General features: G+C 37.9%; 3 protein-coding genes, 6 long non-coding RNA genes and 1 pseudogene across 14 annotated transcripts; 6 read left to right on the top strand and 4 right to left on the bottom strand.

Moving 5' to 3' along the window:
- Nucleotides 1–1,322: 1,322 nt before the first annotated feature.
- LOC113287051 lies at nucleotides 1,323–5,020 on the bottom strand. 2 transcript variants are annotated; one of them, XR_003329685.1, is made up of 3 exons: nucleotides 4,562–5,020; nucleotides 3,848–3,974; nucleotides 1,323–2,398 (listed from the first exon to the last, which is right to left on the bottom strand). It is a non-coding gene; the product is annotated as an uncharacterized LOC113287051 (long non-coding RNA). The 2 variants fall into 2 exon arrangements; XR_003329684.1 differs by lacking the exon at nucleotides 1,323–2,398 and having other exon boundaries at nucleotides 2,852–3,974.
- Nucleotides 5,021–45,906: 40,886 nt separating this feature from the next.
- LOC113287050 lies at nucleotides 45,907–48,773 on the top strand (annotated as a pseudogene).
- A 2,899-nt stretch (nucleotides 48,774–51,672) lies between these two features.
- LOC113285498 lies at nucleotides 51,673–52,223 on the top strand. Its single transcript, XR_003328687.1, has 3 exons — nucleotides 51,673–51,800; nucleotides 51,890–51,938; nucleotides 52,120–52,223. It is a non-coding gene; the product is annotated as an uncharacterized LOC113285498 (long non-coding RNA).
- Nucleotides 52,224–52,397: 174 nt separating this feature from the next.
- Nucleotides 52,398–53,631, top strand: LOC113285497. Its single transcript, XR_003328686.1, has 4 exons — nucleotides 52,398–52,661; nucleotides 52,734–52,877; nucleotides 52,963–53,065; nucleotides 53,374–53,631. It is a non-coding gene; the product is annotated as an uncharacterized LOC113285497 (long non-coding RNA).
- Nucleotides 53,632–71,867: 18,236 nt separating this feature from the next.
- Nucleotides 71,868–72,865, bottom strand: LOC113287047. The gene is made up of 3 exons (XR_003329682.1): nucleotides 72,743–72,865; nucleotides 72,060–72,088; nucleotides 71,868–71,969 (listed from the first exon to the last, which is right to left on the bottom strand). It is a non-coding gene; the product is annotated as an uncharacterized LOC113287047 (long non-coding RNA).
- A 15-nt stretch (nucleotides 72,866–72,880) lies between these two features.
- On the bottom strand, nucleotides 72,881–73,967 carry LOC113287049. The gene is made up of 3 exons (XR_003329683.1): nucleotides 73,885–73,967; nucleotides 73,533–73,586; nucleotides 72,881–72,913 (listed from the first exon to the last, which is right to left on the bottom strand). It is a non-coding gene; the product is annotated as an uncharacterized LOC113287049 (long non-coding RNA).
- Nucleotides 73,968–76,559: 2,592 nt separating this feature from the next.
- LOC113287046 lies at nucleotides 76,560–79,187 on the top strand. 4 transcript variants are annotated; one of them, XR_003329681.1, is made up of 8 exons: nucleotides 76,560–76,853; nucleotides 77,069–77,184; nucleotides 77,321–77,437; nucleotides 77,532–77,597; nucleotides 78,031–78,082; nucleotides 78,183–78,261; nucleotides 78,377–78,410; nucleotides 78,881–79,187. It is a non-coding gene; the product is annotated as an uncharacterized LOC113287046 (long non-coding RNA). The 4 variants fall into 4 exon arrangements; XR_003329678.1 differs by having other exon boundaries at nucleotides 77,065–77,184; XR_003329679.1 differs by having other exon boundaries at nucleotides 77,065–77,184; nucleotides 78,377–78,505.
- Nucleotides 79,188–106,976: 27,789 nt separating this feature from the next.
- LOC113285496 (long-chain-alcohol O-fatty-acyltransferase-like) lies at nucleotides 106,977–108,430 on the top strand. Of its 2 annotated transcripts, none has more exons than XM_026534372.1 (2): nucleotides 106,977–107,100; nucleotides 107,656–108,430. In XM_026534372.1, the coding sequence occupies exons 1-2, from the start codon at nucleotides 107,070–107,072 to the stop codon at nucleotides 108,225–108,227; spliced, it is 603 nt and encodes a 200-aa protein (XP_026390157.1). In that variant the 5' UTR covers nucleotides 106,977–107,069; the 3' UTR covers nucleotides 108,228–108,430. The 2 variants fall into 2 exon arrangements, with proteins under 2 accessions (XP_026390157.1, XP_026390156.1); XM_026534371.1 differs by having other exon boundaries at nucleotides 106,977–107,511.
- On the bottom strand, nucleotides 108,371–125,196 carry LOC113290563 (probable acyl-activating enzyme 12, peroxisomal). Its single transcript, XM_026540153.1, has 4 exons — nucleotides 124,999–125,196; nucleotides 123,414–124,875; nucleotides 118,027–118,099; nucleotides 108,371–108,455 (listed from the first exon to the last, which is right to left on the bottom strand). The coding sequence occupies exons 1-4, from the start codon at nucleotides 125,194–125,196 to the stop codon at nucleotides 108,371–108,373; spliced, it is 1,818 nt and encodes a 605-aa protein (XP_026395938.1).
- Nucleotides 125,197–133,535: 8,339 nt separating this feature from the next.
- Nucleotides 133,536–134,534, top strand: LOC113290562 (probable carboxylesterase 2). The gene has a single exon (XM_026540152.1). The coding sequence runs from the start codon at nucleotides 133,536–133,538 to the stop codon at nucleotides 134,532–134,534; it is 999 nt and encodes a 332-aa protein (XP_026395937.1).
- Nucleotides 134,535–144,179: the final 9,645 nt, after the last annotated feature.

Here is a 144,179-nt window from a genome sequence, read left to right as displayed (position 1 = left end):
TATCTTTCATTTGCATCTAAGTAAAACAGGATGGTCTCAATCATGTTTTACTAAAGAAATACTTTGTAAGATGAGTGACGTGCTTTCTTACTTTAAAGCATAATGGGGAGAGGTAGTGAAAATCTATTAACTTTAGAAATCACTGGTTGTGATAGATGTCGTAACTTCGCATTCTACTAGTTCATTTTCTTGTACACTCAAATGAAGTGATGCCCGTGTTAGTGCTTTCAAAACGGAACATCGTGTCACAACCAATGTGCCTTATGGTTATGCCAAAGTCTTTATGAATCAATCCCAATCGATTCATTGTAGGGGTTAAAATACAATATCTGAACTTAGGATTCGTATGAGGTAGAGTCAAAATAAAATATGTTGAACTTAGGATTTCATCTAACCATTTGTCAACCAATGTGCCTTATGGTTATGCCAAAGTGATGCCCGTGTTAGTGCTTTAAAAATAATTACTTCTCTTGTTGTCATACTTCAACATATACCGGTTCGTTAGTATTATAGATGAAGTAGATAAATGGAAATTTTCTGACTCATATCATCTCTTGTGAGTTCTTCCACAAAAATTGGAATACATGTGATTTTATTTGAATGTATCTTTTGAAACTACAGACAAATTAATAGTCGAGCAAATGGATTACATTCCACGAATCATTCAAATTTTGGGAAGAAAAAATCATGTACGCATTAATGGTGTTCAACTACTTCTAAACCCCAAATAAATATATTTGAATTGAGTTGGTATACAACCAATTGAACAAAATACACCATTCAACTATAGGCAATATCATATTCAAGAGAACAAATAGCATTTAAGACCAAAATTCTTAATGATTGAGATCAATAAAAATAATTTAAATTGACCGTTTATATGCTGTGGACTTGTCCTAAGACAAAAATAAACAAAACTAAATATATTCTAAAAACAAACAAATAAACCTAGTAGGTGCTCAATGTAAAATCCCACGTTAAAATTAAGCCCACGTTATAATTACATACCTTAAACTCTGGTTTTCCATGTATACAAACGGAACCGGAATATACTTCGTCGCGCACGCCCCAACACCACAGCTGGAACAGGGTAGGTGAGCAGCAATGGATCGACAGATTTGGACCGGCCGAGTTGGACCAACCGAGTTTGACCGGAACGTCTGTTCTTCTCCTCTTTACCCAGATGATTCCAAGCCAAATCAATCATCGCATGCGGAAAAAAAATCGTACGCATATTAATATATACTGAAATTCAACTCATGATCGCATAAACAAACAAACACATATCATTATATAAATTGTATCTATTAGTGCATCGATATTTTTTTTTTGAAGGGATTAGTGCATCGATATTATAAACTGTATCTATTCTCAAATATTACAAACCGTATCTATTCACAAATCAAATCACACGTAAGATTTAATTAATTTAAACTCTATCTATTCACGAATCAAATTACACGGAAGATTTAATTAATCTATACACAGTGACATATATTGGAGATCAAAAATCAAATCCCAGGCATATTTAATTAATCTGTACATAGTGACATATATATTTGACAATCAAAAATCAAATCCCAGGATCGTAGATAAATATTGGAAAAGAAGAAGAAAAAATATATGTAAAAATAATTAGATCCAACATAGCTGATTTGATTCCCGATTTCAACATTAGTCCAATCTAGCTCTGCGGTAACTTTCGTCCATGATAACGTGATTGAGGAGAATCAGGGATGAAGGAAGGAGATATAGAGACAAGAAGAAGAACCATCATATTAGAGAGATTAATAGTACAATTACATAGGTTACAGCCGGTAACTGAATTTATTGATGACTCATGACTACGTAATGTTAGTGTTTGATTAGTGCACATCAGTGTACGAACACCGTTTTATGGATGAGGTAACTATAATTTATGTAATGAATGTTATGCCCCGGAACTAGTAAAGCTAATTGCAAATGAACTCCGCTGGAATGGGATATACGGATGCCAGAAGAATCAAATCTTGTTGGCTCCAAGTCTTAATTTGATATTTTTATTTGACTCTTCAAAGATTCATGAAGTAATTTTTTTTTACTAACTAGTATAACACGCATGTGCGATGCGCCTGCCATCCCTTTCCCTTTCTAGTCGATAATTTTTCATTCAGAAATGTATCCATAAATCATTTCATCAATTAACACAGTTCAAATTGGAAAAGTAATGAAGCCATAAGACGCAGTTTCAAATTAAAATAAGATGCAACTTCGATAATCTCCCGTAGAATTTATGGAATTCATATGACAACCAATTTTTTTGGTTAGATGTAATCCGCAATCTTGATTTCTACTTTAATAAACTTGCACCACCCGTTGCTAAACAGAGCCTCCACTTGTGCCTAGGGATAAATGTTCACTAAACCATAAATTCAAACTAATATAAGTTATTTGGTATGAACCGTAAACAAAGCAAATATGTAGACGAATACAAAGGAATAAGATGCACAACTAAAAATGAAAAAGACATGCGCTATGTGCCTGCTATTCCGTTAAAAAATAAATTCAAACTCTTCATTCAATGATATTTTAATCAATAATATACATTTATAAGTACAAAGAGAGTAACAAAAGGGAAATGCGAAAAATATCAATAAAAGTATCCTCAAGGGTATTTCTCAGTGAATCGACACACCAAATTAAAAGCCCAATTGGTCTTTCTTGTTGCAGAAATTGAATAACGGCACAACATTTGCTTATGTGGATTTAATGATTCTTGATATTGGGCCTACTCTATCAATAGGGGGCTCCTACGGAGGTTAATAATAGGAGTCGCATTGCGCTTTGATTTGAAAAATTTGATGCAAAACAATTAGACAAAAGAAAAGAACTTATAATTTATGTTGATATATTGAACACACCTAGTTTTGAATCAAAAAGACTGATTCTAAATAGAAAAGAAAAATGCATTTAAATCTGTAATTTAGCAGTCCAAACACAGATATGAAGATGCTGGATTACTGGCCAAAGAACACTTGAATCTCCGAGAAAAATGAAATGCATCCACATTAAAATTCTAGTACAAACTTACTAAGTGGACATTTCATCCAAATTTCTCTACAAAGGAGATCTTCAAACTTCAAGCTCGAGAGCAGTTTCTATTTCCCACTAATTAAATCAATCAACAAACATGTGGCGTTGTAGCACTCAACATCAGCTATCTTACATGACCTGTATTTGGTAAAATTTACTGTTAAGACCCGATAAAGCCTTCTCTTGTAAAACCTAGCTTTAGGTTTCTGAACTGTCGGCATAGTTTTCAGTTAACAGTTTGGAAGACGAATTGCTTTTAAAAGGTAGTCATATAGGGAGATCACCAGCATGGTGTCCCTAAGCTTATACCATGACAGATAATATTACCTTTTAAACTGTTTGATCGAATTACATTTTCAACTACTAATTTGGGGTGAATGTTTCAGCTCTAACAACTTATGCATTATATAAGAATGCTATGTTTCTAACTCCACCTAGAATTGGTTAACTTAGGGTAACGTAACAGTAATGCAAGATACCCCATAAGTGTTCTAGGTCATCACCGCAACTTTAAATGTGCAGAACCGCACATATCCAATCAATCCCAATTATATTTCACAAAATTGGCATACGTTGGGGGTGAAACAGAAAAATACACATATCAAGTCAATCCCACTTTGTTGCATCAAAAAAAAAAAAAAAAAAACTCAATCCCGTTTCATTTTTTGTATCTAATAACAGTAAAACTAACACAATCGATACTGAAAGCAATCATTTTAGCATGTTATGCCCAATAAAGAACTGAAAATACTAATTGAATTAGGTTACTACTAACCTTGAAAAGGAAACTCGTCGTCCTGCACAACTTTTCCACTGCTGCTATTTTGTGTTTGTCACCATGGCTTGTCATGTCTCTCTCTTGCAAGAACGCTGCTGATCTTTTTCCATCATGGATTCACTTTCTTCGAAATAGATACAGAAAATAAAATTTTATGCCATCCATGGATTCAATTGAAACTAAACAATAAGATTGTAACTTAGGCATTTTCACAAACACATAAAGTTCACAAAAGAAAAAGAATTATAGGTAGAATACGGTCATGATCACTCAATTTTGGTATTTAAAAAAAAATCTTCCAATAACAAAAATGAACTAATCAGGACGAATTGAATGTTTTTATCACTCAAAACAATAACGTTTTTAACATTAAAAACTATCAGATTCAAACCTTCGATTTTTGGAATCGGTTTCGAATCACGACACACAATCGGAGACCAACAAAATTTCGAAAAAGATAAAGTAAAAGAAAAAGGAGGAATCACGGATACATTCCACGAAAATAGAAGAAATCAAAGAGAAAGTATGCATTGCAGTTTGCTTGGATTCGACATTTTCTGAATAGGAAGAAAATTAAATACCAAATTACCATCAGGCTCCGTTTCTAAACCCAAACATGCAGCTACAAATTGGGATCATTTTTGTGGAACTCTAAATTGCACGAAAGAAAATTGACATTCCATTCTGAATAGGTAATTAGATTGCACTTACTTGAAGAACTCTGATTTGGAGAGTATGTTGAATCCAGTCAATTTAGGTTTGATGGAGATTGAAATTGATGTGGAGTGTTTGATTTTGTCTACTGCTACTTCCATTACAAACTTCTTCTTAAGATGAATAAGAGAGAGCGATAACAAATTACTCATTGGAAGGCTGAAGCTCTGATGGGATTTCATCTTTCTTCAAAACCCCAAAATTGTGAATCTGTGAATCATTGAAACTCTAATCGAAGTGTAAATCCTAAGTTAGTAACATAATCAGGTGAAACATTCTGTTTACACCTAAATTGAAAATTGTAGTAATGATTTTTGTTTCTCGATACAGATTTTAGAACGAAGAAGTAAAAAGAATGGATGGCTCCAGCGAATTCCCGTTTTTTAAATTCATCCGATCGAACGATCCATATTAAAAATACACACGAAAATTTGAGATCAGGCTGAAGCTTGTACTTATTTTTGTCGTTAATATATATCCTTTTTTCTTTAAAAAAAATAAAATAACAATACCTCTGGAATCATACACCATTTGTTCGGCAGAATTGTCGCTATCAACGAGTTAAATCTGGAAGTGATACACTCATCGAGTGTTTATCCGGATTTTTTATCTCAAGAAAAGAATCGACGGTTCCGGCCGCGTTCTTAGCATAAAATGGGGCCCATCCATCTATTGGGATTTTTACTCGGTCGAGCTGGCATTTTCCGTTAAAATCTCGTTCCGTGAATCATGAGTGGCAGTTGCACTTGCACACCCAACAGCTGGCTTCCAGGCATATTTGTTGATGAAATGGGCTTCAAAGCCCACCCTACCCTTTGCTTGTCTACCCTAACTCCATTTTCGTTTTCTTCTTTGCCTACCCATGCTTATATTGAGCCATTTTTTTTAGGGACCATGGTTTTTTTGAGGGCCCATGATCTTATTAGGCCAACCTCCCCATATTTATAAGGGGTGTCCTAAAATTAGGTAAATACACATTTACCTTTTACTTTAATTTAAATTAAAACTAACTTAATATCTATATAAATCTAATCATATACATCTAATCTAAATGAATTTATTAACCAAAATCAAAAACAAAAACAGGAGGGGAATCGAAATTTTTTAGTTTTGAAAAAAAAGTTATTCTCTTCTTCTTTTCTCTTTCCTTGACGTTCCTCGTTCGATTGAAAAATCCATCAATCTTTTTAATTCGTTTTTTGATTGGGAAGATTGAGTAGAAATCATCAAAAACATTATGAAACCAAGAACACTTCGGTTATCACGAATTTAATTTTTCGTAACCGAAATCCTCATTGAAAACCAATATATTGTGTTCGGATGGTTCACAAAAAATAATTTTAAACGAACTCCTCATTTAAAACCAATATATTGTGTTCGGTTGGTTCGCAAAAAATTCTAAAACTAGTTAGTAAACGAACTCTACCCATAATACAAAAAAAAAACAAAAAAAAAAACAACAATGTAACCGAACTGTGTTATTTTTCCCACTATTTTGAGTTATGATTTAACCGAAGTTTGCCTACTCTGTTCGGTTGGTTCGCAAAAATTTCTAAAACTATCTAGTAACCGAACGACTAAAAACCTCCATTAAAGAGCGAGTTCGGTAACCTGCATGTTTGGAAAAAGTAACCGAACTACACTTTCAGATGAGTTCGGTAACATTTTTTTCACATAAGGTAACCGAACAAGCCCAAATCTACTCTAAAAATTTACAGTTTTTTGAAAATTTGGAGCAATTCAACCAACATTATCTAAGTTTGAAGCATACCTGGGTACCCAAATACCCTTCCTCCGGTTGTGGTTGGTAAAATCCATCGTTTTTCATGTTTTCCTTCTTCATCTTCTCAAACTTTACTCTCTCAATAATTCTACTTCTTTTAAAAAAATCCATCTGATTTTGTAATCTCACTAATTATCTTTAACTTAATCATCTCACTAATCATTACACTAACTATTATTAACACAAACTAATCATTACCCAAAATTAATCAGGAGGGTAATTTAGGTATTAATATAAATATCTAGATAAGGGGTGACCTAGATTTATTTCTAATGTCTTTTCCCAAAATGAAACCATGATCCTCCCAGAAAAATCATGGTCCCCAAGAAATGGTTCCTTATATTCCTAGCTCCATCCTTGGATATCACTTGAATATTTGCTAGGAAATATGCACAAAAACACGCATGCTTCATACATATATATCGATAATACTTCGATTCTAGATCAAAATGACTAACCAGGGTGTTTACAACAGTTATAAAAAATTTGAGCAGGGTTACAAGTCTTAAACCAAAGAGGAATCATATCCATTTCATACAAATTTCTAACCAACATAACAAGAAATCCTATCCATTTCATCGGACTCTCCTGGTCGCCATTAAATGCTCAGTTGTATGCAAATGTTAATTAGTGACACGTCTGGGAGAATAAGAAAGTTACCAAGTGAATTAAGGAGCATTTAACTTGGACCAATAGTAGTGATGTTTGTGTTTTTCTTCACAGGAGATGATTACCTGGTATGCAATCCTGAAAGCAACCAATACTGCTATCAGTTTAATCGATTAATTACGCTTGTTTAGGCAATTCCCAAATAAAGAGATTTGATGGAAAACCAAATCACTCAATCCGAAAGCAACTGCTACTGCTATTAAATTAAATGATTGAAGTGATTATAATTGTTAGTATTGAGTTAAGTGTGTACGGACACTCCATTAAGTTTTCATTTATGTAATGCATCTTATATACCACCCTTTAATTTAATTTTATATATCTTCCCATGCGATGCAATTAATTGCTATATTTAGGGTCCGCAATAATGAGATTATCACTATACTGCATGAATATAGAGTACGGATTTTAGTGATTAATGTTTGGGGCCTTGCTAGCAAGGGATCCAGCCAGACAATTTTCCAATCAACAAGTGTGACTTGAAGACTCAGAATAGTAGAGTACAGTAAGGCAGTAGTTCCTAAGCTACGCTTCATCCAGAACTATCAACACTGTTGATGGCGGTGCCACATTACCAGGAGGTACTTAAGTCCATAATAATAACAAAAAAACGCATTTTTCGGTTTGTATGGATTTTGGTACCCTCTCCGTTGCACAACTGTGAACACGTAAATCACGAAGGCATCTATATGTTCACAAACAATGTTCGCACTCTAGGTACAGACTCGCACTGATAATACAATGTCATTGATTCCTTGGCTCAAAATCTTCGGGTTTATCATAGCCTCATCTAATAACATTGCGAGGGGCGTTTACGCAGGGGAAGATAAAGAAAACGAAGCATAAAAGTAAAACTCATGGAGCGTTAGGCAAATATAAAGTGCTGAAATGTAAATAAGACTGGGATTTACGTGGTTCAACACTAAGGCCTACATCAACGGGGTTGTTGTTTCACTATGTACTTGATGGTTACAAATATAGTCGAGTGACTTTGGGGTTTACATAGGTCTGTATATTGTAAAGGACTAACTTACACTCACAATCTTTCTCTCTCCTTCTCTTCCTCAATTTTCCGATCCCCTTACTCTTGGTGGAGATGGGGTATTTATAGGGTTAGAGTGTGGGGCCCATTTCTGAGGGCCGTTGGAACCTTATCTTCCTGTGTTTTGTGTCCATCACGCGGGGGTCTTCGTTCATTACTTCATCATGCAGAGTCGTCCTCGTTCGTTCCACGGGTTGATCGACACGTATGCTGCTCAGAGTGTTTAATGCGGGTAGTTGAGGCGCCTGCTCGTGTCAGGCAAGTGTCTTCTGCCCCTGTCACGTCCATGTCAGTTCAACTTCTCTCCACCGTTGATCTTGGCTTCTTTTGGGGATGAGATAAAGTAACTCTTCGGGAGTTATTTGGTGCTCCGCAGTACATCGTGTTACCAGTACATCTTTTAACTTCTGCCCTTAGATTTGTTCGGGCAAAGATCCAACGTCGACGGTATGGGCTTCTTGGCTATGGGCGTGTGTCATCATGCTTTGATGACTTTGTCCGCATGCTCTCCACGTACCTTCCTATATACACGTGTTTGATGATGAAATATGTACACACAATTTTCCCCTTTTCTTCGGGCTTGAGTGTTTAGTGGGAGCATTGAAGAAAACAGTCGTTACATATTCTTCCTCTCTCCTAATAACTTCTCCTAGATACTTGGGCATGTTTCTTATTCGTGCATTAACTGCTCATTTAATGGGCACGTTTCCCATTCCTCCCTTGACTTCCTTCTCATTCTTTCGAGTATATTAAGGAGGGGAGAAAAATTAATTTCATTCTCCTTGAAAATTAATTTCATTCTCTATCAGTCTTCATTCTTTGTTCTTCAACCATTAAATTCTCTGTCTTAGCATTAATCACGCTCACTTCTTCATTGTTTCTGGTTTGTTGTCCTCTTCCTGCTGCTGTTTGTGGTGGTAAGGTTTATTTTCTTTGTTCCTGTTGTTTTAAGATGTGTTGATTGTAAATTTTCTGTTGTTGATCGTATTGTAGCCTTCCATTTCTGCTGCTGTCGTCCCTTGTTTGTGATGGAGAACCTCTTTTAATGCTTGTATGCTAGTTTGCCCCTGTTCTTCGTCTCAAATTGAGGAGGCCATTGTTTTACTTGTATTGATTAGACTTTTGAGTTAAGGGTTTTAGGGTTTTGGGGAATTTCAAGCATGTATGCTAGTTTTAGGGTTTCTGTGCTATGTTGAGATGGACTGTTAATTTTGTGATATTTTGATCTTTGGTGATGTCCTTGTGTTTGTTTCTAACTTGTTTATGTTGTATCTCTTCGCAGCCATGTCTGACCGTCCGAGGCTTCCTTGTCAAACTCCGGGTTTTAGTCTTCCGAGATCCCCTCCGCGCAGAGAGTCTCCAATGGATCCCCGTGGTATTAGAGTTTCTTCTTCTAGGGCGAAGGCCTCTCCTCCTAGGAAAGGGGTTCCCTCCAAAAATCCTTCCGGGTCTCGAAACGCTGCCGATCGTGCGGTATCTCGTCCTCGTGATGACTTGAGGTGTACGCAGACACCTCTTCGTGGTGTCGCCTTTGATGTTCCTCCCCTGCGTTCTGTAGTGCCCGTGCAGCACCCTCTACCGCCGCCTCCAGTACTTTCTTTCAAAGGGAATAACACCAAAGGTTGTGTCCCGAAAACTTCAACAACTCCTTTGGTGATTACGTCAATTGTAGGAACCGTAAACCGTGGAGTGTTAGCCTTCGGAATCTCGCTGCTCCTCGGGGTGAAATTCGTCTGTTAAGTGAGGTCAGCGATGCCAAACTGAAGTATGTTCCAGGCACCGAGGGGTCTAGTCAGCGGAAACTTTTTCCGGCGCGTAAGAGGATCAAGCGTGACCATGACTATGAGTGGCACGCTACTGATATCGAAGTTGTTGGTCCTTGGGCGTACGGTTGGATTCCCGGTCCACGCGGTTAGCGTCCTTCTGAGAGTAGCAGGCCACGTGAATCTCCTCCTGCTCGTTATGGAGATTTCTGTCCCTGGCGTTTAAACTTCGCAGGTATGAACTTTCCTTATGCCCTCGACGTCGTTGAAGGAGACGAGGAGGAAGGTTCTGGTTCTATACTTCCACCGAAGAGTGCCACTACTGCCAAGGTATGGTTATTGCAGATTCTGGCCGCGCCACTACAGTTTGATTTTTTTGAAAATCAAACTGTTCGAAAAAATAACTCTGTGGAACATGTGTTGGTTTGCAGGTTTCGAAGAAGAAAAAGATTGGGCCGAAGCAGTCTTCTACCATTGTGATGGGTGAGTCTGAGGTTCATGAAGAAGTTACCAGTCCGGTAAACGAAGAGTTTGCCGAGGATGAGGAGATTTCTGATGGTGAAGAACGCACTGATACTTCCCCTCCTAATGTCGAGGAGGAGATTGGTGCGGGTTGTGATGGTGATGGAGGGAGAAATAATGCCGCGGTAGCTGACGGCAGTGTTATCGCTGATATGTCTGTTCCTGCTGGTGATGCTGCGGAAACTCTCTCCACCATTTCTCAAGAGTTCTCTTTTGACAGGATTTATTCCGCAGGGGAACTCTTTGACGATGCTCTTGATTTTCCTGAAGACTTCTCTCTACTTTCCCCCAATGATGATTGGGATGTGCTCGGGGGGTCTGGTAAGGAAGACGCTGCTGTTCAGGATGGGGGCGCGGATGATCACGACGCGCATGTTGATGCCGAAACTTGTGCTGAAGGGGAAATATCAGCCAAGGGGAAGTCCGTGGTTGACTCGCCTTCCGAGGATTTCCCTCATTCTCTGACGTTTGAGGGTGAGGACGCCATAATGGATTGGCTTAAGAAAAAGGGTTTGCTGTTTGTCCCTCATCCTGCTGATGAGTGCCAAATATTGTATATATTTTATCCCTTTTTGTTGGCATTTATTCATCTTTTGTGCATTAATTCTACATTTTATCCCATATTCTGTATTTTCATTGTTTTCAAGAATAAATATTTTTCTTACTTAATTTTGCATTTTTAGGTAATAAATAAAGTCTGGATGACTTGCGGAGCGGAAAAGAGCTGAAGAGTGGTGAAAAGCCGGAAGAAATTACGCAAGGAAGCCGCAAAGAATGGTGCGCACAAGTCCAAAAAGCTAGGAATGGGCTCAAGAAGGAAGAATTGTTCTTAAAGAAGATATGGGCTTGGCATACCCAAGGTCCAAAACCCTTACCCAAACCCATTTTCTATATCCATACCCGCCTCCATTCTCAGCCGTTAGATTGGATCCATCTCATCATCCAATGGTCGCTTCTTCATCGTGCATCAAAATCTGAAGTCCCTGCAAAACACCATAGTACCTAAATTCCAAGCCTTCAGATTAGATCACATTTAGATCCTACGGTCGCTTCTTTGCCTTCTCATCAAATCTCGATACTTCCGCTTAACACTACAGCACCTAACCTCGATCTTCGCCGTTAACTTTGTTGTATTTCACAATCCAACGGTTGAAGTGATTCATCTCTCATACCACCGTTAGATCTACCAACCATCTTCACATCCAACGCGTCTCCTCGCTAGACATCAAAGTTTGATGAACCCGCTCAACACCTTAGCCATCGAACCCATCGACCTCAAGCCAAACCCCCTCTTCTTCCCAAATCATTTTCTTTCTTTCTTCTTCTCCTCCACCCGACAGTTGCAGAGCTGCAACTGCAACACCATGTACGCCACCACCATCTCTTCCATCACCACCTCGAGCTTCACCATCATCCAGCTCCCTAGTATTTCCCTTTCTTGTTCTTAGCATCAACCCTAGGTGCTACAGATAAGAAAGAGAAAAGCTAGGGCATCAGTAGACGCAATTGGGAGCAGTTCGAGCTGAGGAGGAGCAGAGGGAACATCAACAGGGCATGGGTCGAGCAGAATTCACACATGGGTGAGAGAATTTGATTTTCCCCAAATCAATTTAGGGTTTTCAAATTTTAGGGTTTCTCAAAATTAGGGATTTTGTTGTAAACTATAAGTAGGAACTGATGTAGGATGTTAAAGGGTGTTCTTGGTTAGCCGAGATACCCCCAAATTTGGGTTAATCACTGTTTAATTCCAATGTCAATTTACTGTTAATTTAGGGTTCTTTAATCTTTAATTTGCAATTTCAATGTCCTCTTAATTTCAGTTTTATCATGTGTTAGTTTCAATTGCTAGGGTCTTAAGGAAGCCTTAACTTGCTATCATGTGTGATGTGAATATGCATTCTTGAATGTTAAAAATGTTTAGGAGATAATCACTTTGGCATGTCTGCAAATTGCTCTCACAGTGGATGCCATGTATCCACTGTAGTTAGAATATCTCTATGTGGACATAGCCACCAATCATGCTAAACCAGACCATGTTGAGCCTTAGACTAGTTATACTTAGCCAGATAACTAGTGCTTTGGAGCAATGTCTTATTGGGGATGATTTCTCTAGTGGAGAAACTTCTTAGACATAGGGCAGACCACATCTTAACCCATGTCATCACAAGAACAAGAATGTAGTCATTGAATACATGGTGTAGGTTAGTGGTGGAATTAGTGATCCTACTCCCTTCATCTGCTTTGTTTGCTTTCACCACTGCTCACCCACTGCCTATGACCTTTGGTCACTGTCACTGTTTTTGTTACATTGCCTTATTTCTTTCTGCTTTGCTCACTCATCATCTTCACTGCCCTGTTCACTGCCTCTTGGCTTTGCTTTTCTCTTTACTGCCTTCTCATTTTTCTCACTGCACTGTCACTGCCATTTAGCTTAGGAATCTTCATGAACACACCCAAGTCCCTGTGGACAAACCCTTTCTTACTCCACCTATCTACAACAACCCTGTATACTTGCAGGTGAAGTTGTAGGTTCTTTTAAAACCACACCAAGTTTTTGGCGCCGCTGCCGGGGACTTGGCGTTGTGTTTTCGAAGCATTCTTATTTGCTGTTCTCCTTGCATTTATTTCATCTAGCCTCACTTGGATATTCATCTTGCATATTCTCTGCACTGCATATCTTGCATCATGCATTGCATTCTTGCATCTTAGATTAACTTGCTGTTTTAGTAGCTGCTGTGTAGTGCAGCTGAAAGAAACTGATCTTTGCTGAGTCCAGGTACCTGCTGTGAAGCCCAAATAGAGCTGAGCTGCTTCTCCTGCTGCTTCTCCTGATCCTGCTGCTGCTCTTGACCCTTGTTGCTGCTGCCCTGCCTGCAAGCCCTGAACTGAACCACCTGCTGTTGCTGTTGCTGCTGCTGATGCTCTTGTGCTGCTGTGGTGCTCCTCCTGGTGCCAGGCCAACTGACCCTGTGCACTTGCAGCTTTGCTGAACCAAAGCCCAACTGGGCTGTAAGCTGCAGAAGGTGAAGAAAGTGAACCAAAGCCCAACTGGGCCTCAGAAAAGCCAAAGCTTAGGATGATCCAAAGCCCAACTGGGCTTTTGCAACCTAACTGAGCAGCTGGGCTGTGCTTAAGCAAGTAAGCCTAAACCCATTAAGAGAACCCAACCTGTGGGCTTCCATTTTTAATTTGTGGGCTTGTAATAATTTTGTTTTTTTTTTTTTATTTTTTTTTTTTTTAATTTTTCTTTTCTCTTTTCTTTCTTTTATGGGTTTGTAATTATTATTGTTGTTTTTATTTTTCTTTTATGGGTTGTGCTAATTTATGATAGGATAATTTAAAAAAAAAAAAAAAAAAAAAAAAAAAAAAAACCAAAATTTTTTTTGCTCCCAATTTTAAACCAAATTTTTTTATATCCCACCAAAACCAAATTTTTCCCAAAAATCCAAACCCATCAAAAACCAAATTTTTGAAAACCCATTAAAACCAAATAGTGGGCTTGGTGTCTTTTCAAAATGGGCCAATCTAATGCTCTCCATGAATACATGTATCCGTCAATAAAAATTCCATTATCATGTATTGTATTACCTCAAACCAATAACCCTTTTAAAATAAATGCAAACATGATACAAATACTTCCTATATTTCGAGGGTTCGATTCTGAGAACCCCTATACTCATGTAAGAGAGTTTGAACAAATTTGTCGGACTATGCAACCTGATCATATGTCCGAAGACTCTCTGAAATTGCGTTTGTTTACATTTTCTTTAAAGGAAAGGGCCAAAACATGGTTTTACGGTTTGAGACCACAATCAATCACCACTTGGGAACAACTCACTAATCAATTTTTTCAAAAAATTTTCCACATCATAGGACCATCGCTATTCGTCAAAGTATCAATTGTTTTGTCCAATTGGATGAGGAAACTGTTTTTCACTATTTTGAACGTTTTAATGATTTGTTGAGTGAATGTCCGCACCATGGAATTGAGAAGTGGAGACTTGTCGTCATCCTCTATGAGGGACTAGACTTTAAATCTCGAACCATGGTTGAGTCTATGTGTAATGGTGAGTTTATTGATAAATCTGTGGATGATGCATGGAATTTTTTAGCCGAGATTGCAGAGAAAACCCATCAATGGGAATCCGTTAGGGAAACAGGAACAACACCACATGATATGAGTCACCCCCATGAATTAGAGTTTTATTCTTGTAATAACTCCGACCTTAGGATTGAAAAATATCCTAGATTGCAAAATTCCTATCATGATGATGATGATGATTATGATGTTATGTTAGAAGAACATGTCTATACTGAAAATGTTATGGAACCTTTGGGTTCAAATACATTAGGCTTCTCTGCCCCGACCTTAATGCATGATATTTCTTCTAGTATTCCATGTGCTGTTTCCCTGAGTTTGCCGATGCATGAAATCAATCTGTTGATGATGTTGATAATTCTGATTGTGATCTTGCCAATTTGATTGATGATTATGAGCATGATGTACATGTGTAGATGAGTTAGGAGATTTTGATTTGATTGATAATGATATGCCTATTCTTCTACCTAAGTCACAATCTGATGGCCTTCCACCCAACCTAGATTTGGTTTGTACAATATTGTCAAACCGATTTTTCTCTGAAAATTCCCAATCTAGGATTGGCAACTGTGTGCCTCCCAATCCTCTTGGACTATTTTGCTTCAAAATAAACACTTTTAAAGAGCCACAGTTGGAAATTGCATGTTTTGCCCATCCCGAAAACAGTCCATTTGAGTTAGACCTTTTGAATCCTGACCCCTTAAAATTAAAAATTTGTGCTTAAAAGTAACCTGTTGAACAATTTAGGTTTAGGGGTATCATCAATTCGGTTTTTTCACTCTCACTCCCATTTAAGTCCAATTTAGTGTTTTGGAACTTTCTATGTCTTTACACTTTTCTTTTGGGTTGATCCTCAACTCTTTAGCTTTTGGTGTATGGTGAATTTTTTGTATATAATCCAGTAGATAAACTTTCTTAAAAACCCTTTTGTTCCTTTTGTATATATTTGCTAATCCAATATGATCTCGGCTGAAATATGTTGGATTTTTGTGCTTGAAAAACGGAGTTTTAATTCTGCTTTCGCCGAAATCGGGTATTCTCTCTCCTTTACTCTACTCACATGTCCCCTTTCCATATGTTGCATCTTAATTCTTTCCATATTTTGAAACATGAGGACAATGTTTAGTTAGGTTTGGGGGTATAGAGTAGATACCATGATAATTTGCCATAATTGAAAACGAACTCCTTCTTCTTTTTGAAAAAAAATTGAAAAATTCCAAAAAAAATTGAAAAATCAAAATTCAAAAAAAAATTAAAAAAATGAAAAAATCAAAAAAGGAGCTCATTTACCTTGAAATGTTGACTCTTGTGCAACTATGTATTTTTATAGGAGTCTTAGTCTAGATATTTAGGCACCCTGATTCTAGCACAATTCACATAGTGATAAGAAATTGCACGCGCACGATCTACCAATACATGTATGGCCTCGATTTCAAGGTGGTTTGATAGGAAGTTACGATTGCCAATCACTTTAGAATACTGAACGAACTTGACTAGCTTGTTCTCGTGGTGGTTGGGATAGAGGTGGAGGTTACATTAAGAAAAACAACCATCGAATTTAACTGGGTGCATCAAAAAGGGCTACCTCTTTGCAAAGTGTCATGTAATTTTGTTTCCTTTGTATATTTATCAAAAGTGTTTCCTAGTTCAAAAAAAAAAAAAAAAAAAAAAAAAAAAAAAAAAAAAAACGATGTATATTCAGAAAAAATATCAGAAAAAAATACAAAAAAAAAAAGAAAGAGAAAAAAATATCAGAAAAATACAAAAAAAAAATTCAAGTAGTTATCAATTCCATCATCTCTTGTTCCAAAAATAAAAAAGAGAGTAGTCAATGTAAATAAGAGTCATGTAAATAGTCATCTTTGTTGTTCATTGTAATAAGCAAGGAGGGTGTATGCCATTAAATAAATAGTCATACTACATCTCTTGGTGATAGTAGTCATAACTTCAGATCTTTCTTTAACATGTGTAGATACAACTTTACACTCTTATCACATGTGGTCTTATTTGTTATCAGTGCTAGGATTGTGCCTTCGATAGCTGAGATTGACATCTCCATTTGGCGGAGCTTAAACTGTTTTGCACATGTCACATTTGATGGAATATGAGCTATATTTTGTCCTTAGGTTTTGTAGGCACACCTCTGGTAAACCTCACGAGACTTCAATCGTCCACTAGGGACACTTAGTGGTTTAAAAGGCTAGTGCATACGTAAATGCATTCGAGAGACCAGCGACAGTGGTATAGTTAGGATTTCCTTAGTTTTGTTTTACTTGAGGACAAGTAAAATTCAGGTTTGGGGATATTTGATGAGTGCCAAATATTGTATATATTATCCCTTTTTGTTGGCATTTATTCATCTTTTGTGCATTAATTCTACATTTTATCCCATATTCTGTATTCATTTTTCAAAGAATAAATATTTTTTTCTTACTTAATTTTGCATTTTTAGTAATAAATAAAGTCTGGATGACTTGCGGAGCGGAAAAGAGCTGAAGAGTGGTGAAAAGCCGGAAGAAATTACGCAAGGAAGCCGCAAAGAATGGTCGCACAAGTCCAAAAAGCTAGGAATGGGCTCCAGAAGGAAGAATTGTTCTTAAAGAAGATATGGGCTGGCATACCCAAGGTCCAAACCCTTACCCAAACCCATTTTCTATATCCATACCCGCCTCCTTCTCAGCCGTTAGATTGGATCCTCATCATCCAATGGTCGCTTCTTCATCGTGCATCAAAATCTGAAGTCCCTGCAAAACACCATAGTACCTAAATTCCAAGCCTTCAGATTAGATCACATTTAGATCCTACGGTCGCTCTTTGCCTTCTCATCAAATCTCGATACTTCCGCTTAACACTACAGCACCTAACCTCGATCTTCGCCGTTAACTTGTTGTATTTCACAATCCAACGGTTGAAGTGATTCATCTCTCATACCACCGTTAGATCTACCAACCTCTCACATCCAACGCGTCTCCTCGCTAGACATCAAATTTGATGAACCCGCTCAACACCTTAGCCATCGAACCCATCGACCTCAAGCAAACACCCTCTTCTTCCCAAATCTTCTTCTTCTTTTCTTTCTTTCTTCTCTCCTCCACCCGACAGTTGCAGAGCTGCAACTGCAACACCATGTACGCCACCACCATCTCTTCCATCACCACCTCGAGCTTCACATCATCCAGCTCCCTAGTATTTCCCTTTCTTGTTCTTAGCATCAACCCTAGGTGCTACAGAAGAAAAGAAAAGCTAGGGCATCAGTAACGCAATTGGGAGCGTGGAGCTGAGGAGGAGCAGAGGGAACATCAACAGGGCATGGGTCGAGCTTAATTCAGAAAATTGGTGAGAGAATTTGATTTTCCCCAAAATTTTAGGGTTTCGAATTAGGGTTTGTATTTTTTGTTGTAAACTATAAATAGGAACTGATGTGTAGAGAGAAAACTGTTCTTGGTTAGCCGAGATACCCCCTAATTGGGTTAATTTCAGTTTAATTCCAATGTCAATTTACTGTTAATTTAGGGTTCTTTAATCTTTAATTTGCAATTTCAATGTCCTCTTAATTTCAGTTTTATCATGTGTTAGTTTCAATGCTAGGTTCTTAAGGAAGCCTTAACTTGCTATCATGTGTGATGTGAATATGATTCTTGAATGTTAAAAATGTTTAGGAGATAATCACTTTGGCATGTCTGCAAATTGCTCTCACAGTGGATGCATGTATCCACTGTAGTTAGAATATCTCTATGTGGACATAGCCACCAATCATGCTAAACCAGACCATGTTGAGCCTTAGACTAGTTATACTTAGCCAGATAACTAGTGCTTTGGAGCAATGTCTTATTGGGGATGATTTCTCTAGTGGAGAAACTTCTTAGACATAGGGCAGACCACATCTTAACCCATGTCATCACAAGAACAAGAATGTAGTCATTGAATACATGGTGTAGGTTAGTGGTGGAATTAGTGATCCTAGCTCCCTTCATCTGCTTTGTTTGCTTTCACCACTGCTCACCCACTGCCTATGACCTTTGGTCACTGTCACTGTTTTTGTTACATTGCCTTATTTCTTTCTGCTTTGCTCACTCATCATCTTCACTGCCCTGTTCACTGCCTCTTGGCTTTGCTTTTCTCTTTACTGCCTTCTCATTTTTCTCACTGCACTGTCACTGCCATTTAGCTTAGGAATCTTCATGAACACACCCAAGTCCCTGTGGACAAACCCTTTCTTACTCCACCTATCTACAACAACCCTGTATACTTGCAGGTGAAGTTGTAGGTTCTTTTAAAACCACACCACCTGCCCCGGTGGTTGCTGGTGAAAAGGATTCCGATGCTTATACCCGTCGGATGATGGAAATATCTTCCAAGGCGCGGGTATCTGAGATGTGGGGGAAAAGCTTGAGTGTTCCCGAAGCTACCCTCAGATCGGAGCCTCCTACTTCTGTCGCGGATATGATGGCCATAGCCGACGGCTAACAATATGGTTTTCCTCATCAGTGTGTCTTGGAGGTAAGTCTTCGTACATATCTCTTCGTGACGATTGAATCCTTCGGTGTAATATTGTGCCGTTTTGATGTGTAGATTATGAGGAGTGAGCATTGTAACCATGTGCTGTACCAATTCTTTAAAGTGAAATCTTTGAAGCTGGAGGCTAAGCTTCGTCACAGAGAAAAGGAATTATCTGCGGCTGAGGTGGAAATAGAAGAACTGAAGAAAAGCCTTAAAGAGAAAGAAAGGCTGGGTGAAGCAGAGGCTGGTCTTCGTTCAGAGCTTGCTGCCGTTCACGCTGAGTTAGAGCAAACTCGCGGCCAAGTTTCATCTTTCACAGGTTTGATTCTTTTTCCTCTTTTACCCTCGCAGTTCGTCGTAATTCCTCTATACTACTTAGTTGTTCTGTCTGAGTCTCCCCACCCTATCTCCAGTGGGTGGCGTCCCCGAGCTGATATGGCTTCGAAACGAAAGGGAACGGCAAAAATCTCGTATCAAAGAGCTGGTCGAGAAAATTAAGAGCGAAGACAAAAAGTGGGACGCTCGGGCTGAGGGATGGCGCGCACGGCATGTTCAAATGGTTGATATGCAGAATTTGTATAACCATGACCGTGCGTTGTTCAATGGTACGCTGTTGTGGACACGTGAGAATCTGCTGGAATATCGTGAGCGTACTTCATTGTTGGAGTCTAGAATTCATCTTCTGGAAGAGGAATTACAAAAGGCTTGCTCCCTTCCTTTTCCGGGAGTTGAGAGCATGCTGTGTCTTACCAAAGAAAGGGACGATGCCAGAGCCGAAGTTGGGGCTCTCAACAAAGCCCTTGCGGCGTCTCGCGCTGAGATAGACCGCCTGGCTGAGTCTGAGAGAAATCTCGAAGTATGTATGTACAGACATAGCAAAGGGGTAACAGAGATAAACAACGAAGTCAACCACCTTCGTCACCTGGATTCGATGAAGCAGGTAGAATTAGATGCAAGTCAATTTACTCTCACCAACCTTCAACTAGATTATAAGAAATTATCCGAGGAATATGACTATCTTGATGAAGCGCGAGACGCGGTTGTTAATGAGTATGAAGAGGCTTTGGCTTGCGTCGAAGGTATAACTGCATTTCGTCGAGTGTGATTGTGTTTTTTCTGTGCTAACTCCCTTGTGTTGTCTTTTTCAGAGCTCGAGGGACAACTCCCCGTAGCAAATGAAAATCTTGAAAAGGCTCAATCTTCTTTAACGCAGCAGGAAGGACAGACTAATTATTTTAAAAGTCTGGCGGCATCCCGCGAGGAAGCCGTAGGCGCTGCTTCTAAAGAAGTGAGTTGTCTGTCCTCGTTATTATCTCAGGCTCATCAGCGAACTTCGGTCATCATGCATAAGGCTCGTTCTCAATTGGCGGAGGAGACGAACAAGATGCTGGAGAAGATTGAGCTCGGCCTTAAGACCGAGCATGGCCTCGTTAAGAGCTATCCACGTCGTCCTGTACCTACCTCTTTGCCTGGCTCTTCGGGACCTTCTTCTGGTGGGAGTGTCCCTTCAGCTCTTCGGAACAACCCTGCTGATGGGGAAGCATCTTCCAAGTAGACGCCACGGCATTAGCCTTCCGCTAAATTTTTGTAGTATTTTGTAAAAAGAATATTTTTGATGTGTAATCTTCCTTGAATTGGCCTTCCGCTTTTGTAATCAACCTTTATGAAATGGATCCTCTTGATATACCTGCAATGTTAGTTTGTTTTATTTTAAGCATTGTGAGGAAGGACATAAAAACAAAAGAAGTGTTTTAAGTGTTTGGGTGCGATACCGAAGGGAGGTACCTTCGTGATCGTCTTGAGACCTGTCACCCCGCTGGCGAACCCTTGGCCAGAGGATTCCCAGACGGTGGGGGCCGAGGCAACGTTCTAGGATATGGGGTTAAAATATTTACATACACCCATTCCGTCGACCCGTTGCCTTAAGATTGGTTGGGTATCTCTTTCTGCTGGGTGCCTTCCCCCTGGTCTTACACTTATGGACACTGATGGGGGAGCCCTGAGAGATTGTAGATTAACTACTTTCCCCAATATTGTTGATAGGTTTTGTTTACTTGAATTTTAGAAAGCTTGTTTGATTGATAGGTTGAGGCCTGCAATTCCTCGTCCAGAGATAGAAACATGTAGAGCGGTCACGCTGCCTTCTTCTTCTGGTCTTCTTCACGCAGATGCAAAGCTGCGTTGCTCCTATGGGTAATATGGTTTAAGCCACTTAGCATTCCAAGGATGCCGGAGGACCTCGCCTTTCAGATTGCGAAGGTAGTAGGAACCGTTTCCCGCAATGTCGTGTATTATAAAAGGTCCTCCCCACGTAGGTGCTAACTTTCCCCATCTCTTTTCTCGTTGATACTGTGGGATTGTTCTCAACACATACTGCCCCTCTACAAAATTTCGAAGCTTTACCTTTTTGTTGTACTCTCCTTGCTAGTCTTCGTTGATAATTTTCCATCTTCTGCAATGCTGCTTCCCTTCTTCCTTCTAGATCGTCCAATCTCTCTAACATCATGTCTGTTGTGAGATTTTTCTCCATGCTGGTCTGTGGTTGGCATGAGGATCTCTGTGGGATGACTGCTTCAGCTCCATAAGTGAGGAGAAACGGGGATTCCCCAGTGGCAGATCTTCGTGTTGTCTGTATGCCCATAACACATTGTGCAACTGTTCACACCATCGCCCCTTATGTTCGTCTAATTGTTTTTTGAGGATAAGGGCGAGGGTCTTGTTAGTGGCTTCCGCTGTCCATTGCTTTGAGGGTATATGGGGGTGGATTTGTTCTTCCTTATTTTGAAAGTATCGAAGAGCATGTCTATGTTTTTCCCTTGTAATTGCTTACCATTATCGGACACGATTTCTGCTGGTATGCCGAACCTGCAAATGATGTTCTGGAATATGAAAGTAAACACATCCACGTCTCTGATCCTGGCTAAGGCTTTAGCTTCCACCCATTTACTGAAGTAGTCCGTGGCTACTATCAAAAATCGTCTTTTCCCTGATCCTTCGACGAAAGGCCCGACGATATCTATGCCCCATTTTGCAAATGGCCACGGGCTATCTACTAGAATTTAACATTGTTGCCGGCGCGTGTATCTTTTTGGCGAAACGCTGACATTCTTCACATCGTCGGGACATTCTTGCGGCATCCTGTATCATCGTGGGCCAGTAATATCCTTGCGTTTTTGCTTTGTCGGCTAGTGATCTCATGCCGCTATGATTCCCTGCGTCACCATAATGGATGTCGTTTAGAATTCGATGCCCCTCTTTCCGAGATAAGCAACGTAGTAACGGTCCGAGGAAGGATTTCTTGTACAGGACCCCATCCCGAAGATCATATCTTCCTACTTTGGAGAGTATTTTCCTAGCCTGTTTATGGTCCGCGGGTAAACTTCCCTTTTCGAGAAACGCATGGATCACCATTCTCCAATCATCTTCGTTGCTGAAGTCTTCGTCTTGATTTGCTCTTGACAGGATATCTTCTTCGTCAAAATCGTTATGGATGTCTTCTCCTACCTGGTCTTCGATATTTTCTTCCACTGTATCTTGATTGGTAGCGAAGGAGAATTGAGATGCAATCGAAGGCTCGTATACCCTTGTTATTTTAATAGCTTCGACGCTTTCGTCCTTCAGCATGGATGATATATATGCTAGGGCATCCGCGTGCCTGAGATCCCTTCTGCATAAGTGCCGGAACTTGATGTTCGGAATTTGTGATGCCAATGTTTGGACCAAGGCCATGTAAGCTGAGAGGGTGTCATCGTACACATTGTACTCGAGCCCTATTTGCCGTATGACAAGCTGCGAATCACTTGTCAGTCTTACATCGGTTACCCCCATCTCTATTATTACACGGAGGGCATGTACGACTGCCTCGTATTCGACGATGTTGTTGGTATGCTCTTTGAATTCTAACCTGAGTGCCTGTACAATCCTTTCTCCGGTTGGGGTGGTGATGACAATGCCTATTCCTCCTGCTCCTTCCTTATTTTTGGAACCATCGACGAAGACTTCCCATTGTCTTTGACTCGCGGTTCGAGGATATCCATTGGATCTTGCTTTCTTCTCGCTTCTGGCTTCTATTCCCTCAATCTCTTCGTCGTTGTCCAGGGGGAGGTCTGCTAAGAAATCCGCCAAAACTTGGGATTTTCGAGAATGTTGAATTTCATGAATGATGTTGAATTGGTCCAGGTGGGTGTTCCACTTGGCTATTCTGCCCACTTTTCACGCGCTTTTGAGGACTGCTTCCAGTAGTGCTTTGCATGGGACCCGGATGAAGTGAGTTAGGAAGTAAGTTCTCAGATTTTGAGTAGCCCATACCAATGCTAGGATAAGCTGTTCGATCTTTGTGTAGTTCCTTTCCGCAGAATTGAGGGTCTTACTGACGTAATAGATAGGCTGTTCTATCTTCGTATTGGTTTTGACCAACACTGCGCTAACTGCGTCTTCTGTTGCTGCTATGTATAATGCCAAAACTTCATCAGGATACGGCTTCTGAAGGATCGGAATTGAAGCTAGGTGTTCTTTGATTTTTTGGAAGGCTTCTTCGCATTCTGCGGTCCTTTCGAACTTGCTCCCTTTTTTGAGAATATTTAAGAAATGTTTGCATTTGTCCGAGGATCGGCCAATAAATCTGCCCAAGGCTGCTATAGACCCATTGAGTTTCTGCACTTCTTTTAAATTCTTCGGGGATAGCATTTCTACTATGGCTTGAATCTTTATTGGGTCTACCTCAATGCCCCTTTTTGTTACCAGATACCCAAGGAATTTCCCCGAGGTGACACCGAAAGTACATTTCTCCGGATTCACTTTCATGTGATGTTTTCTCATTGCTTCGAAGATATCTCTCAGATCCTGGTGGTGATCTTTGAGCATCTTACTTTTGACGAGCATATCGTCAACGTAGACTTCTAAGGTACTACCAATCCATGGCCTGAAGATAGCATCGACCATTCTTTGGTATGTTTCCCCTGCGTTTCGAAGTCCGAAGGGCATTCTAGTGTAGCAATAAAGGCCATGTGGTGTGTAGAACGCTGTGTGTGGCTGATCTTCTTCTGCCAGGGCTACTTGGTTGTAGCCAGAATGTCCATCCATGAATGATAGTTCTTCATATCCTTCTACTGCTTCTACCAGCTGATCTATGCTTGGCAGGGGATAGGTATCCTTTGGACACACCTTGTTGAGGTTAGTAAAATCGATGCATATCCTAACCCCTCCATTTTTCTTAGGAACAACGACCATATTGGAGATCCACGTAGGGTACTTGACCTCCTTGATGAAACCTGCGTCTAGTAGTTTCCGAAGTTCTTTTTCCACTGCCTTATGATACTCCGGTGCAACTTTTCTTATTTTCTGCCTGAAAGGTGGCGTGCCTGGTTTGATGCGCAGCTCGTGTTGGATTATTTTTGGGTCAATCCCAGGCATATCTCCTAATTTCCAGGCGAATACATCCCCGTATTCTTTAAGTAATTTGGTTAGAGAATCTTCTCTTTTTTCGTCCATTATGGTCCCTACTTTGATCATCTTCGGGTTTTCTTCCGTTCCTATGTTGATTTCTTTTACGGGCTCTACTGGCGTGAACACCGGCTTCGGATCCCCGAGAACTGGGACGTTCATTGATTGCTATTTGGTATGTTTCTGTCCTTCGTTGGCTGCTGAAGTACTTGTCTCCGTGTTCAGGACATTATCATCTTTGGTCAAACCCCTTCCTGTAGTTTCCTTGAGGAACAGGTCTATGACCTTCTCTTTCGCGGCTTCTTTATTTTTAATTCTTCGGGTTTTTCGCTGCTCTTCTTGTTCGTTGTTGATGCGATCCTGAGTGACTTGACACTCTCTTGCAGAGACCCGATCTCCCTTGATTTCCATTACTCCCTCAGGTGTAGGGAATCTGAGATATTGGTATTACGTTTCCGCCACTCCCTTGAGTTTATGTAACCATTTTCGTCCAATAATGGCATTGTAGGGGGACGGGGCGTCCACTATGCTGAACCGTGTTTCTACTTTGATGGGTCCGGCATCAACCTGCAACACGATGTCTCCCAATGGCTTCGTGGGTGCTCCATGAAATCCGTAGATGGTGTAATAAGAGGTCATTAGATGTTCTTCATGGAGTTTCATTCATTTGAATGCATCGTAGAATAGAACGTTCACTGAGCTTCCCCCGTCTATGAGGATCTTTTTAAGGTTACATCCAGCCACTGGTAGTGTGAGGACCAGGGGGTCGTTATGGTCTTCCATATCTTCTTCGATATCTTCAGCATCGAAGATAATAGGTGAGTCCATCCACTCTTCATGCTCGTCCACCTCTATCCCATCGATCTTATACAATTCGCAGCGGTCCTCGAACTGCTTCCGTAACCTCTTTCCTATCTGTGCTGTGAGTGAGGGCCCTGCGGCTTCAGAACACGAGATGGTGTTGATTGTGCGGTTCCTTTCTGGAAGTTGGACTGGCTTGGTTCGTTTGGATCTATCCTCGGCGACATCCTTCTATATGTAATGTTTGAGCTCGCCAGCATCAATCAATTTTTGGATCATTATTTTGAGGTTTTTACATTTTTCGGTCTGGTGTCCGTTGAAACAGTGGTATTCACAGTAATCTTTGGACTTCTCGGTTCTTGGGGGTTGTTTTCCCTTAGACCATGGCCATTCCATATTTTCCCTTCCTTTGATCTCTCGCAGGATCCGAGCATAGCTAGCATTGAGCTTTGTGTAAACTTGATCTTCGAACTTTCGATCGTATTTTCGTCGTTCATCCCTTCGTTCTTTCCTATCTTCGTGAGGTCGTTCCACTGAGCAATTCCTTTTGTCCCCAGTGGTTTGTTCTGCGGAATTCGTACGGTGAGACCTCTGCGGGTACGCCCTCGGGTTTTCACACTGGATTTCTTCAAGACGAGCGTGCTTTTCAATAATTATTCGAAGATCCCCCTCTGTCTTAGGCACGCTTCCATGAATCTCAACAAAGAGTGGACTCATTCGGTCTAATCCCCACTTGTAGCAGTTGATACTTACCACCGGGTCCACACTTCCTATGGCTTGGCAGACCTTGTGCCATCTGTTAGTGTATTCCCTCGTGGTTTCCTTATAGACGATTGCCAGCGAAAAGAGCTTATCCATTCCAGTATTAACAGCCTTGTTGTACATGTAAGTTCTTAAGAACTTTTCTGCGAGTTGGTCGTAGGAGTGGATGGAGTCTGGAGGCAGATTATCAAACCAAGAGAATGTCGATCCCTTCAGACTCGATGGGAAGTATCTACAGAGTATTGCGTCGTTTTGACTCCATCTAGCCAAGACACGATTATAATACCGAATGTGTGCAGCGGGATCACTGGATCCGTCATAGCATTCGAATGTCGGTACAGGGCACTTGAGTGGAATAGGGGTGTTGGCCAGGTGATGAGTTAGGGGCGTGGAGTTACTCTCTCTCATGACCTCTTCTAACCTTCCCCTGCCTTGTCTACTTTTTAATTGCCTGATCTCTTCCATCATTTCATCACGCAGCTCTTCCATCGCGCGGTGGTGCCCTACGCTCTTCTGCTCGTGATAGCTTGACTCTCCGTCGTTATAATATGGGTCGGATGCGCTACTTCCCCTAGCCGCGTTTCCATTAGCTGCTACGATGACTCTTCGGTCTCGGTTTGGTTCTGGTGCCTTTGAATTTGCTTCATCGAGTTGTTGGCTCGTCTTTGTGCTTAGGGCAATCCGGTCTTTTAAATCCTGGTTTTCTCTGGCCAACAGAGCTACAGCATCTGCTTAAACCTTCTGTCTCTTCTTCAATTCTTCAAGCTCGGCCATCAACCGGTGTGATTGGTTCGACCCTTGATTGGGAGTCCCATCTCGTGCTATTACGGCCATGGTGCCGCCTTCTTCTATGGTTTGCATTAAAGGTGGGGGAGGTTCAGCTTCTATTGTTGGCATTTCCAGATCGGGCGGAGTGCCCATCTGCGGTGTTAGAGCCGCCGGCACAGTTTGATTCTGCTCGTTTGTTGATGGCATTCCGAAGGTTGGCGGATGCGCGGGTTGGTGTGTTCTGGATTCATCCACCCTTTCTTTTGGTTGGTGAAATTGATTCGTAGCAAAAGTTTTGCTGGCTTCCGCAGCCTTTGGGGCTGCCGCTATCGTACTATACTTTGTTTCCGCTGCTCTGAGGGCCGCGGCTGCAACGGAGTTAGCGTTCATAGGCGAAGTGATTTCCGCAGTGTCCTGCCTCTGACTGGTCATCTTGGCTTTGTCTCCTTTCTGCCGGAGTTGTCCTCGTTGCTTCCTTTGACGTGGCTTTGGATTTTCCTGCTTCCTGCATCTTTTCCATCGTGGGTCCTTTTGTCGCTTTCGTTCTCTTTCTGCACAAGGGAATTTCAAACAGCGAGAAACAGAAATGTCCGTGCGGATCGGGTTAGCTTACAAAATTTCTTACTCCAAGACCGGGAAAAACTGCCCGAGGGCCACAGAGAACTTTTTTAAAGATTCGGGTTCATTGAAGGTACGCGGGAACGTGAAAGGATCCCCTTGAAAATGCACGTAGATCTTTTTGAAAATTTTCGAAAACCCACCGGAAAGCCAGGTCCGTATGAGATCTAAAAAATGTAAATACATGGATCTAAGCAATAAATCTTTTAACCAATTTAAATTGCTTCGACAGATACTGCCAGGACCATTGAAGATAACGGGTGCGTCTTTGAATATAGTAAAGTTAACAAAAGGTAAATACTGCTAGAGCTAATGAAGTAGAGAAATCATATGCTAATTTAATATGAAATCACAGGATAAGATAAATCTTTTACCGGGACGAAGTCCCTGTTTCTAGCGCCAAATTGTGAACACGTAAATCACGAAGGCATCTATATGTTCACAAATAATGTTCGCACTCTAGGTACAGACTCGCACTGATAATACAATGGCATTGATTCCTTGTCTCAAAACCTTCGGGTTTATCATAGCCTCATCTAATAACATTGCGAGGGGCGTTTACGCAGGGGAAGATAAAGAAAACGAAGCATAAAAGTAAAACTCATGGAGCGTTAGGCAAATATAAAGTGCTGAAATGTAAATAAGACTGGGATTTACGTGGTTCGGCAATAAGGCCTACATCCACGGGGTTGTTGTTTCACTATGTACTTGATGGTTACAAAGATAGTCGAGTGACTTTGGGGTTTACATAGGTCTGTATATTGTAAAGGACTAACTTACACTCACAATTTTTCTCTCTCCTTCTCTTCCTCAATTTTCCGATCCCCTTACTCTTGGTCGAGAGGGGGTATTTATAGGGTTAGAGTGTGGGGCCCATTTCTGAGGGCCGTTGGAACCTTATCTTCTTGTGTTTTGTGTCCATCACGCGGGGGTCTTCGTTCATTATTTCATCACGCAGAGTCGTCCTCGTTCGTTCCACGGGTTGATCGACACATATGCTGCTCAGAGTGTTTAATGCGGGTAGTTGAGGCGCCTGTTCGTGTCAGGCAAGTGTCTTCTTCCCCTGTCACGTCCATGTCAGTTCACCTTCTCTCCACCGTTGATCTTGGCTTCTTTTGGGGATGAGATAAAGTAACTCTTCGGGAGTTATTTGGTGCTCCGCAGTACATCGTGTTACCGGTACATCTTTTAACTTATGCTCTTAGATTTGTTCGGGTAAAGATCCAACGTCGACGGGATGAGTTTCTTGGCTATGGGCGTGTGTCATCATGCTTTGATGACTTTGTCCGCATGCTATCCACGTACCTTTCTATATACACGTGTTTATGATGAAATATGTACACACAAAAACCATGCTTCGATTTTAGATTTTTGAGTTCCATTTCATATTCACTTATTAGTTGGTTGAGGATATTAAAATGAATCCATAAATCCATCTTGTATGGAGTAGACATCAGACGTAACTTTCTCATCTAATGATAAGAGGTCCATGATTTTTAGCGACACAAGTGAAGCCAGGAATTCAATCTTGCCCTGTTTGAAACCGTGTTGAGCTTGACTCTACTGATTGAAATGAAAAATGGGATATTACCCGCGTAGGGGCGATGGCTATTATCAGCAGGTAATGGTCAGTATCAGTATCATTAGAACTTGAATGCCGTTATTAAAGCATTAGCACAAACAGGAGGGCAACTTCTATGAGGAAGGGGATGGAGCCAACAAGGATTTGTCTCAAACATGAGAAGTATTCCACCAAAAGGTAGAAAATTCGAATACGTCATTCTTCTTTATATTTTCATCCAATGCGGGCGGAATTCAATCATCTTAACAACAGTGCTAGCTCATGTATTTGGTGAGTAAGTATTCATGTTGTACTGTTTAATTAATGCTGTATAAAAGAAGAAAGAAAAGACAAAGGTGGAGTGGAAGGGGATCTGTATTCATTTCATTTTCATTTCTTCACGTTCTGTATATAAAGTGTCAAAGTGCCGGTTATGGCCTTACGTGGACTTCGACTAAATTGAAGTCGGCAAGTGGAAACTTCACGAATATGCCCATGTGGCATTACAAGAATGTTCAAGCAGGTGACATGCTTATCTCAGTACAGTTGGTTATTCTTAACCGTGAAGTATATCTAGTATTGGATTGTTCTAGATATTGAAATGGTGGGCCATCCCACGTCATCCTTACATAATAATTCTATAATTTTGGCCAATTGTTGATTTGATTTAATGTGATCGATCGTTCACATTTTGAATAACATTGCAGATTATAAAATGCATGCTTTAAAAAACAAAACATTGCAGATTATGAGTAATAATGCATACTTTAACAAGCAAATTTTTAGCAATTGGATACATTTTTCGAAAAATGGGCCATTTGGCCAAATATTTTTAAAACATGGTTTTAAGACGAGTAAAAATTAATATGGGTGAAATGGACAGCGAAAAAATAACAAGAATGAAACTGGATTCATCCTGACTTAAACTTAAAAAATAGAGAGGATGAAATTTGATGCATCCTGATGTGAATTTAAAATAAGAAAATGTATTTGAAAGTGGGTAGGATGAAACTGTTTACATCTTGACAATTTTTATATTCTCGTTCATTTAAACAGTATCAAATTTTACATGTCTTTTTCATTCAGGAATTGTTATTACTGCGCTTATTGACCCATTTTGTGTACATTTTTGGGCGACAATTAAAATTGTTAGGCCGTTTGACAGATGTTAGTTCAGGGCAGGGTAAATATGCGATCACAATGGCTTACTTTTAATTGTAACTTGAGTTACGTATATCACAAGGGAAATTGGAGTCTCAATGCAAATCACATGCCAAAATCTAAGACTCAATCGAAGTCACTAGGCAACTTTTGGGACACGGGATATTTCTTTTTTTGGTACCAAGAAAATTTCATTGATCGGAGAAAATTACATAATATCATTTTTCATCAGAACTAGTAAGAATTCTAGGAAATTATTTAAAAACTGAAAGTTTGTATCTTCCAATCTAGCTTTTTTAGCTAACTCATGAGCAACTTTATTTCCTAGCCTGTTAATAGACTTACAAAAGCAAAAATTTTGTTTCTAAATTTATTCTTCATAACTTGGAGAAAGTTTTGATTAAACCAGTGAACTTGAAGTTCTTCATTAGTCATAGATGTTACTAATGTTTCACAGTCCATCTTAAAAATGACCTTTGTTAATCCCAGTTCCTCCATCCATTCTACTACTAGTTCCATTGTTTTGCATTCAGAATACTCAGCCCCATATTCTTCTTCCACCTCCTCTGTGAAGCTTTTCCCTTTGGCTCATATGTAGTCCCCTGCATAATTAAGAATGATTAGTCCAATACTTCCTCTCTTATTAGTAAATGTATATGAACCATCTATATTGACTTTCACAAAGTCCTTTTCTGGTGGTCTCCAAATCCTATGCTGCAAAAAATTATTAACAGAAGAAATATGAATGGCAGTAACATTAGTGCATTGAAAAAGCAGGTGATTTATTCTAGCAATTGTTTTTTGCACATTAGGTTTTTTATTCTGAAAAATGATTAGACATCTATCTTTCCAGATTTTCCAAGCTGTACTCATATACCTGCAAACAAGAGACTCATCAGTCAAGCAAGGAGAAGTAAAATTTTCATCTGAGGAATGGAACCAGCTAACAACCCATTGTTCAAAAACACTATGGTTGTCAATAATAGCATCACTATTAATGTTCATAGCAAACCAGATTGCTCTGGAGTAGATGCAATCCATGAATAAGTGATTCATGTTTTCCTGAGACTCTTTACAGAAACAACAATGAGTATCTATACCAGTTTTGTATCTGGAAATCCTAGTTGTTACTTGAACAATTTGCTTTCAACATTTCCACACAGAGAGCTGAACTCTATGTGGAAGTTTTATTTTCCACAAATGCTTCCAGACGCTTGATGGGATAACATTGCTAACAGTAACAGAATTCACAACATCAGAACTTATAGTATTATAGACACTTTTAACTGAGAATTTGCCTTTTCTATCAGGAGACCAAATCAAAGTATCTTCACCCGTAAGAGGAACTATCATACTTAAAATTAAGTTGACACAATCATGAGAAAAGATAACATTTATTATATCTGCATTCCATTGCCTTGTTCATGGCATGAACAAGTCACAAACTAAATTATAATTTTCATAGCTAGAAAGTCCAACAACTGGGATAGGTGGGCTATCAAGACCTATAACCCATAAATTTAGCCAAATGTTAATCTTGGTACCACTCTTAACTAACCATCTAACATGTTTTTGCACAATTTCAAGGCCAGTATAAATGCTTCTCTATAACCATGAACTATCTTCTTTAAGTTTATCAAGATGAAGAATACTATCATTTTTATAATATTTAGCTTTAAGAACCTTGTAGCAGAGAGTGTCTTCTTCATTACAAGCTTTCCAAACTACCTTAAACAATAAAGCAATATTAAGATTTTCCAAATTTCTAAACCTAATCGTCCAAGAGCTTTAGGAATTTGGAAGTTTATCCCATCCTATAAAATAAATGCCCCTACTACTACCATCCTTTCCTCACCAAAATTGTCTCTGAATAGATTCTAATTGAGTAATAGTAGTTTTTGATATTTTAAAAACACCCATCTGGTGGGTAGGAAGAGCATTAAGCACATGCTTAACCATAGTGGACCTAGCAGCATAGTTCATGTTCTTACCTTTCCAGGGAATCAATCTAGAGTTAAAACTTTGTATGATAGGTTTGAAGGCCTTAGTTTTGTCTCTTCCTAGAAAAAGAGTTACTCCAAGGTACTTATCTGTATCATTCATTTCAGTGATACCCAGAGCATTATACAAAGCAATTATATCAGCAGGACTAATATTATTACTAAAATAAACACTAGATTTACTAAAATTCAGCATTTGACCAGAATACTCACCAAACAGACATAGATTTTCTAGAATACCTGTAGCATTATGCATATATGCTTTAGTGAATATAAGAATATCATCTGCAAAAAGGAGATGAGTGATGGTAGGAGCATTTATAGCAGCTTTGACACCAGCAATAACATGATTAGAAGAGGCATTAGCAAGAATTCTAGACAAATAATCCATAACAATGATAGAGAGATAAAGGGATAAAGGATTCCCTTGTCTTAACCCTCTAGAAGGTCTACAATCAGAGGTTGGAGAACCATTTAGTAAGATAGAAATTTTTGTAGTAGAAATACATTGTTCAATATACTTACAAAATTTCTCTGGGAAACCTATTTTTTTAAGCATTCCTAAAAGAAATGGCCAGTCTAGCCTATCAGAGATTTAGAAAGATCTAATTTAACAGCCATTGAGCCACTAGTCCCTTCTTTATGTTTCATAGTATGTATCATTTCATGAGCTATGATTATATTGGGTTGCTCTCCCAGGAACAAAAGATGATTGGTAAGGAGAAACAATCTTTTTAAGATGAGGTTTGATTATGTTTGCTAAATTTTTTGAAATTATCTTATAGATTGTGTTACACAGCCCTACAGGTCTATAATCAACAACTTTTTTTAGCAATTTTAGATTTAGGAATCAAAGAAAGATAAGTTTTATTGAATTCTCTAGGCATGTTACCAGTAGTGAAGAAGCTTTGAATAGCTTTAACCACATCATTACCAACAATAGACCAATTTGCTTGATAAAATCCAGCTTGAAAGCCATCTGGCCCTGGAGAACTCCAAGAGGCCATATTCTTAATTATATTAAGAATATTTTCATCTGTGGGGATTCTAGTAAAAAACTCAAAAATATCATCAGTGGTTACAGTTGGTATAATATCAAAGATATCATTAGGAATATTCTGCAGAGAAGCACAACTAACAGAACTGAAATGAGAAACAAGAATATTAGCTATATCATCTCTACTATCATGCCAATGATCATTATTGTCATAAAGACCATCTATGTTTTTCCTACACATCCTTCTATTTGCTAAAGTGTAAAAATACCTAGATTTATTATCCACATCTATGATGAAATTTTCTCCAGATTTTTGCTTATAGAAGTCAGTTTTGATACTAAACCAGAATTCTAAATATTTATTAACTTCAGATAATCTATTATACTGGTCACTAGAGATTGGTTAAGTCTGAATAGTAAGAAGTTTATCCTGTAAGAAATTTATGTTACTATCAATATCCCCAAATTCTATTTTGTTCCGGTAAGAAAGTCTTTTCCTAGTTATGTGATGCTTTTCATTCAGCTGGTGAGCAGGAGAACCTAGAGTACTAGAATTCCATGCAATAACAAGTTGATTTGTAAAGGAAGCATGCTTCAACCACATTTCAAAGAATTTAAAAGGTCTCCATAAGTTTCTCATAGTTTGCTTAGTATTTAACATGATAGGACAGTGGTCAGAACCAGCTTGAACTAGATTATAAAGTTTGGCATTTGGAAATTCATTACACCACTGTTGATTTCCCAAAGCCATATCAATTCTAGATCTTCTAAAATCAGAACCAATTTTTCTAGACCAGGTAAAGTCTTTACCTATATATCCTAAGTCCAAAAGACCACATTCATTAATTTTATTTTAAACAAATCTTTCATCTTGAGAAAATGAAGTACTAACCTCCAAGCTGTGAAGGTGGACATTTAAATCTCCTATGACAATCCAAGGCAGCATGAGATTTTCAGTGGTTCTACTTAAAAATCCCATTGAGTCTTTTTGGTATCATAATAAGTTGAGCCATACATAAAAGATATCAGAACCTCAGATTTAGCAGGATGAAGTGTAGCTACCACATTGATCATATTATGACAATTATCTTGAACATCACATTTAATTTCATCTTTCCACATCAAAAGTAAACCTCTAGGTCCTACTCTATGTATGCAATTATAGTTAATTAACAAAGGGATTTAGCATAGTTAATCATACAGTTTTCTATTTTTGTTTCATCTAAGAACAAGAAATCAGGAGATTTTTTTTTTAATCAAAACAGAGAGTTGGTCTTTTGTAAATTTTTGTGCTAAACCTTGTACATTCCAAGAAAGAATCTTCATGGTATCAAAAAGGGATTTTAAGCAAAAGAAAGTTTGTAAAATATTTGGATTTTTTGTGTATACCTGAGTTGAGACTCTAACACAATCATTCATGGGTACAGTAACTATTGCACTTGGTTTCTCCGATTCCATCATAGAGTTGTGTTGAATATCCATATTAGTAGTTTCACTTCGTATGCTTGCAGGAGGTTGAATATGAATATTGTGAGGATTCATAGAAGGAGCTGAATCAAGGGTAGAGTTTCTCATTCTTTTGACATTTCTTGCTTCATCCACAGTTCCTTCCTCAGCTATCATCTCTTCCATTGCTAAAACATGATTGTTTTTTTCCATTCCATTATTAGCTTCACTGATTTTCTTTTACAAAAGTTTCATATTCATATTTAGAGAGAGTATCCAAATAAAACATATGAGATGTATACTCACAGGTTTCTTCATTACGATCAATCAAAAAACACTTTGGACATATATTTTTGGGCTGAAGTTCCCAATGATATCTGATCCATACATCCTCTTCAATTAATGTCTTCCACCATCCACCTCTATAAAGAGTCTTGCTTAAGTCCATTTCAATTATTGCCTTCACAGTATTACCAGCACGAGGTCTACGATTCCTTGGTTTGGTTGAAATCTTCCTTTCTATAAAACCAATGGTTCATCTATCATAACTACATTCATGTACTCCAGTTTCAAGTATTTGAATTGAGCTGTGAAAATATGCTTATCAAACACATAGTCTTTCAGAGGTATATGGTTATAGTATTTTTGAACATGAAATAGCATACTGCCAATCAACCAGGTACCATCAGCTATCACTTCATCTCTTTCAACTTCATTGTTTAACCTGGATAGCAGCAGGTTTTGACCCATAATTCTGATCTCTTTGTTATGGTATTTCCCCAAAAGTGAGTTTATCTCTGATCTTATAGTCCTCATCTGTCTTCTCCATTAGTTTCCCAAGTATTCCATACTCCCATTGTCCTGCAGCTTCAGTAACCATTTGAGTAGTACCCACTGTTCTCCTTGCGATTGTAGACAAATCAATGTCGGTATTCCTTAGTTGTCTAGATAATTGATTGATACGATCACATTGAGTTGAAGACATAGCTAATTCTCTGAGATTGAATAGCTTGAAGTTTTCAGTAAATATATTTTTTTGTGAATCTTCAAACGCTGCTTCAGTATTTATATTCTAAGGAGACTTGAGAAATTGATTGCAGATAACTGAAGAATATTATGAATATCCTTTAATTTGAGAAACCCTAAATTCTATTAGATATGAAATTAAAATTGTATTTAGATTGTTACCATAAATTGTTCCACAATATCTGCACAAATAATTTAAGAATTTTGAATAATAGGGTAACAAATTTTTGAACTGTTTACTGCTAGATCGATTGCGGATTTTAGGGAAGCTGATTGACTGGGTTTTGAGAGCCATTTTTTTTTGAAATTTCCAATTGAGTTCTCTGATTTGAATCGGAGTTTGAAGATGATAAAACTTTATATGAAGATACAGAGAAGATGAAGGCTGTAATCTATAGACAGGATGTATAGGGATAATCTTACTTGGATTGTATGTTTGATTTTCAGAAATTCTGCGAATGAGGGAAGGGAGTAACCTCCTGAACTACTAATTAGGACCATCAACACAACGAAGATGATTAGCACTTAGCACCACTGCTGGCCACACCACTGTTATTATCCTGACTGGAATATTCATGCTGCTTCCACAACTGGTTTACCTACAAATGATTAATCAGAGATCTGCAAAAAATTAGAAACTCATTAGTATTTTAAAACAGAAAATATGAATTCTAGAAATCTTAATCAGAAAGGTTATTATAATTTTCCAGAAACAAGTTGATTCCACAATCATACATCAAAATCTAGAGAAAATTAACTTTTCAAACATTAAAACTGAATCAAAAGAAGATTAAGAGTCAGAAAATCATGAGATTTCAAAACCGATTTTTTAAATGAGTCGACTCGGCATTCGCCCGATCCTCAAGCTATTCTTGCTTCTTTGATTGACGACTAGACGTGATTGGGGCACGGGATATTTGGTCTAGATCGCGATAGAATTTGGGTTGAAGTATAAATTTTAGGTAATGACATAGATATTCTATCATAATGCTGGTAATGGATTCTATGGAAATTTCTGGATCAAAGGCCAGGCACTAGTATTTGATACACTTACGTACGTTGTACCGATGGAATCGTTGAAAACAATAAAGCTCAAAAAAGCTGGATCTTGGATGTGTCTTGTCCATGTTTACTTCCATGTACTGCATGATTTATTAGTCCGTTCCCGGTTAGTATCAGCTATTTTGCATGTGGATGTACGGCGTGAAATGCAATAGAATAATGCGGCGACTTCATCAATTATATCTTGCAACAGAAATTATAAATGGACCGCGAAAAAAACTAAAAAAACACCGCCGCTCTCACATTCTCCCAAAGGTGAGCCCTAAAATGATCCCCTGCTAGTCTCCTATCACCGGGGCCACCCTTTTATGAGTGTCGGTTTTCACGGAGTTTTCTTTTCGCGGTCTGCTAAGAAGCGCTGATCTTGCAAATACCAAGGTAATTTGTAGTCAACGTGGACGATATTGTTGCGTAGTCACACTCACTAGGCCGCCATTAATATGGCCCATGTCAAAATGAAGAGTATCGGTCACATATCTATTTTGAGAAGTGAAAAATACTATAATCCCCTACTATATGGGTTCAATATATAGAAGCCCCATAAAATGGATACTTCAATATCAACTCCATACTTTAAGAAAATGCTATTACTAGGCCCAAAATATCAAATTTTCTTATGATCTGGCCCATATTTAATTATTACGAATTTTAATAATGACACTACTACCCTTTACTATATATACAAGAGGAATCTCAGTAGATATCTTCATTTATCTATTCTTTTTCTCTCTCTTCTCCTTTCATTTTCTCTTTCAGCTCCGGCGAAAAACCCAAGAAAACTTCTTCCTCGTCTCCAAATTTCTGCGATCTTCATTTTTTCACCAATTTCATCTCCGTAATCTCATATTTCGAAATTATTCATCGATTTATCATCATTTTAAGCTTAGATTTGTTATCCAAAACCCATAAAAATTCAGTGAAAATTTCTGTGAAAATAACTCATAATGCGATTTCTGCTATTCTTAGAGGTGATTCAAACTTAAAACCTCTGGTTCGAGTATTTAGATAGAAAATCTGCTGGTAAATCACAAGATCGTCTTCGATTACTTGTTTTTGACTCGGTTTCGACTCAATATGATGTGTTAGTAACTCAGTTGAATGAGAAAGTGTTCAATGGAGATATTCGTAGAGGATCTGTGGTTCCATCGATTGACTACATATGTAATATTATTCGGAAAGTAAGTTTTCTCTGAATTTCGATCTACTTTTAGGCTTGATTTCAATTTTTTGGTGTTACGAATCTTTGAAATGATTCTCAGTTCAGATTATTCGTAGGTGTTATCGTGTTTATCATCTAAGAATCTGATAGATTTTATGGTGTGTTTATCATCATAGTTTATCTGAAAGAGTATTTTGTGAAATCTAGGGTTCGTTTGATGAACAATTCGATTGTAAAATCCTGAGACTACAAAAAGGAGAAACAACGAGGGAATTGAAATGAATAGACATGGGAGAAATTGGAACCCTAAATCCCCAAATTAGACAGAAATCAATCAACTGCACCAACACGTGTTCATGATTCCACGCTCTCAGATTTTTACTTCTTTATGGATTATCCCCTCTACTGTAACTTTAAGTAGTTTCGAAACAATTCAATTCATATATGAAGCTAACTCTCTGTATGCTAAAACTAAAATTTATATCTGAATTTGGTGTTTATCTTTTCGCTAAGACTTTTATTTTAATTGTGTTGTTCGTAGGCTGATTAATGCATCCCGTTGTGTCTTTGGACTTGGTATAATTTTCTCGGAGATGTTTTATTCTGTGACGTGATGATGGCTGAGGCTGTCGTTCTGAGTTGTATTGATTTTGAGTATTTTTAAAATTGAATGATTGCTCACTAGATATCTTGAATTCTATCTTATTCAATGTTAATAAGGATTCATTTATGTTCACAGTTCAGTATTTGTTTATGATACAGGTGTTTTCGTTCATAGGTGAGATTCATTTGACAGTAGTAAGCAAACAATAGGTTATTTTCTATAGGGTGCTCTTTAAAGCTAAGTTAGGCTGTTGACATGAGACGAGGCTATAATCAATTTAAGCAATAATATGTCGTTATTCATTTCTCATAGAGTCTGCATTTTGTTTGTTGAAATTTAGGATTTTGAACACAATGATTGACAAGGTTTGTTAAAATTTATAGTCTGCATTTGGTTGGTTTTTTGTTTACGTATAAGGAAACTAGCTTGGAGAAGGTCATGGTTGATCCAAATGTGATTTAGGGTTTTTTGTCAAAATTGATGTAATATAATTTGCACCCTTTTCATTGATCATAAAAGTATTCATCAACTTAAGTTCATTCATTCACTTGCCTTTATTTTTCTACTGATTTTATGAAGTTTAAACTACATGGCAATCTAATGAACTGTGCAGGATTTTTCAAGCTTGCGAATGATAAGATGAACTCATCCAATGATTTGATAAAGCAGATCTAGTCTTGGTCAGGAGATAGTGTCACACGATCACACCTGCCTACAGTGTGAATGCTCTAATGGACTGCATCTTTACACGGTATTTTGGTCTGCCTTAGCTCCTGATCATCAACAATCTACAATTCAAAAACATCAAGATTAATTTCTTGCTTGGATTGACCATAATAACATCACTATGTTTCAACAACTCATCATGTGGTATACCTAGAAGTGTAGTAGCATTATAAATCTTGCAAGAACTCAAGATGCATAAATCCATCCATAACATAAAATTTCATGGTGATCTCACATCATAAACTGATGCAGATACATTGGAATAATAATTCAGGATGATACCGGGATATGTTGCAGCAAAAGCTACAAGCTCCAAAGCCAGGAGGTTGGATCAGGTCTGACAAGCTGGTGGCAAGATAAAAGATGGACAAGGTGTATGTTGAAACTGGCAGGGGATACGCCAGATACGCCAAGGACTAGAAAGGTTTTTGGAGGACAATTGACTGGGCAGGCATGTTTTTTTCATTATTCTTTCTTTCTTTTGCTGGTCATAATTTTTATGTTCAGTTTAACCTCTTTTGATTGATACTGGGTAAAATTATCTCTAGCTATTTTTAGTACAATCTCTGCTTGATCTTTAAATCCATATATGATTAATTTGCAATAGGACTTGATCTAAGTAGAAGCACTTCCATTTTTCGATTGTCAGGAATTATGTCCTGCTCAAATTTATAACTATAATTTGTGTGTATACTGCTCCAATATCTACTGACGGTAGCTGATACAAATGCTGCAATGATTGATTTGCAGAGCGCTGGGTCCAAGATGACAAAAGAGATATTCCTCCCCATGTCCAGAGTAAAAACTTTGCTCCATCATAACTTTTTTGAGTGACGGCAAATGGATCTTTTTGGGTGTGCTCTGGCTCAAATTGATGTGCTCTTTATGCGCCACTTCGACACAATTATCATAGGTTTGCTTATATTCTTTTCCTAATCCTCACTGTGTGTATACGTCAAAACTAATTCTTTCTTGTTATAGCTTAAGTTTATTTTTGAATTAGGTTTTCAGCTGGTATGTGTGGCTTCTGGATTTATGATAAAAATGTGCTTCCTTGTTCTGCAGACTTGGCCTGTCCAATACCCGTCGCATCAAAACTTGCCACTGATGCACCTCTTCTAACTGGGCAGGTGACGACTTGAATCATTTTTTGTAGAGTCCCGCTCAATGACTCAGGTCATGACTGGTCTACATGAAGCGAGTTCTCAATGCTTGAGAGGTACTTGTATCGTTCCTGGGAGAATTTGGTGTGTAGGTTTATACAAAATACTAAAATAGTGATAAAATGTTAAATTGTTAGTTCCCTTGCGTAATATGTATCTGTAACTCCTAGTTACACATTTGTATGTGCATGTGTAACTCCAAATTACACAAGTGAAATGCATGTATAACTCCTAGTTACACATGCATATTCATGGAACTATTAGTTACACATGAATATGACTTCTGAGTAATTTGATGTGTTTCAAACTACTCATACATATTAATGAAACAACAAATAACATGCCATATATGCATTTAAGTATGTGTATCTTCTGATTACATTTCTTTAGATGATTCTGCTCCGAAGCTCTACATTTCAAAAGGTAAATAATATAGATCTGCTTACTTTGCGTTTTATTTCTGCAATTGATGTGCTTATTGACTGTCTAGTGAAGGTCAGTAACTATCCGAGTAAACAGATTGGGAAGAAGTCAAGTACTGGTGTTGTTAACCGAGAAAACAGTGGAGACACCAATGGTTTGCATAGGTTTTGTGTTGCTATAGACATGGCTCAATGGCTGGGTACGCGTGGTATTCTGCAATGTCTTTTGAAGTTAAACAATGAGCTCACTGTCAAGATTTGACAGTTCAACGGATTATCAATGAGCTCACAATTAAGGTACGTCCTTACTCTAAAGAGTTTAAATTGTTGTGCAATTCCATTTAATCTTTTATCTTCTAGATTATGTTCTCATGCACTTACTGATATTTCTGATACCCCGCATCATAAATTTATCATGATTTAAAATCATCAATAATCAGCATTACTTGTTTCAAAGAGCAAAGTTTTTAGATATACAACCATTTTCAAAATGTGTATGATTCCCTAATTTCACACCAAGTTTCTTGTGATTCCAGGTATATGAAACCCATGGATGTTTAGCTCTAGAAGATGGGGACTTGCCAGAGTTTGATCAGGTTGGCTACTGATTTTTTGTAAGTTAATTTGACCTTTTTTTGGATGTGTAACTATTAGTTACACATGATAATTAGATGTGTATCTTCTGTATACACAAGATAAATGGATGTGTAGCTACTAGTTACACATGCTAATTAGATGCGTAACTTATAGATACAGGTTCTAATTGAATTACTAGTTAGTTAGATGTGTAACTACTAGTTTCTGAAGTTGTCATCTAGTAATTTCCCCGCATTTCTTATTTGATATGTAAGTTCATGGTTGCTCACTGATTGATTATGCCTCTCGATAATGAATTCTTAAGATTCCATTTTGTGGGTCTAAATGGTCATGTTCTTCGGACGGAGTAATGAGCTTTTCAGCCTTTTCAGTCTTTCATTTTACCGCAACCATCATTTGCTTCAGGTAAATTTTCCTTTAATTACCTTCCAATGTTTTCCATATAAACTATAGATGAAAATAGCATTGGATGTCAGTTCGTCGGTATCTTTAATCTTGATTTCATTCGGTGCTACTACCATATAATGTTGCTAAGCATTTCAGGAGATAAATTGGCCATTACATTTTGCTTGTATTTTTCTTCATGTAGATAGGTGTCAGCTATTCTACCAAGCCCACAATGGAATATGCATACCCTTAGTTACTCTAGTTTGGTACATGTGTAACTTTCAGTTACACAATTCAGATGCATGTATAACCGAAAGTTACACTAGTAAGATGCATGTGTAACCAAAAGTTACACTAGTAAGTACGTTTTACGTCGGACATTACAGAAACTTGTAGAGGTTTACACTATTTTGATTGACATTACATGACCTTCTCATGGATCGTCTCTCACGTGGCACCTGCGAATGATTATTGCGCTTGATACTACTGCAAGGTTAGTCCAGCATGCCTTAATCTATATTTTGTTTCTTATTCTTCGTTTTCCCGGAAATGTTGAACCTTTAACTCGTAGCTTTACTGCAGAAATCAGTGGTTGAACATTATAACGAACATTATAACATTTGGTAATCATGCTTATGTTCTTGCCTTAATTTATTGAATTCCAATATGAATGTGTAACTCCTAGTCACACTAGTCAGTTAACGTTGTATGTCTAACTGTTAGTTAAACTAGTCAGATGTATGTGAAATTGAATATGTTCTTCATTTGATCTTATAAATACTGATTGCTTGTTGTTATATTTCAGGTTTCCGATTACTTCATAAAAGCTAATTGATTATTTGTGGTGTTGGTCTCGATGGAATTGGAGTTGATGCTAAATACAAAAGTCAGATGCATGTGTAAATCTCAATTACACTAGATAGATGCATGTGTAAATCTCAATTACACTAGATAGATGCATGTGTAACTCTCAATTACACTAGACAGAAGCGTGTGTCACTTCTAGTTACACATGCTAAGAAATTATTGTAAATGAATATTAAAGTAATGCATGTATTTTTTGTATGCGTTCTTTGATGTCTATTTTTTCTTATGTGTAACTTTGCATTACACATGGCATAAGGATGTGTAACTTCGGGATACACATGCCATATGCATGTGTAACTTCTGTTTACACATTCACACTGTACTTAATAATTTTGGGTTTAAATTTAATAATTTTGGATTTAAATTTAAATTTTATTTAATTTGGGGCTTGACAACATGTAAAAGTGCATGTATGTCTTTTAATAACTCGGGGCCTAGATTTAAACTTCTTTTAGTTAAGGGCCTCATATTATGGGTTACCCATGGGTCGGGCCTTAGCCTAATTTTCCCTTTTGAGAATAATTTTGCACCACAAGATAATTTCGGGTCCCTAAACGAGTAAAGCAAAATCGAGTACAGAAAAAAAATGGAGTCCCAAATTAGATTTTTACCAAACGGTAGAAACTCGGAGTATGAGGTAATTTTTTTTACATCACATTCATTTAACAGTAGGTCCATAGTATAGGCTATCCACCACAATCCCTCCAAGCTCCAACTCTAACTTTTGTACATGTAGACTTTATGTTGACAACACAAAATCACCGTGAAAAAGTAGATAACTTTACAAAAGCTGCAGCCGTTAGATCGTAGTACACAAACCAGTGCACATACCTTTCGTGGATTATAAATAGGACTTTTTACAAAAATAGGTCTGTTTTTTTGTGCTTTTCAATTCTAGGCCTGTTTTTTTATTTATTGCAAAACTAGGCAAGTTTTGACCAAAAGTGATGGATGGAAAGTTAGCCTCGTTAATTGTATATAAAAAGACCTAATAGTCCTTTGAATCATTCGTTCAAGTCTGTGTCACTGATTTAACTCGGCTAAGTCAGCATGGACTTGGTACACCTGGACTCGAATATGTCATGTGGACTCTGTACACATCAACATTTTGACACGTGGCACTACTGCACAATCCCATTTCATCGCTGTTAGACCAATATCACCTGTAGCTTCATGCCTGCACAATCCACTCACAAACCTAAATCAACAGCAACCTTACTGCAGCTTCAACAACAGCCAACCGTCAACATTCCCCAATGAAACAAAGAAATGCGCTCAAACACTGAAAAGCATTAGCAAGCCCAAGACACCAACGAAATCTTATTAATCTACCATCCTGATCTCCAGACATTCCTGTTAAGCAAGCACAAGACAAAGGTGTCCTTGCTAGTCAGTTTGGCATCAAATGTCTAATGTGAATTTACAACAATTCACACTTAGTGTCTGAAATGTTATATCTCATTTACTTAGAAATATCCTCTAAAACAGTATTGCTATTCTTGCACAAGCCATACAGTCTAAACAACAAAATTTCAACTGCAACAAAATATAATCGTTGTTTTTCACTAGTTGACTGGTCATGAAGACAAACTTTGAAAAAAAAATATATCAACACAGTTTTAGTATTTCTTTACCTTGGACACTTCAAGTGGGATACATATCATCCTTGTATTGCGCCCGAACAAAGCTCAAGAGAAGCAACTCCTAGAATGGACAACATATACAGTCTTCAATCTCTACTAGCTTCCACACCTCAACCAACTATCACCACATCAAATTCACTACCTTCAACGGCCTTCACTACCTTCTACAGCCTTGTAATCTCATCATTCCGCAGCTTCAACTTCAGTTACAACCCTGCAATTACAGCTTGCCCTCAACTCTTGTTAGTTCATCTCACCACGTCATCGCTCCGCTGCAAACCACCTACCAACTCAAGAACCCATCTGCTCATTCAACACCAATTGCACATTTTGCTCTGTTACTCACCTCATGCCTCACTGTCATGAGCTACAACCACCAACAATGGCTCAATACCACCTGTAATTCTAAGTACCAGCACCATCTGAGACTGCAACCATTCTTGCAGTGCAACCCCTGCATATCTCGACAACAACAACTCATACCCTATATTGTTCTTGCTCAAATGCAACTACCAGCACCAATTACCATCAGAATTCAGTCACACACAAACCAAAATCAAATCTAGGAGCAAACCAATCTTCTTAATTCCTGCAATTTTCGGTTTCAATCTTCTGTGAAATTATACACAACACCCATCTCTCCATCCAGGCCATCACGAACTGTGAATCAGTAGTACCACCATCTTCTTCTTCTTCTGATGCTGTAATTAATCCAACAAGAACCCCACCTGAATTCCCATCGAGCTCAAACCCATTCACCAGATGAGTCATACCCATCTCTATTCATCAACATAACTTCTGATTGCTTCATTACAAAGCTTCGATTTCTCACCCAGCAGCAGCAAAACTAACGGAAACCCTAACTCTGAATCACCACAGCTTAATCATTTCTTCTATTTCTGTTCGTATCTCTTGTTCACAGTTCAACCTTGGTCCATTCGCCACCATTACCATCTCACAATCTCTATCAGTACCCATCTTCAAAACCTCTTCTTCTTGATAATTCGAGCACAACAGCAAATCACATCTCCGACCAATGGCATCTCCATCAGTTCATGTTCGTTTCTCTCTTCAATCGCATCGATCTAATACTCAATTATAGAAGAAACCCGTCTCTGATTCTCCTCGGATTAGATCCAAGACACCATCAATACTTTCTTCACAAACCGAACCTTAATCTACTTTGCTTCTCAATTTCTATCAAACCCTATTTCTCGAATTCCCATGTTCAATCAATTTCAGAACCATCATCAATTTCTTCCTACAAATCTTTTCAGTGAAACCCTAATTTAATTCCAAATCCTCTCTTCACTAATTTGAGCATCAAAACATTAGCCAAACTCTTCAGATCAATCATACCCCTAAGTTATCTCTCGATTTTAGCAGAAAAATTTGATTTAGATGAACCGGAGAGAACCAGAGAGAAGAGCTAGAGAGAAGAAGGAAGAAGAAACAATGTAAATCGACCTCTCTCTCTGATGGGTTTTCACGTGAAGGACATTATAGTAATCTAACCACCTCCACGAGATCTCTCGACACGAGATTTTGACGATAATTTGACTAGTCAACGCAATAAATTGACCGAGATAGTTAAAGTGGATGGAATCCGTTTAACTTGCCTATTCTAGCAATAAATAAAAAACACAGGCATAGAAACGAAAGTAAGAGTCCAGACCAGGCCTATTTCTGCATATAATCCTTATAAATAGCAGCTATACAATGTACAGGGATGTGTAGTGAAGTTAAAAAGTATTGAAGTTCTTGCGTAACGTTTTTCCATCAAACAAAATCTTTCGTTTGTGTTTTAATTTCTTTTTTTTTCAGTTGTGATAATAATGGAGAACTTCATGAATGGAAGCATTGTTGAATCTCTTGAGAATGAGACCCTTTTTATTACTGGTTCTACTGGCTTTCTAGCAAAAAGTACGTATCTCTACATTGTATGTTTTTCTGTACGTACCCATATATGTATATCTAACAATATTGTTTTGGATGATCTTTGTGCAGTTTTTGTGGAGAAGTTGCTTAGAGTTCAACCTAAACTGAAGCATCTCTTCCTTCTTTTAAGAGCTCCGGATCCGGAATCAGCCGCGCAGCGTTTTCACACCGAGGTACATACTGACCGGTTTGTTAATTGGTCATATGCATGGTTTAGGATTTAGAGAGCACGATGAGTCAGTTTCAGCTTAACATTTTTAGATAACTTCAGTGGCCGGAATTGTTACTATACGTGACCCTACTGAAACTGAAACTTTGGTTGTATTGTGTGTGTTTTGTCTAGGTTACGTCAAAGGAGCTATTCAGAGTTCTGAGGAGCACACATGGTGCCAAATTCAACACCTTTATTTCTGAAAAGGTAACAGTTATTGCCGGAGACATTGCATTGAAAAACTTTGGATTAGGAGAAGACTCCGATCTGTTAAACAAGTTGTTCAAAGATGTGGACATTGTCGCCAGTTTTGCTGCAACTACGAAATTCATCTAGAGGTATTTTATAATCTTAATCATTATGATCATTCCATTTCGAGTGAGGAAACCTATTCAGTTGGGACACTAAACATTATCTGCTCGTTAAGGAGACACATTGATTGTATTCAGCATGTAAAGTCATAAAGGCGATTTCTGTTTAGTACGAAATATGTAAACATGTCTGTTTTCAGTGTGTTTTCCGGCTCATTAAATTTTTATTCTGTTGCAGATACGACGTGGCTTTGGAAGTAAACACTCTAGGAGCAAAGAATGTTTTGGATTTCTCAAAGAAGTGTGCGAAACTAGAGATGCTAGTTCACGTCTCAACAGGTGATCGAGTTTCTGGTTTTGGAAATGACTTCTATCCAGCTTTACTTAAGTTTGAGGGCATAGTCAATTCAGAGTGCTTGGTAGTTTCCCGTGTTGCACTCGATATCGTACCTGAGAATTAACTAGAACACTAATTAGGGTGGGCCAAGAGGTATCCCGACCGGCGACCTTTCTTTGACAAGATTTGTCAATGGATTTGTTTTTTTCAAGAATTAAACTCAATTTCTTGTCAGTAAAATTTCATATCTTCCGATCAGTGCACTATCCATAGTGGGGGTAATGCATGATGCTAGACCCATGTTGAATTAATGAGTGTCCCAGGGCTATTAAGCTCAAAAAAACGATAGTACTATGTGAATTTATTGGACAAGTTGCGATTAAGAATTGACTGAAACTAACATCTTTCCATGTTCATATCGATTTTTAGCTTACGTATGCGGGGAGGAATCAGGTGTGATATCAGAGAAACCTTTTCTGATGGGTAAAACGCTGAACCAAACCTCAGAGATTTTAGACATTGAAGCAGAGCTGAAACACATGCGAAACCGCTTAGAAGAACTCAAGGGTTTGCAAGTGTCTAAATCCGAAGAGACAGAAGCTATGGAAAACTTTGGATTGGAAAGGTTTGTTTCAACTACCTGTCACCTGCTCTCTTAAAGCCTCAACTTCCAACTAAGTTTTTAATTGTTTCTTTCGTACGTTTGTGATGGTGACAGATCAAGAGCATTTGGATGGCCAAATACTTATGTTTTTACCAAGGCAATGGGAGAGATGTTGATTGGTAAATATGGAGGAAATCTTCCAATTGTTATCATAAGACCTATCATTATCACTGGTACTTACAAAGAGCCATTTCCAGGTTGGATCGAAGGTGCTAGGTATAAATCTTAGCCCCTGCAACTTCTCTTCTAACACTATTTTGGTTTACACTATTTTAGCATCAGAAGATAAAAATTTTACTTGGAGAAAAACATACCAAATTTAATATTTCCACTTCAAAAAAAGATAAAAAGTTACTTTTTTTCTAATTTATAATATCCTTTTTTAAATAGTTCTTTATTGTATAAAAGGTTACCTGAGATTAATATTTTTATCCACTTGAAAAAAGATGGTTACTTTTGAATTTTGAATATCTTTTTAAATAATTCATTTTTCAGTAAAAAATTTAATGAGATAAATATTTTTATGAAAAATAGAGACTGAAATTAAGTATTTAATTTAAATTCAATATGGTGGGGTTATATGTATCCGAATTGTTGTCATTTTCGGTATGAGTGTAGAGCAAGATAAGTAAACATATTATTCAAACATTAGTTTTAAATTCATTATCCTTTGGGCTTTGCCCAAATTGTGAAATAATATAAGAATATCCATGCAAAGGGATCATTCCCACAAATTTAGTAGAATTATCAATTTATTACGAACTACTTTGAAGAAGTTTTATTGTACTTGTTTTATTAGAATCCGAAGCTTTTCATAATATTTCACAATTACAGAACGATTGACACTTTTCTAATTGCTGGTGCTAAAGGGAAGATACCATGTTTTCTTGGAAATGGGGAGTCAACGTTGGATGTGGTAATTAATGACTGCCAATATCATTTTTAACTCTGCTAAATATCTGTATGGTTTTGAAAATACTATATAATAGCTGAAAGAAATATAACTGTACAGGTACCAGGAGACATGGTGGTGAATGTAGTAATAGTGGCAATGGTGGTGAATGCAAACCATCAATCTTCAGATCCATTTATATATCAAGTGTGTTCTTCACAAACAAGTCCATTGAGTGCCATTAAATTGAGAGATTATTCCCACAGCTATCTCCTCAAAAATCCATTGATTGGTAAAGATGGAAATCCTGTTAGTCTAAGTCTTACGGGAGAGATTGGATGGAGAGATTGGCCGAAATGTGTTGCAAAATGTGAAAAAATCGTTGGAAAAGAGTTAACACTCAATCTGGCTACTTCTCTCTCCTAGCATTTGCTCGCAGTTTTACTAGCAGCGAGATAGAAACGCCGAATGGTTCGGCGCTCAAAAAGTGTCCAAAACGCTGAATGGTTCGGTGTTAAGAAAATCTAACGGCTGAGATTTAAAGCGCCGAACCGTTCGGCGCTAAAAAATTAACCAAAACGCCGAATGGTTCGGCGCTAAGAAAAAGTGCCCAAAACGCCGAATGGTTCGGCGCTCCCTGATGACGTGTATGGCCAATCTCGCAACTAGATATCTACCCCATAGAACTTAGGAGGTCGCCCAAACTGACGTGGATGGCCAATCTAGCAGTTTCCAAACTCTCCCATAAGACTAAGCCTTAATGTTGTCATGCCTATATGTCTACCTACTATGGACAGTTTCCGACGTTATATCTATGTCAAGTATCGGTTACTTTTAAAGGTTCGTTTTTCTTTTTACATAGTATAGAGTGGTAATATTGTTGGGCGCTAAAACCACCTGACTGCCATCTAATTTTTGATATTCACATCTCCTTTGGTTAAATAGGTTTTGGAGTTCGTGAATATTGCTCTTTGCCAGTATTTTAAGAACACGTGCCAGGTTATGAATAGGAAGATCAATCGAGTAATGCATTTGGTTGAAGTCCATGAGCTTTACATATTCTTCAAAGGAAAGTACGAACACCTTGATGGTTGATCAGGCGTAGGTCTTGCATGGTTAAAATTTGCAATGTTAATGTTTACTATTGGTAAGCACAAAGTTTCATTTCTTGTCCACAGGTTCGATGATTTAAACACAGAGAGATTGCGGATGGCGATAAGAGCAAACGAAACGGATGCCAAACTGTTCTATTTTGACCCCAAATCCTTAGATTGGGATGATTACTTCGTCAACAATCATATTCCCGGACTAGTCAAATTCGTCATTCGTTAATTAATTAGTTGGTGCACAATCCAAAGGGTTATACAAAATGTGAAGATCTAAACTTCTGTTGTATTTTTTTAAGTGTGACTAATTAGCTAGCTAATCCGGCAGCTGATATAGCAATTTCATATATTCAGATTTGGTTTGTCAATTATTAAATAATGCCATAAAGTTGGAGCATAAACCAGAGCTGGTTTCTTAACATTAGCACAAAACTCCAAAATGAGTGGGATGTAGATTATATGAGTGGGATGTAGACTATCCTGAGCCAGTGCACAATATTAGTTTATATATGCCATATAGGATCGACATGTTCCCGGTGTCAGGTATATTTTACTAAAGAACAGTTAATAATAATTTTTATAGGACATAGTAATGTCATGGTACTATGGTAAGTTGGTTGTATAGTCTACATCCCACTTTTATGAGATAAAAAAGTGTGCCAGCTGATCCAACCTAGCGTGGTCCGCATAGATGATGATAGTAGTATATATCCCACATTTAGAGCATGTTTTTCTTTTTGCTGAGTCGGCTCAGATCGTTTTTTTTTTTGTTAGATCGGATTCGTGATCTGAGTCAGACCTAATCTTGACTTGGACTCGTTTGAGTCAGATAATAAAATATCACTGATTTATGGGAACAAGTCACTAATTTATATTTTGAGTCAGATGTATTAAATCTGATTCCAAAAACAAACATATTGAGTCATAACCAGATGAGTCAAGTGATTTCAGTTAGATCCAAACGAGTCGGATCCAGACGAGTTAGGTGAATCAGGAAAAAAAACAAAAAACAAACATGTTCTTACACCAACGGCCACTTGCAAACTTTAAAGTGCTAGCTATATAATTTAACAATCAGTAAAAAAAGTGTAACTCATTATAGAAGAATCGATCTCGAGCATTTTGTACACAAGTAGCCATTCAAATAAGACTCTACGTCCATCTGTGTCATGTCTTTCACTTCAACGACTTGTTAGGTGTAGTAAGAAGTTTAGCGAACAAAATCAGATACATGCATTCATGCTCAACGTAACTGTAGCGCATGGTGCCACTTGATGTTAGTCGCGGCCACAAATTAAATTCAGTATAAATGCTTCCGGGTCCTGGCTCGAATTGAATTATGGTAGGTTGTCACTAAATGCACATCCCCCTTATGACTACACATCCCCCTTATGACTACAAAAAGCATATAAGCAGATATGTCAACCCCCAAAATTTCTACACGAAGAAAACATTCGCTCTATCTATTAAAAATTCACAAAATTGGTTAAAAAGATCAAAATTAATAATTTTTGGATGAAAAAGACATCTAGGTTTTGATACTATTTAATGGACACAAATGTTAAAATAGCCGGGATGTAAACAATTTCATCCCCATTTTCAAATACTTTTTCTTATTTTTAATTTACATCAGGATGCATCCAGTTTCATCCTCGCTATTTTTTAAGTTTAAGTCAGGATAGGGGTGTAAATTGGGCCGGTCGGGCAGCCCGACCTATTTATTAAATGGGACGGTATAGGGCGGGCCTAAGGGTGCACAGGAACCGAGCCGGACCGATGGACCGAACCGGAACCGGTGGAACCGTACCTGGTTTTGGACCGAACCGAGGTACAAGGTACAGGTACCGGTCCCAAAAATAGGAACCGAGGTCTGGGAGGTACAGGTACACGGTTCAATACAGGTACCGTGCCGTACCGGACCGAATGTAACGAACAATATAAACCGTTAGATTCAGTGGATAAGGGATCGGTATTAGCCGTTAGATTAAAGGGGGTATATAAACTAAGGGTTAGGATTTCACTTTCAGTTCGCTACTACTTTCCTTTCTTTCGTTTTTTTATTGTCTCTGACTCTCCTCTCTCTGAGAAGGAGAAGAAATTCTTCTCTGTTAACAATTGTTGCTCAAATCTTCGTTTCTTTATCAAGGTTGTTGCTTTCTTCATCAAGGTTGTTTCAATCTTCATCAGGTAAACCGTAAACCCTTTCTTTCGTATTTTTTTTTAATTTCTTGAATGATAGGGTTTTAATTAATTTTTTGTTTTGTTTTTGTATGTAGAGGTAGAACTATAGAAGACCTTCAAGTGGATTTATCTTCAGGGAATCAGGTATAACATCTCCATCGCTTTGAATCCTTTGATTCAATTTTATTGGTGTTATTAAAATTAGGGATTTTTTTTGTTTTACTGTAGTTCTGAGATTTTATTTTTATTATGTAAAAGGGTTTCTCTTCATATGCCAACTGTTTAAAAAAATTGTATTTGTTTGATACTTTGATTTGTGTTTCAGGGATTTCTACCTATTTGATTGTTGGTTTACTAATGAAACAACTAGTTGATTTCCTTCATCTTATCATCGTCGTCTTGTTTGTGTTTTACTTCTACTTCAAATGGTATGTGCATGTTCTGTTACTGTCAATAGAGATAATGAACAAGAGAAGGTATTACTGCATGTATTATTGTTAAATCAGATCTTTTAGTAATCAGTATCCATTAAGAATATGAATCTGATATTGATGTTTCCATTATTTGCAGAAATTCTATATTGTATATTTGGGTGATTCACTAGTTTTTAAGGATTCCGTTGTTGATTCACATATCAATCTTCTGCCAGATGTTGTTGGAAGGTGCATGCATTTTCTTATCACCCTGGAATTATTACCTCGTGCACTTTTAATTTGTCAGACAATCCAAGATGTTAATATTAATTTGATGATGATCATAAAACGGCGAGCTTGCTGCAAAGGATTCGATCGTACACAGTTACGTCAACAACTTTAATGCATTCGACACAAAGTTATCACCTGACGAAGCTAAGCAACTAGAAAGCATGTATGGTACTGTGTATACCTGGATTATTGTTCTGTCTTTATTTCGAGTCCTAATGTTAATTTCTTTGTGTAGGTTCGAGAGGTGTTGTTTCGGTGTTTCCTAATCAATAAAGAAAACTTCATACAACAAAAACATGGGATTTCTCGGGATTTCCTCAAAATGTTAAAAGAAAAGCGAAACTGGAGAGCAACTTAGTTGCGGGATTAATAGATACAGGTACGTACTTCACTAATAGAGGATTTGCAAATTTGATATTAGGATGGTTTTATGCTTTGCTAATCAAGTAAAATTGAATTTGAAGGGATTACACTGGTATCTGAGAGCGTTAATGACAAAGGGTTTGGTCCTCCACCAGCTAAATGGAAGGGATCTTGCGGCCCTTATGCCAATTTTTCTTGCAACAAGTAAGTAACGCTAGCTGGGTAACATATTGGTGCATGACCCTCAATATGTTTTACTAATGAAGACCTTCCTTTTCTTCTTTACAACATTTATTATTCTGATCCAATTTCTTATTTTCGTCACTGTGGAATCATCCTCTTTTAGTTGCAAGGTAGTGACTCTCTGTCTGGCCTATGTGGTGTATTATAGATTCTGCACATCTCTCCCCTTCCCCGGGAATATAGTACATAGCTCATAAAAATCAGTTTCTATTATATTAGACAATAGATATAGACTAATAGTTACTAACTGCTATTATTTGTTTTTGCAGCGTCACTTGGTCTTATCAACACTTATGACACCACAAGTGCTGCTGACATGGATTAGAAGATCAAAATTCAAGACTACTGCAGCACTAGCTGCACTGCTAGTTGTTCTTTTTTCAGATTTTCTCATTTTCAAGACTTAGTGTGTTTGTGTGTGGCTACTGCTACTTTTTTTTTCCAGATTTTCAAGACATTGTTTGTTTGGTTTGTTAGTAATATTGCTACTTATTAGTTGCTGCTTTGAATGAGAATTTGTTATATAGAAAAAACAGGTAAAAAACAGGTAAAAGAAAAGGCAGTCAGTTTTTTCGCTGAAAAGGTACCGACTGGTACCGGACCGGAACCGAGGTACACGGTACCTGTCCAAAAGTTCAGTACCGACCTCTCGGGGTACATGTACTCGGCCTCGGCAAGAACCGAGCCGAACCGTACCGTGTGCACCCTTAGGCGGGCCGGAACATTTCTTATCCATGAAATTAAAAGGGCCGGGCGGGCAGGGTTATTTATCTGCGGTTAGTACCCATGGATTACCCAAGCCTGTTTTGTAATTTGGGCTTGGGAGGGTAGGGCCGGGAGGGCCTTGAATATTACAATCAAATATATATATTATACATATATATTGTTAAAAATAAAAAGAAAGTAGTAATAATACACAAGTTTTACATAAAATTAATAATCAAATACGAGAATTGAGATGGGAATAAGATAACCAAACTTCCTATAATTTTTCCTGAATCGAATCATCAAAAAAGGAAACTTCCTTAGATTTTGCTCAATATTTTCTCTATATGGTTAACAAAATTAGACTCCAATGGAATAAAAGTTAATAAATACATATGAAAACTATGAGGGTTGACTGTATTAAGTATATGTACCAAGTATATTTTAGGATAAAACAAATGAGAACAGTCACTTAGGCTAGGTAAATGGATAACACTGGCGGGCTAACATGGCGGGTAGCATTGACGGGATAATAGGGAGGGTATTGGGCCGAGCAAGAAAATTTGAATTGTGGCCTGTGCCCGCCCTCTTATTTAAATGGGCTAGGTCGGGCCAGCCCGTAAAGGGCCACGGTCACCCATGGGCTGTCATGGGACAGGGCGGACGGTACCGGGCCTCGGACTGCCGGGCAAAATTTACACCCCTAAGTCAGGATGAATCCAGTTTCATCTTTGCTATATTTTTTATGTCCATTTCACCCGTAATAATCTTTACTCGTCCATTAGAATCATGTTTTAAAAATATTTGGACAAATGACCCATTTTCCGTTAAAATTGTGTTCGCAAGCACAAAGGCGAGAAGAAAATTAAAAAAAGGTCTAATAAACCTGTACATGGTTGCAAGAGCATATACATACATTTCCTCCTAGGTCATCGACGTCTGAATGGAGTTTAACGGCAGCATTGTTGAGTTTCTTGAGAACAAGAGCATCCTAGTTACTGGTTCTACTGGCTTTCTAGGCAAGGGTATGTAAGTACCACTTACCAGTATTGCAACACAATTGATATTAAAAAAATGAAGGCATCAGTCCAGTCGGTTAAATATTATGTGGAGTCCGGCCATGTGAGATTTTAAGTAGCTAGTAGCCATTTATTTGACAACTATAGAGAATCTTATTTGAATAATATGACTATAGTTCTGATATTACAGATATAACTTCCAACATCGCCAACTTGTAACAATTAATAAGATTTTATATACTTCTGAGGGTAAAAATGTATATGAGATCTATCTTTGTATTAGACTTTCATGAATGGAAGCCAATCTTATTACTGGTCCTACTGGCTTTCTAGCGAAAAGTATGTACCTCGTTACGACATGTGTATTTTTCTGTACACATATATACCTAAAACTATATTGTTTGATGATCTTTGTGCAGTTTTTGTGGAGAAATTGCTCAGGGTTTGATAATCTTTACTCGGTATTTATGTTTGCATACCGAGGTACACACCGACCGGCTTGTTTGAGGCATCTCTTCCTTCTTAGCTAAGGAACGTTTGCATACCGGTATTTCTTAGCTAAGGAACGTTTGCATACCGAGGTACACACCGACCGGCTTGTTAATCGGGAATCCCTTTATATTTGTGTTTTTGTAGCAGTGGGTAAAGCTGAATCTGCTAACAAATTAACTGGTTGAGTTAGTTACATACTTCTTTGATCAAGAGGTTCTGTCTTTATGATTCTTTTGCTTAAAAAAAAAGGTTTCATATGCATGGTTTTGTATTTTGGAGAGCTCGATATTTATTTGGTTTCAGCTTAACATTTTAATAAGCCTAATTGTTCTGTCAATACTTCATGTCGGAACAGGGTTATGCATGCGTGACCACAATGAAATTGAAAATTTATCGTGTCTGTGTTTTATCTAGAATTACGTCAAAGGAGCTATTCAGAGTGCTGAGGACTACATATGGTGCCGAATTCAACACCTTTATTTCTTAAAAGGTAACAGCTATTGCCGGAGACATTGCATTGAAAAACTTTGGATTAGGAGAAGATTCCGATTTGTTGAACAAGTTGTTCAAAGATGTGGAAGTTGTTGCCAGTTTTGCTGCAGCTACCAAATTCATTGAGATGTAATCTATAGTCGAAATTATTATGATTAGCGCTAAGCACTATCTGCTTGTTGTGGAGGCACATCGTATTATCATACAGAGACGAGAGATGATTCAAGTTTGGGAAACACATATGTTGAAAATGATTAATAAAAAATGATTTTTAAGGTTTTAATAAAATTATTATTTATTGTTTTCTTTTGTAAATGAAAAATTTATTAGTCCCACATTGTGGAGTTTCCACGTTTTAGTTGTTTTAAGAGACTATATAAGCATTTTAGTCCGATATCGGGGAGTTTTTCTTCTTAAGTTATATTTGTCAACTATATAAACAAATTCACTACTTTTATAAAATCTATGGAAAAGGGGTTGCTCTATATTTTAGAGGGATCTTTAAGGGAAAATATTTTATAGCGTTTCTTAAGCGTTTGCGATTTTCCATAACGGTTTTTTCGGAGTTGCCAAGCTCAAGTTGAGCATCAACTACATATGCTAGTAGTAGGTGTAGTAGGGTGTTTTATCTTGGAGTAGTGTAGCCGGGCGCTAATGTCTCAATGGCAACGTGTTGAACACGTGACTCACTCTGTTTTTCCAAAGTTTTTCCTTGTTGCTGTTGTGGAGATATGGGAAGCTCGTTCGTTTCGTCAATCGATCACTTCCATTATAAAGGAGCTAAGTATCAATAACTTTTGCTTATTTGATTTTTTATTTATTTTGATTATTGCACCCAACAATCTTAAGACATTAGAAGTTTGTAATAATCATGGATGTTAATTATGGAGTGAAAAACAAAAAACGAATTTTTGGTCGGCTGTAGAGTTTCGAATTTATCTCTCATCCTGGAAGGAATTTCGATGAACCCTTTTGATACAATGTAGTGGACATCCTGATAGTTACCCACGTAAAATTTTAGAATTTTGGAGTTGTAAAAGTAATTTTTTGATATTTTACAAAACAGAGAAACGTTCCTGAAAAATTCTAATGGGCAGAAATTTGTTGTTAACTAAAGTAGTTTTTATGGAGTAACCATGAGTTTTTTGATATGGTAGTCCAAACGAAGTTTGTAAATCTAGATATTATCTTCAAAACTCATATTTTATCTTCCATTTCGGAACTAAGGTTTGTGAGATGTGGTGTATTAGGTGATTGGGAAATTACCGTGTCCGTGGTCAGAGTATAAACAAAGATTGTGACATGAAATTGAAAAGGATCATGGCTACCATGCGCATGTGGATGAACACAAGTCTTCCAAAGCTGACAAAGGCGAGAACATCAAACACAACTCTAAGCGTAGTCTTTATAAGAAAGGTATGTTTCGTAAAACTGAATCCGACATTACTTTAATTAAGGGTGATTGTTATGTTTGTAAAATTCCTGGACATACGACAGTAAAGTGTGGACAACATAAAACCTTAATAAGTATAAAGTTAGTGCTAATTAGAACGAGTTCATTGACATGATGTCGAAAGTTATTTTAATAACCAATGTGAGAGACTGGTGGGTGGACTCTAGATCCACTAAGTATATTTGTTGAAACAAAGACCTGTTCACCTCTTATCAGAGGATAAGGGATGTCGAGAAACTCAATATGAGTAAATCATCTGCGACAGAGGTTGCATAAAAGGGAAAGGTCGAGCATAAGCACATATCTGTAATATTCTTACAGTGAATGAATTTTTCATGTTCCGAGCATATGCAAGATCTTGTATATTGTTCTCTTGAAGATGATAAAAGATTGAAGATCTTAATTAAATGTGGAAAAACTTGTTATAACTAACGGCAGTGATTTTTTAGGCAACAGTTATAGACTTAGGGTCTATATAAGCTTAAAGAAAAATCTGATGAAGTGAACATAGTTGATTCTTGTGCTTTCTTTTGTGTGTCTTTGAACGTTTTGCATGGTAGACTTGGAACCGTAAAATTATAAGTCAAGGCATAAATCTGCCTAGCATAGGCTACGTACCCAAATTTAGTTTGGATTTTGAACACAAAAGTGAATCAATTTGCTATAAAAAAATTTAGCACAAATGTTCAGAGTAATTCTAAGCCCTTAGAATTAATTCAGTTAGGCCTAGTTGACATGAGTTCAACCAAAAATCACTATGATAAAAGATGGTTTATAACTTTCATGGATGATTGTACGAGGTACTATCTTGTATACTTGCTTAGGGATAAGGATGATGCCTTAGAAGCCTTAAGATGTATAAACTTGAAGTTCAAAACCAATTAGAAGCCTTGAACATAACAACTGTATCCTTAAGAAGATGATAGTTTCCATGTTATTAGTTCAGGATTATTTGCAGCCTTGTGGAGGGAGGCAGTCCTCTTAATTAGTATATCCTGAATAGAGTACCCTTTTAAGGATCATATGAAATTCCATATGATTTATGGAAAGGTAGATGACCTTCTTATGAATGCGTCAAAGTGTGGGGGTGTTTGACTAAGATTGTCATTCATCTTCCTAAAAGAACTAGATAAAAACCAAAAATGTTGATTGTGTCCTCATATAGGGTATGCTGAGTATACTTCTACATGTAGATTTTTTGGTTGTATGTCCTGATTTTTCAGACTTTGCTGTGAATTTTCTGACTTTGGTGTGAAGATTATTACGGAATCTGGGGATGCTGAATTCTTTGAACATGTTTATTCTTAAACCGGTACCTCTTTAGAAATGTGTTGTTGATCCCCTAGATTTATTTTCAAATAGTCAGAACTTATCTTAAAGGAAGATGAAGTTGCGGTTGAACCTAAGAGGAGTAAAACAATTAGACTTTAGACTTCTTATGAAGCCGACTTCATAACATGCCTAGATGAGTCTGAGCTCCATACTTGTAAAGAATCCTTGACATCTACTGAAACCCCATTCTGATAAGAAGCTTCATTTAGTGAAATGGACTCAGTCCGTCGAAACCAGACTTGGGAGTTTGCAAGTTTACCTCTAGGGAGTAAGACCATGGGATGTAAATGAGTCTTTAAGAGGAAAAGTTAGGTAGATGGAACTGTGGAAAAATATTAGGATAAGTTGGTAGCTAAAGGCTATAAACTAAAAGAAGGTGTACATTTCCTTAATTCTTATTCACTTGTGACGAGAATTACTTCTATTGAGATGTTAATTGATATTGTTTCCATAAACAAGTTGGAGATACATCAGATGGATGTTAAAGCAGCTTTTGTAAAACCGTGAATTAGATAAATAAATTTACATAGACCAACTTGAGGACTTTGTAGTGAAAGGTTATGAAGACAAAGTTTGTAAGTTGAACAAATCTTTGTATGGTTTATAAAATAGGCACATAAACAGTGACATGGAAAATTTGATCATGTGATAATCTGTAGTGGATTTAAGTTTCTGAATCTGACAAGTATATTTACAAGTAACTTGTTAATGATATGCTTATATGTTGATTGTATGCTTGTATGTTGATGATATGCTTATACTTGATATAAACATAGATGTGATTAATTCCACTAAAAACATGCACTGAATGAGAACATTGACTTGAAAGACTTAGGCCCTTTTGATGTAATCTTAGGGATGAGGATTAGAAGATAATCAAACATTCATAGTCTTAGTCATTCTCATTATGTTGAATTGTGCTTAAGAGATACAATCAGTCTGATTGTAAGCCTACTTGTACTCCGTACGATTATTCTTGTAGACTCAAGAAAAATAAGGGTAGTGGAGTATCTTAACTTGAATACTCAAGAGTTATAGGATGTCTGATGAATTTAATGAACTGTAAGAGTCCAAACATTGCCTATATTATGAGTAAGTTAAGTATATATAATTGTAGTCCAGAGCAAGAGCATTCAGATGCACTGAGTAGAGTATTATGATACCTAAAATACTCTATTACCTTTTATTTGATTTATGAAAGGTATCTTGCTGTCCTTGAGGGACTTTATGATGCAAACTGGATAGTTTACTCAGAGGAGTATAAGTCTACGAGTGGATATGGTTTCACTCTAGCATGAGGATTTGTTTTTGGAAGATTTCCAAACAGACATATATTGCTCAATTCATTATGGAATCTGAGAGTATTGCATTAGATAAATAACGAGAGGGGGTCGAGTGCCTAAGATGTTTTTTAGAAGACATTCCTCTCTAGCATAGGCATGTGCCAGCTATATCTATACATTGTGTTAGCCAATCTATAATAGCTAAAGATAAAAATAACTAATCTCAATCGGCGTTATTTCCATTGATTGGATAAAGTCCAAGGAGAATATCGCGCAACCTTTGACGAAAGGTTTATCGAAAGAGATAGTTAGAAATGGATCGAGGGGGATGGGGGTTAAGCTCATAAATTAAACTTGCCATGAAGGATACTCAACCTTGCTGACTGGAGATCCCAAGATCACGGTTTCGAATGAGACAACTAATTTGTGGTGGGTAAAGGTAAACACTATCAGAGAATTTCATTCCCTGTCCCTTCCCTATGGTGTAGACGTGATAGTGTGACTGCATGTGAAGGATGACTTTTAAGAAGTCTTAATGAGTTCTATAGTTTTAATTTAAGATTGAAGTAGGGTGTAGAAGTAACACTCTTTATGAAAATTCACCTATCTGAATGAGGAAGTGGGGCCGCTTCCTATGAGAATATGAGCTTTGATTCTCTAGAGCATTCTAAGAAACAGGATATGTCCAGGGCCAAATTGGATAAAATGACCCGATCTTGGCAGCAACCATGGAGATATCATCCGTGGTTGTTATCGCGAATTACATCAAACACTAGCAGTTCAAGACATAGTTCACTGTCTCTAGCAAGTAATTCCGGTAATATCTCACTAAGCAAAGGTTCAAGACCTCATGGACACCTCTGCCTAAAATGGTATTTCCTGCGTTTTTTTTTATATGATTTTCGTTTTTGATGGTTTTGGTATTACTGGAACTTAGGACCTAAGTGTCACTAAGGGTTCACTAGTTCATGATTTTTCACTTTGGTGAAAGATACCTTTAGTCTCACCATGGGAGAACTTAAGATGAAAGCTCTCTATACTATTATGATTTGTGCAATCCATAGTATGACCATGGGGTCAACACACTTTTGTATGAAGGAGAGGACGTTGAAATGACTACTATGATTTCAACACTTGCACAATCCGTCTGTCTGTTCAGCCAGTTCGGTCGTGGGATTGGGGTGTTGATTTACCAAGAGCTATATGTGTTATTCATGTTTTATTGAGTTTTCATTCATGTGGGGGATTGTTGGAAAACGATTACTAAAAAAATGATTTTTAAGGTTTTAATAAAATTATAATTTATTGTTTTCTTTTGTGAATGAAAAACTTATTAGTCCCACATTGTGGAGTTTCCACGTTTTTGTTGTTTTAAGAGACTATATAAGCATTTAGTCCCACATCGGGGAGTTTTTCTTCTTAAGTTGTATTTGTCAATTATATAAACAAATTTTCACTACTTTTGTAAAATCTATGGGAAAGGGGTTGCTCTATATTTTAGAGGGACCCCTAAGGGAAAATATTTTATAGCGTTTCTTAAGCGTTCGCGATTTTCCTTAACTGTTTTTCGGAGTTGCCAAGCTCAAGTTGAGCATCTACTACATATGCTAGTAGTAGGTGTAGTAGGGTGTTTTTTTTTTGGATTAACTTCAACATAGAAGTCACTAACAAGCTGGTTAGGACAAGATTAGGAAATTGATGTAATCCTAAGGGAATTAGAAGTCATCTAGTTCTAAGAAAAGGAAAGACATGTAATAAGGTAATAGGACTAGGAAAAGGAATTCATAGATCTATATATATATGATCACCAAAGTTGTAGTTGATCATATGAGCAAGATTAGAGCTTGTGTTTAGTTTTGAGAGATTTTCTAAACATCAATAAAGAGATTTGTCTTTATATAAGCTAAGTTTAATCTTGCAGTTGTCATTAATTGGTATCAGAGATTGTCTACACCGAGCCATGGGAGACGAGAGCGCCATCATACGTGCAAAACAGTTCACGCCACCATCAATACAAGTTCCAATCCTCAACGCCACAAACTACACAGTATGGGCCATGAGAATGAAGGTACTGATAAAAATCTACAAAGTTTGGGAAACAATTGATCCTGGTACAACGGACCCAGACAAAAACAATGTTGCCATTGGATTACTCTTTCAAGCAATACCAGAATGTCTTGTTCTACAAGTTGGTGAACATGAAACTTCAAAGAAAATTTGGGATGCAATAAAGGTACGTAATCTCGGAGCTGATCGAGTTAAAGAAGCCCGTCTGCAAGCCTTAATTTCTGAATTTGAAAGAGTGAAGATGAAAGACACTGATACTATTGATAGCTTTGCAGGAAAGCTATCAGAGATAGCCTCAAAAGCTGCGTCACTTGGACAATCCATTGATGAACATAAACTGGTAAAGAAGTTTCTCAATAGTTTACCAAGATCCAAGTATATTCATATCATAGCTTCTCTCGAACAAGTCTTAGATTTAAAGAAGACTAGCTATGAAGATATAATTGGAAGATTGAAAGCATATGAAGAGAGAATCCTTGATGAAAAAAACAATGGAGAAACTCAAGGAAAACTCTTGTACACAAACTCTTACCAACAAAACTCTGCGACAAGAGGAAGAGGTCGTGGAAGAGGTGGTAGAGTAAACAAGGCCGAGGAAGGGGAGGAAGGTTTAACTCACAAGATAGAACAACAAGTCAGAATGATCAAAACCAAGGGAAAGAAAAGAAGGATAGATCAAACATTATTTGTTACAGATGTGATAAACCAGGACACTTCTCCTCTATGCCCTGAAGAATACAAAAGATGGAAGAAGCAAACAAGAATGAAACAAGGAAGCAGATACAACTCTTTTCATGCACGAAGTTGTATTCTTAAACGAAGGGAAACTAATACCAAAGAACTACGAATCAAAGGATGGAGAAGAAGGAATCTGGTATTTAGATAATGGAGCCAGCAATCACATGACTGGTAAGAGACACTACTTTTCTGAACTCAATGAGAAAATCAAAGGACAAGTGAAGTTTGGGGATGGATCTTCTGTAGAAATTGAAGGGAGGATCAATTCTATTTCAGAGCAAGACCGGAGAACAGAAGCTTGTCACAAACATCTACTTCATCCCAAACTTACAAAGCAACATTCTAAGTTTAGGACAAGCTACAGAAGTTGGATGTGATGTTAGAATGCGGCGAGAATATCTAACTGTTCATGACCCAAGTGGAAGACTTTTAGTTAGAGTCTCACGCTCACAGAATAGACTCTACAAGATAAGTCTCATGATTGGAAGGCCATTGTGTCTGAATATGAGACTGGAAGATCAGACATGGAAGTGGCACGCAAGGTTAGGACACATAAGTTTCAGAACCTTAAAAACTATGTCTCAGAACAAGATGGTTTGAGGGATACCACAAATAAACGATGAACCAAGGAATTTTCAGGAAGCAAAGGTCTCGACTAAATGGACACAAGCATGTAGAGAAGAAATTATTTCAATCAACAGAAACAAGACTTGGTTTCTAGTTGATAAGCCAGGTGGGGTAAAAGTGATTTGTCTTAAGTGGATCTTCAAAATAAAACGGAATGCTGATGGTACTGTCAATAAATACAAAGCAAAGCTTGTAGCTAAAGGATATGTACAAGAATCAGGCATAGACTTTGATGAAGTTTTAGCACCAGTTGCTAGACTAGAGACAATTCGTCTCTTAATAGCAGAAGGTGCATCAAACTCTTGGGAAATACATCATTTAGACGTAAAGACGGCGTTCTTACATGGTGAATTGCGAGAAGATGTGTATGTTGAACAACCAGAAGGTTTTGAAGTAAAAAGACAAGAGCATAAGGTTTATAAGTTATCAAAAGCTCTATATGGTCTAAGACAAGCTCCTCGAGCCTGGAATACAAAGTTAGATCAAATCTTAAAGGGAATGAGATTCATAAAGTGTTCTAAAGAAACTTCTGTATACAGAAGAGAAGAAAAGGGAACACTTCTTGTGATTGCAGTCTATGTAGATGATCTATTTGTGACTGGCAATTCTCTCAAGGTGATCTGTGAGTTCAAGAAAGATATGTCATCTAAGTTTGAGATGTCTGATCTTGGAAAACTCACATATTATCTAGGCATAAAAGTTCATCAAGGGATAGATGGGATTCAGATTAAACAAGAAGCTTATGCAAGGAGAATTCTGAAAGAAGCAGGATTTGAAACTTGTAATCCAACTAAGATTCCAATGGAGTTTGGACTTAAAGTTTCAAAGGCACAAGAAGAAGCATAGATTGATTCAACGTTTTATAGAAGAAATGTTGGGTGTCTTAGGTACTTATTACACACAAGACCAGATTTGGCTTTCTCTGTGAGAGTAACAAGCCGTTATATGCAGAGTCCACGCAAGTCTCATGGTGATGTAATAAAGCAGATATTGAGATATCTAAGAGGAACAATCAGCTGTAGATTGAAGTATGGTCGAGGAGGATGAAAAGGAATTGTTCGGTATAGTGACAGCAGTCATAATATTGACCAAGATGATGAAAATGGTACAACTGGTCATATATTTTATCTAGGAGAAGCACCTATTACATGGTGTTAACAGAAGCAAGACACTGTAGCCCTATCATCATGCGAAGCTGAGTTCATGGCCGCAACAAAAGCAGCTAAACAATCAATATGGCTTCAAGAATTATTGGGTGAAATCAAAGGAAGAGAACCTGAAAAGTTCTCATCAAGATTGATAATAAGTCTGCAATTGCACTCACTAAAAATCCAGTGTTTCATGGGAAGACGAAACACATTCACAAAAGGTATCATTTCATACGAGAATGTATCGAGAAGGAGATCATCAACGTTGAACACATACCAGGAACTGAGCAGAAAGCAGATATATTGACAACGACATTAGCTCGAATCAAGTTTGAAGAAATGAGGAAATTAATAGGAGTACAAGATTTCTCACAAGCACAGTTGAAGCTTAAGGGGGAGAGTGTTGGATTAACTTGAACATAGAAGTCACTAACAAGCTGGTTAGGACAAGATTAGGAAATTGATGTCATCCTAAGGAAATTAGAAGTCATCTAGTTCTAAGAAAAGGAAAGACATGTAATAAGGTAATAGGACTAGGAAAAGGAATTCATAGTTCTATATATATATGATCACCAAAGTTGTGGTTGATTATATGAGCAAGATTAGAGCTTGTGTTTAGTTTTGAGAGATTTTCCAAAAATCAATAAAGAGAGTTGTCTTTATATAAGCTAAGTTTAATCTTGCAGTTGCCATTAGTTTTATCCTGGAGATATCCGTCCTGTGAGGGCTATAACATCACTCTTGAGTGTAGCCGGGCGCTAATGTCTTAAGGGAAACGTGTTGAACACGTGACTCACTCTGTTTTTTCAAAGTTTTGCCTTGTTGCTGTTGTGGAGATAGGGGAAGCTAATGTCTTAAGTATCAATAACTTTTGCTTATTTGATTTTTTCTTTATTCTGATTATTGCACCCAACAACATATACATATTCGCTCTCTGTCTTCTTTCATTTTTCGCTTCCATATTTTTCTGTTGCAGATATGACGTGGCTTTGGAAGTAAATACTATAGGAGCTAAGAATGTTTTGGATTTCGCAAAAAAGTGTGCGAAACTAGAGATGCTAGCTCACGTCTCAACAGGTGAATTTCTGGGTTTGGAAATGACTTCATCTGTAGCTGGTTTATCCAGCTTTACTTTGAGGCATAGTCATTTTAGAGTGCTTGTAGTTTGCACTGGATATCATAATTGAGAATTAGCACACTCAATAGCGTGGGACAAATGGTATAAAGACGATGACCTTTGTCTGACAAGATTTGACGATGGAAACAAAATTTCAAAGAATTAAACTCAGTTTGTTTTCAGTATACACTGACATTTTCAGTATACCCATCATATGACCCTATCCTAGATTCATTCATGGTGATTAGTCGCCATCCTAGAGTATACACTGACATTTTTCTCGTGTTCATATCGACTTTTAGCTTACGTGTGTGGGGAGAAATCAGGTGTGATATCCGAGAAACCTCTAATGATGGGTGAAACGCTGAACCAAACCTCAGAGGTTTTAGATATTGAAGCAGAGCTGAAACACATGCGAACCCGCTTAGAAGAACTCAAGTCTTTGCAAGTCTCTAAATCTGAAGAGACAGAAGCCATGGAAAGCTTTGGATTGGAAAGGTTTGCATATTTTCAACGACCTGTCACTGTTTCTAGCTTAAAGCCTCAACTTCCAACTAAGTCACGTATGTCTGTGATGGTGATAGAGCAAGAGCATTTGGATGGCCAAATACATATGTGTTTACAAACGCAATGGGAGAGATGTTCATTGGTAAATATGGAGGAAATCTTCCAATTGTTATCATAAGGCCTACCATTATCACCAGTACTTACAAAGAGCCCTTCCCTGGTTGGATCGAAAGTGCTAGGTACAAATCTTAAACCCTGCCACTTTTCATGTATGTTCCTCGAACTCGACATGCTTAAGATCTCCTAGGTGATATTTTCCTTTTTGCAGTCTCATCAAATGTGCTCTTTAACAAGAATATTCGATTGACCATATACTAATTTTTAACTGTGAAAGGATATTATTTTTGCAATTTATCGCGGGTTATTTACCGAAGTTTTTTCGTAACTGACACTGAAGTTTTTTGTAATATGTCACATTTACAGAACAATTGACACTTTTCTAATTGCTGGTGCTAAAGGGAAGTTACCATGTTTTCTTGGAAATGCAGAGTCAATGTTGGATGTAAATCATGATTGCCAATATCTTTTTCAACTCTGCTAAATATCCGTATGGTTTCGAAAATAGTATATAATGGCTGGAAACAACATAAATGTACAGGTACCAGGAGACAGGGTGGCGAATACAGTAATAGTGGCAATGGTGGTGAATGCAAACCATCAATGTTCAGATCCATTTATATACCAAGTGTGTTCTTCACAAACAAGTCCATTGAGTGCCATTATGATGTAGTACATCTTACTATGTATCAACAATGATTGATGATCCCTTTTATTCTGTATCAACTATAACAGTTGATCCCTTATCACTACACCAAATCTAGGTTTTTGTAACAATAGATTTCCTAACTCATTTTGTTATTGTAACTCAAGTAATCCATTATATTTCTAGTAACAGCTATAAAGAGTTAGCAAATTTGCCAATAGTTACCATAATTCGGAATTATTCTATAAAAACTAAATAACTATTCAAAATGTGAGCTTTTTAGTTATAAATACCTAACACATTTTATAATAAATAACTAATACACATATTTCTACCCAAAATCCAAGTATATCAAGATCAACCCCATCTTTATAACTCTTCATCATTTTTATTGGTAACACATTTATACATACCTAACACATAAAATTATTTCTAATTTTCAAAAAAATCAAAATAACATTTAAGTTTTTTATTTGGAACCAATTAAAATTCTGGAACCATGGAATAACTTAAATCCCAAAACCAGTCGGTGTGCGGAACCAAAATTTAGTTCTACTTTTGTTACAACCATGGTCCATGGTCGACCCTAGACGGAACTAAAAGCAATAGCAGTAGCACTGGGAGCCTTGGCTATTTGAACATCTTAAAATTCTCTCTCTTTCTCGAGCACTTATTCTTCTTTCCCCCAAGCAAAAACCTCACATCGCTGATAATCCATAGCCACCACCACCATCACTATGAATTATTTCAAAGAAGCACTGAAGTATAAGAACCAAGGATCAGAAGATGTAGGAGTTCGAAAATTATTCAAAAAGGAATTCAAAAAATTCGGAGAAGACAAATGCCTTCATGAGAAACAAATCTATGTTAACAATTCAATATCAAGTTCAATGAGGTATGTAATTCTGACGGAATCGGTCATTAGATCACTTGATTGACTCTGATTTGATTGTCAATTTGTTTTTGTTCTCTGATTTTGATTAATTGCATGAATTGGGGTTTTTATAAGTTGGGTAAAATTTGGGGATTTTCTGGTTGTCTGATTAGATTAATTTGAAAAATATCATGTTTCTGTTCTTGGGAGGTGAGTGGTGGGTGTGGTGTGGTATTGATTCATGAATTTCTAATCAATTTTTTCTGTTCATAATGATGTTCCTTTATGAATCAATTTTGTTTATATAAAATCCTAATCCTAACTAGAGTATGAGAGAATCTGTTTACTTTTGTTGTTTGTCCATGATACTGATAAACTAGGTTACTCTATTTTGAATTGAGTGAGAATTCTGAGGATTTAGGTCTCAGGTTAGTCCCAAGATTCAATTTTGGGGAGTAACCCAAAGGACAGTAGTGTTAAGAGATTTTTTGCATGTAGGATTCGGTAAGAAAATATAGTTTTTAGATGTACATCAGTATATAATGTATGAGTAAGTAATGAAATATACTTGAGTTGAGCTTGATTAAAGCTTATTAAGTCGCCCAAAATTATTGCTTCTAATTTGAATGTGTTTGATTAGTTGAGATTGTATATCATTTCCGTTCTTTCTTGTTTTCTTGATAGGATCTGGATGCTTAGTTTTCGATTCAGTGAATGAACTTTGTACTTTCATAGTCTTGAAATTGGTAGGAGTCCCCCTTCGGGGTTTCTGTTCCACTTTTTGTAATAATCAATTGGAGTTGGCCTTAGTGTGGTTGGTGTTGTTTGCAATGAAGACAAACAACATCTTCTGAAATTTGTGTTGTTCATGTATATCAATGTTCATGTTTTTTGTGTTGTTAGTTGGTTTAGAAAATTGAATACCATTCCTTGTACATCTGAAATTGTGCTAGAATTCCAAAGGTTTGTCTACTGAATTAAGATTTTATTGCATCTCTCTCTTTCTCCTCATTTCGAAGTGGTACTGGTGTAAAAGATTTCCGAGGAAAACTAAAATGCATTTACTTTGTGTATACTTTATATTCTCCACCTATACCAACCACTGGAATGCCACTATTCCCTTCATTGGTTGAGTTGTAAGCTGGATTGACTAAGATCTTTTTTGCAAAATAAGTTGCTTGACTGCTCTTCCACTTTATATCCTCCCCTTTAGTTGAGGATCTTGGCCTCTTTAGTTGTCATCAATGGATATCTGTTTCCAGATTTACAGTTATGCATTTCTGTCCATATATATCAGGTTGAAGTACTTTATACTGTCTGATCTAAAATCCCTCATTTTACTTAAAAAGCTAATTGTCAATGATGTGGATTCAGTGAAGATGTATATTTTTTTTTCTTTTTAAGCTAAGGGGAATAGATTAAACTTAAAAGAGATCCCTCCAAGAGCAACATGTTACAATTGGGTTACAAGAAGTAATAAATTGAACAATTTATATGCTTTGACTGATTCCGTGCACATTGTTGTCTTCCCTGTTCTTCCTTCCTCTGCCAAAGCATCTGCGACTTCATTTCCAGTTCTTTTGGTGAATGAACTGAATCTGGAGAACGACCTTTCCATTTCTCTGTGACAGCATATTACTACATCATATGTTATTCCTTATTTCCTATGGTTTTATATGAAAAGTTCTAATGCGCGATTAACACGTCGGTTCCTATCAACAACCGTTTTGGTAATTAGAATTGTATTCTTTTCTCTTTGTATTGAAATTGTGTATTTGAGACTCGTTATATATGTATACAGGACACCAAGAGATGTGAATTATAAAATCGAAAAAATATTAAAAATTCTATTTTCATGGTTATTTGAATTATGACGTGTTGTTCCAGAGTGTAATGTCGAAATGCATACCGCATTGTTGTCACCTGTTCACATCCCAACATTGATATGATGTGTTCTGTTCTTGTTGATTCAGAATGTATACAACTAAAGGACCTGATCTCTGAATATGAAACACGGCTTTTAGATGCATGTATGTAAGATGTATGTGGTACCGAGAATCAAACATCCTTTTTGTAAGGTTCTTCTTCATACTCATATGTTGTAATTTATACTAATGGAAGCTTGCCCTGGCAATGGAACTACCTAAGTAACACACAACTCAGCCTCTGCTCCCTTGTTACCAACTCATGAGGACAGTAAGTCCTCTTATCCAGTGGCGTATTGTTTCAATTACATATGCACTCAAGTAGTTTGGGAATGAGCCAGTGGCGTGTTGTTTCAATTACATAAGCACTCAAGTAGTTTGGGGAATGAGCGATGTTAATCCTAGATTGCCTAAGAGAACATATAGAGTTTAGGCTATAAACTTGTACATCTCGTCAATAATGCTAAGTTGATATCAAATGACCGTTTATGTTGCCTAAGTTGAGTTCCCAAGCAAACAGTTAGACAAGAGGGTGATTATAATATAGTTAGAGCCACTAGCCCCTATGTCTGCAAGAATTAGAACATATGAGACATATATGTTTATGTTCTTCCGTTTCTCTGTTTATTGTGTGTGGTACTTTCTATTGATTTATCTTCTAATTATTTCGAATGTTTCCACTGAAACTGTTGATGTGTCTCAGGCGAGGAGCGATTGTCACAACATTTATTGTATGTTATGCTCTTACTTTGTTCATTTCGACCATGTGAGAGGAGGGTTTTATTCCAACAGTGGTGGTATGTTTCTCTGACTCACTCCTGGGACATGTTTGGTTTCCGACTATAAAGTAGATGATCCATTGCCTCATTTTTTTCATTATATCATTTAACTAACTGCTGATACCTCATGAACATATTTGAGGTAGTAAATTGTCCGTGAACTTCTTCTGACTGAATATATAAATCAGTCCAAAAGACATCAACAGTGTGGAATCATGTTGGCTTCTTGCCGAGTCTAAAAGTTCGTAACACTAGTACAAAAAGGTCTTATAGTCACGGTATATTACCGTGACCAAATATCTATAGTCACGGTACTCCATTTTTTGAAAAATCGTGACCAAAGCCTGCGAGGCCAAAAGTGTAGTCTATGGTCTCGTTAATTCACCGAGACCAAAATTCCTTCAGTCACGGAATTTTCTACGAAACCGTGTACAAATTTGGTTATTGGTCACGGATCACATCTCACATCGTGTATAAATTTGATCTTTGGTCTCGTTTTACATTCTACCCCGTGACAAGTTCAGATATTGGTCAGGCATTTGATACACAATAAAAACGAAAATTGACGAAGCAATAACCAACATTATACTGAACATAGATTCAAAACCAAACAATATATTTACAAAGTGAAATTTCCCGTCTGAAATTACAAAGTTTATAGATTTTGAGTGCAGTTTAGGAGCCCCCAGTTCCTCGATATTCCATAAATTAGTATCACATACTGTTAACACAAACAAAAAAGAAATTGATGAATATATCTCTATAAAATGCTGAAAGTACTTGAATTAGTAAGATATCCAGAAATCCCAGCTTGTCGTCAGAAACTTTTAAATTCAAGTTTGTTGCTGTCTTGTGTATAACGCATGGAGATGTGGAATACATCAAAAGACGTAAACTCTTTACTTCTGCCACCTGAAATCCACAACAGCATGTCATCAAGCTAGAGCAAAACTACGAGCACTGGAAATCAATGATGAACTACATGAAAACATAACTGCAGTAGCAGTGTCATGGCATCCAAAAAGAATCAAGTTAGGAAAAACAGATAAATTCTTAAATGGAATGCCGAATAAATACATCTTGAATGTATGTATATGCCCTTCCTTTTTGAAAAAAAAATCGTTCTTTAGTTGGCTCTTATTCAAAATGAAAACCGTACTTCTAAGGAAACAAGTATGACCTACCTACCACTTAAAATAGATCAACTAGTAATGCAATGTGACAAACTTACTCATATTCCCGAGGATATTATCCACATATTGCACTGCGAAAAATTTACTATTACCAACTAAATAGAGAACAGGAGAAGGCAAAAGGTACCAGATGCAATATTGAAAAAAGCGGTGAGTAATGATGATTAACAGCGATCCGAAATTTCTAAAGTGAACACCAAATTTGATTTAAAAATGAGATGAGCAAACAATGAATCGAGATATACCTGTGAGCCTGCGACACTCCAACTAGGTACTTCACAAGCAGTTGCACTCGAACTCCCACATTTTCTGACAAATAATGTTCAACTGCTAGATCTGTCTCTTATTGTCCTATAAAACTTGAAGGAATCTTTTTCTTATGATTATGCATAATATAGTATAGATCGACCAAACAGTTCTCAAAATTCACAAACAATGTACCTAGTGAGCTTCATATGCTTATGCTTCAACTGTATGACAATGATAGAAGAGAAAAGGGTAAGTTGGCATGTGAAAAATGTTCAAATACCCAAAAAGTTTCAAGAAAAATGGGGAGAAATGTATTCCCCTCTGCAAAGAAAAGGCTTAGGCTTATTTAGGCTATTCCCCCAAGCACTAAGAGTAGAATCAAGCAAGAGGTGTCAACCACTAACAGCCTTTGAAAATTATTAGCAACAACGGAAGAGTGATAGTTCTGATAATATATCAGAAGGAAGGTCCATCAATGCGAGTACTTAAAGGCAAAGTCCACAATATTCAAATAGCTCATCCCAAGTATATAACCAAAGAGAAACGAACAAACATATTTAGAATTAACAACATCTACTATTAACATGAAAGAGGTCACGACAAATCAACCCACGGATTTGAATTAGTTTCTGAGACAAGGTCTAATAATGCAGACTTGCTTGGTGAGTGTTAAAGAAATTAGGAAGTATTAGAATTGAATTAGTTGCTGGGACATGGTATAATCATGCAGATCTGCTTGCTGAGTGTTTAAGACATTAAAAAGTACTAGATGCGCAATGGAATATGACATTGGACTACATGACTTTAAGTCTTGATGTTGAAAGCAACAAAATTATCATAAAATTGTTTCGAATAACAAGTGTTAAGTATTTTACTTCAGAAGAGCAGCAGTTTCTTGGCTCTCTAAAACTCAGCAACTGCATCCAGGATTGCTGGTCACAGCCTGCTCCCATCCAGAAAATGCTCATATTTTGTACTCTCTGAGCTCCTTATTTTACTTGGTTCTCTTGCAACTTTGGTGATCTTACAAGCTTGTGTTCCTTCGTCTACATGTTACAAAATAGAAAATTATGAGCTGAAGGCTTGTAAATATAGTTCGTTTTTAGATAGTTGTAGAATGCTACTGTCTGTCATGTATGTATCTTTTGGGATAAAAATTAAGACTGTATCAGTCACGAAAGTAAGAATAAACAAATATACATATATCAAAAACTATTTCCCCTATTTTAGTTAGGAGCATCATCATGGTCTGAAATACAACCCAATGGCTTCTTTTAAAACTCGTGACTTGAAGAACTATGAGTTTCAAAATTGGCAGTACTACTACTGGCATGAAATTTCTCTCCAATGTCCAACAAGTATAGTTCTGATCAACACCATAACGGAAAAAATCTTGTCTTACCTAATGTAAAGTTTTACGGAAAAGGTTAAGGTTCACACAAATTTCATATGGGAGAAAGATTCTCCTTAGTTCCCTTCTCTGTGCAGTCTGACTAGCAACTTTGAGATAATCCTAAACCCATGCTTCGACTCGGATGACAATATCCATTCAGTTATACAAACATAAACTCATATATCAAAATTAAGGAAAGTGAATCTTTAAAGATTAGACATAAGTCTGACCTAAAAGAAAAAGATGGGCTAGATTGAAGATTCAGAGCTTACCGCGTTGACTAGAAGTTACGATCAAGAAGACTCCACTGAGCAATGAACGATCTCCTTTGAATAAAATAATTAGAAACCATTCAAACCCAACTCTTTGAATGCAAAAACTCAACCATTAATAATAATTGAGCATCACAAAATAAGTTCAATAGATTCTGAATAACTGAAATTACTTGGAAACGTAACAATCATAATTCACTGAAAATCAAAATCAACATTAACAACCCAAATACAGTAAATCACAACGGAAATATGAGACTTTACATATATTCAAAGTTGATAAACATATATTCCCAATAACTCTCTATCAACAAATCTTAAGCAATAAACTTTATTGATTCCCAATAATTACCTATCAACAAATCATACAGCGTTGCAATGAGGATCCAATCTTCCCCTTCCACCTTTTACAACCTAAATTCTAATGTCATGATATGCAGCAGGTAACCAAAACCCTAAGAAACCAAACAATCTGGGTTTGTTAGATTCATAAATCAAGGATAAAAACCGAACTTACCACCATGAAATTGTACCGCTTTCTCTTCCAGGGTTTCTCTGAGGGAACTGATTTCTCCGGAACAAAGAAAATTGGGGGAATAAGGGGAACAGAAAATAGAAAATGGGGAATTGGAAAAAAAAGAAAAAGAAAAAAAAACTGAATTGGTGGGGAAACTTGGGTTTGCTTTCTCGAATCTTCATTCCCACAATTACAGTATTCAGTGGGAAGTATGGGGATTGAGATTAACCAACCACCAGATTCACCCCGATTTTTTCTCCTCCATGATCGTAAAGGGGAAAGAGGAGATGGATATAAAATTTACATCGTAGTTTCAGACAGTTATTAGACACGTGTATTTTATGTAGTTATTGGAAGGATTTAGACACGCGTCCCTCAATATTCCGAGACCATTACATATCTACGATCTGGAGACACGGTTGATACAGATGCCGGGACTAAAGATACGATGAACGGTCACGGGATCTGAAAACACTGTGTCAACCAGACATTTAGTCACGTTTGTAGCTTAAACCGTGACAAGGACAACCGTGACCATAACCCCTTATTCTACTAGTGCAAGAACGATGAATCACACCTTTTACGGGTAAGAATTCTTGGGAATATTCTCAGAAACCTTAAACACACACGAATTCGTCAACTTCGAGAAAAAACTGACTCCGAGATTGAAACCTGGCCAGGAACGGACTACTAGAAATCTAGAACTTCGTAGAACGATGAATCACACCATTTACCGGAAAGATTCTAGGGGAATATTCTCAGAAACCTTAATAACACACCAATTCGTCAACTTCGAGAAAGAAACTGGCTCTGAGATCGAAGCCTGGCCAGGAGCAGACTATTATAAGTCTGGAAATTGGTAAGAACGATGAATCACACCATTTACCGGTAATATTCCATGAGAATATTCTCAGAAACCTTAAACACACACGAATTCGTCAACTTCAGGAAAGAAACTGGCTCAGAGATCGAAACCTGGCCAGGAGCGGATTACTATAAGTATGGAAATTCATAAACTGGAAATATATCAAATTTCAACATCTCCGTTTCAAAAATTACTCGATTTGGACCTGAGATTCTCATTCTGGTGAACTAAAGATAAAATATATCAGATTTCAACATCTCGGGTTCAAAATTACTCGATTTGGACCTGAGCTTCTCATTCGGGTGAACTGAAGACGAAATATATCATATTTCAACATCTCAGGTTCAAAGATTACTCGATTTGGACCTGAGATTCTCATTCAGGTGATCTAAAGACGAAATATATCATATTTGAACATCTCGGGTTCAAAGATTACTCGATTTAGACCTGAGCTTCTCATTCGGGTGAACTGAAGACGAAATATATCAGATTTCAACATCTCAGGTTCAAAGAGTACTCGATTTGGAGCTGAGATTCTCATTCAGGTGATCTAAAGACGAAATATGTCAGATTTCAACATCTCGGGTTCAAAGATTACTCGATTTGGACCTGAGCTTCTCATTCAGGTGAACTGAAGACGAAATATATCAGATTTCAACATCTCCAGTTCAAAGATTACTCGATTTGGACCTGAGATTCTCATTCAGGTGATCTAAAGACGAAATATGTCAGATTTCAACATCTCGGTTCAAAGATTACTCGATTTGGACCTGAGCTTCTCATTCAGGTGAACTGAAAACAAAATATATCAGATTTCAACATCTCGGGGTTCATTGTTCTTACGAAGTTTTCGAATTATAGTAGTCCACTTACCGTCAGGTTTCGATCTCGAAGCCAGATTCATGCCTCGAAGTTGACGAATAGGGGTCTGTTTAAGGTTTGGGGGAATATTCCAAAAGAATCTCTTCTTCTACTAATTCAGAATCTTCATTAGAATCATAAACCTACCAATATTGTTCATTTTATCCTCAATGTCATCTCTTATTATGTCGGAATCTACACCCTAGTACTAAACCTACCAATGTTTTTCAGATATTTTTGACATGGTTATAATGACATAATCTTGACATGATGGCACCTTTTTCTCTAAAACACCTAAACGACGCTTAATTTGAAGCTAAGATTTCCGTGACATGTTCCTTATATAAAAATCTACAATCCTACCAAAAATGAGAGTATTTCGAAATACGGAACTTTGAATTTTGGTCTTATGAAGGATCAAAAGAAACACACTTTTGTTCAAAAGAACACACTTGTGTGTCACCTTTTTCTCTAAAACATCTAAACAACGAAAAATTTGAAGCTAAGATTTTCGTGACATGTTCCTTATATAAAAATCTGCAATTTTACTAAAAATGAATGTATTTCAAAATTCGGAACTTTGGATTTTGTTCTTATGAAGTTTCAAAAGAAACACACTTCTGATCAAAAGAAACACACCTGTATCAATCCGTATGGGAACCCATAACCAATTGTCCACCATTCGAAAATATCCACAATCCGTATGAGGAATTGAGGATCAATCTGCACCGTCCAAAGTTTTTATACAAAAACCAAAAAAATTTCTCCTCTCACTTTCCTCTTTCTCTTCTTTCCTTTCGATTTCTCGGTTGTTTGCCTCTCTCACTCCGCGTCAACCAAAACCCTCTCTCGTGACAAAATTTCCAAATCAAGGTCTAACACAAATCCTTGAATCCTTAATCCGTGAATCAAAAACCTTGAATCCTTAATCCGTGAATCGAAAACCTATCTGAAATAAAAAAAAACCTCCAATTGAAACATTCATAACCCTAAAAATTTGATATTTTCCCTGAAATAAAAAAAAAAACCCTTGTTCTGTGATAATGATTGTTCTTCGATCTACTAGCTAACGATTGAGGTATAATCCCGAGCTTAATTTGTTGTTTTTTGTTTTTGATGATATTGTTTGATTTTGATCTAAAATGGTTTATTCTTTACTCTTTCTTTGGCAAAAGAAGAATTAATGAACAAGAACAAGTCTTGTCATGAACCCTTAACGTTGTCTATCTTCTTTGTTGTAATAGATGCTCAATTTTTGCTTTTATTTTTTTCTTTTACTCGATCTGAAGCTAGGGTTTTTCAATTTGGGGATTTTCTGACTCTGTTAGTGAAGATGATATATATCGGCAACCCAGCAAGTGGGTGGACTTATAGGAACATTGTTATCCTGGCTCTCTTGCTTGGTTCAGGTCTATTTACATACTCAACTTTGTTTTGTTTTTTTATTGCTGGTTTATTTCTTGATGGTTTCCTTTAGATGCATCGATATTTCGTTTCTGATCTTGTAATCTTGTTACTGAAATGCTTTATTTGTGATATCTCAAGATGACTGAGGGAACCCAGGTGAAGATGAAGCAAGGATGGAAATATGCTAAGTATCTACCAGACATTACTTTGCTTTTGAGGCCCTTGTTTCTGAGGAACTTTCTTACAAGATCAAGGGTATGTCAACTAATGTTTATTCTTTTGTTTGTTTTTAGATTTTTTTTGTAAATCCTAGATTTTATATGTAATCGGCTTCATTCTACATGTGCAGGATTGCCTGGAGTGCTTTGGGTTCTTCCAGATTCTTACTTGAATGTGAGAGAGAAAGATTATGGAGGTACATAGTATTCAACTCGATTATGTTTTCTCTGGTTGGTTTCATTGTGTTAGTCGTGATATTTTTGAAAATGTAATTGAAGCATCAATTCTTACAAGTAGTTTTGCAGTCGGCTCGCATGAAATTTGTAAATTGGTGTAGATTTTTTCTCTTCTAGTTAGTATGTCAGTACCCCCATATCCACATCAAAGTACACATATATGAATAGTTTCAAATTTAACAACATGTACCAGGTTGGGCTGAAAGCATCAACAGTTCTCATATTAGCTACACTATTCCATGGCAACCCTTAGTGAGATGGTTACTCATATTTGGATCCAAATATTAATTACCAAATTTTAATATGAAAATTTTCAGATCTAATTTAGGAGTATTTTATGGACATTCTGAATGATCTGTAACTAAGTTACTTATGTGCTTTACTATTTTTCAGTGTACACTCCTCAAATTGATGGAAAGGAGTTATTCCACGTCCGTGAAGCCAGGTCTGACCATGGAATTTAGAAATTGAGTTATTAATTGCGATTTGAATGGACAATTTTGAAAGTTACAACCTAACTAAATTGTGGATATTTGGAACTGCAGGAGTTGTCTTTCTTACGAGCAGTTCAGTACAATTCTTTCCAACATCAAGGAGCTGAATTCTCAAAATCAAACTCAAGAGGTAATTGCTTACTGCTTTGTGCTATCTTTATGATTTTGAAACTCTCGGTAAAATCTCTTGGTCATTGAATTGATGTAACTAAGCAAATTGGTTTGTCTTTTACCTCGTCATCCAGGAAACGTGAAGGAAGGCAGAAGAATTATTTGGTGGTACGTACAACAAAGATCTTTACCGATCATTGCCGCTTAATTGTAACAACCACTAGGACTTAAAGGTGTATTCCAAAGATGGTGCATCATAATAAGTAGGCTGCATCTCTCTTTCTCTCTTTCACGCACATATGCACCAACAAAAAGATAATTGCATGTCCCTGTGCACACACACATAGCACTAAAATATGGGAGTCTTGGGACTCCATATGAGTGGAAAGTTTACAAGTGAGTTCTGTGTTCCTTTGCTCTGAATTATGCGAATGTAATTTATTAATTGTTGGATGTACTGTCACTGCCATGATTTTATGAACATGCAAAGTGTAGGTGAAAGTGTATCTGTCAGAACATGTGCATTTGTTCGCAGACTGTTAGCTTATATGCATATCTTAGGATTTTAGGCTGAACTTTTGATGACGACGAGTAGCACCATCTTCTTTTTAATGAGTTCTGTTATGTGATTTATACAGAATTGCGCAAAGAAGCCAAAGAAACCAAACTGTGGAAATTGGATATTAGGAGATTGGATGGGAGTGAAAGAGAAGTTATTGATAGTCACTGGGCACACCATTCTCTCTATGATGTTACAGGATCTGATACCAGAAGTTGTTACCCCCAATCGTTCCAAGCGGTCATTAAAATTGTGTATATTTTTGGTTGATGTATGATGTGTGATCCTTACTGTGGATTACGAGTTTATTTCCCCAAGTGAAATACACTGGATATGAGTATATGACAATTTTGGAATGTGTGAATGGAGATATTGGAATTTGTGAATGTGAATGGAGATAACATTGCATTTTCAGATGACCGAGACCTGGCATTTTCAGGTAACCGGAACCTGGAAGTTTCAGGTGACCAGAACCTGAAAGTGCCAATATTTTTTTTTATTAAAATGTAACAAATTCCTAATGGAGAAAATGCGTTACTATATTTTGAAAAGTAAGACACATGTCAACTTTTTATTAGTCACATGAACTGTTAAATAAACAGTTAGCAAAGATTGTAACATAATATCTACATCACTGAGTAAATAGGAAGTGTAAACTGTGAATAGTTAGGATAAATATTGTAACGAGAATGAAGAGTTTCTTATTTAGTTTCCCTAATGGATTACAACAGTTAGACAAATTTCTAACACATTATATAACAGCCTATCGGTAACTATCTTTTTAAGTTAGGGAAATTAACTCTTATTTTCCGGTAACACTATTTTTCCATGAGGAAATCTTGGATTTGGTGTATTGTACATACGTATCAACTGTCACAGTTGATTCTTTACGTCTGTTTAAGTTTCCTTGCATTGCAAGTTTTTTCTTTCCTAGTTTGTTTAGATTTCCTATTTTTTTTCTGTTTAGTCGGTTCTTGTGAACCTATTTACAAGCTTTGCCTTCTTTTTTTGGAACACATCTTATTATTATTATTATTATTATTATCAAAATCGATTATCAATCTTTACCTTAGAATCTTGATCCTAGAATCAGTTTTCTATTAAGTTTCTGACGAAACTTAAACCTATCCCTATTACCCTTATCTGTGCGACACTAGTTGGTGTCAGATACAGAGTTTTTAGTTTTTTATCTAGAAACAGATCCTTCACACAACTTCCGCAACAATTCAAAACCCTAAAATTTTCAGCAAACACCTACCTTTCGTTACAATAGGAGACAAGTTAATACAAACTGATATTGATGCCACTGCTACAACACTTGAAGCCAGATTGGACATTAGGTTTGCAACCAAATTGGACAATATTAAAACTTCTATTACACATATTGAAACTAAGCTTGAAAACAATGAAACTAAGCTTAGTGATTTAGAGAAGAAGTTAAAATCGCATGAAGGTTAAATGATTATGATAGCCAAACATGTAGGTATGAATGAAGGCATACCTGAATTAGTTGATGATACAAAGGAAGGAGAGAAAAAAACTGAAGAAAAAGAAGATGATGAAAAAAAGAAAGTTAAGCCTTCTTTTGTTCAGAATAAGTCTATTCCTGATGATATCTCCCATAATCTTAAACATAATGAGCCTTTGGAAGGTTTTCTTGACAAAAAACTTACTCCTTTGATTATCTACATTGATGAAGAAGACCAAAGTGAAGAAGTTGAAAAACAGAAGTGGATGGATGAAAAGAGATTAAACTCTACTCTGAATTCTTATGGCAATCTGCCAGAATACAAATTAAAGGCCGATATACCTAGTTTTCATGTGGTTTACAAATTGAAGGTTTACTGGATTGGTTTTATGAAGTCGAATCTTTCTTCAAGTTCATGGACGTCCCTGAATCTTCTAAAGTAAAACTGGTAGCCTATAAATTGAAAGGTGGAGGTGCATCTTGGTGGGAAACACTATGCGAATACCGAGATAAGTATCACAAACCTCTTATACTTACATGGACTCGCATGAGACGTTTATTAAGAGAAAAGTTTTTACCAAAAGATTATAAGCAACAACTGTTTATTAAGCTTCAAAATTGTTGACAAGGAGCTAAATTAGTTGAAGAATATGTAGCTGAGTTATACGGTTTGGTTGCTCGTAACCATTTGAAGGAAACTGAGGAACAATTAGTTGCACGTTTTATAAATGGATTGAACAATTTAATTCAACAAGAAATGACACAATCCGCTTTTAATATGGTTGAAGAGATACATCAAGCTCTTAAGGTTGAAAGGCATGTGCTCAGTACTTCTCGCCAAGAAAATCCAATACAGGCTCATTATCAACATTTTTACAAAGCCGTCAGACCATATAACTCTTATGGTTACCAGGGTGAAAAGGGATCAACAGTCGTTGTTGATCCATATTCACAGCAAGTTGATCCACATGACAAAAGTGCAAACCAAATGTATCAGCAACATCAATCTACATCTGTTCCTCTAGAAGCTTCTCCAACAATGAATATATCATCTTCTAAGCTACCTTAGGCTACTCCATAAAGGGATTTTTTTCGCAATACTAGAAGTAATCCTAATCAACAACAATTTCCACTGTTATCTAAACCTTTAAATCCTTATTCAAAATTTCGAGGAGATAGATGTAACAAGTGTAACCAAACTGGTCATACTTCTAGTGATTGTCGCAAGTTTCATGCTTATATTGATGAAACTCCAGACGACACTTTGGAAGAAGAAGCTATGGGAGACGATGAGTTATTTTATCTTCAAGAACATGAGACTTATGATGCAGATTTTTTTTGGAATGATTCGACCAGTTTTAATTACTGAACCATGTCCTACTCAGAGATATAGTATTTTCAAATCTCATTGTTTCATTGAAGAGAAGCTTTGCAACATGATTATTGATAGTGGAAGTACAGAAACTATGTTTCTGAAAAATTGGTGGAGAAGCTTGGTTTGCCTGTTACTCTTCATCCAAAACCGTATTCAGTTAGTTGGATAAATAGTTCTTCCACTCAACAAATCACTCATCAATGTTTAGTGAAGTTTTATTTCCCTGGATATTCAGATTATGCTTTATGTGATGTTATTAACATGACTGCAGCAAGTTTATTATTGGGAATACCATGGCAGTATGATATTCGTGTTGTTCAGAACTGCTATGAAAATAATTATACTTTTGTTCAAGAAGGATTCACCAAAGTTTTGTGGCCTTTACAATCTTCTTCTTCAATCAAAGAACCAGCAAACAAGAAGATGACTGCACTGGTAGCTACAATTGTTCATTCTTTGAACACTCATTCTTTGAGTTCTCATGAGGTTAATAAACCTATGATGGAAATTCCAGACAAGGTACAACCTTTACTGTCTTCTTTTAGTGACTTATTTCCTACTGAGTTACCCAATGTTTTTACTCCATTAAGAGATCTACAACACCAGATAGACTTTATACTTGGAACTTCTATTCCTAATCAAACTAATTATAGGTTAAGTCCTAAAGAACATGATATTTTACAAGGTAAGGTTGATGATTTGTTACAAAAAGGTTTGATAAGACTTAGCAAAAGTCCTTGTGCTAGTCCAGCCTTTTTAGTATAAAAAAAGGATGGTGGTCATCGAATGTATATACATTGTAGAGCATTAAACAGAGTTACTATTCCATATAGGTTTCCCATACCAAGAATTGATGATATGATTGATATGCTTTCTAGTGCTAAAGTGTTTACAAAGCTTGATTTACGTAGTGGATATCATCAAATACGTATTCGAGAAGGTGATGAATGGAAAACAACTTTCAAAACAAAGGAAGGTTTATATGAGTGGTTAGTCATGACTTTTGGATTATCTAATTCTTTTAGCACTTTTATGCGACTCATGAATCAAGTTCTGCAACCTTTTCTTGGAAAGTTTGTCATAGTATATTTTGATGACATACTGATTTTTAACAACAATGAAAAAGAGCATATTTAACATTTATCTCAAGTCTTTAAGGCACTGCAGGAAAATTTTTGTATGTTAATCTAAAGAAGTGCACTTTCTTCATAAACAAGGTTACTTTCTTGGGCTATGTTATTTCTTATATTGGTATTTCTATGGATGATTCTAAAGTTAAGGCAATTGTGGAATGGCCTACTCCAACGTCTGTACGTGAAGTAAGAAGTTTTCATGGGTTAGCTTCATTCTATAGAAGATTTGTGAGAAACTTTAGTACAATTGCATCTGGTTTGACAGATTGTTTGAAGTGTGATACTTTTGAATGGACTGAAGAAGCAGATAAGAGCTTTAATCTTCTTAAGGAAAAAATGTGCAGTGTACCTGTTCTTTCCATGCCAAACTTTGATAAACCTTTTGAGATTCATTGTGATGCTTCTGTTGTTGGCATTGGTGTTGTGTTATCTCAAGAAGGACATCCAGTTGCATATTATAGTGAAAAGAATTCAGATACAAGGAAGAAGTGGTCAACTTATGAGTTGGAATTAATTTCTCTCGTTCAAGCTCTTAAGAATTGGCATCCTTATCTTATTCATAGTGAATTTTTTGTCAATACTGATAATCAAGCTCTTAAATTTTGAAAACTTCTGCAAAAGTCAATCGAATGCATGATAGGTGGTTATCTACAATCAATCAGTACACGTTTTCTATTAAACACCAGAGTGGAAAATTGAATCAGGCGGCTGATGCTTTAAGTAGAAGAGCTCATCTTCTTATCACTCTCAAACAATAGAGTTTAGATTTTGATTTCTTGAAAGATCTGTATAGTGAAGATAAAGAATTTAAGAATCTATGGGAAAAGTGTGGTTCTTCAACATGCAGTGTTGATGATTATCTCATTCAAGATAGTTTTCTTTTTAAGGAAAATCGTTTATGTATACCATAGTATTCTTTACGTCTTCATTTGATCTAAGAATTACATGGAAGTGGTGTAGGAGGACATTTTGGACGTGATAAAACCATTGCTTTGGTTGAGGAACGTTATATTTGGCCTTCAATTAAACGAGACATTCAGAAGTTCGTACAAAAATGCATGGTTTGTCAGCATTCTAAAGGGAATATTCAAAACACATGATTGTATACTCCACTTCCAATTCCAGATGCACCTTGGGTGGATATCAGCATGGACTTTATGCTTGGTTTACCATGTACTGCCAAAAAGAGTGATTCTATTATGGTGGTTGTTGATCGTTACTCAAAAATGGCTCACTTCGTAGCATGCAAGAAAAACACAGATGCCTCCAATGTTTCTTATTTATTATTCAAAGAACTAGTACGTCTGCATGGAATTCCCAAGACAATTACTTCTGATCGAGACACTAAATTTTTGAGTTACTTTTGGAAGTCTTTATGGATGCGTCTGGGAACTAAACTTCAGTATAGTACAACTGCTCATCCTGAAACAGATGGACAAACTGAAGTTTTCAATCGATCTCTAGGAAATAAGATTAGAGCAAAAGTCATTGGCGGAAAAGAGAAGCAATGGGACAATTTCCTCCCCAACATGGAATTTTCTTATAAAACTTCAGTCAATCGATCCACAGGTAAGACACCTTTTGAAATTGTTTATTCTAAGATTCCTAATCATATTTTGGATCTGGTAGTGCTTCCCAAGTTGCGTAAATCGAATGCTAAGGCAAACAATTTTATTGAGAAAGCATCACTCATACATCAAGAAGTAAAGTCAAAACTTGCAGATTCAAATAACAAGTACAAGGAAGATGCAAATCAACATAGACGACTTAAGACTTTTGATGAGGGAGAATTGGTTATGATTCAGCTCACAAAAGAAAGATTTCCTGCTGGTACTTATAACAAGACTAAGATGAAGAAATATGGACCATTCAAGATTTTGAAGAAAATCAGTGACATTGCTTATGTTATTGATCTTCCATCAGCTTGGAACATCTCTAATATCTTCAATGTGCAAGAAATATTCACCTTTCATGGACAAAATGAAGTTCTTTCTATACATTAACTCGAGGGCGAGTTTCTTTCAAGAAGGGGGGGACTGATGTAGTACATCTTACTATGTATCAACAATGATTTTTGATCCCTTTTCTTCTGTATCAATTGTCACAGTTGATCCTTTACGTCTGTTTAAGTTTCCTTGCCTTGCAAGTTTGTTCTTTCCTAGTTTGATTAGATTTTTTTTTTTCTGTTTAATCGGTTCTTGTGAACCTATTTAAAGGCTTTGCCTTCTTGTTTTGGAACACATCTTATTATTATTATTATTATCAAAATTGATTATCAATCTTTACCTTAAAATCTTGATCCTAGAATCAGTTTTCTATTAAGTTTCTGACGAAACTTAAACATATCCCTGTTACCCTTATCTGTGCTGCACTATATTAAATTGAGAGATTATTCCCAATCTATCTCCTCAAAAATCCATTAATTGGTAAAGATGGAAATCCTATTAATGTCGTCATGCCTATATGTCTCCCTACTATGGAAAGTTTCCGACGATATATATTTTTCAAGTACATGTTACCTCTGAAGGTTTGTTGTTATTTATACATGCATGGAGTGGTAAAGTTGTTGGACGCTAAAACCACCTGAGATGCCTACGGCCTAATTTTTGATATTCAAATCTCCTTTGGTAAATTAGGTATTGGAGTTGGTGAATGTAGCACTTTGCCAGTATTTTAAGAACACTTGCAAGGTTATGAATCGGAAGATCAATCGAGTAATGCATTTGGTTGAAGTCCATGAGCCTTACATATTCTTTAAAGGAAAGTAAGTACGCTTAGCTAGTTAAGGCGTAGCTCTTGCATGGTCCTTATGGGCTTCAATTTTAATGCATCTAAAGTTCTCGATTTTAAATCTTTTTTGTTTGTAGTCAACACATTTTGATCTCTTTTTCACAGGTTTGATGATCTAAACACAGAGATTGCGGATGGCGATAAGAGCAAACGAATTGGAGGCCAAACTATTCTATTTCGACCCCAAATCCTTAGATTGGGATGATTACTTCGTCAACATTCATATTCCGGGACTAGCTAAACATGTCTATCAGTAGCTTAGATCGTAACTCTACATCTTAAGTGTGAATAAGCTAATCATGAAGCTGATGCTTATATATATATATATATATATATATATATATATATATATATATATATATATATATAATACTTCAAACTTTGGTGGCAATCTCCTCCTAGTAGTATTATATGTAATTTTTTATATGTTGTAATAAATATACGTGGTTCTTTACCGAAATCATCTAAGCTCGTAAACCGCGACATGAAACTCTACCTGCATATTTGTAGATTTGAAGGAGTAACCAGGCGCGACATATATGAGACATGAGCTTAATGATCATACTTCCAAATCTTGCAAGTGAGACACAATTTTTAACACATAGGATGATGTAGCATTTCCTCTTCAGATTTGGTTTGTCTAGGAGTTATGAAATAAAGCCATAGGGTTCGAAACGACCCAAAATTACTTGAACTATTTAATTTTGTCTTAAAGAAAGTTACTAAGACAAAGATTCTTGGGGTTTCCCATCAGCTGTGATGTTGAGGATCAGAACCAGATCTAGTTGTGAGAAAATGAAAACTTCTCTGGAATGCACTGTTAATGCAGAGGTCTGGTCCTCCATGAAACTGCCTTTGGATGGAAAAGGATTTATCTGTCCTACGGAGGAAGAGTTGTGTTAATTAAGAGTGTCTTTTGTTCTCTGGCTATCTATCTTATGTCTGCATTTTCTATTCCTCCGGATGTAGCTAAGAAGATAGAGAAAAAAATGCGGGTTTTCTTATGGGGGATTAAAGATGGGAAAAACAAGACAATCTTGGTTGCATGGAAGACTATCCGCAAGGATAGAGAACATGGAAGACTGGGAATTAAGAGCATTAGGGAGATGAACGACTCTCTCCTATGTAAATGGTTATGGCGCTTTTTTACCGAAACCAATGCTACGTGGAGGAAAATTCTTGGTGATAAGCATGGGGTGCAAGACAATGAATGGGACGCAAAGCCGGTAAAACAAACATATGGCACCAGTTTGTGGAGGGGTATTACTAATAGATTGGATATATTTTCGCAAGGCATTGCGTATACAGTTGCAAGTGGAACTAGAGTCAAATTCTGGTTGGATGTTTGGAATGGGGATACAACTTTCTATTTGAAATTCCCAGAGCTATATGAAATTTCTAGGAAGAAACATGAATGGGTAGTTGACTTCTATAAAGACGATGCTTGGGACATTGACCCAAGGAGAAGGCTCACGGATTCAGAAAATAGAAGAAGCTAGTATTCTCTGTCAACAACTAACTGGTGTTACTCTTAATACAAAACAAGACTCTAGAAGATGGAAATGGGAAAAGGACGGAGTATTTACTGTGCGCTCTTGTTATAATGCCATTACAAGTCTAAACAACAGTCCCACTTTCCCCAGCAACAAGATTTGGGTTCCTCTAATCCCGACAAAGGTATCCTTCTTCGTGTGGTTATTACATCATAATTCGCTTTTGACTCTAGATAACCTTACACATAGAAGAATTAGAGACGGTTTAGAGAACAAGTGCGTCATGTGCAAAGAAGAATTAGAGTCGATCAATCACCTTTTCTTGTACTGCAACTATACACATAAAATATGGATGGCTTTTATGTTGGACTATGGGAGAAATTGGGTTATGTGCAAGGATATAAAACATATGTTTCTAGGACAACACATACAAGGGCTGACTGAAAGGGGTCGTATACTTTGGGAGCTTCTTCTTTTTGATGTGTGTTGGGTCATTTGGAAAGAAAGAAACAAGAGGATTTTCGAACGACGAGAAAAGTTGGAAAAAAAGATCGTTGAGGGAGTCAAAGCAACTCTGTTATATTGGACTGGTCCAAATGCAGAATTCAGGGGTTTGCATTATCAAGACTTTCTTAGAAGGTGGGGGAATGTAGTAAATAGGCACTAAGCCTTTCTGTAGGGATAATAAGTGGGGTTGTTGTAGTTCTGTTTTATGCTCATCTTTGCATAAGAACAACTGTTTTTTAACTTTGAACTCTGCCTCAATATGTGAGTTGAAGTTTTTTGCTGTAATCTTCTCTTTATATATATATATATATATATTCTTTGTTGTATTGACCAAAAAAAAAAAGAAACTGCCTGTGTACACTGAATTCATTGTCGTGTAGAAGTTACGGTCCTCCAGGAACCTGCATTTCTCTTGACCTCGTAATCAACAGACATGTACTAACTATGGGTACCCTCAACCCTGACTCCATTCGTTGAACAACACAGCACAGTAAAGGGAGCATGTGAAATTCAAAAAGATTTCCACAAAATCATCCAAACAAGAATGTAATAACATCACAGTAGTACGTCTAAGCTCAACAGGCTGTGCAAAATCTTACAAACCCATCCTTCAAATGTTATACATTAGGTACATAATCACCAAAATTTTAACCCAAAGCAAGAACAGTTAATTCGGTTACTCAATGTGCGTAACTGATAAGAGTCGGGTCATTTAACTTAGGAAAACATCAGAAAATATCCCTTCTTCGAACATATGTATTATATCTCTTTACAGTTAGCAGTTTCAAGTAATCTCTACATCTCACAAGAAATAACACATCTGGGTTTCCCATTCTTAACCATTAGTGATATCTACTCTAATATAACTATAACATGTATCATGAGTCTACTCCAGTTAAGGATTTGGGTCCTAGGAACGAGAAGTTGGAGCGTGGAGAAAGGGTACGCCTGCCAAGAAGAAGCTTTAATAATGTCGCGTTTGTGTTGTGGCTTTTAATCTTTAGATTTTTCCTTTGTTTGGGGTGGCTCTTGTGCCCTCAGTTGTTGCGCTTTGGCGCTTCATTTCTTGCACCTTCTTTTTTTCCTTTTTCAATAAAATCCCACCTTTTTACCTCAAGAAAGTAGTCTTCTCGGAACGCATTGGCCAAGAATTTCCTGAGCCATGTGCACAATCAGAAGCATGCGCAGTACAATAGTAGTCTATGCCATTAGATGTTTGTAGGAGTTGGGTATATTCAGTGGATATTTTTGAAATATCTGTAGGCCATACTGATTATGTCATGATACTATTGTAGGTTGGCTGTATAGTCTACATGCATCCGACTTTTCTAAGAATAAGTTTGTGCATGCATGTGTCAGCTGATCTAATCTACTATCTATTCTAATCCACACATACTGATAATCCTATTGCTCGTCGTAGGTCGATATCCCACATTTACTCTAACGGCCACCTACAAACCATAAAGAGAAAGTACTACAATAAGTATAGAAGCATGTCTGTCGATCTCAATCTAGAAACTATTCACTTAGTCTAATAAAACTATACATCGATCTGTCATGAGTTTAAGTTGCATCCCTAGTTACAATTATAGAAAGCAGGGTGCCATGGTGCCACTTGATACAAGTCGTACACAGGTTAATTTCAGTATAAATGCTTCCTGCCTCCCCTAGTAAATGTAAAAGTAGTACTCTGCAGTCGGCCTTTAATTTACTATCACAGACTATTATACTTAAAGGCTTGTTGATTGAATATAGTCCGTACGTACTCACGACAATATTATTTCAGTAATTAATTGTACATGGTAGGTTATTACCAAAAGTGGAAGTCCACATCTGCATTAATTTCCAAAAAGCCAAAATGCCCCAAAATCGACCCCCTAGGTTTGAAAATGCCCTGGACGTTAGACAGGAAATAAAAATGCCCCAAAATCGTATCAAAATGCCCCATTCTGTTATGTTTTCCGTTTCAGAGCGTTAAGTGGTCAAATGCGTAAGCATGTGGCCCGCACGTGGAAATCGATTGACATTTATACCCTTCTGTCCACCAAGATGAAAATCTAGGGTCGTATTTTCGTCATTTACTGAGATTGCGACACGTGTCGATTACAAAAATGGACGGCGAGAGATTTTTGGTTTTACATTTACCGATTTTTTTTTAAATGACCACGGTGTCCTATTATCTAGGATCGCGACACGTGGAACATCATAGCTAATCAACGGCTAGATTTTCCGACCGTTGTGAGATTCCGACCGTTGTAATAACGGTCATTTTTTTTTGTCTCCCCTGACTTATAAATTGTGAAGATGATCCAACCAAAAATCAGTAAATTTTTTTTTTCTCTTCATAATGGCTGCTACATCAAGCCAGGAATGTGAGATGTGCAACGAAAGAAATCATCAATCAATTGATTGTCATTGGATCTACAAAAGGTGTAAATTAGTTCCTTGTAATGGTATTTATACATCATAAACCAATTTTCTTCAGTTTCACTCATGCAAATCATCATACATAAAGGAAATACCCCATTCTAAGCATTTATACCTGTTGCTGAAAGCATCACACCACCAAACTTACCAGTTAGGTGAGCTCCATATAACCCAATAACCATTCTACAACCGTTCATAAAACCTTTTATCTGTGCATTATACGCCAAAATGAGACTCTCAAATCTGTTATCTTTATCATCTTTGGACCAGCTGAAATGACCTATGCTCCTTGGGTTCAATGAGGTAGCAGCTATGACCAGTTGTGGTGTTTTTTTGTAACAAGTCTCAAATGTTCCATCCCTTTATGACACATAGAAACCCAATCATCATAATTCATCTGTTCTTGTGTTTCTTCTTCTTCAATATCATCTCCACTCTCATCCTCACTTTCATCTTCACCATCCTCTTCCTCATCATAGTCCTTAAAGAGAAAGTCAGGCTTGTCATCAGGATGACACTCATCTTGATGTACATTAGGCAAATTCACCTGGTCATCTTCATACCCCTGTCCATGGTTGGCTGCAACAGATTCCTGTGTAGGAATGATTGGAGTGAACCACAGTCTTACCAAATCATCTTTATTTGGTTTACCTTTGTTCCAAAATGAAATAAATATTTCCTCTGATTCACACTTATCACATGCATTCCCTTCTTCATCATTAAATAAAAACAGTTCAAGTGCAGAATTCATACCATGTGCATTCACCAGCTGTCTCTTTACCATAGCCATAAAAGCATGTCCACTGGTACCAGCTTTACAACCAAGAAAATACAAGTCTTTAAACCTGCCACCTATATTTGTTAACCAGAAATTCCGATCCTCACTCCCCATTATGAAACAGTTAACAATAATGAAACAAATCAATTAAAATGGCATATACATTATCTGATACAAATGGCAATGCTCTTGTATAGAATTTACAAGTCCATTACAAATGGAAATGCATATGACAATGTAACACATCAAATACAAGACTGGTTTTTTGTTTTTTGGTTAAGCCCATTTTTTTTTGGTTAAGCCTATTGTAAGTGAGAACTGCAATGCATACAGAATGCTGATAATCCCATTGTATTTGAGCTTCAAATACTGATAATCCCATTGTATTTGAGCTTCAAATATGGATAAGTAATACATAGGTAATGTTGATAAAACAAGATATTTCACCTAACTTGAGCTTCAAATATGGATAAGCAGCAGGAACAAGGATATATAGCTTCAAATATGGATAAGCATTTAATCAACATATAAACCATGCACTTCAAATATGGATTAGCATAACAATCATGTTCATTTTTTAGTATAACAAATTGGCATGTCAATAAGATGAAACAAACAACATGTCACAACTATGCTAATGTCCATTTCCATTCTAGTTAATACAGTTCACAATCACACAACTATGCGAATGTCCATTTCCATTCTAGTTAATACAGTTCACAATCACAGTGATATTGAAAAGAGTAATAATAGCTCAAGAAGCTCATGCTGATACATTAAACCAATTGTTCCACCCTGACTACAACACAGTTGAACATCACCACACAATCAATCAATTTTACAGTTATAATAGCTCAAATAGCTCATGCTTTTACACCATCACAGTAATAATTTCCATTTTAGCTCAAATAGCTCATGCTTATACAGTAATAATAGCTCTACAATTTTAATTTTGTTCCCTAATAAAATTACAAATGGGGCTTTTACAGTAACCCCCAAATTATAATCCCCAAATTCGTCAAACCCTAATTTTCCTCTACTACAGAAACCCTAAATCATAAAACCCTTAAAAAATTCGTAAATCGAGAAACCCATCCTACAGAACCCAAACCCTAAATCGTAAAACCAAAAAAAATTGAAGGAAGTTACCCAATTCGTCTTCCTGTCTCTCAATCTCTCACCGTCTTCCTGTGTACATCGTCTTCCTGAAGCTCATCGCCGTCCTGTCTATCAATCTCTCTCTGAAACGTTGAAGAACAATGGTGAAAACCTTTGCTCGTAATCAAAATACAAAACAAAAGTTAGGTTAACTTTTACCTGTTCTTAACCTGTCCACGAACACCTTGCCTTGCATGCAATCCGTCTAATCGAGCAAGATCTTATCTTCTTCTTCCACCCTCTCAATCTCTCATGGGTTCTCTCCTCACTCGCCTGTCTCTCTCAGCCTCTCTCTCTATCTCTGGTCTGTGTGGTTTAGGTTCGACAGAGGAAGATAAGATCTGGTGCACACGTACGAACCACACGGGTGGAACAGGTGTCAATTAAGGTGCACGTGTCGGGACCTTGGATGCCCACCTGTCATCGATTTTGGGGCACACGTGTCAAAGAGACTTACACGCTTCGTTGGGATAAAGGGCAAAAAAGACATTTCACCTAACAGTTGACTAGTCAAAGGAAATCAAAATGCCCCATTTTGACCAAAATAAAGAAAACTAACGGAATGGGGCATTTTGATTTCTTGCCTAACGTCCGGGGTTCAAACCTAGGGGGTCGATTTTGGGGCATTTTGTCCTTTAACCCTTCCAAAAAATAGGTATATAAGCAGATACTCAATCTTGAAGATTTCTACACACACAAGATAACGTTAGCTCAATCGAAATAAAAATTGTTGTAACTTGTAAGAGCTTATGGTCCTAGATCTAGACAAGGTAACAGCTTATACATACATTTCCTCCTAGGTCATCGGCTATTCGTCTGAATTGAGTTTAATGGAAGCATTGTTGAGTTTCTTGAGAACAAGAGCATCCTTGTTACTGGTTTTACTGGCTTTCTAGGCAAGGGTATGTAACCACATACCAGTCTTGTAAGACACAATTGGTAATAAAAATGAACCATCGGTCATATACCACATACGTAAGAGTATGTGGAGTCCATGTGAGATTTTATGCCGTATCCATTTATTTCCGAAAGGGTAATGCTCCCCTCCATCCCTCTAGAGGGAGACATGGAAATACTTAGCATAGACTCAGCCGGTGAAGAAGAGGCTCTACTCGAGGACGATTGGAGAACGTCAATCATAATATATTTAGCCAACGACGACTTCCCAAGCGATCAACAACTCGCATACAAAGTGATATCACGATCCGGGAATTACCAGCTCAAGGAAGGTGTTTTATTCAAACAATCGTACCTAGGACCATTGTTCAGGTGTCTTTCCTTTACTGAATGACAAAACATACTAAGGGAGATACACTATGGTTACGCAGGGAACCATAGTGGGGGACGATCGTTAGTCCACAAAGCAAGATTGCAAGGATACTTTTGGCCTCGCATGAATGAGGACTCCAAGCAAATGGCAAAGTCCTGCATAGAATGCCAAAAATTTGGCAAAATAAGGCACGCACCATCGATGGATCTAAAGTCTGTCCTAAGCCCTTGGCCATTCGTCAAATGGGGAATCGACATCGTTGGACCCCTACGAGCTGGAACTGGACAGCGAACATACTTAATCGTTGCCACATACTATTTTACAAAGTGGGTAGAAGCCTCAGCCCTGAGACACATCCGAGACCATGATGTCTTTAAGTTTCTTTTCGAACATCATATGTCGCTTTGGTACCCCAGCCGCAGTATCAGACAATGGGGCCCAACTCCGAGGGAAAAATATTGATCTCCTTTTCAACTGTTTCAAGATCAGGAAAAATAAATTCACACCCATCTACTTTGAAAGAAATGGCCAGGCAGAGGAAACTAATAAAAGCATCGCTGACATAATCAAAAAGAAGCTAGATGGATACGACACCAGTTGGTGCGAACAGTTACATAACGTTCTTTGGGCATACCAAACAACTCTGAGAGAAGCAAGAGGGATGACTCCCTTCGCTCTCACGTATGGCACAGAAGCGATCATCCCAACCGAAGCAATGATTCCCACAACCAAGACCGAGGCATGGGAGAAAAACCTAACCTCGGATATGATACTCTCCAAGTTAGGCGACCTGGAGGAGAACCTAGAAATAGACCTCCAACGAATAGAAAACTATCATCGGAGGTTAGCTTGGGAATACAACAAACGTGTTCATCAGAGGAAATTTAGCCCAGGCGACAAAGTCTGGTGTGAGATTCCGCCATATCAACGCGAATCGGGCAAATTTGCACCCACATGGGAAGTCCCACTAACAGTCATATCCAAGGAAGGCGATGGAGCATACATATTGCTCAAATCCAACGACGAAGAACTTGAACGCCCATGGAACATCAGATACCTAAAAGCATACAATGCTTAACAAGTTTCATGGTGGAACAAACCAAAATCTGAGAATAGGGTACAATCCCTACTTGTTAAAGGTCATGAAATCTTCCTCAAATGTACTAAGGGTTTATAAACCCTCTTTTGAGTAATAACCCTTTTGTGCACATTCCTCTATTTTCCTTGATTTTTGTTTATTTTGATTATTTTTATTTTTATCCTTTTTCTTTATTTTTTTGATTTTCATATAGAATAATCACATCATACTTGCATTATACCAAAAGCCCATCAAGACTATGGCACGGTGCTAGCCACACCTTCCATTCTACAACGAATGATGCGGGTAAAATACCTAAGCTACCTAGGACGGACACAAGACCTAAGGTAATGCCATCACGATCAGGAAATCGGATGATGTCCTGCCATAACAGGAGATATCCATAATCAAGGTACTTACTTTTGGCCAAGACAATAATCACTTGACCGAGATATCTCCCTTCAAAACATGGTTAAAAACAAAGTGACTCAATATTAGAGCACTCAACCAAGGGGCAGGTGTAGCCTAAACTGGCCGCCACTAAAAAAACTCAAGTCCACAACAGCACACGGAGTGAAAGGGATTATGCTATATCTAGATGTCCAACACTGTAAGAGATGACATATCCAACTAAGGAACTGATTACTCCCTGACTTTGTCACCCATGATTGGACCAAGAAAACGTATCGAAATCCCTCAGAGCCGGCAAATTAAACACATCATACGAGATAGTTTACCAAGGAAAAGCTATCATCAATTTCAATAAAACGTGCTAATTACATACACTCTTCTCCTCGGACGAAACACGAGGTCATCTAACCCAAAAGGGTTATAAAGCACAGAAACACAAACGAAGCAGCATCACAACTATGCCTTGCCAAAGCAGTGTCCATCCGAGACAGGTCAACCTCTGAAGGGAGCAATCACATCACCCAACTGGGGCATCCACCACTCCAATCTCGGATCGGTAAGGCCGTCACGAGCTGGAGCAATCCCATGACTTTTTATGAAGTCTGAACCACCAGTAGCTTTCCCTCGCTACACATTAACAACCGAATAATGCTAAGGCATAAAACAGGGGCAAGGTATACATATATACGCTTAAACATTAAAACAATATTTTATACCTCAACATCCCCAACAGCTTAGACGAAAGCACAAAAATATTTATTAGCTCACATAGCAACATAAATTGTTTCTAAGCCAAAACGGGTAAAAAATCACATGACGCAAAGTGTTCCCAAGGTCAATCGTCAGAAGAAACACTCTATATGAAGTTTTTCCAAGCTTGCCCGCAAAAAAATAATTTTGGCAAATACGAAATCTTCTAGTAAGGAGTTCAATGCACTAACAGACAAACCATCCCCCTTAAACCTTCAGTAAGCTAAAGACGATGCGGGAAAAGACAGGTCTCTCTGAGAAGACATTAGTGATGATCTAGAAACCGGAGCAAGAAAAACCGAAGTAACACATAAATGAGAGGATATACCGTCATTTTAGAAAAAACATGAATAAGTACCTTATTTCCATGGATGACAAGGAGGAAAACGTTCACTGAACATAGAAAGCTGTCGCAAAAAAAAAGAGGCTCTAAAGTTCTACAGAAGGAAAAAAGAGAATGAAACTCATTTCTCCACCACAAGAGGATCTTTATAGGGATATAAATTCCCAAAAAGACAATCTGCATTTTCAAACCCAAGGTGGTCAAGGAGCGACAAACAAGAAGATGGAAATCTCGAAGAACGACCTCCTCTCCTAAAAAGTCTAGACGCTTCAGACAAGTACGCATTAAAAGTGCAGACATGGGGAAAAAGACAGAACGATTACCAAGTTTTTTTCCCATCATGCCCTTGGCAAGTTGAAAAGAAAAGGAGCAAAATGTGAGGGTAAAATACCCGATCACCATGTGTCATCATCTCAAGAGATTCTCATGATGAGACGATAAGAGAGAAGCACCAGATCATAATCCATAAAGTAGTTTCATTTGAATCGAGACGCCTGCTACTACGTTACATGAATGATGCGTGTAGGGAGTGGTCTAATCAACTCAGACGGTCAAGTATAAAAAGGAGGACCGCATTTAATGGAGGATCAGAAGAAGCGTGAGCGAGTCTGCAATACCTCAGAGATCTCGTACGACCTATACTATAGCCCGAGAATGATGCAACACGAGGTTACCTGAGAAGAGCAACACGATGGTGTACACGGCGAGATAACTCGGAGAGGAACCCAGCATGCCATCACGAGGGATAGTATATAAGCTCGTTCGAGGTCCTGAGGAGATATACGACATACTCCAGATGCTCGGCGAGGCCAGACCTTCACGAGTCTTATTCTGTCTATAAATACCAGTCCATGTAGAAGGAGATGGACAACTTATGTAACATTTTAGATGGTCTTTCTACAGAGAATTCCTGAGAGAGATCTAGAGAGAGAAATAATAAGAAGTCTAAGTGACATTTGTAGTTCTTTCAAGGGTAAGACCTTATGATCAATAAAGAAAACATCTTCCTTCCCGTTGACGTAGGTCTTCATGGCCGAACCACATTATATGCTTGTGTCAATCTTTACTTTTCATGTTCTTTGCATCTTGTTCATCTTTAATCTTGAATGTTTGAGTAGTTTATAGCCTTTAGATTTACATGAGTGTGTAGTCATCAGAAAAGATGCAACTACGTACAGTTAATGCAGAGGGTCTGGTCCTCCAGGAATCTGCCTTTTACACCGAATCTATTGTCGTATATATACGTATAGACGGGTTGTCCTCCGAGAAACTGCCTCGTTACACTGAATTCATTGTCGTGTAGAACTGGTCCTCCAGGAACCTTTCTCTTGACCTCATAGTCAAGAGACAGGTACTAACTATGGGTACCCTGACTCCATTCGTTGATCGCTCTTAATTGAAATATTTACATAATGACCATGTATGTTTGAAAATTAGAGTTCATTATTAAGATTTTTTTTTAGTTCGTTTCAAAATTTGTATTTTTAAAAGAGTACAAAATGCAATGTTCTAACTAGATACTAATATTATTTTGTACATGTGTAGTTTTTGTGGAGAAATTGCTCAGAGTCCATCCGAATGTAAAACATATGTTTCTTTCTTCAAAAGCTCATGATTCAACATTGGCATCTGCATGGCCAGGTACACACCAAATTTTAAAACCCATCCAGTGGCATCCTTCAAATGTTATACATTAGAGAACCCTGATTTTAGGCATACCAAAATCTTCTTAGGCATACAAAGCACTAGTCCTAACTTGGGTGACCTTATAAGGGGTACCCTATGGGGTGGTTCAATTATCTATATGCCCTTAAGTCCTTTAAATTACTACTAGTCTATCCCTAACCCTAATACAAAACCTATAATCAACTACACCTAAAATCAGTTTCATTCACCTTCTTCTTCTTCCTCTCCACAACCGAACTCATTCACCCTTCCCTTTCTTTTTTTTCATCGCGGAAATTTAATTGTCGATTCGTGAAACTTTAATCGACGATTAAACTCATCTATATAATGGGTCGTCGTAAGGCAATATCTCGTTCAAATCGATCGATTGAACAACCTATTGATGAAGAAGAAGATTTAGAGAGTGAAGAACAAACTCAAAATCAACCACAAAATCAACCGGAAGAAGAGATTGAAGAAGAACCAACTCCGGAAATGAGAATAAGAAGGTTAGTTCTACAAACCCATCTCATATTTGATGTTTTTGATTGTTTTGGTCGATTTAATTCGTCAAAATCATGTGTTCTGCGGCGGTTACAGGGTATGGTTCGGCGTAAAACAAATGTTAGATGTGCTCCGAGCTGTTCTTGGAACTGAACCCTGAAAGTGCATATGAACGGCTCGGCGTAGATCTGAAATCCGTTTTGAGCCGAACTTAGTGACACAGAGACTTATATTTAGAATCGGCTTATTCGATGGTGTTAGTTTTGTGCCGAATATGTTTTGTGAATTTCAGAAATTTTGCATGTGCGTAGTATCGGCTTGTATGGTAGTATTAGTTTTGTGCCGAATAAATGTTGTTTGAATTTCAGAATTTTTGCATGTGCTTAGGATCGGCTTGTATGGTTGTATTAGTTTTGTGCCGAATAAATGTTGTTTGAATTTCAGAATTTTTGCATGTGCTTAGGATCGGCTTGTATGGTTTTATTAGTTTTGCGCCGAATAAATGTTTCAATTCATAAGTCTAGATTCAGCTTATTCGATAGTATTAGGGTTGCGCCGAATATCATTGTTAAAATTTCATAAATTTTACAAGTGTATAGCATCGGCTTATTTATATGATATCATGTTGCGCCGAATACATGTTTGAGTTCATAAACATGTATTCGGCTTATTTGACGGTATCAGTTGTGAGCCGAATATATAGGATCGTCTTATAATTGTTTTGTGGTATGAGACGATCCACTCTCTGTGTAAGCTAATAAAAATTTCAAGACATGATTCATTTTTGCGCCGAATTAGTCTTATAACTTTCATACTTGTGTCAGGACCAATGCCGCGGGTAGGGAGATGTTGAAAAAAATGAAGGCCAAACTTGGTTGCAAAACACCAATGACCGTGGAAAAACAAAAATACCTCATCAACAAGTGGGATGCAATCATCAACAAAGGACAAAGACCCGAGGAACCCGAACAAAGGCCTGACACTAAGAAGAGGGGTCGTGGTTAAATGCCCTTTTATGTTTCCAACTTCTTTTTAATGTTTTTCTTAAGTTTTAAGTACACTTTTATGGTGTTGCAAACACCTTTGCTTTTAGGTGCTCAACTTTGTTTTTAATGGTGCTGGGATTGGGTTATGGACACCTTCAATTTCATGTTTTAATGAATATCTTAACAGTTATGCACCGAATGTATAGAGTTCGGCTTATCCTCTAATGTTAGTTACGTGCCGAATCATTTGTCCTTCAGGTTCGGCTTTTTCTATAATTTGAGTTATAAGCCGAGCCTTAAAAAACATTATTGGTGTAATCCAGTATATAGTTCGGATTAAACCTCACCAATATGGTGAGCCGAATCTGTAAAATTTTTCAAATTTTTTTAAAAAATAGCCGTTACTTATATGGTTCGGCTTATGTTCTAAAATTTCTATAAGCCGAACCTTTACTTTTTTTCACGAAAATCTAGGAACGACTCTTTTTTTGAAAGATATAGCCGTTGTAAAAATATATTCTATATATACCTACATGTTTTTTCATATTCTTAACCACATATGCTCAACAAATGGGACCCCCAACTCCTAAGTTTACTCTAGAAGAAGATTTATCTCTTTGCACTAATTATGTAGAATACTACCCAAAGAAGGGTGAAGAACGACGAGTAAATGGTCTGATGAGTATGTACTACTTGGTTAGAATTCATGAAGCCTTCAGCACGAAAACAGGTAATCCTCACAACCGGGATAGTGCGTCCTTGTTTTGCCGAATTATAAGTATTAAGAAAAAAGTCACAGACTTCATAGCTTTAGTTCGGATTGTGAGTCGATATTGACTCAAAGGTGAAACAAACTCTGAGATTGAAGTTCGAGCTCTAGAGGAATGTCGACGATGGAAGGGAAAGAATTTCAAATACAAAGATCACTACCACATTCTTAGAAGGTTTCTCATTACCCGTTTAGGATATTAGAAATTAATTGCAAGCCTACTATGTAGCAGGATGTAATCCACAATTTCTATGAATTTGAAAAGTCTATTTAGAATGATATAATAATTCTTGTATTCATGAATCATGAAAGGTTCGGCTTTCTTCAGAAATATACTACAAGCCGAACCTAGCAAAGTAATTCTGGTTTTTTAAATTTTCAAGGTTCGGCTTGCAGTGAAATAATATTATAAGCCGAACCTGACAAAAAAAATCTGGTATTTTTTTGTTGTCAGGTTCGGCTTTCAGTAAATTGTTCTTATAAGCCGAACCTGACACAAAATAAACGGATAAATCCATGAAACATTTTTTATTGAGATCCTAAACGAATCTCATCCTCTTCACTGACCTCTTTCTCATCATCTTCACTGACCTCATTCTCATCATCTTCACTGACCTCTTGCTTAATCTTCATCCTCATCACTTGAAAACGTAATTAGTTGTCCACTTGGAGGCTGCACATGCAAAGATTTCCAAAGATCCATTTCTATCGCATAATTTGTACACCAATCCATCGCAAAATTATTTTCAAATCTAGGCCAAAAGGCTGCACTCATCAAGGGTGGTAATGGGCAACCGGGTCTAAGTTTGAGGCCGATAAAATGACAATTTTGAACAAATCCAAGAACAAGTCTTCTATCCTTTACACCATCATTGCAAGATTTTGTTGGAGGCGCGTAAGTAAAGCTACTACCCGTCCATGCGAAACAATGTACGACACAATTGAATGTCTCCGCTATTAAAAACCCACAAATGGGCATTTCCATCCAATGTTCTTCGGTAATGATAAAATCCCCATGTAAACGACGTTCGAATGCAACGTACTCCGCTGCCACCCCTGCATCTTTTCTTGGACCTGTTCTCATCATTGTCTTATAGAATTCTTTGTTTTTACGTAGGATTTGTAACAATCGTTTCCGAATATAGTTCACTTCATTTTCAGGGGGCACTAGATTATTCCCTTCCCTAAAAGGACCAAGTTGTTTCGCTGTGACGTATAACCACAATTTCCATCGCCTTGCACGCCGTCCATTGCTATAATATACTCATGAATTATTGGCGATAGATCTTCCAATTAGTTACGTATATAAAATTGATAGGCCTCATATACCTACCGGACTTATCTCTTTTGGGTCCTCTCATCCTACCAATTTCATGTACGGTCCTTTTCTCCTTTATCTTAGTTTGTGAAGGATACATCTTAGCCTTCCCCTTGACATCCTCTTTAATATCCTTAGCTTGTGACGGAAAATCATTATCATTCACCTCTTTGTTACTTGTTTCCGATTTTTGAATACTCGGGCGACCTCGTTTTTTTGGAACTTTGACTTCTTCCTCCTTCATCAACTTCTCAATTTCTTTCTTTTCCTTTTCAAACCTTGCATCATGGTACTCAACGCCGGATGGATTCCTTTTATTAGCCAATAGTTCCTTGTTGGCTTGTCTAGTTTGAAAATTATTCATTTTCTTACTATTCTTACCTTTCGGGTCACTCTTCTCCGGTTCCAAAATATTTTCTTGGGTGAAAGGATACATGACCGACATCATATTTTCCCATAGGAATTTCTTTTGAGGGCGGGACATATTCCTATACATCTACGCCAATTTTTTCCCATTTGTCGTGTCCCATATCTCTAGATCATCCTCATCGTCTTCGGTTGGGAGAGGATCGAAGCTTAATTGTTTCCAAAAATGATCAATATCCTCAAATGGTATGATACCATCCTTGTACCTAAGTAGGTCATGGCGGCATGGAAGTCCCATAGATTTCTTCATTGTACAAACACACTCTTCCTCCAAGGTGGCACTTAATATCTTAATCAAATCCACTTCTTTCATCAACAAGTCGATGCATAGATGGGAGACTCTATAAGTTAATTCCCATAGCCAATTAGTACCATAATTCTTGTGTCTAAACATAAGGTCATGATCGAACGCGGTTTTAATTCTCACAACATCACTTTTGAAATATTCATCAATTGCATCAAAAAACGTGACAAAAGTGTCAACCCAACCAAAAAGGTTCTTCTTCAACCGATAATGAGCCGACTCTACCATACTTGTGGCTTGGTTGTCGAAGTGTTTGTGCCGATTTGTGAAACAACTCACGAACCTTTCTTATTAGGTTCCAACACATCTTTGACCAAGTAAGTAATGACATCGGGGTAGGCGGTCTTCCAATGCTTAATAAGCATTTTAAAATTTTCTTCATAGACATCCTCGGTGATTGACCATATCAAAGCTTCCCATTCGCCTTGGAAAGCCCACAACATCTCATTATGTTCATATGCTTTCAAGAATTCCTTCTTTTTCTTTACTCGTGTCTCCAACGGTAGCTTAGCAATATTCTCTAATTCTTTCAACTTAAGTGGTTGAATTATCGGTTGACATTTTTTCCTCACATTGCACCATATGTGAAACGTACAAAGAAAATTGAATGCATCCGGAAATACCTTCTTAATAGCATACATCAACGATGAATCTTGATCGGAAACGAACACTTTAGGAAGAGCACCCTCCCGGAAGATTAACTTCAATTGTTCTAACCCCCAAAATAACTCTCTTTCTTCTCGTTTTTCATGAAACAAAAAGCCATGAACGGTGCCTTTGTCGAAGTATGCCCCACAATGTTCATCAACGGCATCTCATATTTATTAGTCTTGTACGTGCAATCCAATAATAACTTTGGGAAGCATAGAGCCAATTGGGCGCATTCCGGGTGGGCAAGGAAAAGGTGTGTGACTTGACCGAAGTCATCCAACTTCTTTTGGCAAGCGTAGTTATTCTTCACCCTAACCACATTACTTGTTGCATCACCATCCTACCTTGCAAATTGAGTCTTCTAATCTTTTGTCTTGCATTGTAGATAGTTTGCATAGTCGACTTGTTATTCTTGTTGTCCGCCTTCAATTTGCTAAGAATCCTAGAAGGTGGCAAACGTGCCGTGTCATTTTATCCACTTCTAGCATCTCGTCGGGTTTGAGTCGCGCTACTTTCGCATGTCCATGAAGGTCTTTGGGACGTGGGTGGTTATGACGACAATCCATATCTTTATTCATTATCCAATATTGATCTTCTTTGTTCATGGACTTATTCTTGAGGTTGAAAACGATCTTGAAAGGGCAATTTCTTTTCTTCGTCTTCGTCCTATTCTTTCTCCCGGTCTTCCCAACGTATACAGTACCCTTTTTAACCTTGCTAGCGCCGGTTCCACTACGCTCACAAATCATTTCAAACCGATCCCATCGGCTTTGTTGTCCGTTAACTAGTACACAATTTATCTTCATCGCGTGTTCCTCAAGCCAATCCAGAACTTCTGGTTTAGTTTTCCATATCTACGTTCATTCCAAAACAAGTAATTTGTAAGAAAAACTTTGGAATATTCCGACAACATTAAGGTAAACAAAAGGTTCTTACATACCAAATCATTTTGGAAGTGATCCTTGGTATCCTCGTGAATTATGTCTACTGGATCAGGTTGATTTTCCATGGGTCCGAGCACGATCTACAAAGAATATCACAAGGTTAAACACTAGAAAGGAAATATAATAACAAGGTTCGGCGCATTCGATAATCACATTATGTGCCGAACTATAAACATTTACAGGTTTCGGCTTATACGATATCCTCAATATGTGCCGAACCACGAACAATATTTTAACCCAAAAATTAACAAATTCATGTTCGGCTCAGACGATAATCATATTATGTGCCGAAGCTTGAACATAAGAGGTTTCGGCTGATACGATGTTCTCCATATGTGCCGAACCAGTAACAATATTTCAACCCAGAAATTAATAAATTATGTTCGGCACATACGATTTTGGATATATAAGCCGAATTAGTAATGATTCTATTCCGGGCTATTCAGGATGTTGTTCGTCTTACTATGAAACTTTCATATAAGCCGAACTAGTGTCTAGCAAAAAGGTTGGAATTGGAAATTATAGGTTCGGCGCATGCAGTAAACAGATGCAGCAAGACGAACCGTTCATCAATTGGTAGATTCGGCTCATAGATGTGAGCCGAACCTCGACCTGTTTCGCCGAACCATGATTCAAAAAACCTAACTTTTGATAATTGAGAGCTATAGAAGTGAGATTAAGTATAAGATATAAGTGTACCTGTGTATTAGAAGCATTGGGTTCCTCATCAATGTCTTCAGCATCAGGATTTGGCTCATAAAAATCATCATCTTGAGTTTGTGTTTGAGTTTGAGCTTGAGTTTGAGTGGGTGTAAAATCATTCTCATAATCTAAGAAATCAGCCATTTCTGGATCATTGTTGTAGTTGATATGTATTTTCCTAGGTTTTTTAGATGAATGATGACCCTCCTCATCCTCCATTGAATCAAGAATTAGAATTTTCTCACTTTCTCCTTCTCTTTCTCTCCTTCTTAACCAAACCAAAACTTTAATATTTTTTTTCCTCAAATTTTTCGTCTAAACAACTCTTATAATTCTGAAAATTATTTTAATCACTAAACAAAATATTTAATCACTAATCAAGATTATTAACACTAATACGTAAATGGCAGATTTGCCATTAAAATTTTTTTGGGTTAAGGGGTTATCTGATTTTGCTATTTCACAACTTTTTTTGTCTTCATTCAGTATGCCTTGGAAGATTTTAGTATGCCCAAAATTATAATTCACATTAGATATAGTCTCTAGAATCAGCAACCCAGGGGATGACCAGGCCCGTTAACCCGAAGTAGCATCTGTTAAGTCGGTTCCTTGATGTGGATAACCAACAAGAGTCGGGTCCTTAACCCAGGAAAACATCATATAATGTCCGCATCTTTATTCTTTATAGATGAAACAGTTACAATACCTAAGATTATACAACAATCCGTATCATCAGACAAACAACAGAAATGAGTCTTCTCGAAACATTGGCCAAGAATTTCCCAAAAGTGCACAATCACAGCGTGCATGCGCAGTGCAATACTAATCTACATATAGGATGTTTTTTTTCTTCGTAAAATTGGTTAAAAAGACCAAAATCAATAATTTCTGGATGAAAAGGACATTTAGATTTTGATACCGTTTAAATGGACAAAAATGTAAAAATATCCAGGATGTAAACAGTTTCATCGTACCCATTTTCAAATACTTTTTTTTTATTTTTAATTGACATCAGGATGCATCCAATTTCATCCTTACTATTTTTTACGTTTAAGTCAGGATGAATCCAATATCATCCTTGCTATCTTTTTATTGTCCATTTCACCCATTTTTACTCGTCCATTTGAATCATGTTTTAAAAATATTTGGACAAATGACCCATTTTTCGTTTTTCTTTTCGGTATCAGGTATATTTTACTATAAAAAAGTTAGTAATATCCGTAGGAGATACTAATTATGTCATGGTACTATGGTAGGTTGGTTGTGCACATATCTAATGATACTTTTATAAAGTGTTTCAGGTCATCTAATATAGTCCATACATACTGATAGTACTATATTACTAGTCGTTGATATCCCACATTTACTCCAACGGCAACCTGCAATTCTGCAAAAACATTCAACATTAAGTATATAAGCATGCCTGTCGACATCTCAAGCATTTTTACACAAGAAACCATTTTCACTTGGTCTTATAAAACTACATCGATCTGTCACGTGTTTAACTTCAATGACTTGTTTGGTGCAGTAAGAAGTTTAGCCAGAGAACAAACCAGAAACATGTATGCATGGCCAGTGCAATTGTAGCATGCTAGCTTCCAGTTGATGTTAGTCGGACACAGGTACATTTTTTTTTTTGTTTTGTTTTTTTTTTTGATCGGTAAATCTTTTTGATGCTGGTATCATCACCAGGTGATCGGTGACTTTACCACTGTATATTCCTGTATAAATGCTTCCTGTCCCCTCGAATTTAATCCTGGTAGGTTGTTAGTAAATGTAGAAATAGTACGCACCCCCGCCTTAATTTTGCAAAACAGGCTATTGCAATCATCTGGCCGAATGTAGTCCATACGTACTCACGACAGTATTAATTTCAATACAGATCAATAATCATGGTAGGGTTTTTTTTTCTGATCGATAATCATGGTAGGTTATTACTGAAAGTAGAAGTCTACATCCGGCATTGATTTACTCAAAAAAGTGTATAAGCAGACATGTCAATCTTGTAGACTTCTACTGAAGAAAATATTCGATCTATCTAATAAAAAACTTTGTTACCTACACTCGGTGCAAACTTTCAGTGAGTTGTTTGGTGAATTAAGGAGTGTAGTAGGATAGACGTATATTTCCTAGGTCATTGTATGGATGAATTGTTGAGTTTCTTAAGAAAAAGGGCATTCTTCTTTTCTTTTTTTTGATGGGCAAAGTTCAAAAACAGATTAAAGACGTAGTAGGAAAACAAACTCAAGAGCTACAAACGAACAACCTAACAAAAGCAAGATGAACAAGCTCTCAACAAAATCCAAAAACCCAAAAAGACAAGCACAACAAATACATTAAGAACAAGGGAAGTTTTGTCAGTTGTTCTACTGGCGCTCTCTAGGAAAGGGTATATAGACTACATATTACCGGTCTAAAACACCGGTCTAAAACACAACTGATATAAGAAAATGGAGCAGGCACCAGTCCAATCGCATCAGGGACGGAGCTTAGACATTTACGCTCTAGGGTCAAATGGTTTTTTTTTTCCTATATTCACCAAAAAAAAGTTTTTGATCCATTACAGATTAAAGTAATACGAAAGCTCATCATTTAGTATAAACGCTTACTATTTTTGTGATCCGGAGAAAAAAATAAAAAGTCAAATGAACTCGTAATTTACACTTATAACTATATTACACTTATTCTTCTTAAATCGTAACGCTAACTACCTCAACCGGGGGCCACTGAGATGCAATAAAGAGTCATGATCTTGTTCAGGGGTAGCTAAGATGTGTGTTTATTGCGTTTTTAATTAACCCTGTGTAGATTTATGTCTCTTTCACTAATAATTAGTAGTATACGGGTGCAACAGCTTATCAGATACTGAATTTAAATAAGCTTATAAGTTCAACTCCAAGGTGCGCAATACACTATCAACTGAAAACTGAAGCAAACAAAATGGATGTCATGTCGGTATGATTTAGATAGATACCTTACCTAATTCATCCTGAGGGCAAGACATAAGATCGAGAGAGAATGGATGAGTTTGGTCATGATGGAAGTAGTGGTGAGTTTGGGAGGTTTGTGAACATTTGCTTAACAATTTTTCTATCCATAACTTACTGTTATTTCATCTCTCGAAACACCCCAAAAGGATTTCCAAGGCTTCTTTCTATCTTACCAATTATATACATATTTACAATCATTCCTCTTAAACTCTCTTCTTTCCATCTTACCACGGGAACAGGGTTTTTAATAAGTTGGCTTGCTAACTTTAAGCTTGTTCTCTTCTCATTTGATAAGGGTCCTCTTTCATCTGATCCAACACCTGTGTCATCTTCATCACCATCACCAATGACCTTTTTACGTTTTATTGGCATCACTTGTTTACCAATCAAGGTTAAACAATCTAACCGATCAACAGTACCATCATGTACTCGTCAACATATGCACGGGATGCATTGTTATGTACTAGAAGGTGTTCTTCTAGGACTAGTATTTTATTCGTTTGGGTATTACAATCAATATCAAAACAACCCAAACTTCATGATTATAAATTTTCTTTATCTTTTTCATCTGTACTTAAGCACTGACCTAACTCTCGTCATTTATGCTGCCCTAGCAAGGAACCTTTTCGGCATAGATGTTGATCCACCATTTGGCAACTATTTCTTCTTATCAACATCATTTCAAGACTTTTGGGGTAGGAGATGGAACTTAATGGTATCAAGTATTCTACGATCTTTTGTGCATGAACCTGTACGACATATTATTCGGAGGAGTTGGGGTTTATACGTAGCCATAATAGTGACATTTTTCGTCTCGGGTTTAATGCATGAACTATTGATCTTCTATGTTTTTCGAAAACAACCTTGCTGGGATGTATTGGTTTTCTTTATTCTAAATGGGATTTGCCTGGCTGTCGAGATGAAAGTGAAGAAGTCTCTGAACGGGAAGTGGCAACTAAATCAGTTGTTTTCCATACTGTTGACGAATGGATTTCTTGTATGTTCTAGCTTTTGGTTGTTGTTCCCTTTTCTTGAAAAGTTTAAGTTTCGGGTCCTGGTGATGGAGGAGATGGCCAATTTCACCAAGCTTCTTCATAATGTCCTAGTGGACCCCATAGTGCGCTCTTATTTGAATGCATCCCATATGCATGAAACGGAAACAAATGTGTCATATGGGGTTATTTAGTAGCCTCAATGATCAGGCATGCATAATGTTTTTCTGTTAATTACTATATGCCACAGGGTCATGCGGTAGAATTTTTTTTGTTAATGTTTTTTTGCTAATTTCTCCTTTTATTTATTGTCAAAGTAGGATGAATTATTATGCATTTATCGAACTGTTGTTGGATGAATTATCATGTATTCACCTAACTGTTGTTGGATTGTGAACTGCGTTTGCATTGTGGTGAAAAATCTGAAAGAAAAACAATAGATGAAACTACACCACACATAACGGTTCTGAATTACACACTCTCATACATATTAATTGCGAAACAAAAACTCTTGACAGACCACCTATTCAAACTCCTTAGAAACTGGTTAGTCACAGCCAAACACAGAAGCATGCTTCCTGTTTTTCCCAAGACGGGTAGGACCCGCCATTTATGTGTCAGTTTTTCGGTGAAATTGACGGACTATCTAAAATCACTGTGAAAATGATACCTCCATCTTGTGTGACTTTGTGAGCAAGGGGAGGGTTGTGAACACGTAAATCACGAAGACATCTATATGTTCACAAAAAATGTTCGCATTGATAATACAATGGTATTGATTTCTTGGCTCAAAACCTTCGGGTTTATCATAGCCTCATCTAATAATTTTGTGGGGGGCGTTTATGCAGGGGAAGATAAAGAAAGCGAAGCATAAAAGTAAAACTCATGGAGCGCTAGGTAAATATAAAGTGCTGAAATGTAAATAAGACGAGGATTTACGTGGTTCAGCACTAAGGCCTACGTCCACGGGGTTTGTTGTTTCACTATATACTTGAGGGTTACAGGGATAGTGGAATGACTTTGGAGTTTACATCTGTCTATCTATTGTAAAAGACTTACACTCGCAATTATTCTCTCTCCTTCTCTCCCTGATTTTCCTGATCCCCTCACTCTTGGTGGAGAGGGGGTATTTATAGGGTTAGAGTGTGGGATCCATCTCTGAGGGCCGTTGAAACCTTATCTTCTTGTGTTTCGTGTCCGTCACGTGGAGGTCTTCGTTCATCACTTGATCACGCAGAGCCATCCTCGTTCGTTCCACGGGTTGATCGACACGTATACTGCTCAGAGTGTTTAATGCGGTTAGTTGAGGCGCCTGCTCGTGTCAGACAAGTGTCTTCTGCCCCTGTCACATCCGTGTCAGCTAACTTTCTCTTCACCGTTGATCTTAGCTCCTTTTGGGGATGAGATAAAGTAACTCTTCGGGAGTTATTTGGTGTTCCGCAGTACATCGTGTTTTAATGTATTGTCCTGCATGCTTTCCACGTATCTTCCTATATACACGTGTTTGATGGTGAAATATGTACACACAATTTGCCCCTTTTCTTCGGGCTTGAATGTTTAGTGGGTGCATTGAAGAAAACAATCGTTGCATATTCTTCCATCTCTCCTAATAACTTCTCTTAGATACTTGGGCACGTCTCTTATTCGTGCATTAACTGCTCATTTAATGGGCACGTTTCCCATTTCTCCATTAATTTCCTTTTCTTTATTTCGGATATATTAAGGAGAGAAAGAGAATTAATTTCATTCTCCCTACAAATTTATTTCCTTCTCTGTCAGTCTTCATTCTTTGTTCTTCAGCCCTTAAATTCTCCCTGCCTTAGCATTAATTACGCTTGCTTCTTCTTTATTTCTGATTTGTTCTTTCTGCTGCTGTTTCTGCTGGTAAGTTTTCTTTTCTTTGTTTCCACTGTTTTAAGCTATGTTGATTTGTAAATTTTCTGTTGTTGATCATATCGTAGCTTCCTATTTCTCTTGCTGTCGACCCTTGTTTGTGATGAAGAACCTTTTTAATGCTTGCATGCTAGTTTGCCCCTGTTCTTCGTCTCAAATCAAGGAGGCCATTGTTTTACTTGTATTGATTAGGTTTTGAGGTTAGGGTTTTAGGGAATTTCGAGCATGTAAGTTTTAGGGTTTCTGTGCTTTCTGAGGTGATTGTTATTTATGTGGTTTTTTGATGTTGTCCTTGTGTTTGTTTCTAACTTGTTTATGGTTTATCTTTTCGCAGCCATGTCTGACCGTCCGCGGCTTCCTTATCAACTCCGGGTGCTGGTCTATCGAGATCCCCTCCGCGCAGAGAGTCTCACAATGATCTTCGTGGTATTAGAGTTTCTTCTTCTGGGGCGAAGGCCTCTTCTCCTAGGGAAGAGGGTCCTTCGAAAAATCCTTCCGGGTCTCGAAGTGCTGTCGATCGTGCGGTGCCTCGTCCTCGTGATGAAGTTAGGAGTACGCAGGCACCTCCTCGTGCTGTCGCTTTTGATGTTCCTCCTCTGCGTTCTGTAGTATCCGAGCAGCATCCTCTGCCGCCCCCCTATAATTTCTTTCAAAGGGAAGAATACAAAGGGTGGTGTCCCGAGGGCTGAATCTACTAAAAATCCTTCTTTAAAGAGAAAAGCTTCCGAGGCTTTCATTGGTTCATCCGATCCCGCGGAGGAGGATGAGGCTGCCCTCGATACGCAGCGTTTCGGTCAGCAAGAAAAAAGTAACGTTTAAACATATTGATCTCGAAGTTTTCAAGGAAAAGCATGAGCTTCAAGCCTTCGATGTTCGTTTCTATGCCCCTGAGGATGATATTACTTATGAGCTCATCTCAAAGTATCAGTTTGATGAGTTTCACTTGTTGACTACGGTTGGAGCCTTCGAGGCTGGTCTTATGCTGCCGTTGTACAAGTATGGTGACTCCTTTTATTACGATGTGCTTGCTGGTCGTGAAGGATCTTCCACCAATACTCACAGTCGTTCTGTGTCGCAATTATCGGGGAATTATCTCCGTGCACTAAGGGAGTGTTATCTGCGGAGTAAGGGGAGACGACGATGACGTGTTACGTTCCAAATCCCGTGGAGAGGGAATGGTATACTCCGGAAAACTTCAACAATTCCTTCGGTGATTACGTTAATAGTAGGAATCGTAAACCGTGGAGTGTTAGCCTCCGGAATCTCGCTGCTCCTCGGGGCGAAATTCGTCTGTTAAGTGAGGTTAGCGATGCCAAACTGAAGTATGTTCCAGGCACCGAGGGGTCTAGTCAGCGGAAACTTTTTCCAGCACGTGAGAGGATCAAGCGTGACCATGATTATGAGTGGCACGCTACTGTTATTGAAATTGTTGGTCCTTGGGCGTACGGTTGGATTCCTGGTCCGCGCGGTTGGCGTCCTTCTGCGAGTAGCAGGCCACGTGAATCTCCTCCTGCTCGTTATGGAGATTTCTGTCCCTGGCGTTTAAACTTCGAAGGCATGAACTTTCCTTATGCCCTCGACGTTGTTGAAGGAGACGAGGAGGAAGGTTCTGGTGCTATACTTCCATCGAAGGGTGTTCCTACTGTCAAGGTACGCGGATTCTAGCCGCGCTTCTCCTCCTTTAAAAGTCCAACTGTTCAGGGAAAAAACTCTTTTTGTGGAATGTGTTGGTTTTCAGGTGTCGAAGAAGAAAAAGATCAGGCCGAAGCAGTCTTCTACCATTGTGATGGGTGAGGCTGAGGTTCATGAAGAAGTTACCAGTCCGGTAAACGAAGAGTTTGCCGAGGATGAGATTACGGATGGGGAAGAACGTACTGATACTTCCCCTCTCAATGCCGAGGAGGAGGTTCGTGTTGATGATGATGAGAAAAATGCCGCGGTAGCTGACGGCGGTGTTATTGGTGATATTTCTGTCCCTCTGGTGATGCTGCGGAGACTCTCCCCACCCTTTCTCAAGAGTTTTCTTTTGACCGGGTTTATTCCGCAGGGAATTCTTCGATGATGCTCGATTTTCCTGAAGACTTCTCTCTACTTTCCCCCAATGATGATTGGGATGTGCTCGGGGTGCTGGTAAGGAAGACGTTGTTGTTCGAGACGGGGGCGCGGATGATCATGGTGCGCATGTCGATGCCGAAACTTGTGCTGAAGGGGCCATATCAGAAGGGGAAGTCGGTGATTGACTCGCCTTCCGCGGATTTCCCTTATTCGCCGACATCTGAGGGTGAAGACGCCATAATGGATTGGCTCAAGAAAAGAGTCTGGTTCGTCCCTCATCCTGCTCCGGTGGTTACTGGTGAAAAGGATTCCGATGCGTACACCCGTCGTATGATGGAACTATCTTCCAAGGCCGGGTATCTGAGGCCTGGGGGAAAAACTTGAGTGTTCCCGAAACTACCCTTGTATCGGAGCCTCCTACTTCTGTTGCGGATATGATGGCCATAGCCGATGGGTACCAATATGGTTTTCCTCAGCAGCGTGTCTTGGAGGTAAGTCTTCGTACATATCTCTTCGTGATGATCGAATCCTTCGGTGAAATAATGTTTGTTGTCTTAATGTGTAGATGATGAGGAGTGAGCATTGTAACCACGTGCTGTATCAGTTCTTTAAAGCAAATCTTTGAAGCTGGAGGCTAAGCTTCGTCACAGAGAAAAGGAATTATCTGCGGCTGAGGTGGAAATAGAAGAGCTGAAGAAAAGCCTTAAAGAAAAGAAAGGCTGGGTGAAGCGGAGGCTGGTCTTCGTTCAGAGCTTGCTGCCGTTCGCGCCGAATTAGAGCAGACTCGCGGCCAAGTTTCAGCTTTCACAGGTTTGGTTCTTTTTCCTCTTTTTCTCTCGCCAGTGTGTCTCTATTACTTAGTTGTTCTGTCTGAGTCTCCCCACCCTATCTCCAGTGGGTGGCGTCCCCGAGCTGATATGGCTTCGAAACGAAAGGGCACGGCAAAATCTCGTATCAAAGAGTTGGTCGAGAAAATTAAGAGCGAAGCCAAAAAGTGGGACGCTCGGGCTGAGGTATGGCGCAAGGCATGTTCAGATAGTTGATATGCAGAATCTGTATAATCACGACCGTGCTTTGTTCAATGGTACACTGCTGTGGACACGTGAGAATCTGCGGGAATCCCGTGAGCGTGCTTCGTTGTTGGAGTCTAAGATACAACTTCTGGAAGAGGAATTACGAAAGGCTCGATCCCTCCCTTTTCCAGGAGTTAAGGATAGCATGTTGTCTAGCCAGGGAAAGGGACGATGCCCGTGCCGAAGTTGGGGCTCTAAGCAAGGCCCTTGCCGCGTCCCGTGCTGAAGTAGCTCGCCATGCTGAGTCTGAGAGAAATCTTGAAGTGTGTATGTATAGACTTAGCAAAGGGGTATCAGAGATAAACAACGAAGTCAACCATCTTCGTCACATGGATTCGATGAAGCAGGTAGAACTAGATGCCTGTCAATTTACTCTCACCAACCTTCAACTAGATTATAAGAAACTATCAGCGGAATATGACCATCTTGATGAAGCGCGAGATGCGGTTGTTAATGAGTATGAAGAGGCTTCGGCTTGTGTCGAAGGTATAACCCTATTTCATCGAGTGTGACTGTGTCTTTTCTGTGCTAACTCCCTGGTGTTGTCTTTTCAGAGCTCGAGGGACAACTCCGTGTTGCAAATGAAAAGTTTGAAAAGGCTCAATCTTCCTTAGCGCGGCAGGAAGAACAGACTAATCACTTCAAGAGTTTGGCGGCATCCCGCGAGGAGGCCGTTGGCTGCTTCTAACGAAGTGAATCGTCTATCTTCGTTGTTATCCCAAGCCCAGCAGCGGACGACAGTTATTATGCACAAGGCTCGGTGTCAATTGGCTGAGGAGACGAACAAGATGTTGGAGAAGATAGAGCTTGGCCTGAAGACCGAGCATGGCCTCGTGAAGAACTATCCGCGTCGTCCAGTACCTGCTGCCTTGCCTGGCTCCTCGGGACCCTCATCTGGTGGGCGTCCCTTCAAGTCTTCGGAACAATCCTGCTGATGGGGCGGCATCATCTAGTAGAGACCGCAACTTTTTGTAGAGACCGTGGCATCATATCCTTCCATTAGATTTTGCTAGTATCATGTAAAAAGAATATTTTTGATGTGTATTCTTCCTTGAATTGGTCTTCCGCTTTTTGTAATCATCCTTTATGAAATGGATCTTTTCTTGATATACCTGCAATGTTGGTTTGTTTTTATTTTAAGCATTGTAAGGAAAGACATTACAAATCAAAGTGTTTTAAGTGTTTGGGTGCGATACTGAAGGGAGGTACCTTCGTGATCGTCTTGAGACCTGTCACCCCCTGGCGAATCCTGGGCCAGAGGATTCCCAGACGGTGGGGGCCGAGGCAACGTTCTAGGATATGGGGTTAAAATATTTACATACACCCATTCCGTCGACCCGTTGCCTTAAGATTGGTTGGGTATCTCTTTCTGCTGGGTGCCTTCCCCCTGGTCTTACACTTATGGACACTGACGGGGGAGCCCTGAGAGATTGTAGATTAACTACTTTCCCCAATATTGTCGATAGGTTTAGTTACTTGATATATAGAAAGCTTGTTTGATTGATAGGTTGAGGCCTGCAATTCCTCGTCCAGAGATAGAAACATGTAGAGTGGTCACGCTCCCTTCTTCTTCTGGTACCTTCACGCAGTTGCAAGGCTGCGTTGCCCCTATGGGAAGTATGGTTTGAGCCACTTAGCATTCCAAGGATGCCGGAGGACCTCGCCTTTCAGATTACGAAGGTAGTAGGAACCGCTTCCCGCAATATCGTGTATTATAAAAGGTCCTCCCCACGTAGGTGCTAACTTTCCCCATCTCTTCTCTCGTTGATACTGTGGGATTGTTCTCAACACATACTTCCCCTCTACAAAATTCCGAAGCTTTACCTTTTTGTTGTACTCCCTTGCAAGTCTTCGTTGGTAATTTTCCATCTTCTGCAATGCTGCTTCCCTTCTTTCTTCTAGGTCGTCCAATCTCTCTAACATCATGTCTGTTGTGAGATTTTTCTCCCACGCTTCGGTCTTTGTGGTTGGCATGAGTATCTCTGTAGGGATGACTGCTTCAGCTCCATAAGTGAGGAGAAACGGGGATTCCCCAGTGGCAGATCTTCGCGTTGTCCTGTATGCCCATAACACATTGTGTAACTGTTCACACCACCGCCCCTTATGTTCGTCTAATTGTTTTTTGAGGATAAGGGCGAGGGTCTTGTTGGTGGCTTCCGCTTGTCCGTTGCTTTGAGGGTATATAGGGGTGGATTTGTTCTTCCTTATTTTGAAAGCATCGAAGAGCATGTCTATGTTTTTCCCTTGTAATTGCTTACCATTATCGGATACGATTTCTGCTGGTATGCCGAACCTGCAGATGATGTTCTGGAATATGAAAGTAAACACATCCACGTCTCTGATCCTGGCTAAGGCTTTAGCTTCCACCCATTTACTGAAGTAGTCCGTGGCTACTATCAAAAATCGCCTTTTCCCTGATCCTTCGATGAAAGGCCCGACGATATCTATGCCCCATTTTGCGAATGGCCACGGGCTATCTACAGAATTTAACATTGTTGCTGGCGCGTGTATCTTTTTGGCGAAACGCTGACATTCTTCCACGTCGGGACATTCTTGCGGCATCCTGTATCATCGTGGGCCAGTAATATCCTTGCGTTTTGGCTTTGTCGGCTAGTGATCTCATACCGCTATGATTCCCTGCGTCCCATAATGGATGTCATTTAGAATTCGGTGCCCCTCTTTTCGAGATAAGCAACGTAGTAACGGTCCGAGGAAGGATTTCTTGTACAGGACCCCATCCCGAAGATCATATCTTCCTTTTGGAGAGTATTTTCCTAGCCTGTTTATGGTCCGCGGGTAAACTTCCCTTTTCGAGAAACGCATGGATCACCGTTCTCCAATCATCTTCGTTGCTGAAGTCTTCGTCTTGATTTGCTCTTGACAGGATATCTTCTTCGTCAAAATCGTTATGGATGTCCTCTCCTACCTGGTCTTCGGTATTTTCTTCCACTGTATCTTGATTGGTAGCGAAGGAGAATTGAGGTGTAATCGAAGGCTCGTATACCCTTGTTATTTTAATAGCTTCGATGCTTTCGTCCTTCAGCATGGATGATATATATGCCAGGGCATCTGCGTGCCTGAGATCCCTTCTGTAAGTGCCGGAACTTGATGTTCGGAATTTGTGACGCCAATGTTTGGACCAAGGCCATGTAAGCTGAGAGGGTGTCATCGTACACGTTGTACTCGAGCCCTATTTGCCGTATGACAAGCTGTGAATCACTTGTTAGTCTTACGTCGGTACTCCATCTCTATTATTATACGGAGGGCATGTACGACTGCCTCGTATTCGACGATGTTGTTGGTATGCTCTTTGAATTCTAACCTGAGTGCCTGTACAATCCTTTCTCCGGTTGGGGTGGTGATGACAATGCCTATTCCTGCTCCTTCCTTATTTTTGGAACCGTCGACGAAGACTTCCCATTGTCTTTGACTCGAGGGTTCGAGGATATCCATTGGATCCTTGCTTTCTTCCTCGGCTTCTGGTATTCCCTTAATCTCATCGTCGTTGTCCAGGGGAAGGTCTGCTAAGAAATCCGCCAAAACTTGGGATTTTCGAGAATGTTGAATTTCATGAATGATGTTGAATTGGTCCAGGTGGGTGTTCCACTTGGCTATTCTGCCCACTTTTCCCGCGCTTTTGAGGACTGCTTCCAGTGGTGCTTTGCATGGGACCCGGACGAAGTGAGTTAGGAAGTAGGTTCTCAGCTTTTGAGTAGCCCATACCAATGCTAGGATAAGCTGTTCGATCTTTGTGTAGTTCCTTTCCGCAGAATTGAGGGTCTTACTGACGTAATAGATAGGTTGTTCTATCTTCGTATTGGTTTTGACCAACACTGCGCTGACTGCGTCTTCGTTGCTGCTATGTATAATGCCAAAACCTCATCAGGATCCGGCTTCTGCAGGATCGGAATCGAAGCTAGGTGTTCTTTGATTTTTTGGAAGGCTTCTTCGCATTCTGCGGTCCATTCAAACTTGCTCCCTTTTTTGAGAATATTGAAGAAATGTCTGCATTTGTCCGAAGATCGGGCAATAAATCTGCCCAAGGCTGCTATGGACCCATTGAGCTTCTGAACTTCTTTTAAATTCTTTGGGGATGGCATTTCTACTATGGCCTGAATCTTCACTGGGTCTACCTCGATGCCCCTTTTTGTTACCAAATACCCGAGGAATTTCCTGAGGTGACACCGAAAGTACATTTCTCTGGATTTACTTTCATGTGTTTCCTCATTGCTTCGAAGATGTCTCTCAGATCCTTGTGGTGATCTTTGCGCAGCTTGCTTTTGACGAGCATATCGTCAACGTAGACTTCTAAGGTACTTCCGATCCATGGCCTGAAGATAGCATCGACCATTCTTTGGTATGTTGCCCCTGCGTTTCGAAGTCCGAAAGGCATTCTAGTGTAGCAATAAAGACCATGTGGTGTGTAGAACGCTGTGTGTGGCTGATCCTCTTCTGCCAGGGCCACTTGGTTGTAGCCAGAATGTCCATCCATGAATGACAGTTCTTCATATCCTTCTACTGCTTCTACCAGCTGATCTATGCTTGGCAATGGATAGCTATCCTTTGGACATGCTTTGTTGAGGTTAGTGAAATCGATGCATATCCTAACCCCCCATTTTTCTTAGGAACGACGACCATATTGGAGATCCACGTAGGGTACTTGACCTCCTTGATGAAACCTGCGTCTAGTAGTTTTCGAAGTTCTTTTTCCACTGCCTTATGATATTCCGGCGCAACTTTTCTTATTTTCTGTCTGAAATGGGTGCCTGGTTTGATGCGCAGCTCGTGTTGGATTATTTTTGGGTCAATCCCAGGCATATCTCCTAATTTCCAGGCGAATACATCTGCGTATTCTTTAAGTAACTTGGTCAGAATCTTCTCTTTTTCGTCCATTATGGTCCCTACTTTGATCATCTTCGGGTTTTCTTCCGTTCCTATTTTGATTTCTTTTACGGGATATACTGGCGTGAACATCGGCTTCGGATCCCCGAGGACTGGGACGTTCTTTGATTGGTACTTGGTATGTTTCTGTTCCTCGTTGACTGCTGAAGTACTTGTTTCTGTGTTCAGGACATTATCATCTTTGGTCAAATCCCTTCCAGTAGTTTCTTTGAGGAACAGGTCTATGGCCTTCTCTTTCGCAGCTTCTTTACTTTTAAGTCTTCGGGTTTTTTGTTGCTTTTCATGTTCGTTGTTGATGCGATCCTGAGTGGCTTGGCACTCTCTTGCAGAGACCCGATTTCCCTTGATTTCCATTACTCCCTCAGGTGTAGAGAATCTGAGATATTGGTAGTACGTTGCCGCCACTCCCTTGAGTTTATGTAACCATTTTCGTACAATAATGGCGTTGTAGGGGGATGGGGCGTCCACTACGCTGAACCGTGTTTCTACTTTCATGGGTCCGGCGTCAACCTGCAACACGATGTCTCCCAATGGATTCGTGGGTGCTCCATTAAATCCGTAGATGGTGTAATAAGAAGTCATTATCTGTTCTTCATGGAGCTTCATTCGTTTGAATGCATCGTAGAATAGAACGTTCACTGAGCTTACCCCGTCTATGAGGATCTTTTTAAGGTTACATCCAGCCACGGGTAGTGTGACGACCAGGGGGTCGTTATGGTCTTCCATATCTTCTTCGATATCTTTAGCATCGAAGATAATAGGTGAGTCCATCCACTCTTCATGTTCGTCCACCTCTATCCCATCGATCTTATACGATTCGCATCGGTCCTCGAACTGCTTCCATAACCTCTTTCCTATCTGTGTTGTGAGTGAAGTCCCTGCGGCTTCAGAACACGAGATGGTGTTGATTGTGATGTTCCCTTCTGGAAGTTGGACTGGCTTGGTTCGTTTAGATCTATCCTCGGCGACATCCTTTCGTATGTAATGTTTGAGCTCGCCAGCATCAATCAATTTTTGGATCATTATTTTGAGGTTTTTACATTTTTCGGTCTGGTGTCCGTTGAAACAGAGGTATTCACAGTAATCTTTGAACTTCTCGGTTCTTGGGGGTTGTTTTCCCTTAGACCATGGCCATTCCAGATTTTCCCTTCCTTTGATTTCTCGCAGGATCCGAGCATAGCTAGCATTGAGCTTTGTGTAAACTTGATCTTCTAACTTCCGATCGTCTTTTCGCCGTTCGTCCCTTCGTTCTTTCCTATCTTCATGAGGTCGTTCCACTGAGAAATTCCTTTTGGCACCCGTGGTTTGTTCTGTGGAATTTGTACGGTGAGGCCTTTGCGGGTACGCCCTCGGGTTTTCACGCTGGATTTCTTTAAGACGAGCGTGCTTTTCAATAATTATTCGAAGATCCCCCTCTGTCTTAGGCACGCTTCCATGAATCTCAACAAAGAGTGGACTCATTCGGTCTAATCCCCACTTGTAGCAGTTGATACTTACCACCGGGTCCACACTTCCTATGGCTTGGCAGACCTTGTGCCATCAGTTGGTGTATTCCCTCGTGGTTTCCTTATAGCCGATTTCTAGTGAAAAGAGCTTATCCATTCCAGTATTAACAGCCTTGTTGTACATGTAAGTTCTTAAGAACTTTTCTGCGAGTTGGTCGTAGGAGTGGATGGAGTCTAGCGGCAGATTATCAAACCAAGACAATGTCGATCCTTCAGACTCGATGAGAAGTATCTACAGAGTACTGCGTCGTTTTGACTCCATCTAGCCAGGACACGGTTATAATACCGAATGTGTGCAGCGGGATCATTGGATCCGTCATAGCATTCGAATGTCGGGACAGGGCACTTGAGCGGAATAGGGGTGTTGGCTAGGCGATGAGTTAAGGGCGTGGAGTTAGCCTCTCTCATGACCTCTTCTAACCTTCCCCCGCCTTGTCTACTTTTTAATTGCCTGATCTCTGCCATCATTTCATCACGCAGATCTTCCATCGCACGGTGGTGCCCTACGCTCCTCTGCTCGTGATAGCTTGACTCTCCCGCTGCACTTCCATCGTTATAATCTGGGTCAGATGCGCTATTTCCCCTGGACGCGTTTCCATCAGCTTCTACGATGACTCTTCGGTCTCGGTTTGGTTCTGGTGCCTTTGAATTTGCTTCCTCGAGTTGTTGGCTCGTCTTTGTGCTTAAGGCAATCCGGTCTTTTAAATCCTGGTTTTCTCTGGCCAACAAAGCCACAGCATCCGCGTAAACCTTCTGGATTTTCTTCAATTCTTCAAGTTCGGCCATCAATCGGTCTGATTGGTTCGACCCTTGATTGGGAGTCCCAGCTCGTGCTATTAAGGACATTGTGCCGCCTTCTTCTATGGTTTGCACTAAAGGTGGGGGAGGTTCAGCTTCGATTGTTGGCATTTCCAGATCGGGCGGAGTGCCCATCTGCGGTGTTAGAGCCGCCGGCACAGTTTGATTCTGCTCGTTTGTTGATGGCATTCCGAAGGTTGGCGGATGCGCGGGTTGGTATGTTCTGGATTCGTCCACCCTTTCTTTTGGTTGGTGAAATTGATACGTAGCCAGAGTTTTCATGGCTTCCGTATTCCTCGGGACTGCCGCTGTCGTACTATATTTTGTTGCCACTGCTCTGAGGGCCGCGGCTGCAACGGAGTTAGCGTTCATAGGCGAAGTGATTTCCGCAGTGTCTTGCCTCTGACTGGTCATTTTAGCTTTGTCTCCTTTCTGCTTGATCCGGGTGATGACCGGGGTTGTCCTCGGTGCTTCCTTTGACGTGGGTTTGGATTTTCCTACTTCTTGCATCTTTCTGCACAAAGGAATTTCAAACAGCGAGAAAAAGAAATATCCGTGCGGATCGGGTAAGTTTGCGAAAATACCTAATTCCAAGACAGGGAAAAACTGCCCGAGGGACACAGAGAACTCTTAAGGAAGCTCATTTGATTAAAACATGAGTTAAAATATATGGATTAAATTCTTATTAAAATTGCGGATTCATTGAAAGTACGATGAAACGCGAGAAGATCCCTCTTAAAACTGCACGTAAATCCTTTGAAAACTTACGAAAACCCAACGGAAAGATAGGTCCGTACGAGATCTAAAAAGATGTAAATCCGTGGATCTAGTAATAACTCTTTTAACCAGTAAACGACGATACTGCCGGAACTACCGAAGATAACGGGTGCGTTTTTGAACATGGTAAAGTTAACAAAAGATAAATACTTTCAGAGGTAATGAAGCAGAGCAATCATATGCTAATTTAATTATGAAATCACAGGATAAGATAAATCTTTTACCGGGACGAAGTCCCTGTTTCTAGCGCCAAATTGTGAACACGTAAATCACGAATACATCTATATGTTCACAAATAATGTTCGCACTGATAATACAATGGCATTGATTCCTTGGCTCAAAACCTTCGGGTTTATCATAGCCTCATCTAATAACCTTGCGGGGGGCGTTTACGCAGGGTAAGATAAAGAAAGCGAAGCATAAAAGTAAAACTCATGGAGCGCTAGGTAAATATAAAGTTCTGAAATGTAAATAAGACGGGGATTTACATGGTTCAGCACTAAGGCCTACGTCCACGGGGTTTGTTGTTTCACTATATACTTGAGGGTTACAGGGATAGTCGAATGACTTTGGAGTTTACATCTGTCTATCTATTGTAAAAGACTTACACTCGCAATTATTCTCTCTCATTCTCTCCTTGATTTTTCCGATCCCCTCACTCTTGGTGGAGAGGGGGTATTTATAGGGTTAGAGTGTGGGATCCATCTCTGAGGGCCGTTGAAACCTTATCTTCTTGTGCTTCGTGTCCGTCACGTGGAGGTCTTCGTTCATCACTTGATCACGCAGAGCCATCCTCGTTCGTTCCACGGGTTGATCGACACGTATACTGCTCAGAGTGTTTAATGCGGGTAGTTGAGGCGCCTGCTCGTGTCAGACAAGTGTCTTCTGACCCTGTCACATCCGTGTCAGCTAACTTTCTCTTCACCGTTGATCTTAGCTCCTTTTGGGGATGAGATAAAGTAACTCTTCGGGAGTTATTTGGTGTTCCACAGTACATCGTGTTTTGATGCATTGACCTGCATGCTTTCCACGTATCTTCCTATATACACGTGTTTGATGGTGAAATATATACACACAAGGGTCACACCTGGACCAACCGAGCTCAATATCTGTCGTAGTGATAGAATTTCGGTCCTCACTGTTGGATATAGCTCACGGGATAGACTTACGATCACCCATGGCCAACGTGGAACCATTGTAAATATTGTGCTACATTGTACTTAGTTTCTAATTTAATCAATTTGTAAGTAATCACCAAACGGCAGATTTCTAGATGAACTGTGGTAGGATTGCAAATTAAAGGTTGACAATTGTGTAGCAAGAAATCCGTGCTACGCATCGGGGGCAGGCTTTTTAATCCTGTTGAATGAACTACTTATACAAGTGTATTGCCCATTTCTATTAATTTTTTTAGATATTTAGAAGTTTTATATTAATCACTTGTAATTACTGTTTTTGACTTTAATACCATGATTTAGGTAAAAAAAAAGTTATACATCGATGTATTGTCAACCCGTGAAACATACATAAATCAATGATATGAGAATAAGGTTTCTGACATACTTTTATTTATTTCTGTTATTTGGCATTTTATGATGTTGCGGGGATGGTGGTTTACATATGGATCACACTTCAAAAGTAAGCTTTTTTGTTGCTAATATATTGGAATCGATGCATAGTCTACAATACCATGCTTAGAGCAGTTCCTATGGCAATGAACAAAAATAAAAATTTGTTGGGCCATGTGGATGAACAAACTGCATTCTCCACTATGGGAAACTAGGTAAAATGAACAAATCTGATATTTTAGGATCCCACTATTGATTTTATTAACATATACTAATAAGAGTTGGGTCCTATTAATGATTTTATTTATATAAACTAATAAGAGTTTGGTCCCACATATTATTTAATTAATAAAATAAATAATAAAAAATAAACCATAATTATAATAATCATGTTTTGGAGAGAGAATATGTGACATAGGGGAGAACGTGGGCGTCATCGCTATTGACGCCAGCGTTATTTGGGATAGCGCGCTATTATCCTAGTCGCGCATCTGTTGGGGTGACTCAATATTCAAATGAACAGATCTGTTCATTTGAACATCCATTTTCTTGGTTTGTACATTCCATAGTGGGATCAAAATGAACAAACTTTGAATTTGTCCAACCCATAGGAATGCCCTTAATGGAATTAAAATTACACGGATGCAAACTGAAAAGAATAATGAGTGATTAGAGACGAGAAATAGCGAGAACTTGTTTAAGCTTAGGATGTTGATGATGATCGTTAGGTACATAACGGCGCCGAGTTGTTGTTTGCTGATCAATACTCTTAACCGGCGGCGTTGATGAAGATGTAGGTGGTGGTGGGCTGTAAGTTTTTGCCAAAGCCCGCAATTCAAATTTCTGAATTTTCCCTGTCGCGTTCTTGGGAAGTTCTTTCAAGAACACAATCTTTTTAGGAACCATAAAATGAGGAAGAGATTTTCTGCAAAATTCAATAATCTCTCTTTCTTTCTTAGTTTCTTCTTTCTTGGTAACAGATTTTAATCTCGTTGTAATAAAAGCACAAGGAGTTTCGCCGAAGAACGGATGAGCCATGGCAACAACAGCAGCTTCTAAAATATTAGGGTGTCGATATAATACCGCCTCAACTTCAATACTACTAATATTTTCTCCCCCTGAGATTATAACATCTTTTGACCTATCTTTAATTTCGAAATACCCATCTGGATGTATAACACCAATATCACCGGTGAGAAACCAGCCATTTTTGAAAGCCTTCCGTGTTGCTTCTTCATCTTTTAAATAACCTTTCATAATACTACTTCCCCGTATAACGATTTCTCCCACCGATTTTCCATCTCTTGGTACACTCACCATTGTTTCCAAATCTTTCACATCAATCTCTGCAAGAGAAAGAACACTAATACCCTGTCTTGCTTTCAATTTTGACTGCTCATTAATTGGTAATAGGTTCCATTTTGTTTGCCATTCACAAATTAATGCTGGTCCTGTTGCTTCGGTTAGACCATAAGCATGTGTTACATGAAACCCTAATTTTTCAATCTTCTCTAGTATGGATGGTGGTGGTGGTGCACCCCCTATAAGAACTTCAACAGGATGGTTTAGGATTAGAGAATTAGAGTTTCCCTCTAAAAGAATACTGAATATAATTGGGGCACCGCACATATGTGTAACTTTATGTTCTGTGATGGCATGGCACATTTCCTCAGCGCAGGCATTACGAATGCAAACATTAGTTCCTCCTCGTGCTGCAACTCCCCAAGTGAAGGTCCAGCCGTTACAATGAAACATAGGAAGCGACCAAAGATAAACTGGCTCACTTTTCATCTCCCATTGTAAAATTAGACTTTTGGTACTCAGGTAAGAACCTCGATGACTATACACGACTCCTTTTGGTGCGGATGTGGTTCCAGATGTATAATTCAGTGTAATCGGATCCCATTCATCCAGTATTTGATCACTAAATGGTACATAATTAGGGTTTCCATTTGATAACAAATTTTCATATTCAAGCTCACCTAATCGTATTCCTTTTGGTGAATCAACATCATCGATCACGATTACTAGTGGTATCGACGATTGAGAAACTTTTCTTCCACGTGAGTCACAAAGTAGTCTCATAGCTTCACTTGCCACCGGAGCATACTGATAATCGACAAAAAATACTTTGGCTTCTGAGTGCTTGAGAATCGTTGCAATATTATTGGCATCAAGCCTTGTATTTATTGCATTCAATACAGCTCCAGCCATGGGTACACCAAAATGCATCTCATAAAGAGCTGGAATGTTAGGTGCTAGCACAGATACCTGAAAATTTTAACCAACAACAGTTCCAGTATAATCAATGTTTAGTAAAATTTATCAGTATATGGATATATAATTACATCTCTATCTCATCTGTATAACATCATGATTATAAACACTGCTTACCACATCATTCTTGCCAATATTTAGTGTGCGGAGAGAGCAAGCTAGGCGGAGGCATCGTTCATAAGTTTGTCCCCAAGTGAAATGGATATGACCATAGATGACAGAGATACGATCACGATAAACTGACGCAGCTCTTGGCAAGAATGTCAGAGGAGTGAGAGGGGTATAGTTTGTGTGACATTTTTGGAATGTATCCATTTAATTAAGACGAAAATAATTAAGGATACTATAGAAAGGACAAGTAGTTAAAATATTTCAGAGCAACACAGAAATGGTATACTAGTATTGGTGTTTGGTTAGAGTTTGACGAAAAGCTGAGAGAAAACATGAATATAAATAGGGGGAACAACGTGTATGTATATAACACTGTTAAAATTAGTTCTGTTGAGTTTGAACACTGATTTGTGTATTTTTAATTTATCTTTGGATGCTGACAAATCTCGAGTGAGTTTAATTTCTCCTAGGAAAATAGCTGTAAATAAATTGCTTAAGGTCCCAGATATTCAACTACGAGTTTATGATTTTCATTTGTATTTATAAAGTACGTCGGGTCCGGGTCTTAAATTAAGGAAAGGTATGTTCGGCCCCGGCTGTGTCGGGCATTGATTTCCCTATAATTCCAGTTAGCTTCAGTCAGACTTTGTTTATGTCTTCATTGAGATTTATGTGTTCATTGGGATTTTGTTTATGCTTTCAGCAGTGCTTAAAAAAGAACACAAGTCAGGAATGTTTGGAATATTCAGAGCGAGAGTGAGTGTAAATTCCATGCATCCTTGTTTGATGGATTTTCTTGAAAGTCATCATCCTTTTCAAGTATCTCTTTGGATTTTGAAATGTCTATTGGTTGTTTATCTTTTTTCTTCTTAATTTATTTTTTTTTCCTTTTTCAGGAAGTGGTCCTCTACTGGTGGAGTTTTCATAATAAATGAGAATATCGCCCACCACTAATTAACCCCAAAAGGATTCTCTGAAACATACTTCGTCTGAAGATTGCATAAAAATAAATGTGGAATGAGCCATGTGAGAGCATTGATTCGAATGGAGCTGAAGCTGTCATCTTAAACCAACCTAACACTCTGGTGCCTTTAGTGTCGGTAGGTATCGAAGAGTCATCCGCATCCAATTGGAGGAGGATTTCAATTTTAACATCTGCATCCAATCCAACATCCGAGGGATTGGATGCAGATGATCCAATAAATGTCTTACATAAATATTTAAAACATATCTTATTATAAGACGAAATTATGAAATGTAAATCAATCTAAGCTCAATTCATTCGTTATGCTTATGGGATGCATATAATTACAACTGGTATAAGTTGGCAGACTGTACAGCCAAATATGGTTGAAACCATATATCATACGAAAATGACTTGGTCACGACTCGTAGAGATCATGGCTGATAGTAACAGGTTTTATGTTACCTGCAGGTACACGGTCCTTTAGGTGAGTAATGTCGAAATGGCCCTAGGTGTCAGGGTGTGATCTCTGATTTGACAAGATCCAGTCTGTTTGTAGTCCCAGACTCCCCACACTACAAAATAAGTAGCTTTTAGGGACGGACTGTTTTTCAAAACCGTTCCTAAAGAGGGTTATTTGGGACGCTCATGGAGTACTCGTCCCTATTAGTGATCAAAATTTTAAATTAAGGCAATAATATGACCGTTCCTAAAAGAAATGACGACCAAATAGTATTAGTGACGGTGGAACATGGAACGGTCAGAAAAACGTCACTAATATCTTTTTGGGACGGATTTGGGCCTCTTGGGACGCTTTTTAGCCGTTCCAAGAAGCCTTTTGTTTTGTAGTGCCAGCTCCCACATTTGTATCCCTCAGTTAGAGGCAACTCTACCGCCTTGCATCTAATGCCTGCATTGTCCCTATAATTTGCTAGTGATTCAAGTTGCGCGTCACGACTTCATTCATAGCGTCTTCATTGTGGCCATCTTGTACCTATCTGTATACGTACTATTATTAATTAGGCGAAAGATATATAAATAAATATACGTACCCAGAGTTATCAACTAGCCTGCAGCATCGAACCACTGTTTTTGCTTGGAGAAAGTTTTCCATCCAGATCTAGTGCTTAATTTTAGCCTCTGGATTGGCAATTGGAATAGTCAGTTCATTTGGCAAGCACCATGAGTTCGTGCTGGTGTTGCATGAGTAACTTGTTTCTTCCTTCTAATAGCAGTTGATCTTAGACCCCTATTTGTAACTCTTGTACATTTGTACTCTTTTTTTTTTTTTTTTTTAATCTATATCTCGTATTTCAAAATAAATAAATAACAGAAATAATAACGCAATAAACACACATCTAGCAAATCCCTGAACAAGATCACGACCCTAGTTAGCAATTCGGGATTCGGCAAACGTACGGAACGGCAAACGTACGAGTATTATACGGTTTTGTAAAATCCAGATTCGGTCCAAAATTCGGTCAACGGGACGTGATTCGTCAGTAATTCGGAACGGCATACGTACGTGTATAATTCGATTTATAAATGTGAGTTCGGCTCTGAAAATTCGGTATCTATATATAACAAATAATTTGTATTTATAAGGTCATAGACCAATTTTTATGCATATGTGTGAGTTACTTAAAGGAAAAATAAACTTAATATGATGATATTAATAATAGATACAACATTAGTTATCTAAGAGGACGTCGTATGGTGGTTTAGATGCTTGGTTAGTGAGTTTGAGATCTCTCTCACCTCACCTTCAAATCTCTTCAGTCGTTTTTGTTTCATAAAAATTACAACACGTCTAATATTCGGTCGTGTATGCTCGGGAGGCAGTAAATCCCAAAAAATGGAGTCTTTGAAAAGTAAAAGCTAAAGAATTTATGGCGAATTAAGCGGACGTATCATTCGGGATACGTAAAATTCGTGAACGATTCGCGAATAATCCGGGAATGCCACATAATACGCGACTTGGGTTCGGAATTGCAAACGTACGCGAATAAAACGGTAAAATTCGTGATACGGAAAAATTCGCGAATGATTCGCGAATCATTCGCGAACTTACTAACTAGGATCACGACTCTTTGTTTCATCTCAGGGACCCACTTGAGGTGGTTGGCGTCACAATTTAAAGGGAGCACTGATAGACAAAACCTACTCCCATAATAAGATGGGGAAAAACAGAAAAATAGCAGCAACAAGCCTTGGAAAGCCTTTTAGTACGTTTCAAGAGATGAAATAACAGTAAGTTTAGGGATGGAGAAACTGTTAAAAAAGAGTTCACGAACTTCCCTAACACATCACTACTACTATCATGACCAAACTCATCCATTCTCTCTCGATCGCTCCCTGCTGCAGTAAGCGGACCAGCGACGGGAACATGATTCAAGATTTAGAAATCTGGATGGGCTAAAGATTGCGCTAACTAAGACCAAAATTTCTTGGGGGCTATTTTTTGAACCTGTTTCAGGGCATACTAGAAAATTTCAGGGCATACTGAATAATGACAAAAACGGGTTGGAAATAGTAAATCCAATAGCCCCTTAACCAAATATTTTTGGTAATGACAAATTTACCCTTTCAGTATTAGTGTTATAATAATGAATAATTTTGATTAGTGTTTAATGTAGATGATTAGTTATTAATTAAGATAATTAAGTTACAAAAGTTTGTGTTGATGATAATTTTTGGGGAAGAACAAACATAAGTTAGGTTTTTTTGGAGAAGAAGAAGGGGAAGAGAGGAAAAACTTGTAGATTTATGAGCCAAATCCAGAAGATGAATACAACGATGAGAAACCCAATGCTAACAATACACAAGTATACTTCCAGGTTATGTTTAATTTCATTTGTGTAGGTTGAAATCATCAAAAAATTGATTTTTTCACCCAAGTTCGGCGAACCAGAGATAGGTTCGGCTTGAAATTATCAGCCGAACCTAACTTGTATACTACAAAAGATGAATAGTTCGACTTGCTCGAAATACAATAGTTATTGGCCGAACTTATAGTTTGTAACTTCCGACCTACTTAGTAGTTAAATGTTCGGCTAATGAGAAATTTTCATTACAAGCCGAACCTTCTCTTGAAAGTTAGGTTCGGTTTTCACTCTAAATATTATATCAGCCGAACCATATATTTTTCCAGGTTTCGGATCATATTGAAAAAATCATATCAACCGAACATATTACTGATTTTCCATAAAACACCTAAATTCATACACATTAGGGGTTAGGCTTTTTAATACATATGTTTTCTATTGTGCATCCTTTTCATAGGATGAATCAAACAAAAAAAGTGGAAATTACAAAAAGTGTTAAGAAAGTGAAGTCTACTGATGGAGAATACCAAGTTCCGAATTCAACTCATTAAAATCAAGGAGATCTTATCTTCAAATTCAAGAGAATGAAAAGACAAACACAACGAACAAAGAATGAGGTCATTCCGACATCGGACGAAAAGGTTATGGCTAAAATAAGATCGAAAGATTTGAGTCTGCAGAAAGAAGGTTCGGCTGATAACTCATCAGCACGAGCTAGCCGAACCTAGAGCCTATAAATCAATATTTTCGAAGTGTTTACAGAGAGATGTTAGGCTTGAAAGTGATCTAATCGAGTCAGCCGAACCTGAGAACCACCTGGCATAAATTTCACTTCTCAGGTTCGGCCGGGAAAGGTTGGCAAGGTATTAGCCGAACCTGACACTGTTTTGGGACATATTTGAACACCAAATTGACTTTTATTTCAAGAAAATACGATCTCGGAAGGATTATAAATCCTAACTTTAAGAGATTTATATAAGAAGACATCCAAAGCCCTAAGAAAAGATCTTTCAATCTTTCATCTCTCTACACCGCATTCTATCATTTATATTATCTTCCACATCGTAAAGAAGACATCCAAATCCTAAAACAACAAACATCAATTTTGAGAAGAAAAATCAGGTCAGAGGTTCGACCTATAAACCAACTAAAGAACTAGCTGAAACATATTAAATTACAAGTTCGGCTTATAAACAAAATATTGAATCAGCCGAACCTGACTTATTTATAGAACCTGGAGAAATATTAGCTTTTCCCGGATGAAATGAAACATTTGATTCATGTAAGAGGAGAAAGATTTCCCATTCCTTAGCCCTCAGGTTCGGCTAATAATTCAACTTTCGAAAGAACTTCACAACTTCAATGATTTATATATAAATACTAGAACTATCATTTAGAAATGAGTTATCAGCCGAACTGTTCATAAGCACTTTCAGAACGAAAAACAATGAACAGTTCGGTTGATAATTGGTCCCGATAGTTAGACGAACTTCATCATGAGACCATAGAAAGCTCTAGTTTTTTATGAATTAATCTTATTCTATCAATAAAAAACAGTAAAAATAAGAGAAGATTTGTAGAAAAATATTTATATCCTCATTTCAGGATTTGGTTCTTCATTTGATTGAATTTCTGCTTCCAATCCTTCAACTTCTTCTTGTTCTTCAATTGGCGGATTAAAAGAAAAAAAAAATTTTAAGGAGAAAGGTTAATTGTATTAGAAAGAAAGGATCCAATACAGAGAAAAAATAAAATAAAAGAAAAAAAGGAGAAGAAAAAAGAAAAAGCACCGAAAAAAGCACAAAAAGTGCTGCAAAGGAAGCAAAGCTCAAAAGAGCCAAAGACAAGGTCAATTACAGAACAAAGCAACAGCCAACCAAGTTGAACATCACCCACTAGCTAGCAAGCAACTAATTATTTCTTCTTTGCCGATTTTCTTTGGCCTCTGCCTAGCTTGTCAATGTTTGGTTCATCCTTCCATCCTAGCTTTCCAAGCTCCCTATCCTTCCAAGATCTCTGATAGTTATCATTTAGCGAGCAAAAGATGCTAGTCTATTTTCCACTAGTGTCTCTTAACAATCCAGAAATTTTATCAATAACTGTAAAGGGCTTTACCTGAGCATCATTCTTATCATGCTCCCTGCTTTTTTCCATCCCACTGTCTTCATCACATAAGTTAGCAAAAGGAAGTTCAGAGTCAAGAATACTATAAGGATTCAAAACATATGTATCCTCCAATGTCTTATCTCCTTCTTTTTTCTAGTTTTCTTCTTTTTGGGTTTCTCCAATTTTCATCAATTGTAGTAGATACCCTCCTCTCCAAGTCCTCTGTTTGCACTCTTTCCCAAGTGACCTCATCAGATTGAGTAGATACCAACTCATCAGTTTGCTTTCTTCCACCCGTGGTCACCTTTGTAGACTGAGTTTCAACCACCAAAGTGGTTTGCTTGACTCTGTCTTCATCTTTATCCCTTGTGTTAGAAGCCAATTCTGCAATGCTTTGATTTTCCTTAGTCTTAGGAATGAAGATGTATTTGGCATCAGAATGCCCAAAAGTCTTGCAATTAGAACAGGCATTAGGTCTCCATGGGTACTCTGCCTTCACTACCAATTTTAAATCATCCACTAGAATAGGTAATTCTTCCGGGAACTCACAATCAACTGCAACTTCAACCAAAACCCTGGCGTATGACATCCTTGTCTTCAACGTTGTTGGAGTGTCTGTCATGATTGGAGTGCCAACAATACTTGCAATCCTAGATAACCCTAATTCATTCCAACGATAAAGAGGAACCTGCCTGAGATTCATCCATACTGGAACTGAGATAATATCATCAATATTTTGTTCAAGAGCAATGGACCAGGGACAAATCAGAAAGAGTTTTTTAGCTATGAAAACTGAACCCAATTCTAAGAATTTAACCCTGTCTTCTTCTTGAGCAAATTTGAACAAAAAAGCATGTTCACCATGAATAGTCATGGAGAAATCTCCTTTCAATTTCCACAGAGCAATTAAATTTTCTTTCACAAAGGGAAATTGAAGTTTGTTCCCAAAAAAAAATCCTACTACATAAGCTTCACAATCAAATTAAAAGAATTTTGATTTAGAATGACTAGCTACTGCAGGCTTCTTTGTGCGAGTCATTTTTGTAGTTATGTTTGATCAACGACCAAATTTTCACGAATCGAAGATCAGATTTTCACGATCAAATTTTTTATCAATGGTTCTGCGAGTGAGGAAAGGCTAGAGAAGAAGAGAAGATGTTTTTAATTTTTGGTCTTCAAATTGAGAAAAAGGGAAATTTAATAATGTAAACTGTCTAAGGGTATATAAGTCATTGCACAACTATTAGACACCCCTTATAAAAACACCTTAGTTGGAAAAATAAATCTGTATGGCCTAAATTTTTTTCGTATGCCCTAAATCAAAATTCTATTTTTTCCTCTAAAAAGAACTTTGGATAACAAAATGGGTGTGTTTTAGGGATTTGGTATGGGTGGGCAACGAATGGGGGAAATGGGGGAATTGGTACCATCCACGTCCATTCCAGTCCATTACATGGAGGGTTACTGGGTGTCCTAAGTAAAATACTTGGTAGTTGGTTGCCTTAATAGTGTTTACCCGTGAAACGACCATTTACAACACTAATCAGATAATTTCTTCTTTCTTCGTCCGGTATTCAAATAACACGTCAAAGTAGTCCATATCTCATAAATTTCGATATCTATCCATTGATGCAAGCTTCATATCCAGATTATTATTTGATTAATTAGTATTCGCATTCTTTTAATCATGCCATTACCATCTAATTCGTCACTTGACCGGTCAAATAGGATTGATGAGTTTACATGTCTTTACAAAGGTGGGTATTTTGGATGGTATGACACTCTTTTCCGAACCACCCATCCTTTTATCTATATGAATTCATTAAATTATATTAATGGACACTACAAGAAAATATAGCTATTGCTACATTATATATAGCCACATCTTTAATATAGGTGTTGCAAAAACAAATTCTAGTCACGGTACTTTTCAGCTGCAGCTAAAAGCTATAATTTAGTTCTGCAAAATGAAATTTTTGCCACACAATTATTGCAATAATATGAAAAGAGTGTGGCAAAAAAAGTATAATCTCTTGCTGCAGCAATAAGATTGGTGCTACAAAAAAGATTTCTCGCTACATAGGTTATCGCGACACAAATAGGGGTTTATGCCACAACTATAGGGTGCTGCAATGTATAAAGTTTCTTGTAGTGGCAAATGAGCTCTACGTACTATTACTATAAACAAAACGAAGTGGGCAGCAGTTGCAAACTAGCAACTGTTCAATCCATTGGTATAACATCAGTTTGATTAACCAAGCATATCATTCCAACTTGACAAAAAATTTACAGTTTCTTGTTAACTTAGTTCGATTCGCTTCCAAGGAGAATTCGATCAGCGAATAAAATATATGATTGATTTTGGTTATCATGCACTCTATTTAGCTAAAATATATCATGCACTCTATTTAGCTAAAATATATGAGGTATTTTGTTTATCATGCATCGTATTTAACGCCTTTGATATATATGCTGTATGCATTTCATTAGTTTAGCTAGTTAGAAAACGTAGAGCTCTTCAGCACCACATAATAACTTCCTATGTGAAAACATAAATACCTCTTGGAGACGAATAAACCATCCATTATAACTTCCCGTTGAGCCTTAAGTTATCGACATTTTTATCGTTTCTTTCTTCTTCTTCTTTAATGGAAAACAACGAAATTGTTTATGAATATAAACCATTTTTAAGAGTATACAAAGATGGTCGAAAAGAGAGGATACTGGTCAAAAAATGTATTCCACCTTCTATGGAAGATCCAAAGACAGGTGTTTCATCAAAAGATGTTATTATTACACCTGAAGTTGGCGTTTCTTCAAGAATCTATCTCCCGAAGTTCACCAAACAACAAAAACAGATCAATAAAAGGTTTCCACTTCTCCTTTACTTCCATGGAGGAGCTTTTTGTGTGCATAGTCCTTCCTCGCCACTCTACCATAACTATATTAGTTCTTTAGTTGCCGAGGCCAATGTGGTTGTCCTATCTGTAGGTTTTAGACTAGTACCTGAACACCATCTTCCTGTTGCCTATGACGATTCATGGGAAGCCATAGTATGGGTACTTTCTCACTCTACAGGACACGGTTCTGAGAGCTGGTTGAACAACTATGTCGACTTCAACCGAGTTTTCATGGGTGGCGATAGTGCGGGTGCTAACATCTCGCACAACATGGCTATGCGGCTGGCTGGAACTCATCACCAAATGCAAGTGTCACTAATCGGTTTTCAGTTTTATGGAGTTGTTTTAATTCATCCTTACTTTTGGGATGAGAAACCCATTGGTTCTGAGGAGAAAGATATGTATAAGAAGATAAAAATGGACAAACTCTGGCCTAATATTTGTCCATCATCGACTGGTTATGATGACCTACTTATCAACCCCTACAAAGACCCCAACCTTTCAAGCTTAGGATGCAAAAAGGTACTAGTTTGTGTTGCAGAGAAAGACTTGTTCAGGGACAGAGGATGGTTGTACTTTGAAACGTTAAGAAATAGTGAATGGAATGGTGTGGTTGAGATTGTGGAGTCACAAGGGGAAGATCATGTGTTTCATCTGCTGAAACCTGATTCTGAAAAGGCGATGAAGATGAAGGAATCAGTGATTTCTTTCCTCAATCATCAACAGCAGATTCCTAGTCGGATCTAAATTTATGTGAAAGTTTTCTACAGTTTTCTATAATATATTAATACACTATCTCTGTTTGCCTATTTTTAGACAAAATGAAAAATTGAAAGACCCTCTTTCTATGAGGCTGAGGGAGTAATTACTTGGAGTTCGAGGAGTAAAATGGGCGTACACAACTTGTTCGTTTAATGACTAGAATATGTAAGCGCATGGAAACTAACCCTTTAAGTTCTTGTTATTTGGATGTCAGTTTTCTTCAGTAGTTGTCCAATGAGATCAAACACCTCTTTTACCTTTATCGACAGTGAAATGGCTGGTTCCCTCCATTTTTTAACCGAGAATGGAGTTACCATTTGGAAGTGCCCAACTAAATCTTTGGGGTTATCAACTATTTGGTTAAGAAAAAAAATTCCTGTAGGAATAGAATATCGCACGTATATATTATGAGAATGATGGATAATTATGTTTGTGCGAATACAACGCACACTTTCAGATGTGATGACGAATCAAATGATGTCAGCCTATTCACGAGTAATGTGTGAAGATCCGTGCGATTCTTATAGAGTCTGTGAATGTAAATAATGTACATATGCGAAAACATCGCACGGTGATCCCGAAAATAAAAGATCTCTTAGCTGTCATCCATTATGTAAATTCCTATATAAAGGATGATTGATCTGTGTAAGAGGGAGCTCTCTTTAGATCCTTGGTCAAGAAATTATGAGAGAGAAATATTGTAAAAGAGAGAGAGTAAAATTGAATTCTAGTTATTTTGTACTCTTTCTAATAATTTCAATATATAAAAGAAATGATTACTTTGAGTTTGGTTAATCAATACAAGATTCTAATAGTTGTGTTGTTCTGAGATTTCTTGCAACTACATTTGGCGCTAGAAAACAGTTCGGAGTGATAAATCCTGGTGGTGAGTTTATTCAGAAATTGAAATACAAATTGTCAGATCTAAAAAAGAGAATAATAGAATTCATGGAGAATTCAAGAATCACGAGGATACAAGGAAGAGGAAGATATACAAAATGTAATTCAATAACTAAAGAGTTAACCTCTGATGCGGATTTTCAAAAGAGCATAACAGGAAGAATTCACAAACGAGTTTTTGAAGGAAAGAAAGTGGAGACGGTGGAAAAAGAATCTCCGTTAAAAGAACGGGAAAAAACGGAGATAACCTTTACAGCAGAAGAAATTCAAGAATAAAATTTAAATCATACAGATCCATTGGTGATTACATTAACAGCTAAACGAAGAGAAAATCGTAAAAATAACTCAAAATGTGAAGAATGGGCGGTTAATAGAACATTGGTAGACACAGGCAGTGCGGTGGATATTTTGTTTTATTGCACATTCAAAACAATGGGATATAAAGATGAAGAACTGACGCGACTTACAATATACACGGATTCAATAAAGCAATTACAAAATCAAAGGGAGAAATTGTGCTGAAGATATTGCTGGGAGAAATAAATACAGAAGTGACATTATGTGTGGTTGACATAGATTCACCATATAGTATGTTACTGGGAAGACCGTGGGTGCACGCGATAAAAGTTGTGGCGTCAATATTACATCAATGCATAAGATTTCCAATTCCAAGCGGAATAGGCGAAATTAGAAGAGATGTTGCAGATGCAAAACTTTGTAATACAAAGGATGTGAAGAGTCATGAAAGCCGTGCGAAGAAACGAAAGGATCGTTGGAAAAGGGCGAAAGAATTAAAAAAGGAAAAAGAATTTCGTATATACATGATCAGAGCGAAGGAAGGGAAAATGCATTCCAAGCGAAATACCAGAAAAAGAAGGCGAACCGATTATAAAGATAAAAGAGACAACACCAATAGGAGATCCAAAACCAAATTTCATCGCAATAGAACCAACGAAAGAAATAAATGTTGGTACGAAGGAGGCACCAAGAATGCTAAAAATTGGAACCAAGATGGAACCAGAAGAGGAAGAGAAAACAATAGATATTCTAAGAAAATATAGCGACGTCTTCGTATGGGGAATGGAAGAAATGTCGGGCATAGATCCATCCGTCGCATGTCATTGATTAGTTATTAACAAGAATGCGAAACCATTCAATCAAAGAATAAGGAAGATATCAACAACATATCATCAACAAATAGAAACAAAATTACAAAAAATGTTACAAGCAGGGATCATAAGACCAGCCAAATATCCAGAGTGGATAGCAAACATGGTAGTAGTCCCAAAAAATAACAAAGGGATACGAATTTGCATCGATTTCACTGATCTAAATAGCGCATGCCCAAAAGACAGCTTTCGATTACTAGATATACCATAAATGGCAGAATCAGCATCAGGAAATGATAGAGTTTCATTACTGGATGGTTATAAAGGTTACAATCAAATTCCTTTAGCTGAAGAAGATCAAGAACACACATCCTTCTTTACGCCTAGAGGATTATATTGTTACACGAAGATGCCATTCGGCTTAAAAAATGCTGGTGTGACATATCAACGAATGATTGAAAAGGTTTTTTCCAAATGGATACATAAAAATGTTGATGACATGTTAATAAAAAGAAAGGAAGCAAGAAATCATGTAGATAATTTGAAAGAAATCTTTTAACAGATGCAAAAGTTTAATATTAAGATAAATCCAGAAAAATGCATCTTCGGAGTTTCTTCAGAAAAATTTTTAGGTTACATAGTATCAAAACAAAGAATCGAAGTTGATCCATAAAAGGTGCAAGAAATTCAAGACATGCCACCACCTGCCACGATAAAAGATGTTCAGAAATTAAATGGTTTGATAGCTTCGCTTGGGAGATTTATTTCGAACTCTTCAGATAAATGTAAACACTTTTTTAATATATTAAATAAGGGAGCTAAATTTGAGTGGACGGAAGAATGCGATAAAGCATTACAAAGCATAAAAAAACTACTTAATGAATTTATCAATCATGCAGAAGGAAATGCCAGGGGAAGAATTACTTTTATATTTGGCATCAACACTATATGCTTTAAGTGATGTTTTGATACGCGTGGATCAAGGAGTTGAGAAACCAATATATTACATAAGCAAAACGTATAATTCAGCAGAGAGGAATTACTCAAAAATAGAGAAATTAATCCTCGCACTGGTCTACGCGTCATTCAAACTTCGCCTTTATTTCCAAGATCATAAGATTAAAGTATTAACCAAAGTACCAATAGAGCCTACAATGAAGAATTCGAAAAAGTCAGGAAGAATTGAAAGATGGAATGCACGGTTGGGAAACTACCATGTCAGTTATGAGGTATTATCATCACCGAAATCTCATATTATCGCAGAGTTCCTCGCAGAGTTTCCCTTAGAAGAAGATGAATATGTTGAAGATATAATGGAAGTTCATGAAGAGTATGGGAACCCAAGAGATCCACTAACAGATCATAATCCAAACAGGTGGGAAATATTAGTTGATAGATCATCTAATGCAGAAGGAAATTGAATCGGAATTGTGTTCATTTCACCAAATGGGGTGCGAACAGCTTACTCATTCGGGATGGAATTCGTATCCACAAAAAATGAAACCGAATACGAAGCAATAGTTCATGCGTTAAGATTAGCAATTTAAATGCAAATAAAAGAATCCAGAATAACAAGTGATTCACAATTGGTATGGCATATTGAAGGTTTGTATAGTACCAATGAACCATCTCTACAAAAATACAGAAAGTTAGTATTAGAATGGGTGACACAAATCAAAAAAGTAAGCTGGAGGCATATCGGAAGAAAAGACAATATACTCGCAGACGCATTGGCATTTATTCCTTCTATGCTAGTAGATCCAGTCGCAAGAGATTTAAAAATTCAAACATTATTCTTACCTTCTATAAAAAAAAATGATGAAGAAGAAACTGTCTTTGCGATGATCGTAGAAAGCATTCCATATGAACGACAGGTTGAAGAAGAATATTGGAGAACTGAGCTCCATTTATACTTGGAAAAGGGAGATATACCGAAAAACATATTAGAAGTTCATAAATTGAAAAGTCGTGCGACGAATTATGAGTTAAGAGATGGAGTCTTATATAGAAGATCATTTCTCGGACCTTCTCTCAGATGCTTGATGCAAAAAGAAGGTATAGAAATTTTAAAGGCACTACACTATGGGGATGCTGGCAATCATAGGGGAGGAAAATCATTAGCATATAAAGCAAGAATATAAGGGTATTATTGGCCGTACATGAACGAAGATGCGAAGCAAGTATCAAGACGATGTGAGGAATGCTAACAAAGATATATTCACATTTGTATTCGAAAATATAATCTGCATGTTCTGCATCCCAGCTCAGTTAGTGTCTGACAATGGAAAACAATTTGAAGGAGAAAATATAGAAATGTTATTCAACACATTTAAAATCAAATGTGGAAAGTCTACCCCTCTATATCCGCAATGCAACGGACAGGTAGAAGCTACAAATAAAACGATCGCAGACAATTTGAAAAAGATGTTAGAAGGGCATAATAAAGGATGGTGCGAAAAAGTACACAATGTAGTATGGGCGTACATAGTGACAAGAAGAGAAGCCACGGGAGTATCACCTTTCTGTTTAACATATGGGGTAGAAGCGGTATTACCAACAGAAATAATCACCCCTATAACAAAGAAAGAAGCATGGGACAAGAATTTAAGTGCAGATCTGATACTAACAAAACTTGATGATTTAGAAGAAACGAGAGAGATCGCTTTGCAGCATATGGAAAATTACCAAAGAAGATTAGCCAACGAGTATAACAAACGTGTTAAAACTAGAGAATTTCATCCAGGCGAACTAGTGCTGCGCGAAATACCAATCTATCATAAAGGACCATATGGGAGGTTAGAAAAGAAATGGGATGGCTCATATATAATTAAAAATATAGTTGGAAGCGGAGCTTACAAATTGGCTGATCCAGAAGGAAAAGATACGGGTCACAAGTTAGACCGTCTGTGGAATAGATTATACTTAAAAAAATATTATCCTTAAAAGCTTATGATGTTTATTCGCAGAATGGGATGAAGATGATTTTCTTAAAATTGAATGAATAAAATTGAAGATTTCATTTCTTCTCTAGAGATTCTCTTATTAACAAAGAGACATAAATAAAGACTCTGATTGGGGAGCCTAGCTATGCGATTGTGGCATGCACCCTAGTTCGCATATATGGAATATGCAAAAAGCTAATCCTAGACATTTATAGCTCAAAACAAAAGAATTAATCCTAGACATTTATATCTCAAAACAAAAGAAACAATAACCATATTCTTTTCCAAAGTGGATTTCATAAAACATTAATTGTAAGTTATGAGCATGACGCATCAAAAGTAATTAAAACCAAGCATGCGATATCAAACAAAATAACAAATAATTAATAGAAATCATAAAAAAATTAAATTCTATGCAAATAGTTATAGAAAAATTATTTTAATTACCACATGAACGAAACACAACCTCCTCCGTCGTCCCAGTGATGGGTCTAGCTCCGCATGGTGAAAACACACTCAAAGGAATTTTTCATTGCTCAAAAAGGTGTTTACAAATGATGGAAAAGGTGAGAAATAATTAAAACCGGGTTTGTAACAATTATATTTGTTACAAACCAAACTGTTACAGAGAACGATAAATATGACGTGTCACTGGCACTGTAACAATAAAACTGTCTTCTGTGGTCTAATGTTCTTCGTGTTCTTCTTCACCAGCAGAACTGGTTCATCTCTGCAACTTGATTTTTCTCCATCCTCAACCCTCTGTTCGTTCCCCTGTCACTCCACATATCTTCTGCTCGACCACAGCAACCTATTTATACACCTTTGAACCAAGAATAACTCCTCATTAATCCAAGAAATCTTCCCATTACTTGGAAGTCAATGAAAATATTCCCGAGAAGTTTTCTTCCCATTCTTGTCTTCTTCATGCCTCTGTTGTAGTCAACCTCCATCCAAACACTCTTCCACACATCCAAGCATGCATCAAACACGCTCAGGACACAAGAACTCTTGCAAAACATAATCAGAAATCTCGTGATATCCTTGAGTAAATATTCTTCCCCTGTTTTGTTCCAACCGAAGAATCATCTCACGATTATCGAACCTGAAGCAATTACCACCTTCTTTTCACCGTGACAGCTAGATATCAAACAAATACGACAACAAAATCTCACTAAATCTGCTCCAGTTTAATGGAGAATATCCTACCATACACAGACTCCCTATTTTCTCCCATGCGTGATTGCAGCCAAAGTTAGATGATTCTGACGTAAGTACCAACCCTATTCAGTCAAAAAAGGATATTTGATTCCAATTCCAGCTGTTTAATCTCCTTCAAACTCGTTGAACACTTCACTGCAAATTCTCGGGTTTTTAAGATCCAATTTCCCGCCAAAAAATGAGTTCAAACAGAGAAGAAAGGGATGCCCCTTAACCAACAGCTGGGGTGCCCTTAGCAGGTGGGTGCCCCTTATAAGCTGGTGTGCCCCTTATCCAAAATGGGGGTTCGTTTAACATTCGTCCTACGGGGGTGCCTTTATCAACTTTCCGAGCCGATTTTTCCACCAAAGTTTATTTTCCAAAAATACCTATAAACACACAAAACACCATAATAAGTACGAAATCGAGTGCCAACAATACAGATAAATGAGGAAAATTTAGACACAAATGTGTCTATCAAATACCCCCAAACTTATTATTTTCTAGTCCTCTAGCAAATCTAATCTAGAAAATAAAATCTACACTTAGCACGTGCAAAAAGCCATTAAACCGCTAGGTGGTCCTAGCGGCGGAGTGTTTTCTCCGGAGGGTTTACTAGAGGTGTACCCACAAAATCTTTATTCCGGACCCTAGCTATCTACGCAAAACCTTGGAAGGCACTAAAGAATCTCCTTGGTTGGCATACTCTCATTGACTACAGGAGGAAGTACCCTGATGAGAAATTTCAATTGTTGTACACGAGTTTGCACTCAAGCATACTAAAATTCATATAAGTGACAGAGCTCTACTCAGATAGTTTCTGTACATCATAATCGGAGTCAACCAATCACATGGAAAGATTAAAAATATGGATGTAGAGAAAAACATAGATGGTTTTGATGTTGACTAAGGTGAACCTATCCTAATGGACTGAGATACCGGTCTGACTAATATCAACATAGCTGGCATATACAAGGGAACCAGCGGGTGATAATCCTAACTCTAAGTCAACACACTGGCATATACAAGGTCTCCAGTGGTCGACTTTATTGAATTTATTCCGGTTGGTCTGATGGTCCTGTCTCATTATTTTTTTTTTAATTTTTTTTTTGTATCTCAATTACTCTATTTCACCCAATCACTTATAAGAAAATAAAAACAGAAGGTGAAAAGGATTCAACGAGATATGGCGAAACTACCATGTTTTTTTTTAAATTCTAACACTTGAGCTTTGTGCTTTTATGAATAGACTCTTTAGATGTTTCCATCTAATCAGATTGGTTCCTCAACTCCTATAACCAAGATGCGTCCATCCACTTGGATATGTTAGTGCCATCCTTAATAAACATAAATTTCTAGGCTATGGAGTTTATTTATTTCAACTAAAAAGTTTCTCACATACCCTCAAACTTAAATATAACATCGTCCTCAATGTTCTAAAGATAAAATTAAAACCATATGAACAAGGAGAAACTGTTACCATTTGAAGCAAAAGAGTTAAGGAAAGATATTACCGTATTGCATGAGATTGGGTTACCTCCCACGAAGTGCTAACCTTAAAGTCTTCAGCCATACTAAGAAAGGATTAGTCACCTTATATCATAAAGTAATAGCCGGAATAACTGCGGATCACCAAAACCAAATAGAGCTATCACAAGTAAAAGTAATATGCACCATGCCAAGAAACAAATAAAGCACACCCTTGTCTAGTTTCCTGTTTAAGACAACTACATCTAGTTGTGGTTCAGGTTCATGTTCTATAACTGGGTCTAGATGACATATTTTCCTGGGTTGCATTTCCTCAAAAGTTAGATCCGAATGTTCAGGTTCTAGAGTCTGGAAAAACTCAAATAAAAACTTAGAAGCACATAACAATAACCTAAATAATTGCGGATCCTTAAAGTCAATCAAATTTGACTTACGCAACTGACCACAAAGAGAGTGGTGGTCTTCCTTAAACAAATATGTCGACCCTAATCTCCTAAAGTAATTAGGTTTAGTCTCGAAACTTAATATCTGACACATTTGAATTTCGTAAGTCCCCACAATTGAATTTCATAAGTACCAACAATACAAATAAATGAGGACAATTTAGACACAAAAATATGTCTATCAACAGCCATACCAACCCTGGAGCTTGAGTCATGGATATTTGGGATGAGAGAAATGAAAATTCCCATCTGGGAAATACACCAAAGTCGAAAGACTGAGGGACTCTCCCAAGGACTTCATAACTCGATTAAGGCGCCGAGGTACACGGTTGAGTCAAGAGTGTGAGGGGCGTTGGAGCCTTCTTTACCACTCTTGACAAGTCTTGGCTATGATGCACTCGGTCCGAAGATACCCTACTTAGGGTGCAGTCTCGTAACCATGAGCCATATCGGTGAAGGGAAAAGAGACTGCGAAATCAACTGGTTATTGTATAAGACCGGATGTGAGGAGCCAACCTTAACTTGGTAGAGGTAAACTTCCTTGAAGGGGCAACCAGGGGGAAGAAAAGGACGGCACCCTCCATTAGGGAGCTTAATTTTGTCAAAAGACGTAAATGTTATGAGGCTTTTTATTCACGGGAGTATTGACGCTTATTGCATTTACGCAGGAGCAAACCTGGAGAAGTAATAATACGAGATCAATGGGTCGATACAGTAAAATGTAAATACGTCCTGCGATTTCGTCGCACAGAAATGAAACAGAGGCAAAATAAGACCTTTACTTAGGAAGGCATAATAAGACCTCAAGAGATAAAGAAAATACATCTATAATATTCAGCAAAAAAGAAAGAAGAAGTAATTGTTTCTTACAAGAATATAATAAAAGGCAAGTATGGGAATTCAAAAAGGGAATAAATATTATCTCTCTTGTAAAGAAATAAATCAAAGACATTACAAGAAGTTTCAAACTTAATTATTGCTTCCATCATTGACTTGAATTTGGGTCCGTGGCTTCAACATTATTCTCCTTCTCAGCACCCAGATTCGCTTGGGTAGAATTCTCCTTCTCAAACGGAACTCTTGGGGAAGAAATTGTATTGTCTACATCAGGACCTCTTTCGTCTTCGCTTACAAATTCATAATCACTATCTGGTTCAGGAAGTTTCTCATCTTCGCTTATTTCAAGGAGAGGGAAAGTTATTGTTGGAAGAGAATTATCCGAAATAATTCCATTAATCAATGTCCGGGCACTAATCTGAGCCTGATGATAAGCTTCTTTTTCGAGGTTCCTAGAATTAGTTTGCAAAAAAAATTGCAAAAATGAAAGCCGCCTGCGAGCGCGACCTCGGAAAGAAGAAAGTGAAAGCTCAAGTTTTGTGCGACTCTTCTGAGCTTTAGCCAAATCAAGTCTCATCTGGGAAATGGTAGACAAATGCAACTTTTCGGAGTCTACAAAAATGAAACCGAGAAACTTATACAATTAATGATTGAAAAATCAAAGGAGTAAATAACATAGCATAGAAAAAATAAATGAGGCAGTGAACTTCA

This window comes from Papaver somniferum, chromosome 6, assembly GCF_003573695.1.
Source record: "Papaver somniferum cultivar HN1 chromosome 6, ASM357369v1, whole genome shotgun sequence".
Classification (NCBI taxonomy): Eukaryota; Viridiplantae; Streptophyta; class Magnoliopsida; order Ranunculales; family Papaveraceae; genus Papaver; species Papaver somniferum.
This window is presented reverse-complemented; position numbering and strand designations above follow the sequence as displayed.

Excerpts from the sequence above, each read along its gene's own strand:
- LOC113290562 (XM_026540152.1), top strand. The coding sequence starts at position 133,536 with ATGGAAAACAACGAAATTGTTTATGAATATAAACCATTTTTAAGAGTA.
- LOC113290563 (XM_026540153.1), bottom strand. The coding sequence starts at position 125,196 with ATGGATACATTCCAAAAATGTCACACAAACTATACCCCTCTCACTCCT. Across the intron at positions 124,876-124,998 it reads ATATTGGCAAGAATGATGTG|GTATCTGTGCTAGCACCTAA; the intron begins GTAAGCAGTGTT and ends TAAAATTTTCAG. Across the intron at positions 108,456-118,026 it reads CTCGGGGATCCGAAGCCGAT|ATTTTTCACCACAATGCAAA; the intron begins GTTCACGCCAGT and ends TTTTTCTTTCAG.
- LOC113285496 (XM_026534371.1), top strand. The coding sequence starts at position 107,070 with ATGGATGAGTTTGGTCATGATGGAAGTAGTGGTGAGTTTGGGAGGTTT. Across the intron at positions 107,512-107,655 it reads GCATTGTTATGTACTAGAAG|CAAGGAACCTTTTCGGCATA; the intron begins GTGTTCTTCTAG and ends ATGCTGCCCTAG.